The sequence below is a fragment of the Microcaecilia unicolor genome, chromosome 4, assembly GCF_901765095.1.
Source record: "Microcaecilia unicolor chromosome 4, aMicUni1.1, whole genome shotgun sequence".
NCBI lineage: Eukaryota > Metazoa > Chordata > Amphibia > Gymnophiona > Siphonopidae > Microcaecilia > Microcaecilia unicolor.
In genome coordinates, this window is record NC_044034.1 from 291,953,711 (window position 1) to 292,097,889 (window position 144,179).

At 43.3% G+C, this 144,179-nt stretch overlaps 1 protein-coding gene across 3 annotated transcripts; it reads right to left on the bottom strand.

The window, feature by feature from the left end:
* Positions 1-15,455: 15,455 nt before the first annotated feature.
* Positions 15,456-62,190, bottom strand: LOC115469247 (prosaposin-like). 3 transcript variants are annotated; one of them, XM_030201693.1, is made up of 14 exons: positions 62,025-62,190; positions 54,746-54,891; positions 53,858-53,980; positions 53,115-53,298; positions 52,223-52,362; positions 43,990-44,115; positions 38,969-39,152; positions 38,077-38,216; positions 32,894-33,124; positions 29,336-29,525; positions 26,136-26,293; positions 24,515-24,595; positions 21,813-21,926; positions 15,456-16,869 (listed from the first exon to the last, which is right to left on the bottom strand). In XM_030201693.1, the coding sequence occupies exons 1-14, from the start codon at positions 62,080-62,082 to the stop codon at positions 16,834-16,836; spliced, it is 1,911 nt and encodes a 636-aa protein (XP_030057553.1). In that variant the 5' UTR covers positions 62,083-62,190; the 3' UTR covers positions 15,456-16,833. The 3 variants fall into 3 exon arrangements, with proteins under 3 accessions (XP_030057553.1, XP_030057552.1, XP_030057551.1); XM_030201692.1 differs by having other exon boundaries at positions 43,990-44,112; positions 53,858-53,983; XM_030201691.1 differs by having other exon boundaries at positions 53,858-53,983; positions 62,025-62,189.
* Between the last annotated feature and the right edge of the window lie 81,989 nt (positions 62,191-144,179).

Consider the following 144,179-nt stretch of genomic DNA (forward strand, 5'->3'; position numbering starts at 1 on the left):
AGCGAGGCAAGTGTGGAAATGTAACATTGTAAGTTAATACAGTCTTTCTATACTGCATAGACATGTTTTTGCATGTAGTGGGAATGCGTGACAGTGGAGCAGGATTAGTCATATTACTAACAGCAAGCAACACATGCAAGAAGTCCATCCAGGGTGTAAAACGGTTTGCAATTGGTGTAGCATTAGTGAAAATCCATTCAGCAGTTCGATTCAACGTAATATTTACTATAGAGCTGTTACAAGTTTGGAGGAACTGCATTTTGCGTGTCCGATTCCATAGTCTCCATATCTGGTCCCGGAATCCCATAGGCTGGATGCACATAACCCAGGACGTAGCATTATGGATAGTCACATTCACAAAACTGGATGAAACAACTACAAAGCGCTGTTCAGTTTTATGAAACACAGCTTGGGAAGCAGTTACATTCAATACCGGACATGCAGTATGACATGTATAATTATCTTGCTGTAAGGTCGAGTTATTTTTGTTGCTCCACCAATAGTGGACACGCGAGGTCACTCCCAGCACCCGCTCGCCGGGAGTACGGGCATCGAGTTCCCAACCCAAACAGAGAAACAGTATGCCCTGAAACAAAAAGAAATGGAGAAACACATATAAATCCTATTCCCTTAAATAACAATGATCAGCAGGAACATTCGTCCAACTCTGTTGTCCTGGCTGAACTACTGTAACAGTATTGTCCTCCCCTCGGGCTATAATTTCAGCAGGTTGAGGAGGACCTGGGTGTGCAGGGTCCTGATGCCATACCCGACCACCCACACCCCTCCCAGTAGACCCAAACCCCTGTGTACCTCGCTCAGTGACTCCCACAAAATCAGAAATTTGAGTAAAAGAGGAGGAATTGACAGGAATTATCAACAATAGGTGGCTTGCTCTCCGAGATGTCCACATTTTTGATGTGCCCAGCTTGCAATACCAGTCCCTTCTTCACCCCGATGAATAGTAGAATCATCTGTTCCAGTGATGACATTCGTGTGAATGGTAGCTAAGGAATCTGCTGTCTGATTAAAAATATGATCAGAGGTTATAGGGGAAACATGTGCATCAACATGATAGACATAGGCAGAAGTAGATTGCAGAAATTCACTAATTTCTTGCCATAACTGTGATCCCCAAACCAGTTTAGTATGAATATATCAATCATTCTGTTTCCATGTAGGTAACCAGGTTGTTCAACCATCCCTGTGGCAACCGTGTAAAAGTGTACTGCCTTCCCTGCCACGTAAATGCAAATTGCTCCCAAAATTCCTCTTTTAAGGCTATTGTAAAGAAGGCATTTGCTAAATCTATCACTGCATACCATTTTCCTTTTCTATTTTGTATGTTCTCAATTAAAGTTACAATGTCGGGGACTGCAGCATGCAACAGGGGTGTAACCTTATTCAATTGACGGTAATCTACTGTCATCCGCCAGGATCCATCAGATTTCTTCACTGGCCATACTGGATTATTCCATTTGGTAGTAACTGGGACAATAACCCCCACCTCTTGTAATTCCTGTATTGTTCGCGTAATTTCTGCAATACCACCAGGAATCCGATATTGCTTTTGTGCAACTAATTGAGTGGCGGCTGGTATGGTGAGAGGCTCATCAACAATTTTTCCCACTAATACTGCGTGAATATTATAAGTGGAAATATACTTCAAACGCCGGGGAACTGCAGGAGACGTTCCAAATTGCCAACTTCCCCCTTCAATAGTAAGTTTTAAACCTCTCAGAATATCCATACCAATTATATATTCTGGCACTGGCGTAATCATTACAGCATACTTTTGGAGCTGTAAATCCCCAATTTGCATAGCCAATTGTGTTTCCACTGCAGGAATACTCTTCCCCCCTAGTCCTACAATATTACACTTTGGTCCTTTACACTTAGAAGGGTTACCAGCTATAATTGTTGCTTCTGCTCCGGTATCTATCAAAGCTCGTACTTGTTGAAAATTTCCCGGACTCCATTGTATTACAACATCAATATAGGGACGCGGATCAATTTTTACATTGCATCCCCGTACTAGTCAATCCTCTCTAAACGGATTGGTTTCTGCTTTAGATGGGGGCAGAGTAGTAGTAGATGGAAGTGTCATTCTCTGCAGGAGAGTACGGACCTCATGATACAAATCTGAATAGTCCGGACCCTCCACAGGTGGGGCTGAAGGAAGTTTTTCTTTTCCCACTGTCCGGGTTTTCCGAACCGGTTTCATCCCTCTCTTATCCAATCCTAATTTTTTATATTGCTGCCATAACTCTCCAGTGGGAATTCCATCTATTTTCTCCCGAGCCACCCCCGCTTGTAGTAGAGCGGCAAACATATCCTTACGAGATACTCGCTCTACCTCTGAACCTTGCCCCTTCGGCCCTTCCCCAATTCTCTGCCCCTCATTATTTTTCCTATCTGTCAGCTTCAGACTCCAATCCCCCAAATCTCCTAATTGCTCGATTTTATCCATAATGCCCTCCAATGGGTTATCTGTTTCATTCATCAACAGAGTCAAAATAACTTGTTTATACATTGGAGGAGACCCTTTAATTACTTTGTTTCTAATTGCCGCTGACATAGGCACTTGGGTAAGTGTATCCATCTGTCCTGTGACAATACACACTTTCATTGCCTCTTCCTTTAATCGCTGGATACAATCTTTCAAAGTATACCAAGGCTTGTCATCCCCAGGCCAATCTGATTCTAAAGGGTACTTTCTACGACACCCTGTTCCCACTAACTCAATCAGAGTAGTAGCCTCTGACCCATTCCCATCAGGCATTGCTAAACTATGTTCCCGAAATGCACTTTGAATTATAGCATCTCGAGATAAAGGTATAAATTTCAAACAGTCCTCATTGTCCATCCGTATCCCCATTGCCCCAGTATCATGCAGCCTTACACACCAAGCAATAAGGGATTCATTTGGACGCTGCTGTAATTGCTGCATGATATTGAGAATTTCTTGTTGCGTATAGTCTTCTGCTAAATCCATGCGCACTGGTGCTGCCCCACCCAACTGTGCTCGTCGCCGAATTATCGGCTTCATTTCCGGAGCAGCACTTTCCTCACCCCCTGACTCACTCTCAGGTGTGGAAGACCAGATATCCCCATCCCATGTCTCAGGATCCCATCCGTTAGGATTCTGTGTGGCAGTAGCCATCACCTTTGCAACCTTTACCTTACTCACACGCCCTCTCCTTTTCCGATACTTATACTGCGCTACTCGCACCGCCGCCCGCTCAGCAATTTGCTGGTACCCCGTACACTTATCCATCATCAATTTGCCCTGACACTGTGACATTACCAAGTTGCTTTTCAATGTCAGAATCTCAGCCTGTGATTCCAACAGCTTCTGTTGTAATAACAGATTCTGTTGGTGCATCAGGCGATATGCCGACAACAAAATCCACCCTCTCCGACCCACAGTTCTTAACTCTTTCCCTTTAACCACAGGGGCATTTTGTAAACATTTCAACACATCCTCACACCTTCCCTCTCCTAAACATACCTCCCAATTCTCACTCAACCCCGTATCTGTTGCCCATTCTGTTGCCAATGCCTGATATGGGTATTTATCCCATCCAGGAATTGCAAACAGCTTCGGAAGCTGTGCCTGCACAGCCTCCTGATGAGATTTGCTCTTCTTCCCTTTCTTCAACATATTCACAAAACAATAAAACAAGTATATATTCACAAATGTAATCACCGTATCAACAATGCGATATCCTGCCGACTACGCCAAATTGTAACACTAGGGGGCGCTGTGCTTATGACAACACAAAAGCCACCAGACACAATATGCGGTATATCGCTTTTATTGGTGATACATATGTGAACACATACACCAAGATACTTACAGCACCCGCAATTCAGTCAGCATCTGGGAAGACCACCAGGGAAGCACTAGCTCTTCCTCAGAGATTGCAGGGACATCACTGAACAAGGCGTCCCTTACGTTCAGGCAAGCTTCTAAAGAAGGTCAGTGCTCCACCCTCTTTTATAGTGTGAAACAGAGGTGCCTTTCCCAGACTTGCACAAGCTGGCATCCCTTAAACAACCAGCCTGTTTCCCATAACAGAGAATAACTCTCCCAGACCTGCACAGGTTGAAGGTGCCTTTCCTATAGGTGAAGGTGCCTTTCCCAGAGGTGCTGGCATCCCTTAAACAACTAGCCTGTTTCCCTGTTTCCCATAACAGAGAATATCAACACATAATTACAGCCAAAACATTCCACTCATTCCATCCCCAGCTGACCTTCAATCCCATGTATTACAGAGTTGCAGAGGCAATCGAATCCAGGTCACCAGGATCACGATAAGGGAATGTCCACTGTTATCAAGCAATTGATTACTCCTATTCATTTACCAGTAGTAGCTGAGTGTCCTGCATTTCCAGAAGTGGCAACCGAGGCACCCTGCAAGATCTCCCTTTTAGATGTTTGGCCAGTGATAACTAGGACTGAGGTGTGGTTAAAGTCCTCCATTCCCAAATTATACTCTTTCTCTCAACAGAAGGTAAATAAGTTGGTAAATGTAGATAAGAGGGTGTCTAATTTGGAATCAACTAATAGAAAGATGGAAAAACAACTTGTTACATCACAGGCTGTTAACTCTTTCATGATTAAGGATAGTTTAATAATACATCATCATGGAAAATTTGGAGAATACTATAAGAGCTAAAAACCTAAGACTCTTGAATTTTCCTTCTTGCCACTTCTTATCACCAGAAATATTTCAAGGAAGTTTTGCTTTTTGATGATAAAACTGCAATTGTGAATTATTATTACCTTTCTAGCTGATGAAGGGGTAGGTGACATATACAAAAGGGGAGTCCTTTGATTTAACTACTTTTCATGAGACATCTCAAGATACAATTTCTACTCATTCCAATCTTATGGTCACCTAACCTTTACCTCTGAACAGGACAAAATTAGAGTTTTGAAGAATTGCTTTAGAAAGAAGGATATGAGTTATTGTGGTCAGACTATTAAAATCTTTCCGGATGTGGGTCAGACCACACAGCTAAGATGAAAATAATTTCCTTATTTTAAAACATGTGCTCTTGCAGTTGGAGGTAATTTTTTTTTCTTAGATTTCCTCATAGATGTTTAGTGACATATAATAATACAAAATATGTGTTCTTTTATCTTGCTCAGCATGAGAGATTACTTACAGATAGAGGTTTTGAATTGGTAAGATTTTGCAGGCTTTGATGACAATGTATATTTGTCTTGTTTTCTTTTTTCTTTCTAATACCTCTTCTTTCTCTCCATTATGTGGTCTATGTATAATTTTCTTGATTGTTTGTGATCAACACTATTATTTCAATAAAAAGAAAAGATATCCAGGAGGGGGGGGGGGGGGGGGGGTATGTAGAAGATATACATGCATACCTTACATTGTCTTTATATATATATATATATATATGTGTTTGTGTGTGTGTGTGTGTATATATATATATATGTGTGTGTGTGTGTGTGTTAGAGGCTCCGAACAGGAGTTGCCTCTCACCCCTGCTCACCTGTAGGTGCCCTCCTTGGGCCTATCTTACAGTCCCTGGTGGTCTAGGGATGTAGTCAAGGCAAGAGTGATCTCCATTTGCTCTTGCCCATGCAAGTGGGTAGACAGTCTGCTTGATACTTAAAACCATTTAATTGACCAGGAACAGCTCCTGGCCAGTTAAATGGCACTTAACCGGCTATCCAGTGTTATTCAGCAGGAGATTGCCAGTTGTCTTCTACTGAATATTGCCATTTAGTGATTAGCAGATAAATGGTTATATCACATGATATAACTGGTTATCTGCTAAGCACTAACCGGCAATATTCAGCTGAAGATAACCGGTGATCTCCCACTGAATATCACCAGATAGTCGGTTAAATGGCACTTAACCAGCTATCCACTGATATTCAGCGAGAGATCACTGGTTGTCTTCTGCTGACTATTGCCGGTTAGTGCTTAGCGGATAAATGGTTATATCGTGCAATATAATTGGCTATCTGCTAATATTTGCTGGCTAAGTTTGGTGGCCAAATTGGGCAGCCAAAATAGTAGGCCTATCTTTTGCTGGTTTCAACTTAACCAGTCAGCACTGAATATTGGTTTGGCTCATAGGCGCCCCGTACAGGAGGCTCTCTGACCGGCAGCCCTCCTCCTCTCCGTTCCTCCCTCCTCGCGTGCGAGTGTTTTAACCCTTTTACTTTCTGTGGCAGCGACATCAGTGACGAAGAAGGTACTGCGGGCTCGCCTCCAGCTCCAGCTTCTCCCTTTCCTCTTCACACAATGTCCCGCCTTCTGCGATGATGCATTTCCTGTTTCTGCAAGGGCGGGACACTGTGTGAAGAGGGAAGGGAGAAGCTGGAGGCGAGCCTGCAGTGCCTTCTTCTTCTTCACTGACGTCGCTGCCATGGAGAGTAAAAGGGATAAATGCGTGGGGGGTGGGGCAGGAAGGAATGGAGAGGAGGGCTGTCGGAGAACTGAGGGAGGGCAGGGAGAATCACTGGACATGGAGGGCAGGGCGGTGGAGAGAACAGATCGCTGGACATGGAGAAGAAGGGGAGGGCAGGGGGAGAGAAGGGGAGGGCAGGGGGAGAGATCGCTGGAGAGGAGGGGAGGGCAGAGTGAGAGAACAGATCGCTGGACATGGAGAGAAGGGGAGGGCAGGGGGAGAGAAGAGATTGCTGGAGAGGAGGGGAGGGCAGGGGGAAAGAAGAGATTGATGGAGAGGAGGGGAAGGCAGGGGAGAGAGGAGAATTGCTGGACATGGATGGATGGAAGGGAGGGCAGGGGGAGAGAAGAGATCGCTGGACAGGAGAGGAGGGAGGGGAGAGAGGAGAATTGCTGGACATGGAGTTGGCAGGGGAGAGAGGAAATTTGCTGGATATGGATAGATGGATGGAGGAGAGGGCAGGGGAGAATGGAGAGTTGCTGGACATAGATGGAGGGGAGGGCAGGGGAGCAGAGGAGAGGGGAGGGAGGAGAATTGTTGGACATGGATGGATGAAGGGGGCAGGGGAGAGAGAGGAAATTTGCTGGATATGGATGGATGGAGGAGAGGGCCGGGGAGAATGGAGAGTTGCTGGACATGGATGGAGGAGAGGGCAGGGGAGGGGAGGGAGGAGAATTGTTGGACATGGATGGATGGTGGGGACAGGGGAGAGAGAGGAAATTTGCTGGCTATGGATAGATGGAGGAGAGGGCAGGGGAGAATGGAGAGTTGCTGGACATGGATGGATGGAGGGGATGGCAGAGGAAAGGAGAATTGCTGGACATGGATGGATGGATGAATGGGGGCAGGGGAGAGAGGAAATTTGCAGGATATGGGTGGATGGAGGAGAGGGCAGAGGAGAATAGAGAGTTCCTGGACATGGATGGAGGGGAGGGGAGGACAGGGGAGAGAGGAGAATTGCTGGACATGGATGGATGGAGAGGGTAGGGGAGAGAGGAAATTTGCTGGATATGGATGGATGGAGGAGAGGGCATGCAGATGCCCCAAGCTACATGCTAAACCTCGTAGACCTGCCTCCCAGAAACGCCACAAGATCATCCCGCAAATTTCTCAACTTGCACTGCCCCAGCTGCAAAGGACTTAAATACAAGCTGATGCATGCCTCAACCTTCTCTTACATGAGCGCGCAGTTATGGAATGCATTACCAACAGACTTGAAAGCAATCAACGAAACAACTATCTTTCGAAAATCTCTGAAGACATTCTTCTTCAACAAGGCCTACAATAAAAACCTATAGCCCACTAAGTCAACTCACCAACCCACTCAACTCTGAACGCTTACCCTATAATTTTCCTAAACACTCTCTTCCTTCCTGTATCCTGTAATGACAATATTAACAAATTTATGTAAGCCACATTGAGCCTGCAAATAGGTGGGGGAATGTGGGGTACAAATGCAATAAATAAAATAAAATAAATGGAGAGTTGTTGGACATGGATGGATGGAGGGGAGGGAAGTCAGGAAGGAGATGCACATGGATGGAGGGGAGGAAAGAGAGGAGAAATGCTGGACATGGATGGATGGAGGGGAGGGAAGTCAGGAAGGAGATGCACATGGATGGAGGGGAGGAAAGAGAGGAGAAATGCTGGACATGGATGGATGGAGGGGAGGGAAGTCAGGAAGGAGATGTACATGAATGGAGAGGGAAGAGAAGAGAAGAGAAATGCTGGACATGGATGGAGTTGAAGGGAGAGGAGAAATGCTGGACATGGATGGAGGGAAGGGAAAACAGAGGAAGTCGATGCACATGGAAGGGGGGTGGGGAGGGAGGAGAAATGCTGGATATGGATGGAGGGAAAATTGCTGAATTTAAGGGCTGGATTGGAACACTTTGAGGGCAGATGTTGAAACTGGAGAAAGGATAGGGACAGGGCTACAGATGATAGACAGTACGCATAAGGACACAGAAGGATGGTGGACATGATGAGAGAAAAAATATCAAGTGGAAAGAAGACGCTGCATAAAACAGAAGACACTGGGACCAAAGCTAATAGAAAAACTAAATGCTCAGACAGCAAAGGTAGAAAACATTTTTTTATTCAGAATTTATTAATTGGAATATATCAGCTTTTGGAAATGTGTATCCGTGATATTTTGCATGTAAGCTTCAATTTTTCTAGTATTGCTGCATGCTGAGTCTGACTTCTTGAGGTAACTTTCCAGTTCAGTATTTTGCCATTATATCTGTTGTGTCATGTGTTTTTCATGTGTGATCAAGGTGCAGTATTCTGTTAGCGTGTTTCACTAGGTTGTGCACTGGTGTTTTAGAGCCCGGTGTAATTACAGTGCTGCCTTTCCACGCATAAGGTTGTAGCTCGTCCTGTCCTTGGAATTAGTGCTGTTATGGTTTGGTAAGGTTATGAGTGTGTTTTTGCACAAGTTTGTATAAAGTGTTTTGCAGTGGAGAGATTGTGTATTGGCCTTACTGAGGTGGCACCAAAACATCAGAAAGGGTGTAGAGCCTAAATCATGACACACTACCTCTTGAAGGATCTACATATGGTTGTTAATAAAAGGAGCTCATTGTGAACACTATCCACCCTAAAAGGGTGTTTTGTGGCTCTACATGAGAATTGTGATATTATGATCCCTTGTTTCATATTGTTGACGGTCTGCATTTTCCGTATGGGTGGTATATTGGTGTATTAGGGTCTGCCCAGTGTAATATTTATGGTACAGTAAGGTTCTGAGTGTGTTTTTGCACAAAGTTGTGCATAGTGTTTTGCAGTTGAGCGATTGTGGTTAGTATATGCTTTGAGCAACCACTTTATTCTTTGACATATGATACATATCTAATATCTAAATTTAATAAAAGGTATTAATTGTGACTATTTTATTTTTACTTATTTTTTTTTCTGTGTGTTGTCAGACAACTATGGATTTAAGCTCCGCCAGTAAGCTGGTGGGGATGGGGTCTGAGGAACAGGTGGTGCATTTCGAGGAGGAGAGGAGATGGGCGGTTTCCTCTTCGGTGATATCAGGAAAAGAGGAGAAGGAGCCCTGGGTTGGTTGGTTAAGGGAATGGGTTATAGGGTGAAGAGGAGGAGATGGTTTGGTGGTGAATTCGAGGTTGATCTTCTGCACCTTGTCGCGGAAGTAGTCAGCCAGTGACTGAGGAGAGAGTGAGGGGTGGGTGGGAGCAGAGGGCACTTTGAGGAGGGAGTTATGGGTGGCGAAGAGACGACGAGGGTTAGAGCTGAGGGAATTAGTCAATTGGGTGTAATAGTCCTGTTAGGCGAGGAATAGGGAGGACTGGAAGCAGGATAGCATGAATTTGAAATGAATGAAATCAGTATGGGTGTGAGATTTCCTCCAGAGGCGTTCAGCTGATCGGGCGCAGGAGAGAAGGTATCAGGTGCAAGGGGTCAGCCAGGGCTGGGGATTAGTACATCTTGTGGGACAGAAGATGGATGGTGCAAGGGCATCCAGAGCAGAGGAGAGAGAGTGGCATTGTATGCGGAAACAGCCTTGTCTACAGACTCAGAGGACATGATGGAAGGGAGGAGATCAGAGATACTAGAGGATAAGGTGGGAGGGTCAACAGCTTGGAGATTCCTGGAAGTAGTGGTTAGTGTTGGGCGGGACTGAGGGGGAGGGTGATGAAGTGTGAAGGTGATCAGGTGATGGTCAGAGAGAGGAAGAGCTGAGGCGCAGAAGTTAGAGGGTGAGCAGGTAGAAGAGAGGACGAGATCAAGACAGTGGCCAGATTGGTAAGTAGGGGTGGTGGAGCTCAGTTGGAGGTTGAAGGAGGAGGTTAGAGTGAGGAACTGAGAAGCATATGAGTCTGATGGGTTATCAGTGTGTATGTTAAAGTCACCAAGAATGAGGGATGGGGATGAGGGCTCAAGAAAATCGGAGAGCCAGGCTTCAAAGTCGGTAAGGAAGGAAGGGAGGGACTTATCAGAGGGGCGGTAAATGACTGCAACTTTGAGTGGCAACGGGTAGAATAGACGGATGGAGTAGACTTCAAAGGATGAGAAGCAGTGAGACTGCGGTAGGAGGAGAGGTTGAAAACTGCAGGAGGGTGAAAGTAGTAGCCCGACGCCGCCACCGCGGCCAACTGGGCGGGGAGAATGGGAGAAAAGATAACCTCCATGGCAAAGGGCCGCGACTGAGGCAGAGTTGTCAGGGGTGAGCCAGGTTTCAGTTAGGGTGAGCAGTTGAAGGGAATGGGAGATGAAGAGATCATGGGTGAAGGAAAGTTTTTGTTGCAGACCGAGCGTGCATTCCACAGGGCGCACGAGAAGAGGAGGGAGGAGGGGGGAGGAGGGGAATAGAGATGAGATTGGAGATATTGCGGAAACGTTTGCAAGGATGAGACGAGGACAGGTGTGGGGGACCTGGTTTGGGATTGATGTCTCCACCGGATAGCAGGAGAAGGAGCAAGAGAGTGCGGAGGAGGGTGGGGGAGGTAGGGCGACGAAGACGGAATGCGCTTAGGAGGAATGGGGAAGGGTTCATGGCAGGAAGGAGGTGTTGAAGGTTGAGAGCTAGGAAGGAGGAGGAGGAGGACAGTAGGGATGGTGAGGTGGTGGGGGGCAGGGGTGGGTAGGGTATTGCAGTAATGGGCAGGACAGGAGAAGACATGGATGGGCAGTGAGTTCGTGCGGTATACAGTGGTGGGAGGGGGAAAAGATTAGGGAGGGACAGGGCAAGGAAGAGAATGTGTATGGGGGCCATAAGTAGTGACTTAGGTTACAGGTGCCTATGTAGTGACTGAGGTGTTAAGCAACAGGTAGGGCAAGAAAGCCGGACTGGAGGCTTAAAACTGGAACAACAGGCAATGATTTGGAATAGGAGGTGGGTAGGCTGGTGGGTAGGCAGGGTGAGCAGTCAGTCAGGAGGGTGATGGGCGGGGAGGCAGGTAGGTATTTGTGCAGGCTGGGAGGCAGGCAGGTTGTTGATGGGCAGACAAGCAGGCAAATTGAGGGGCTGACAAGCAGGCAGGTTGGTTGATTGGCTAGCAGGAGCAGACGGACTAGAATGAGCTAGATCAGGTGGACTGGAAGAAGCTGGAGCAGATGGACTGGAACAAGCAGGGAGAAGCTGGATCAGGCGGACTGGAATAAGCTGGAGCAGATGGACTGGAACAAGCGGGGAGAAGCTGGAACAGGCGGACTGGAACAGGCTGGAGCAGAAGGACTGGAACAAGCAGGGAGAAGCTGGATCAGGCGGACTGGAACAAGCAGGGAGAAGCTGGATCAGGCGGACTGGAACAAGCTGGAGCAAATGGACTGGAACAAGCAGGGAGAAGCTGGATCAGGCGGACTGGAACAGGCTGGAGCAGATGGAACGGAACAGGCAGGGAGAAGATGGATCAGGCAGACTGGAACAGGCTGGAGCAGATGGAACGGAACAGGCAGGGAGAAGATGGATCAGGCGGACTGGGACAAGCTGGAGCAGATGGATTGGAACAAGCAGGGAGAAGCTGGACCAGGCGGACTGGAACAGGCTGGAGCAGAAGGACTGGAACAAGCAGGGAGAAGCTGGATCAGGCGGACTGGAACAAGCTGGAGCAGATTGACTGGAACCAGCGGGGAGAAGCTGGATCAGGCGGACTGGAACAGGCTGGAGCAGATAGAACAGAACAGGCAGGGAGAAGATGGATCAGGCGGACTGGGACAAGCTGGAGCAGATGGACTGGAACAAGCAGGGAGAAGCTGGACCAGGCTGGAGCAGGTGGACCGACTGGAGCATCTGATGCCAACATTTCCCTGGTCCTTTGGAGCTATATAAGGATGTAGAGAATCAATATCCCTAGGGCACACCAACTCCTCAACCTGCTACACTTGGTGATTTCAGAGCATCAGAGCAGCCCCTCGATCGCTCGGCCTGTCTGGAGGATCAGCGACCTTCCCAGGTGGGGGGCGGTCCACTGCCCGTGCTCCATGTCGCTTGGTCCAGGGTTCGCGCCACGAGGCCGCGAGTGAGCTCTCTCTCTCTCCACCTGAGTCACCCGGTGGTGCTGCTGCTGTTGTTCCCGAGCGCCCCAGAGGACACTGGAGGGCTCGGGCTCAGCGATCCTCACCCGGATTCCCTTCTCTCCGATCCGACTCGGCCCCGGGCAGTTCCCGCCGGGGAGTGCGATGGCCGTGCGCGAGCTCCCGGACTCAGCAGACTCTGCGCCTGGGCAGCTGTGGTCACAGCGTGAGGCCGACCTGTGTCTCTGGTTTTCCTGGGGGGGATCGCACTGTAGTGGGAGCGCTGGAGAATCGATCCTCCGACCGGTTCCCAGTGGAGCTCCTTGCAGTGCGTCCCACCAGTCGGCCAGCCGTTCCTTGATCTAAACAGCAATTTTAGAAAGAGAAAAGACTGTCATAATAGAGAAGGAGTGGTGCTGTGTTGTAGATGGTTATGGATTCTCATGATAGGCTTTGGTGAATATACAGGAGATAGAAGTCATTTAAGCATCTGCCCTGTTTGGTGCCTGAGTGAACAGGGAACCCTCTACATCCCTTCTGAGACTGAGGAGGAAGGAGAGGCTGGGCTACACGTGTATTTGCCCATAGGGCAACTTGGACTTTTCCTACCTGATGATAGCTCAGAAACAACTACTGAAGTTTTAGCATCAAAATCTACAGGGTTCTCGATGATCCAAGTATATCTCTGCAGATCCTAATTACAAGGACCTGCAGCTCAATCCCTGAACCTCATCACAGCTGCAATCAGAACTGTATATGACTTAGTTCTTAACCTGTGTTGACCCTGTGATTTCACTTGCAGTAGGCTTTTTTTTTTTGTTACATTTGTACCCCGCGCTTTCCCACTCATGGCAGGCTCAATGCGGCAGGCAATGGAGGGTTAAGTGAGTTGCCCAGAGTCACAAGGAGCTGCCTGTGCCGGGAATCGAACTTAGTTCCTCAATTCCCCAGGACCAAAGTCCACCACCCTAACCACTAGGCCACTCCTCCAGAGAAGGAGTTGAACTTTCTCTGAGATTTGGGTGTATACAGTACCAGAGATATCCTATATAATAAAACGCACCTCCAACATTCTGAAGCCGAGAAAGTGAAGCCTTCAAGCCTTGAAGCATTCCTGCAACGTTCCAGAACTCCGTTTTGTAAATTGAGGAGATGGAGCCTTACAGAGCGCACGAATGCTGCAAGGCTTGAAGGCTTCACTTTCTCACACACACACACACACACACACACACACACACACACACACACACACACACACACACACACACACACACACACTCACTTTCTGTCTCTCACATACACTCTCTCTCACACACTTTCTCACACACAGACTCACACACACACACACAAACACACATACTCTGTCTGTCTGTCTCTCACTCATTCTCTCTCACACACACTCCATCTCTCACCCACACACTCTCTCTCAAACATACACACTCCGAGGAAAGGGGGGCATGGAACACGCTGGGGAGGAGAGGGAGGGGGACATGGAACTCGGAGGGAAAGGGGGGGCCAAGAACTCGGAGGGGAGGAGAGAGAGGGAGGGAGGAGAGGAGAGAGAGGGAGAGGAGAGGAGAGAGAGAGGGTAAGGAGAGGGAGGGAGGGAGGGGGCCTGCACCTCGGATGGAAGGGGGGCCTGGAACTCGGAGGGGGAGGAGAGGGAGGGAGGGGTCATGGAACTCGGAGCCCCACATACACACACTCACTCTCTGTCTCTCACATACACTCTCTCTCACACACTCTATCTCTCTCTTTCTTTCTCTCTCACACACTCACTCTCACACACACACACATCCACTCTGTCTCTCATACACTCTCTCTCTCTCTGACACAAACACACACACACTCTGTCTGTCTCTCTCACTCTCACACACACACACTCCATCTCTCACACACACACTTTCTCTCTCACACACACACTCTCTCTCTCTCTCAAACATACACACTCTGAGGAAAACCTTGCTAGCGCCCGTTTCATTTGTGTCAGAAACGGGCCTGTTTTACTAGTTGTAAATAATTCAGCTGTTAATTGTTGCCTTGCCTTGTGTCTGCCACTGCTATATTTAGATTTGCTAGGCTGCTCTAGCTGCTAAAGCAGTATAGAGCAGTGCACAGACTAAAAAAATTTGAAACAGGAAAGGAACTCCAATTAAAAATAGTATAGGTCAGCATTCACACCATACAGTTTAGACAGACAAGCAAGGAGAACAGTAAAGGAAACTCTCTAGCTGGTGAAGCTCATGCCATCTAATCAGTCTGACCCTCTGAAAGTCTGACTAAAAAGCCAGACCTTCAGGTTGGCCTTGAAGGTTTTAAAGAAAGAGTCACTACAAAGGGGAAGTGGGATATTGTTCCATATATATGGTGATAGAAAGAAGAAAGCACTCTGCCTAGTAGGTTCATAGTGGGCAGTCTTGGGGCCGGGAAGGCCAAGGCGATGGTCATTGAGAGAGTGAAGGGTGCGAGCAGGTGAGTAAGGGATGTCTCCTGCAACAAAAACTGTTTAATACAGGAAGACAATGGTGTTTTTGAGAAAATATCTGCACTCCCTAAATCGCTTGTGTCATCAGTGCTGACATTTTCAAGGCAAGGAAATATATTTTAGTTCAGTGGATTAAACCAAAATTCCTTCTATAAATTTAGGATAAACCAAAGAGTGTCAGAATTGCATCTAGGAAGTCCTGCCAGTATAAACTAATATATTTGTAGAAAAGAGTGATTATTGGAAGGGAATGTGAGTCCCTGAACTAAATATATGAATGAGCAAGTGTGTGTGAGAACATCTGTTTAAATCTTGGGTGGGCTTAGACAGGAGACACATGGTTATTATAGTTAGTATTTTTGTATGTGAATAGGGAAATGGAATGATTTTTTTCTGTAATTTTGTACTACTATGTATGTGTGTGGGAAAATGGAAATTGATTTTGTAAATTTTATATTGTTTATTTATTGTGTATGTTTTTTGAAACCCGCCCAGCTTCTCTAGGGTCAAACAGGCTCTGACACACATTTTGAAAAATACAATAATTTTTATTCAGATGTTGCAAAGCAGGGGTGCAGCAAACCACTTTACATGGAGAGAAGTACAAATCTCTGCACAATGCCAGGCTTCTGCTGTAATGTTCACAGAAAAGACTCACGTACTGCATATCGGGTACGTTGCTCACACGAAGATATAGAAAAAGAGTTCAATAAACCCAAGCTGTAGACTTGTGAGCCCTCACACCAATCATCAAGGTTTCAACATCATGAGTATTTTGAGAGATGTGACAGTGCTCAGTGCTCAGTGGTTAAGGCTGAAGCTTAAATATTTGATTTTCTGATGAAGGGTTCAGTCACGTCTTATAATCAGGCTGGAGGAAGGGAAAGAGTCAGTGTTCCAAGCTCATGTATGTTCATTTAGAAAACTGATTTCATTGTCAAAATTTAATGCTAGTAATATGTTAACAGTTTTACAGAACGTTAGCAAAAAGTTGTCAAATTGAAAACAAAACCAGCTTTATTATTCTTCTCTCTAAATGTACCTATCCCTACAGACAAATCAAAGTCAATCTGTCTATTCAGATATCTCAAGATGGTTATGCCAATGTTGGTTTGCACCGTGGGACTCAGCTTTGAGTCCTGGGACTCATGTTAGGCCCTTTATTGGAAGTGTGTAGTGTTCCAATCTGTGGCCTTTTATACTGCAGCACTTGTAAAGCAGCAGTGACTAGAATGGGGCTAACATCACAGTTTAAAAAGATGGTGTCCACCTAATATGACTGTCCCAGACAAACCGAGCAACAATTAAAAATCGGCACAGATTTAGTATGAGTTCAGTATTATGAATACTGAAGTCATGTGATACTGTGTACTGCTCACTAGCCTCTGAATTGTTAAGAAATAAAACGGGGCGATGTGGATTCCAGATGAAATCAGCCAGAAGTCAGTGGATTCCAGACAATCCATAGTTATTTATTTATTTATTTATTGCATTTGTATCCCACATTTTCCCACCTCTTTGCAGGCTCAATGTGGCTTACAATACATCATGAATGGTGGAAATATAATTAGAAAATATTATACATTTGGTGGTACAAGATCTGGTGTATGCACATATATTTCATGATTATTCATCATTGAAAGGCAGACTGACTTAGGTATGTCATGGTCACAAGTGGATCCATCGCAATTAATCCCTTATTATACAGCTAGAATATTAAGTAATGAAAAGCTGACACAGGTTGCATATGACTCCTTTTAATCAGACTGGTTGTCCTCTCTCTTCATTGATTTTTTTTCTCAGAGGCTCAGTGAGAGAAGAGCATCGATGATTTAAAGCTGATAATGCAGCAGTGGCTTCCATCTTTCTGCCCCTTGACACCACCTAGCAGATAAGTCTTGGCCAAGAAAGAGGATTTAGAAGCCCCAGGTATTTGCACAGAAAGGCAAAGCCTGCAAGAAGAACACAATATCAGTAAGTTATGAATTCAGGGACCAGGGTGCCATTTGCTTGCCCTGTAGCCGTGACAACGATCTCTGGTTCTTGAATAGCAGAGATGGATTCAGTTTCCAGGATATGAAAATTAGTCATAAACAAGTTCTCATATACAAATAAACCTCTTGAAGGCTCATTGAGGGCAATTTATGACATGCCGCTTAGGTTACCAGAGAAGAAAGACACTTACAGGTCAATAATTAGCCTGTGGTGGACAGCGGTTTTTTAAATGCTGACCTCTGAGGGCACAATTAGGCCCAGATATTCAATGTTGAGCCATGACCAGGCACTGGCATTGAATATCTGGGGCTAATTCCTCAGGTGCTAGCCACTGAGGCTTATGCAGGCCATGGCTGAATATTGGTCTGGAAACTGCATAAAGAATATATGTGATATCATCACCTTCTGCTCCCACAATCCCATGCCCTCCAACTTCTGGAAGCATAGAAAAAGCACCCCTTCTGATCCCCCTCCCTTCCTTCCAAACCCCCTCAGAAGAAGTCCCTCCGTCCGATCCCCCTCCTTCATTCCTGAGCCCCCTCCTGAAGGTTAAAAGGGCTGACTGGGCCCACCTCCCACTCCTCCCACCCCCAAGGCATCCCTGGACCTATCTGAATATGTCTTAGTGGTCCAATGGGATCCGAGGAGCAGGAGTTATACCCACTCTTTCCTGCCCATGGTGGTTGTTTGCTTAAAATGGCTGCTGTAATTGTAGCGACTTCCTTGGGTGGGATGTACAGAGGAAAGGCTCCACCAGCCACATAGAGGAAGCTTTCACCACTGCCTTTGTTGGTGTCACACTGTAGCATTTGGAGCACTGGTTGGGGGTGGGGGAGGGAAGCTAGACAGATGCCAGACCCAGGCCCTGGAGGGTGGGGAAGATGGAGAGATGCTGCCGCCGGGCCCATCAGGTCAGAGGGAGAGATTCTGGACTTGGGAAGAGAGAGAGAGACTGGATCAATAGAGGGAGAGAGAGAGAGAGGGAGATGCCAGACCAGAGAGTAGGGGGGGGGGGGGGGGTCAGAGATGGAGGTGCAGAAAGAAGGGAAGAGAGAGGAGAGAATCTGGACATATGGAGGGATAGAGACACAGAAGAGATGCATGTTCATTGTACATATCTTGAAAGACCCAACTGGCTAAGTGAGTTGAAGTTGGAGATCATGCTTTTGTGATCTACTCACCTTAGCTCCTTTTGTGAGCATTTACAAACAGAAGATGATGGCAGAGTTAAAAGTTAAAGCAGAGATCTGGTTTTGATTGTTCACCTTTCCAAATCAAAGCTCAGGGCACATTACAGATTCAGGCACAGTAGATATTTCCCTGTCAAATTTGGCTTACAGTCTAACAGGTAATATTCAGACTCTGTGATTGGTCTTTTATTTAAATACAAGCTGTTGCATTTGTAGCTGTACCTGAATATTCAGCACTAGCTGCTATCCATATGTCTGGGTATAATGGACAGAGCTGTGATTATCTGGATAACAGTGATATTCAGTGCCATTTCCTGGATAACCATACTACTACTACTACTTAACATTTCTAAAGCGCTACTAGGGTTATGCAGCGCTGTACAATTTCACAAAGAAGGACAGTCCCTGCTCAAAGGAGCTTACAATCTAAAGGACAAAATGTGCAGTCAATCAATTTGGGGCAGTCTAGATTTCTTGAATAGGGGTATAATGGTTAGGTGCCGAAAGCGACATTGAAGAGGTGGGCTTTGAGTAAGGATTTGAAGATGGGCAGGGAGGGGGCTTGGCGTATGGGCTCAGGAAGTTTATTCCAAGCATAAGGTGAGGCGAGGCAGAAAGGGCGGAGCCTGGAGTTGGCGGTGGTGGAAATGGGTACCGAGAGGAGGGATTTGTCCTGTGAGCGGAGGTTTCGGGTAAGGGTGTAAGGGTTGATGAGGGTAGAGAGGTAATGAGGGGCTGCAGATTGAGTGCATTTGTAGGTTAGTAAGAGAAGCTTGAACTGTATGCGGTATCTGATCGGAAGCCAGTGAAGTGACTTGAGGAGAGGGGTGATATGAGCATATCAGTCCAGGCGGAAGATAAGATGCGCAGCAGAGTTCTGAACGGATTGAAGGGGGGATAGATGGTTAAGTGGGAGGCAAGTGAGGAGTAGGTTGCAGTAGTCAAGACGAGAGGTAATGAGAGAGTGGATGAAAGTTCGGGTTGTGTGCTCAGAGAGGAAAGGGCGAATTTTGCTGATGTTATAGAGAAAGAAGCGACAGATCTTGGCTGTCTGCTGGATATGCGCAGAGAAGGAGAGGGAGGAATCGAAGATGACTCCGAGGTTGCGGGCAGGTGAGACGGGGAGGATGAGGGTATTATCGACTGAAATAGAGAGTGGAGGGAGAGGAGAAGTGGGTTTGGGTGGAAAGACAATAAGCTCGGTTTTGGCCATGTTCAGTTTCAGGTGGCGGTTGGACATCCAGGCGGCAATGTCGGATAAGCAGGCCGACACTTTGGCCTGGGTTTCTGCAGTGATATCTGGTGTGGAGAGATAAAGCTGGGTGTCGTCAGCATAAAGATGATATTGGAAACCATGAGATGAGATCAACGAGCCCAGGGAAGAGGTGTAGATTGAAAAAAGAAGGGGTCCAAGGACCGATCCCTGAGGAACTCCAACAGAGAGCGGGATGGGGGTGGAGGAAGGTCCATGCAAATGTACTCTGAAGGTACGGTGGGAGAGATAGGAGGAGAACCAGGAGAGAACAGAGCCCTGGAACCCAAAAGAAGACAGTGTGGCAAGAAGTAAATTATGATTGACAGTGTCAAAAGCGGTGGATAGGTCAAGGAGGATGAGGATGGAGTAGTGACCTTTGGATTTAGCAAGGAACAGGTCATTACAGACTTTAGTGAGTGCCGTTTCTGTCGAGTGTAGAGGGCGAAAACCGGATTGAAGCGGATCGAGGATGGCATGAGAGGAGAGAAAATCAAGGCAGTGGCTGTGAACGGCGCGTTCAAGTATCTTGGAGAGGAAGGGTAGGAGGGAGATGGGGCGGTAGTTGGAAGGACAGGTAGGGTCTAGTGATGTTTTTTTAAGGAGTGGTGTGACTACAGCATCAGTGTTTCTGCTGTTCTAAGTTATCTGGAGAGTTATTCTGAATACTGCTAACTCTTGGCTCCACCAAGGATCCAACCCCACCATGCTGAAACTGTTGAGATAGCACTGGGGCAGCCTGTAAAGATTTTCAAAATCTGGGTGTGGCCTTGGTCAGCGGCATTCTTTAGTGTGCATTTAGTTTCTTAGCACACCTTGAAAATATGTGTGCTAACTTACAAATTAACATATTAATTAGCATGGCTAAAAAATTCTAACATTTATTAAAAAAGAAATCTGGAAAAACCCAAACGAACCAAAAATGAACAAATATTTGTTCTGTGCAGATCCTAACAATAAAATGAAACAAAGATGGTGCACTATTTCTGTTGAACAAGTCACTGAAAGAACGAGCACTCAGTTAGAAGGCCCGTTTCACCTGACTTTATTTGAACCTAGAGTAGGGTTACCATATATCCAGGTTTCACCGGACATGTCCTCTTTTTGGAGGCACCGCGGGGCATCCGGGCAGATTTATTCAGCCTGCCAGTTAGTCCGAGTTTGTGGGCGGGCAGGCTGGCTGGCGGGTGGGCCTCAGGGTCTCTCCTCCCCTCTTGTACCTTATCATCATGTCCTGGTGGTCTAGTGGCCTTGTCGAGTTTTCAGGACAGGAAAGAACTCCACTCTTGTCATTTGCAGGTCCCAGACTGTAAAGGTCTGCCCAGCACTGTCCTCGGTTCCAGCTACTGAAGTTGCCATTGAAGCCCTTTCCAGCTGGATTGCTATATACAGACACAGACCTACAAAGTCTGCCTGGAACTGGCCTTAGTTCTTCACAACCGGAGTAGCCATCCAAGTGTCACTCACACATCCACCCCCTGCAGCCATTTAAGGGTTCTTTTTTTTAGTTATTTTTGATTTCTACCCTCTATTTGCTAAATAGGGTTCCTCTGTGTTCATCCCATGCCTTTTTGAATTCCATCACTGTTTTTGTCTCTACCACTTCCCTCGGGAGGGGATTCCAGGCATCAACTACCCTCTCTGTGAAAAAGAATTTCCTGACATTACTCCTAAGTCTACCACCCCAAAACCTCAGTTCATGTTTTCTAGTCTTACCATTCTCCTTCTCTGGAAGAGTTTTGTTTCTATATTAATACCTTTCAAGTATTTAAATGTCTGTATCATATCTCCCCTGCCCCATCTTTCCTCTAGGCTATACATATTCAGGTCTTCCAGTCTCTTCTCTTATGTCTTATGGTGCAGGACCCATATCATTTTTGTCACCTTCCTCTGGACTGCTTCTAGCCTTTTTCTATCCTTAGCAAGATACGGTCTTCAAACCTGAACACAATACTCCAGGTGGGGCCTCACCAACGACTTGTACAGGGGCATCAATACCTCCTTTCTTCTGCTGATTACTCCTCTCTCAATGCAACCTAGCAGAAGAGGACATAGATGGTCGGTAGCCCAACTGTTTGGGGAGGCTAAAGGGGGCGGAGCTTACCTCCATACGCTCCGTGGCAGCGACGTCAATGAAGAAAAAGACTACAGGCTCGCCGCCAGCTTCTCCCTTCTCTCTGCACACAGTGTCCCGCCTTCTGTGGTGATGCATTTCCTGTTTCCGCGAGAGCGGGACACTGTGTGCAGAGAGAAGGGAGAAGCTGGTGGCGAGCCTGTAGTCTTTTTCTTCATTGATGTTGCTGCCACGGAAATAAAAGATGAAAATGCGCGGTGCGGGAGGGTGGGCTGCATCACAAGCGGAAGTCGACGATTGGGCTGGGGAGGCTTAGCCTCCCCAAGCCTCTTATACGGGGGCGCCTATGGAAGAGGAGTAACCTAGTGTTCCCAAGTTACTCACATTGCATCTAACGGCAGCCTCCAGACTACTGCACCAGTGCTGAGGTCCTTTCTGGCAGTCACTGTTGCTGTTCATCATGGCAGCCTGGACTTCTGGTCTGCAGGCCTTAATCTCCTTATGAAAAGAGAGCAGAATTCAGTTACGTGAAAGTCAGATACACTGAATAATGATGCTTCTTACAGGGTTATGGAGGATGATGTGAGAATCCTAAAATGCTTTCAAGACTTTTTTAAAAAAGCAGGTTTTTCATAGAACAATTTCCTTGGTCCTTCACTCAAGGGCCACCAGTAGATCAGCTTTTCAGGATATCCCTAATGAATATCCATATAATCCTATATCTACTGATAACAGCGCAACAAATTTTTAAAAATGCAACTAATATAATCAAATTTTTTTTATTATTGTTTGTTACACTTTAATTCACAATGCCCTATCCAAGATCCCATTCATACCAACCACTCTCACAATCATACTACAAAATATAGCACTGTTAAACGATGCCAGCTGAAATATACCAAATGTAAAAGTTCACAAAGCCAATAACCTTACTAATACAAGTTATAAACTGTACTATAACAGTCTATATATATGCTTACAGTGCTTTAAAAAACTATATAAGCACTGCTAACTTTATAGTTGTCCATTTTCAAAAAGTTCTTCCGATGCTTGAACAATTACATAAAAACCAGTCTGTGCATCTCTCCAAAAGGAAAAGCAAAATTCACTTATCCTGTAAACTTGAAATCTAGAGATCTAGAGGGTAATTGTACAAGCATTGAATCGCAGCAGTTGGAGATCTACATGGTTAACCCCTGAGTGGGGAAGAAATTAGGATACACGGAGCTGAGACACAGTCGGAGTTATTACTGCTTGTTTAGCGCTAAGGCGCATTGGTGAAATAATGGTTGTTAGTGCCTTCGGCACTGTTTGATGACGTCCACAGCTACCCGTGTTCAGGCAGCACTGTCGAGCGAACACGCTGAATATTTCAAGTTTACAGGATAAGTGAATTTTGCTTTTCCTTTTGGAGAGACGCACAGACTGGTTTTTATGTAATTGTTCAAGCATCGGAAGAACTTTTTGAAAATGGACAGCTATAAAGTTAGCAGTGCTTATATAGTTTTTTAAAAGCACTGTAAGCATATATATAGACTGTTATAGTACAGTTTATAACTTGTATTAGTAAGGTTATTGGTTTTGTGAACTTTTACATTTGGTATATTTCAGCTGGCATTGTTTAACAGTGCTATATTTTGTAGTATGATTGTGAGAGTGGTTGGTATGAATGGGATCTTGGATAGGGCACTGTGAATTAAAGTATATCAAACAATAATAAAAATTTTTTGATTATATTAGTTGCAATTTTAAAAATGTGTTGCGCTGTTATCAGTAGATATAGGATTATATTGATCATAACAGGATAGAGAACTTCACTCTAAGGTGTGGGTTAATGAATATCCATGAGAGAGATCTGCACGTTTACTATTCCTATTGTATGCAAATCTCTCTCATGCATATTCATTAGGGCTATCTTGAAAACCTGACCTGCTGGTGGCCTTGAGGACTGGGAGTGAAAGTCACATCACTATTTTCTCTTTCGTTCTTCCATATGCAGCTTCAGTGTAGAATATTAGCCTCAGAAAGCTCTTCAGTGTTCAACGTTAAACAACTGAGACACAATAGTTACTGGGGCCGATATTCAGACTGCGGGAGGTAGCCACGCTGCCTCCCATGGTTGGTGCTGAGCCTGGATATTCAATGCCGGTCTGTTTCTGGTGGCAGGCATTGAATATCCAGTAAATTTTGGGCCATTTTCAACTTAACTGGCCAGGCCAATATTTAACGCTGGCCGGTTAAATTGAATCCAGTCAAAGATAGGCCTGTTATTTCAGTGGCCCAATTTGGCTGCCAAACTTAGCTGGTGATGCGCTGAATATTTACGGATAGCCGGCTATATCACATGAAATAGCTGGTTATCTGCTAAGCACTGCCTGCAAATATTCAGTGGGAGAGAGCTGGCTATCTCCCTCTGAATATTTGCGGATAACCGGTTAAGTGAAATTTAACCAGCCAGGAGCTGTTTTTGGTTGGTAAAATAGTGCTGAATATTAGGCAGACTGTGTTAGACCATCTATATAAATGCATGTTCGGGTGAAAATAACATGGATCTTTTCAATGTGAAGACTGTCCTGGATTTTCAATGTGAAGGTAAAAGCTTAATTTCACTTTGAAAATTAGCCCAGGAAAAAGTATTTGCACATATTTACACCTACAAATAGTTTTTCCCGAGTTAAAATATGCACACACCTTTAAAAATGCTCTACACAGATACATGGAGCGACCTGGTTCAAGGGCATGGAGGATACCAAGCATATACGCTTTCTTATTAACGAATGATAAAATGCTAACCCAATGCAGAATTCCTCATTGACAGTGCCTCAGTTAATCTTAGTGTGAAGACTTGTTTTTATTTTGAAAAGCTTCCAAAATTAAGAATGTAGCTAACGTGCATTATACATGAAGGCTTTCTTTAATATATTGTAAAAAATGAATGTCTTGAGCATGCCCTTGATTGGATTCATGGCTATCTCTAATTTCCAGAGCTTAAAAGAACTGTTCCTGCTTGTTCATAGAATATCTTGTGAAATGTCTGAAGGTAACAGACAGGAAGATGAGGCAGATGAATTGGTTTCAGTTCTTACCAGGCAGGTGGTAACATGGTCCAGTGGCTTGTTCAGGACCTGCTTCATCTTGGTTCCATATGCCGAAATAAAGTCCTTGCACTAGGTATAAGGATGGAAAGATCATTAATGATTAAAAGGGTGAAGATGTACCAGATTAGTCCTTGAGAAGAGCCCAGAGCACAGCAATCTTTTAGGATATGTGCAAAATTCATGACATGTGAGAGGTGCTTCAGAAGTTTCCATGAAGTTATTTCCAGAGGCTCAGGTTTGGTGTATCTGAGTGACAGATGGTGAGGGTGAAGCATTTCAGTTCTACCTTGAATTCTCTTCATCCACCTCTTCCTCCTTCGGTCTGAGCATAGCAGCAACATTCTCTCTACCTCCCAGACATTTGAGTCTGTTCTCATTCATTGCACAGAAACAACAAGACCACCGAAATGGGCGAAGATCACCAATGTCCCACGAATAATCACAGGAGCAAAAGAGGAGTGGGAACAGAACCAGGATCTTCAATGACAGACTGGAAACAGTCAAATTTCAAAATTCAATTTATTGAAGATGCTACAAGGTACCCTGTTTCGGCACTGCAAGTGCCTTCTTTAGGAATCTTATTACTTTGTCTCAGGGAGCTATTTGACAAAGTAGGCCGGATAGGGTCACTTGATAGTAAACGTTCTGGTCTTGAAAAAGTGGCGTCTAGTCCTACACTCTTCACTACAATCTAAAGGTCTTTTTCAAGACCAGAATGTTTACTATCAAGTGACTCTATCCGGCATGCTTTGTCAAATAACTCCCTGAGACAAAGTAATAAGACTCCTGAAGAAGGCACTTGCAGTGCCGAAACAGGGTACCTTGTAGAGTCTTCAATAAATTGAATTTTGAAATTTGATGTTTTCGGTCTGTCATTGAAGAGCCTGGTTCTGTTCCCACTTCTCTTTTGCTCCTCATTCATTGCACACTAGTCCTTTTGTATTACTGTAATACTTTCTTCTTTGCTACATGCTGTAACCAAGATCCAACCTTTCCCTTCTCTGTCTATATCCCAAATTTCACTTCACACCATGTTTATTTTCTGTGCAGTCTTCTGTAATATTTTTCTTCCCCTCTCTGTATTTGTATCTTTTCACCTTGCCAACTCATTCAGAATGTGGCATCAGGACTTGTCTTCCCTTTCTCTTCATCTACATCCTTCACCTAGCCTGCTTCTGTTAACATCCTTTTAACTTCCCTTCTCAGACCCCTCTGTCTCCTTTCAGATCTGATCCTACATACCCCCCCCCCCCCTCAGCCGCTCCTGCACCCTCCTTCAGAAGCTATCAGCAGATTTCAAACATGAGGGTTTCTGCTCTTCACCTTTTCCTTCGTGTCCTGCTCATTCCTTCTCTGTACCCTCTCCTTTCACTTCCTCACCTTCCTTCTCTCTCACTTCTTCTCATGTCCCTCCTTTCCTCACATTCTCTGTCTGCTCCTGAACAGCCATTGCATGGTTGGTGGGATGGGCTTCCTGTTCCTACGCACCAGAAAAAGGTGAATGAAGAGGCAATTCCTGTGCTATAATCCTGCAGGAATGCAGACCCCTGTGAGATTACTACCACTTTGGGGACCAGTTAAAAAAAATAAAACACTTAAAGCCACTTACCTGTAAAGATCCTCCAAAGTGTTCTTCACATTTCCTCTCCAAAGCACATTCAAAATCACTCTCTACCAGGAGATCATTCAACTCAGGCATCACCTGGCGGGTGAACGTCTGGCAGATGGTACAGCTGTTGGCTACTGTTGGAGCTAAAGCCAGAGTTTCTGTGGGGATGAGAGAAACAAAATCACAGAAACAAATTGGATCAGCTTCTTAGATGGAAGTATTCATCTGTCCAGGAGAGCCTTGAGCTGAGATATACTAGAAAGGGAAGTAAAAGCATGTAATAATGAATGACTGGTCTGATATTCAAAATAATCGTATGTTCAAAGGGAGCTAAGAAACGTGTAAGTCCACTGACTGCCAATTTTTAATCACAAGTGTACGGCAGATCCACAAAGCAGCAAACTGGAAGATATTAAAGTTTATGAAATAACTGCATCACCTGGAGAAATCTAAACAATCACACCCAACGTGGCCATGTTTCGCCAATCAGGTTGTACCAGGGGTAAAAATAGAACAAGTGCATGAGAAACTACAAACTTGTCACACCCATTTTTAGTGATCAAAAACTGCACCAACCAGATCAATGTGATTCCTTTGTTATACACACACACCATTTTGAAGATGACGCTGGCAGGACAGGAGCGACTGGTTATTATTCCTACCCTAAGACCACCAAACCACCAGTTAAAAGAGTTTTTTTTTTTGGGGGGGGGGGGGGTTCCTTTGGGTTGGATGGAAAAATGTGATTGGGGGGGGGGGGGGGGGTTGGAGGACAGCACCACCCCCTTTAAGCTCTGGCAGTGGCTGTGAATCCTTATGCTCCTGGCACAGTAACAGACCCAGGTTTTTGGCTGGGGTTATTTTACTATCATTTTATGGCCATAATGGACACGACGTAAGTCATGTTCTGGTTTTTACATAGTAATCAGGTGCTTTACATGTACATGATTTTCATCTCAATACTATGTAGCTCACAGTGACCTGAATATCACTGCAGGGGAAGGGGGAGGGGGAGGGGAAGTTGCATTAAGGACTTAAATTGCGCTATTTGCCCCTTAATGCCGCATGATAACTTCCCCCATAGTGTTTATCTTTATTAAAGATATTTTTCTGCATTTTAACTAGTTCTTAATGTTAGGACAATACAGATTCAAATCTCCACAGTGAAATAAAATTGTTTGTGTTATTTCATCTGTAAGTTTGTACAGCTAGTTGGGTAAAGAATACTTTCCCTCAAGAGGTTCTCTTCCCCCTCATGAATATGCATTTATCTCGTGGTCTATGTGCGGGTGTGTCACTAGTTGTAAAACAGAAGCAGTGAGCCTTAGTGTTCTCTTTCTGGCCCAGCAGTCCCCTTCTACTCTACTGGGATTCCAATTCAATCAGAACCAGCCTCTACTGGAAGCCATCATTCATAACCACATGGGGAATTGTCTCCTATTATCTCTCCTCTCTCCTCTCTCATTTCAGTGATAGTCCTCAGCTGGGCACCAAGCTCCTTCTAGAACTCTGCAATCATGGGCCCTCAGTGGGGACACTACAGTTCACTATTCTACAGTGATTCGTTCTCTCTCTCCCACAAAAGGCTGTAAATGCTGCCTGTGTGGCATTCCCAATCATGACTGGTTTGGGGAGCAGAAGACCTACAACAATATGAAAAAGTACAACAAAAACTAATGCAAAAGGTAAGGTAATCTAATACTCAACGAAAACAAGCATTAGCATTAGAAAACTAACAACTTATAGCAGCAGCTTCAGAGAGCATTTTCCATCTCACAGATAGGCTGCAGAGAATACCTTCTCCTGCTTTAGACTTAATCCCACCCACCCCTAGAGTGACATGTCTTATATAACCTCCCTATCAACCCACTCATTACTTTACCTCACCCATTTCTATTCTTCTATCACCTTCTCCCACTACTCCAACCAGAGTTACACCTAATCACACTGACCACCCTTCAACATCTTCTGTCCTTCTGTGACTGTTCTCTTGTGCTTGACTGCTTAAATATTTTAAATTTAAATGCTTTACTTTTTGTCTATTAGATTGTAAGCTCTTTGAGCAGGGACTGTCTTTCTTCTGTGTTTGTACAGCGCTGCGTACACTTTGTAGCGCTCTAGAAATGTTAAATAGTAGTAGTAGTAGCATGTGACATTCAAAATTGCTGAAAAGAAACCTTTTCAGCAATTTTGATTGTCACATGCTAATGCTTGTTTTCATTGAGCAGAAGACCTATCCTTGGAATCAAACCCTCATCCTTCCCATGTAGGATGGCCCTTTGTTTGAACAGTGACTCCTTAATGACATCTTGTGACCAGGGTATATTTCAGCCCCTTTGTACAAGTGTTTGTTATAGGATTAATATTTGCAAAGCTCTTCTTTTATCTAGATGTCTCTAAGGTATTGTTGAGTCTTGGAGTTTGTTACTAAATACCTACACTATAGTTTTGTGGCTTTACCCCATTGTATCGATGGAAATGTAGTCCTGCAACTTTTAGGGAAATCAGAGCTACACATTTGTGTGTGCAGTGGGGTAAAATGAACTAATTCGGCCTGTATTAACCCAAAGGAGACTGCTGGCGAGCAGAGGATTAGATGAGGGTCACATATCTAATGTGGCTTTACGTAGAATAAAACATAAATATTGGATGAAATTTTGCTCTCACATACATGCACAGACCAGTGGCATAGCTAGGAATTTTTTTTACAGGGAGTGCATCTCCCCCTGTGCCCCCTGCACCATCCCCCCAGGCTGCTGCCCCTGTCTATCTCCCACTGTACCTTAAAATCCTCTGTGCTGCAGTCTTCACCTGGGCAGTGGCACTCATAGGCTGCCTGCGGCCTGCACCGGGACTTCCTCCATGAACCATCCCGCCCTTCACTAAACAGGAAGTTGCGTCAGAAGGGGAGAGACGGTTCAGGGAGGAAGTCCTGGTGCAGGCCGCAGGTAGCCTATGAGTGCCGCTGCTGCTGTCCGGGTAAAGACTGCAACAGAGAGGATTTTAAGGTGGGTGCAGGGGACTGGGTCTGTCAGGGGGTGCATACGCAACAGATGCACCTAGTTTAAATACGCCACTGGCACACACTGATGACTCAGTGATACAGCAATTGTTTCTCGCACATTGAGAAATGCATGTAATTCTGTGTTTTCTCTGAGCACTGGTTGATTTGGAGTAACTTATTGTGCACTGTATCTTACCTGGATCATTGGGAGACTTGTTGTCTGCTCCACACATGTTAATCTGGGTACAGAATTCTTTGGGCTCTTGGTCATTCTTCAAGGCATTTATGATCTGATCCCTATACAAGTCCATTATCCCATTGCACTCTGTGGCAAGTGCCTCATCAAAGTCATCACACACGGTGCTGACAGCATCATCAATGGTATCCTGTAGTGAACCCCATAAAAGAAAAGTGTAAAGGGTTAAAGAAAGAAGGCCTTCAAAATCTAAGTCCATCAGTTTTAAAGAGATGCGGCCTACAAGAGTTTGAATTACCAAGTCCAGATTTGCTGGAAATAGTGGGGTCGATATTCAAAGCGATTTAAGCGGCCAGGAGAGGCTCCTGGATGCTTGAATGCCTGTGCCAGGCTATCCGCTGATATTCAGTGGCACTTAACTGATTAATGCCGCTGAGTATTAGTACTGACCGCTAAACTGAAAGCCGGCTATTTTGTGGGCGTTCCGGGGTAGAACACTGAAGTTATGTGGCCAAGTTGGACTGCAAAAAGCTCAGTCCTATCTTTATGCGGTGTCGCTTAGGTGGTTAAGTGCTAAATATCACAGTTAACGTAAAAGATATCCGGCTGGACAAACTCGAATATTCAGTGCTGGTGCCTGAACATGGTCCAGCATTGAATATCTGGGGATAACACCGGTGGTGGCTAAAAAAACACTTATTGGCTGAATATTTACCCCATTGTTTTCAGGGTGGGTAATGGAAATAGTATTAGAATAAGGCTAGAATTTCACTGACTTGGAGAGATTTCTAGGAAGAACAAGTGGGACTCAAAGTGAAAAACACGACGAAAAAGATGTTCTACACCATGTGGAAACTCAAAAGAATAAAACCATTCTTCTGGAGATACATCTTCCGCACCCTGGTACAGTCAATGGTAATAAGTCATTTAGATTACTGCAATGCACTATACGCCGGATGCAAAGAACAGACAATCAAAAAACTCCAAACTGCCCAGAACACGGCCGCCAGACTCATATTTGGAAAAACTAAATATGAAAGTGCAAAACCCCTAAGAGAGAAACTTCACTGGCTCCCACTCAAGGAACGCATCGCGTTCAAGATCTTCATGATAGTACACAAAATCATTCACACAGACGCCCCAATCTACATGCTAAACCTCGTAGACCTACCGCCCAGAAACGCCACAAGATCATCCCGCAAATTTCTCAACCTGCACTACCCCAGCTGCAAAGGACTTAAATACAAGCAGATGCACGCCACTACCTTCTCCTACATGAGCATGCAGATATGGAATGCATTACCTACAGACCTGAAAGCAGTCAGCGAAACAACAGCCTTTAGAAAATCCCTGAAGACATTCTTCTTCAACAAGGCCTACAATGAGAACCTATAGCCTCACTAAACTAATCAATGAAAACATTTATCCTTTGAAAATCCTTGAAGACATTCTACAATTCCCACAATGAGAACCTATAGCCTCACTAAGTCACCCCACTAACCCAATCACTTAAGAATGCCTACCTTCTACAACTACCCTAATCACTCTCTTCCTTCTTCTCTTACCTCTCCTAATCATTACACATTAATAATTGTATCTGATATCCTGTAATGACAATGTTCAAATCTATGTAAGCCACATTGAGCTTGCAAATAGGTGGGGGAATGTGAGATACAAATGCAATAAATAAATAAAATCTGGAAATCTCACCATGGTTTAGTGAGACCCTCAGGTTATTCGTACAGTGTAGCTCTGGAATGTCAGGCCACACCTATATGTTTAAGCTACTAATTTGTTAGCCCTTTCCAAAACATGGTCATGCACCAGTGACGGGATGGATTACGAGGCTCAACATATATATTCTTTCTCTGATTTTCTGTTTCTGTCTCTGTCTGTGTGTGTGTCTCTCAGACATTCTATACTTCTCTCTACCTCATTGTCCTTTGCATATGCATGCCGTCCTCTGTCTCTTTTCTTGTGTATCTCTCTCTGTGAGCTGCTCTCCTGTCTCAGTCTCATATTTCTTTCAGTAGCACTGACTCATACTTAATGTGGATTCTGGTCCCTTTTGTTGCTTACGTTTGCAGAGAATCCAGTATAGGACCAACACAGCTACCAGAATATTATCAACACCATTTCTGCATGCACCAATAAAATTAACTGTACAAAATTGAAATTCACAGCATACAAAATTAAGTATTTTCAGAGTACTTCGGTGCCTTAGGAAAATCATCCTGTTGCCTTCCCCTGCTCCTATACCACACCCCTAACTTACTTGCGGTTCCCCTTGCAGCTCCCCACCACTGTTCTTCCTCCTCCTCATCCTCCTTTATAAGGCTGGCACCATGAGCACATTCAAAACATGTGGTTGGGGGGTTAGCATTCCCTGAAGTATGTTTATGTTTATTAGCAATTGTAAATCGCCTATACCAAATAAATGAATCTAGATGGTACACAAAATACAAAACTAAAATTTTATAAAAATAAAATTGAAAGACAGAAAAAGGAATGCCAGTAATTGGTAGGACAGCACACCAATCACACAAGAAACACCATGCAATCAGATAATCTTAATCAATCCTTGGCTACTCCGGTGGACAGAGCCGTCCCACCCACAAACACCCCTCCCACATCATATAGGAAAAGCCAGTTGGACAAAATGAGTCTTCAATAAAGATTTGAACTTGGTAAAAGATTGCTCATTACGTATATGACAATAGAATACACTGTGTCTTGTCGACTCGTAATGGGCCTGTTTCTGATGTGGGGAGTACAAGCCGATTAGAGTCCAATGAACAAAGGGTACGGATAGGAGTATAAGGAATAGTTTTGGATGCCAGATAAGAAGGAAATCCTAAGTGGTAGGCCTTGTGGGTGAGAATAAGAATTTTAAATTGATATAGATCTCATGATGCTTGAGAAAGTACTGGGAAGTGCTGGTCCCACAACCACATATTTTGAACCTGCTTGGTGTGCTGGCCTTAAAGAGGAGGAAGAATGGTGGGGAGCCATGGCACAAGTTCCTACTGCCCTACCAACCAACTCAGTTCTCTCCAGCTGGTGGGGTCTGGGAATCCCTGCCAGCTATGTTGCTCCACCTGGCTGCCTCTACTTGTCTTTTGCTGCTCCCAAAATTTTGGTGCCTTAAGCAATTGCCAGATTTTGGAGTGGTGAAATTGATTAGTGGTTTGAGCAGCAGGCTGACAAACAGGGAAGCCAGGTTCAGATCCTGCAGCTCCCTGTGATCTTGGACAGCTCACTTAACTCTCCATTGCCTCAGGTACAGACTGAGCCCTCCAGGTACAAGGAAATACTTAATGTACCTGAATGTAACTCACCTTGAGCTACTACTGGAAAAAAGTGAGTGCTAAAACCAAATAAATAGTTCTTCCTTGTGGTAAGAACAGCCCTGGGAATGATACATATATATTAACCATAACCAGTGCTCTTCTTTGCATCCCAACTTCTTTATTCCTCAGTATCAATACTATTTCAGTATGGCTTAACTCCTACCCTATATCCCTTCTGTCCCAAGTCAGGCATAGCTGAGTCACTCACATCATCGACATCCTTTCCAATCATATTCTTGAGTGTCTCCAGTATTTTGGTGCAGCCAGTGCATTTCACAGATGGCTTTGCTGGATGCTTCTTCTTCTTTTTCTTTTCCGTTTTCTTCTTCTTTGACTTCTTCTTTGACTTCTTCTTTGTCTTCTTCTTTGTCTTCTTCTTTTTTGACTTCTTTTTCTTCTTTGACGATTTCTCAAGTTCCTCATCACTAGCCTCCTCCATCTATTAAAAATGGAAAAAAATACTAGAATTGTCATGTGCAAAAAGAAAGGGGCGGATAGAGCAGAGCATTTTTATGTACGAGACTTAGGAGCCCTTTTGCTAAAAACTTTTTACGAGGTGCTAGTATGGGAAAACAGGCTACCGCAAAACACATCAGAGTGTTTTACAATATTTTGCCTGTTTTCATGTGCTAAGGACACGTTAACAATTAAAAACATTTTATTTTTTGAGAGGACATGTTGTGGAAGGAGGGTGAGCATTCCTGTGTTATCTAGCTGGCTCGTTGTGATTATCACATGCTAACTGGATAACAGAGAGTTAATGCAGGAGCACTCAGCACCTTCTAAATAGGAGGCATTAACCCCATAATTCTATAAAAGTCACCAAACATTGCGCATAGAAATTTGGGTGCGACTGAAAAATGAGATAATTAGGGCCAATAATTGTTTTTTTAACAAGCAATTATTGGCACTAATTAGATTTAATTGGCATTTATGTGCATAAATTTAGGTGTGGAATCCATGCCTAAAATTTACACATGATCTGAAAAAGGGTGTGAGGAAATGGGAGGATCCTGGACATTTTTGCAGCTTATAGAATAGCGCACCTGTAAAAAAATGCCTTTTTTGGGGACCGAAAATTGACGTGTGGCAAACTGAAAATTGGCGCGTGTCCATTTTGGGTCTGAGACTTTACTTCCAGCTATTGACTTAGCGGTAAGGTCTCAGGCATTAACAGGGCGGTAATGGTCAACGTGCGTCCAAATGACAATTACCTCCCGCACGCCAGAAAATAAAAATATGAAATGAAATTACTGCCCGGGCCACAAGGTAGCTGGGAGGTAACTTGGAATTGGCATGTGTTGGGCGCACGTAGGTGCTTACGCAGCTTAGTAAAAGGGCCCCTGAGTGCTAATGAGAAAATACCCTTGGACTTCAATGGCTCCTTTTCTACTTTTACTGTCTTTCTCTCGTATTTCAGTTCAGTGTCTCCACACATTCAGTCAAGTCCCTTCTCTCTGGCATGGGGACAGCATCTCCTCTCATTCACCCCATGGTCAACTCTCTGGACCAGATAGGAAGGGCTGTACGAATGTGCTAAACTACTACTTCTTTTCGGTGTTCACAGAAGAAAATCCTGGAGAAGGACCGCGATCGGCTGCCGAGGGAATAACTGGGGTTGGAGTTGATATTGCACCGTTGGCAGAGGTAAATGCTCGTGCCCAAAATTAGGTGTGAAATGTTCTATTTTTTTAATGGGATTTTTTAAACTGCCTTTATGAAGAGATACACCCAAGGCGGTGTACAGTAGATACAGTTTAACATAAACCTTACAATTTTGTTAACAGCACAACAATAGTAAAATAACCAAGAATAAACATGAGGTAAACTCAAAAACAGTAAACTGAAACTTAATAATAATAGAACTACCTTGAAACAGTATCAAAAATATACGCATTTAACAGCACTGGAATAACCAAGAATATAAATACAATAAATGAGGTAAACTTGAAAACAGGAAAATTGAAAACTAATAATAGAACTACAGTGAAACAGTTGCTTTCCTGTGCCTCACTGTCTCTAATGCTAGCCTGGTGGTGGGTGCTGGGTCATTAAGGCACACTCTTATTTTCTTTTGATGTCTCCTTTCACATTTCACGATTTTCTAGAGGACAAATCTGATAGGAAAGGCATCCATTGAGCTGAACAGATTCATGCTGGTTAGGTTAAGTTATGAGCATAGCAGTCCTCTGAACTTACTAAAGGATTTGGATTTAGCCCATAACTATAAAGGTCATTCTGTGCAGAGTGCTCTTTGCTGAACAATAGAGCGGATCATCCCAGAACCTCACTTTGGGTGCCATTTTTTCTAGCCCTTTGTGTATACAGGGCCTATACATATACGTTTAGGCACATGTAGGGTTGGATTCTATAAATGGTGCTCAAGATGTGGCACTGAAGGCCAAATTCTGTATAAGGCGCCTAAAACATCTGCATGGAAAACATTTCCGGCTAAGCGTATTCTATAAGTAGCACCTAGATTTAGGCAAGGTATGTAGAATATGGTTAGCTGATATCACAGCTCCTAAAACTATGTGCCAATGAAAATTTGGCGTAAATCCCTGAACATAGATTTATGAGCACTAGGCCATATTCTATAACTATGTGTGTATAATTTGGAACACCCACAAAACGCCCATTTCCCCACCCATAACCATTCCCCTTTTAAACTGCGCACAATAGAATTTAGACGCAGTTCATTACAGAATACGCTTAGCGAGTTGTGCGCATAAATTCTAATTATTGCCAATTAGTGCTCATTATTGCTTGTTGGGTGCTGTTATCAACACTGATTAGCTCGTTAAGCCAATTAAGTTGCGTGTGTTGTTACAGAATATGCTTAGATTTCAGTAAGGAACGCTAGGTGCGCTATATAGAATCCGACAATGAATGTGTATTCTATAATGGATGTTCCAGGATTGATGCCCTCTATAGAATAGCATATGGCACCAGGATCCGTGCTCAACTTTGGGCATGAGGAATTAGACCAACTGAAACCAGGTATATATCCTGAATCCACGGTGTTTTATAACACTGTGTACATTTTAAGGGAACATTTTAAGCTTATGCTCCTGACCCACCCCACACCGCTGTCTATTGAATTCAATTTCTCTTTCCACATTTCCCCACCTCTGCTATTACTCACTAGCCTCTTTCACTACAATGCTGTTGACTGTTTGCTGTAGAATTGATGTATGCTTTCTGTACATTTCTGTAAGCCACATTGGGTCTGCCCATGGGTGGGAAAATGTGGGATATAAATGCTATAAATAAATAAACATCCCTGATCCAGCCATGCTTCTTCCATGGCCACATCCCCTTTGCAGATCTGAGTGGAACCACTTAGGCGCTATTACCGTTCAGTAAATCCAGACTGCCCCAATTTGACTGCCCCTATCGGACCAACCGTTCACTTGTCTATTAGATTGTAAGCTCTTTGAGCAGGGACTGTCTCTCTTTGTTAAATTGTACAGTGCTGCGTAACCCTAGTAGCGCTCTAGAAATGTTAAGTAGTAGTAGTAGTAGTTGATAAATGGGTGCGTAAGTATGTTTTCCGGCGGATCTGCTATTTCTGCCCTGTTTTGGTGCCTTGCATCTGTTAAAACACTTTACTGTGTCAGATTTTCGGTGCCATATATAGAATTTCCCCCATAGAAGCAATTTTATTAAAGCTCAGCGTGTGCTAACGGTCTTAGGGGTCCTTTTACTAAGGCACACTGAAAAATGGCCTGCACTAGTGTAGGCGTGTGATTTGGACACGTGTAGGTCCATTTTTCAGCGCGCCTGTAAAAAAAGACCTTTTTTTGGCCGAAAATGGACGTACGGCAAAATAAAAACTGGCGCACGTCCATTTCGGGTCTGAGACCTTACCACCACCCATTGACTTAGCAGTAAGGTCTCACTTGTTAACTAGGCAGTAATCTTCAGCATTACCGGTTAGCGCCGTGTGGCAGAAAATGAAAAATATTTTCTGACGTGCGTATCAGATGCAAGTAAAAATTAGAATTACCGCCCAGGGCACCCGGTAGCCTGGTGGTAGTTCTAATTTGATGCATGTTGTATGCGCGAAGGCACCTATGTGACATAATAAAAGGATCCCTTATTTAGATATAAAAATGGGCTTCTTAGCAGTGGCGTAGGAAGGGGGGGGGGTGGGGGGGGGGCGGTTCGCCCCGGGTGTACGCCGCTGGGGGGTGTCAGCTCCGCGCTGGTGCACTGCCCTCTCTGCCCCGGAACAGGTTACTTCCTGTTCCGGGACAGAGAGAGCAGTGAATCAGCGTGGAGCCATGCAGTCGGGGCGGATCGGCCCTCCCGCCCATCCCTCGCCGCAGGTATGCGCTCCGGGGGGGGGGGGTGCTCCAGCGGGAGGAGGGTGCACTGTGCTGCACCCGGGGGGGGGGGGGGGTGCGCAGCGGCGACCCGCCCCGGGTGTCAGCTCCCCTCGCTATGGCTCTGCTTCTTAGCATTTAGCGCACACTAATTCTGTTAACTTGCTCTAAGCTTTAGTAAAAGAGCCCCTTAATCTAGGCAAGTTCAGAAAAGGCTATCTCTGCTTGTAAAAAATTACTTTACCTGTGAAAATGTCTTTTAATGCTTTCTTCCCCCAAAAGCCCAACAATATTATGAAATTTATCTTTTATATTCCATTTTCAAACCCAAATAAATACTTAGATTGCAATTCTACAAACAGGCATTAACACTGCATATATGTTATACATGTACATGTTTAGAATGCTAACATGTATGTGCATGTGTATACATGCCAATTTTCTGCTGAGCGCTTTTCAGCAAATGCACATGTATCTTGCAGAGCATGGGTTTGCAAGAGGGACATACACATGGGCAGGACTGGGTGAGGCATGGTTGGAACACACACTAACGTGTGTATCTTATAGAATAGAATAACACACGCATGTATCTTTGGTGTTTAGTTGTGTAAGTGTCCTTATAGAATAGGTGCACTACTGGCACCTAAATGGTGATGCCATGCAATAGAACTGCCATGTTGTTGTCAATAGATTTCAAAGGCTGCATTTTACAGTTTAACCACAGGGTGTCACTTTCAAAGGCAATAGGTATTGCTGTGCCGTAGGTACTGACGCTGACTGAAAGGCTGCAAAGCGCGGTGGGGAAAGAATCTCTGTTTCAAAACTGTTATGATGAAATTGACATGTAGACTTCATCTTTCCTGATTCTTAAATCTGGCACAACCAATTAATAAATGTGAAAACAGGAGGCAGAAATAGAGGAAAGAGAAAAGGTGAGGAAAAGACAAGGGAAAGACAGAAGAGATTTTAAAAGAACTGAAAGAAGCAGAGGAAGAAGATAGAGAAACCCCTGGAGGAAGAAAGACTCTCAGAAGGGAAGAGAATATTGTATGAAATTTCTCACCTCCAAGGACATATTCTGCCAGATATCCATGCAGTATTCCTCTTTCATGCAGAGAGACGCCATCTCCCAGTTATGACACCAGAACTCGGGACCCTGGAGACACTGTTCTGGGACCATCAGGGAATCATGAGGCACCATGACTACAAAGCAGAATGCAAAGGAAGGGTGACAACATGATGGGAATTGGACCAAGTAAGGAGTCTATATTTGCCCATGTGACCACAGTGAAGTATTCTGCTAGCATGTAGTTTATGTGTAGAGATCTGTAGCAGTCCTGTTTTGTCACTAGACGGTATATTGGTGTTTTAGGGCCCGATATAATATTTACAGTGCTGCCTTTTCACAAATAAGATTGTTACTCTTTGAGTCCTGGGAGTTAGTGCTGTTATGGTATGGTAAGATTGTGAGTGCGTTTTTGTACAGGTCTGTGCATAGTGTTTTACAGTGGAGGGATTTTGTGTTGGCCTTACTGAGGTGGCACCAACCCATGAATATAAATTTAGTTTGTCATAACGCCAGACAGGGTTTTAGAATATTTTGCAGATCTGATGTGTGTTGAGGTAGTTGTCTTTATAGCAGACTTGTGACTAATCAGATTTAAATTATGAGATACTGAGGGATCTTTAAATACAGTTGAATTGTTTCCATATATGTACATGTGGCTTAGTGTTGGTAAGTGCTTGAAATTACCGAGTTTGAAATATGTAATGTGTCACCCATAATGAAGAAACTTGACTCTTGCCCCTTTTATAAACATCATATAGTAACAGACTCAAATGGACACCCAGCTGTGACTCACAGTTCTTGATTAGCATACATTATGGGGATTGTGAACTCTAAGGATTTGGTAAAGCCACATGTGGGGCAGGTTAACCTGTACTGCAAGACTCACCTTGGGTGTTAGTATGATTTTTACGGCACATCTTTATCTGTTGACAACATTCCTGGGGATCCTGATCATTCTGGACAGCCTCTGAAAATTTGTTCTTGAATAGGATTATCAGTAATCGGCATTGGATCTTCATAAGAAAATCAATACGCCCGCATACTTTACCCAGTGCATTGCTAATAGCATCCTGCAAAGAGACAGCATGCAAAGGCTACAATTAATTGCCAAAAGTAATCAACTATAAGCAGGCTCAATGGCTCACATGCTAACACCCAGGCAGAAACTTGGAAGGAGCCCTTTCCTTGAAGTTCTTTCCCACATCTGCTACCCATCCTGGCTTCTTTCCCATGGCACTTACTGAGTCTTTGGCCTTCTATCCCAACCCCCTTAACTACATTCCTTGTGTCTGTCTCTTTCTCTTGACTTCTAGTTTTTCTGAGCTTCCCTCCCTGATCAGTGATCTCTTCCTTTCCCTTATCTTCAAACCCTGGGGCCAGAAGCGTAGCCAGGTTGAGGGTGCAGGGGGAGCGGACTGCCGATGACACCAGTGCTTAATTTAAATGCAATGGATTGGGTCAAAAATAGGCACCGTGAGAAGTCTGTTTGGGGGAGCGGCCGCTCCCCTGGCAACCCACCTAGCTATGCCTCTACATGGGCCTCCCTTCCTTTGTTCTTCAGTGATGGAGCCCCTCTCCTACCTCTGATCTCCAACTCTTGAGCTCTCTTTCTTCTCATGACATTCACTCCTGGAACCCTATTCTGTCCCCTGATTTCCAGTCTTTGAGCCTCTACTCTATCATGACATCTTCTTTCCCAGTCTTCAAACCTTGAGTTTTTCTCTGCACCTGCCCCATCCTTTCCTGTTGCTCACACATGCAGAACATAGACAGACTCTCACCTTTTAAAAATAAGGGAACCACAAAAATCATGCAGACAAAAATGAAAATGGAGACCTTCCTCTCCTTCGTCCAAGAAAGCAAGACTTTACAAGCAAATTAGAAAGGTCAAGATAAGCTATTGTGCAGGTGAAGTCACAAAATGAATAAATTAAATCCCAGCGTGAAAATATGTACCAAAATTCAAAAAGGTGCTTAAGAACTAACAATATATTTTTTTGATTTCTGTAGTGACTTATTTTACAGGAGAACTCATTTCATGATTTGCTTAACTCTTCATTGGTCAATAAGACTTTATTTCAATATAATATTGTCCTTCATAAATTAGTATTTACTATAATATGCAGCAAGGGCGTAGCCAGACAGCAGATTTTGGTGGGCCTAGGCAAGAAGTGGGTGGGCACCAAATGTTCCCCCCCCCCACTACAAAAAAAATCTCAGCTGGTGGGAAAATGCTTCTCTCCACCTTGGTAGTCTGCAGCAGGCATGCGCTGAAAACTGAGCATGTGCAGGTGTCAGTATTGTGGAGAGTAGCGTTTTTGTTACCATCAGGGGGAAGTCTTCAGCTGGCAGAGCTTGGGATACCCACCAGCTACCGCTAAACATGTGCTACCATTGGGTGGGCCTGAACCCTAAGTGGGTGGGCCCTGGCCCACCCAGGCCCACATGTGGCTACACCACTGATATGCAGTTTCATAAGAAGGAGGGTAGAAGGGCAACTCTGACCATAGACATCACCTATTGGTTACTGTATGTACCCGCCTCTGGGGGAACTCTCAGCCCCATTACACGAGAGGGTTGCTACACGTGCCCCTTATGTAGGCACCTAGTACTGAAAATGAGTGATAACAGGCCAATATTCAGTTAGTCTTGACTGGATAAAGTTAATAGGAAATATTGTCCAGTTAATTTTATTCAAATATTCAACCTAAACAAGTTCAAGTTGTCTGGTTAATCTTAAACCATCTATTTTTAAAGCTAGGATTACCCAGGTATGTTTGGCTAACCTGCCCTGAATCTTAGCACTGACAAGCTAACCGTTAAACATGTTGTGGGAACACTCCAAAGCTACCTAGGTTTCAGTGGCAAAATTTTATCCAGGCACAATTTGCCTAGAAAAAAAATTGCTAATGAGAAGGGAATCCTCAGAGTTTGCTCGATTAAAAGTTAGCTGGACAAGCCCTATGAAGTTGACCTCTAAAAAGGCAATTCTATAAACCATGCCTAACATCTATGATCTCATCCTGCTCGTAAATGTTTAGAAAACTAGCATACAAAATTCAAGAATGCATGGGATAAACACAGAGGATCCTATATAGAAAAAGGATGGACCCGAATTTATCCCTTGACTCTCAACTCAATGCTTTGACTAAGAGCTCTTTCTTTCTTTTGAGGAATTTAAGATGGATAAGAAAGTATTTTGAATTTGAGCAGTTCCAAATTATTGGTACAGGCGTTGCTTTTGTCCAAGTTGGACTATTGTAATCTTATCTATTTGGGTGCGCCTATACAAGTTATCTGGTGATTGCAAACAATTGAATTTTTCACTATAAAAACAGGATAAAATTTCTTCATATTTTGTTGAATTATATTGGTTGCCTATAGAGGTGAGGATTATGTTCAAATTCTTTTGCTTTCTATTTAAGATCCTAAATGGTGAATGCCCAATTTATATGATGGATCATTTGGAATTTATTTCCAATAATAGGGATAGAAGATCATGTCACAATTCACTTTTCGTCATTCTATCAGCTAAGGGAGTAAAGAGATTTAAAATGTTTGATAGACTTCTTGCAGTTCAAGCATCGAGGTCCTGGAGTGATTTTAATATTTGTTTTTCTTATTCAAGAAAAAAATAAAACTTATCTTTTTAAGAAGTTTGTTAAAATTAGTCTGTGAATAAGATTTTCTGTATTTTTTTTGCTTCCCAAGAGACTGTCTTTGTTTTTTTTTAAATTATAGTAAACCACTAAGAACCTCACAGCTGGAGTGAGCTTCGATGGCAAAGAAGACCAATGCCAGGTAGACTTTTATGGTCTGGGTCCCATAAATGACAAAAACAGATCAGGATCAAGGCTGGAGTGGGCTTCAATGGCAAAGTCTGTTATAGGAAGTAGGTCTGGGTGCCCCGGAATTAGTAGGGAGAGACAGAGATTAAGTATACCAGTATCTAATCATGAAGACGTGGAACCTGTGCAGAGCGTCAGATTCAACTCTGGCCACCTTGTTGGGCAGACTGGATGGACTGTGCTGACATTTACTATGTAGCTATATGTGTGCACATAGGTGTTTATATGCCAGCATGCTGCCTAAGCGCTGTTGTGTAAATATGCATTTATCTTGCATGGGGGGGGGGGGGGGGGGGGAGGGGGCGTACACATGGGCTTACAGAACACTGTAACTTATAAATATGGAGGAGTAGCCTAGTAGTTAGAGCACCAGTCTTGACATCCAGAGGTGGTAGGTTCAAATCCCACTACTGCTCCTTGTGATGTTGGGTAAGTCACTTAACCCTCCATTGCCTCAGGTACAAAATTAGATTGGGAGCCCTCCAGGGACAGAGAAATGCCCAGTGTACCTGAATGTAACTCACCTTGAGCTACTACTGAAAAAGGTGTGAGCAAAATCTAAATAAATAAATACATATGTCTCTACCCGACTTAGGCTGTGTGCCAATATCACGTTACACTGGTATTCTAAAACAGAACTTAGATGTGTAAGCTCCATTATAACTTAGGCTTCTAACACCTAAATGGAGGTGCCCACTTATAGAATTGCCCCTTAAGCACCTCACATGTCTTCTAGGCAGGAGTCCTCCACCTATAGTCCTGCCAGTAGAGGGTGCTGTTTCAATATCACATTTTCAATAGTGAGAGACAGGCAAGCAGCTTTGCAGGACTCCAGGAAACCTATAGAAAACACAATATCGAAGCACTGCCCCCCACTGGCAGCAATGCAGTTGGAGGACTCCTGTCCAGCTTAGAGGGAACAGTGCCCAAGGCAACCTAAATTTTGGAGCTCTGCAAAACTAGGCACCTAAATTTAAGAATATGGCCCAGCTCAATTTTCAGATGGGCCAGCTTAGCTGGATAGCAGAGCCGGTAGTGGGAGGCGGGGCTGGAGGTTGGGAGGCGGGGATAGTGCTGGGCAGACTTATACGGTCTGTGCCAGAGCCAGTGGTGGGAGGCGGGACTGGAGGTTGGAAGGCAGGGATAGTGCTGGGCAGACTTATACGGTCTGTGCCAGAGCCGGTGGTGGGAGGCGGGGATAGTGCTGGGCAGACTTATATGGTCTGTGCCAGAGCTGGTGGTGGGAGACAGGGATAGTGCTGGGCAGACTTATACAGTCTGTGCCAGAGCCGGTGGTGGGAGGCAGGGATAGTGCTGGGCAGACTTATACGATCTGTGCCAGAGCCGGTGGTTGGGAGGCGGGGCTGGTGGTTGGGAGGCGGGGATAGTGCTGGGGAGACTTAAACGGTCTGTGCCCTGAAGAGCATAGGTTCAAATCAAAGTAGGGTATACACAAAAAGTAGCACACATGAGTTGTCTTGTTGGGCAGACTGGATGGACCGTGCAGGTCTTTTTTCTGCCGTCATCTACTATCACGTATGTTACTATATGTAACTCCCAAAGTTAGGTAGCAAAACCCTTTGAAACTTGGCACTCAGGTGATTTGCTACTGCAGGACTTTTTTTTTTACACTCATAGGGCTGGATTCTATGTATGGCACTGTAAAAATTGTCACAAAAAAATACACCTAGGCATGGTTTATAGAATATGCGACTAACTCTAGTCGTGGGAATTTACGCCAGGTAAAACTTTGTAAAATGCTGGCGACTAACTTAAGTGCAGAGCAGGTGTATTCTGTAACAACGTGCATAAATTTTAGGAATGACCACGAACCGCCCATTCCATGCCCATGAACACGCCCCCTTTTTGGCGTGCATTAGAATATACATGCGTCACTTTAAAGAATATGCTTAGTAAGTTGTGCACATAAATTGTAATTAAAGCTGATTAGTATCAATAATTGTTAATCGGCAATTATCGGCACTGATTGGCTTGTTAATATAATTAAGTTGTGCGTGCAGTACAGAATACGACCAGAAGTCCTATAGTGTTCACTCACATCACTTGTGTCTTTTTTCACCAGGTCTCTAAGTATATGCAAGATCTTGATACATATTTTACACGCCTTCTTTCTTCCCCAGTCCCAGGGAGATTCCACTAGCATCTCTTCTCCAAGAGCATTCTGCTGTTGAAAACAAAGCACAAAATAATTACAATTAGACAATTTTCAATAACTTGCTTTGGTGTCATGGAAAGGTTTTAGGGGGTCTTTCACTAAAGATTAGCGCGACATATCTGCAGCAGGGCCCACAGGAATAAAATGGGACCTGCTGCAGATAACTCCGTCCAGTTGCTTCTATCCCACTGGTAGTCAAATTAATGGAAAGCATGGTGACTAAACAACTTATGAACTACCTGGACAAATTTTCTATACTACACGATTCGCAATCTGGATTTCGCTCCCTCTATAGTACTGAAACTGTCTAAGTCACTCTTCTGGCCAAATTTAAGCAAGAAATAGCTGCAGGCAAAAGTATACTTCTCCTTCAATTCGACATGTCTAGCACATTTGATATGGTTCACCATGACATTCTAATAAATCTTCTTGATCACTTTGGGATTGGCGGAAATAGATGGATTAAAGGTTTCTTATCATCTAGATCATATCAAGTAAAATCGAATTCAAACATATCATCATCGTGGAAAGCAGCCTGCGAAGTCCCTCAGGGTTCACCACTATCACCAAAACTCTTCAACATAATGATGATTCCTCTGACTAAATCTTTATCCAATCTAGGCCTTAACCTGTTTATCTATTCTGATGATGTTACAATTTATATACGTTTCAGACACGACCTGACAGAAATCACCAATACAATCAAGATCGGTCTGAACACAACGGACATATGGGCAAACTCATTCCAATTGAAACTAAACACTGAAAAGACTCATTGCCTAACCTTTTCTGCCCCACCTCCCAATCCATCACTCATGGAGGTGTAGGCTCCTTATCTGGAACCAGGGGCGTAGCTACGGGTGGGCCTGGGTGGGCCCAGGCCCACCCAATTTCAGCCCAGGCCCGCCCAGCGCCAGCCCCAGCTCCCATTGCCGGCCACTGCTGCTTTTCCTGATGAGCAGCAGGGCCGGCGCTACAAAAAGAAGAAGCGCTCAGCTGACTGAGCTGAGCGCCAACGCTAACGACGACTTGACGAGAAAAATGTTTTTAAAAAAACGCAGCACCGCAGGCAGCCTCGAAGCATTGGCTGCTGGCTCTGCAGGCTCCTCCCGTCTCTTACGTCATTGGCCCCTGGAGCGAAGCAGGGGCAGTGACTTAAGAGACGGGAGGAGCCTGCAGAGCCAGCAGCCAATGCTTCGAGGGCTGCCTGCGGTGCCCGCGTTTTTTTTAAAAACATTTTTTCTCGTCGAGTGAGTCGTCGTTTGCGTTGGCGCTCAGCTCAGTCAGCTGAGCGCTTCTTCTTTTTGTAGCGCCGGCCCTGCTGCTCATCAGGAAAAGCAGCAGTGGCCGGCAATGGGAGCTGGGGCTGGTAGGCCTGAATCAGGAGAGGGAAAATGGATGGCAGGATGGGGAGAAAGAGGGAAAATGGAAGGATGGGGAGAGAAAGAGGGAAAACAGATGGGGGATGGCAGAGAAAGAGGGAAAAAGGAAGGATGGGGAGAGAAAGAGGGAAAACAGATGGGAGGATGGCAGAGAAAGAGGGAAAAACTGGAGGATGGCAGAGAAAGAGGGAAAACAGAGGATGGGGAGAGAAAGAGGGAAAACAGATGGAAGGATGGCAGGAGAAAGAGGGAAAAACGGAAGGATGGGGAGAGGAAAGAGGGAAAACAGATGGGAGGATGGCAGAGAAAGAGGGAAAGGAGGATGGTAGAGAGAAAGAGGGAAAACACAGATGGAGGATGGCAGAGAAAGAGGGAAAACGGAAGGATGGGGAGAAGAGGAAAACAGATGGGAAGGATGGCAGAGAAGAGGGGAGAGGGATTGAAAGGATGCAGAGAAAAGGGGAGAGACTGGAAGGATGTGGAGAGAGAAGGGACACTGAACAGAAAAGGGTAGAGAGATAGACACTGGTTAGAAGGAGGGAGAGAGACATTAGATGAAAGGATCAGGAGAGAGGGTAGATGGGTGGAAGGATGGGGAGAGAAAGAGGGAAGACGCTGGATGGAAGGGTAGGGAGAAAGAGGTGACACGATGGAAGGATGCAGAAAGAAAGAGGGGAGACTATTGGAAGGATGGGGAGACAGAGGGGAGAGACTGGAAGGATGGGGAGAGAAAGAGGAGAGCTGCTGCATGGAAAGGGGGAGTAGTGAAAGATTGGAGAATAAGAGGAAGGGGCATGGGGGAGAACAAGGGTGAGAAAAAGATGAAAGCCATAAGTAGATGAAGGAAATTAAAGAATGGATAGTAAGAATGAATTAAATCTGGACACAGAGAGAGGCAGAAAAATATTGAAGAAAGCAAAGAAAAGGAGAGAAAAATGACAAATGGCCAGGAAACCCTGGCAGAAGAGTTAAGCGAAAACGAAGGAAAGCAGAATCTAGAGACTGGGAGCAACACAATGAGAAAAAGTAAATGGCCATACAACAAAGGTAAAGAAAATAATTTTATTTTTAATTTAGGATAAAGTAATACGGTGTTAATAAAGTTTCAGAGACCAATACTTCCTGCCTTAGGTCAGGAGAGGATACCATAACAGCATTATACTGACCTGAGGCAGGAGGTTTTGGCCTCTGAAAGCTCACTGAAAAGGATTAGGCTATTAAATAAATTGTCTGAAATCTGATGCACTGAAAAGCAGCACTTTACCCTGTGTGACAAATGCATCTGAGTGTGACTAAATTTTGCTGGGGGGGGGGGGGAGGGGGGTAGAGAGAAAATTTTGTGCCCACCCACTTTGGGTTCAGGCCCACCCAAAATTGGCAGTCTGGCTACGCCACTGTCTGGAACAGCCCGTGGCCATCCTTCCTGCATGCTACACAGCACCTGGAATAATAGGTGTGGTAACGGGGTGCTACAGAGATGGGGAAAAGAGGAAAGAGGAAATATATTTTTGGATTGAGTTGTATCTGAGTAAGATCTCCTGTTGGTTACGCTCTAATAAATTAAAGAATATCTGCCCCTTCTTCCCCTAAAGGAATTACTATGGAGTGGCAAGAAAGATTCTTTATTTTAGTGCTCTACTCTGCAACTTGGATTTTGTAATAGATTCAAAGCTTTCTACAGGGTGGATATTACGGCACATATTTGCATTTTCAGTATTCACGGGGTTTTCTAGGAACCTAACCATAGCAAATAGGGAGAATTGACTGTATCTATCAAAAACAAGAACTGGATAAGTCTGGTTGTATGTGTGTTATCAGTCAAAATACTTTTCCAATAAATATATATGAAATTAATAGGAGGAAAAAGGACTCAGACATCTCACAGGAATACAATACTGATGACCAAACTCTAAAGACACTGCAACAGCTATGCACCACTGTACCTGTAAGCCACTTTGAACTGAAACTTGTTTTTTGGAAGACAGTGGGGTACAAGAACAAATAACTAACTAAGGGGCCCTTTTACTAAGGTGCACCGAAAAATGGGCTGCGCTAGTGTATATGCGTGTTTTGGGTGCGCGCAGATCCATTTTTCAGTGCGCCTGTAAAAAAAGACCTTTTAAAATTTTTGCCGCAAATGAACGTGCAGTAAAATAAAAATTTGCAAGCATCCATTTTGGGTCTGAGACCTTACCGCCAGCCATTGACTTAGCGGTAAGGTCTCACACGATAACTATGCAGTAATCATTTGTGCGAGTAGAATGACGATTAACGACCGGCTTCTGCTGCCTGCCAGAAAATTAGAATTATTTTCTGGCACGCATAGCGGACGCCTGTCAAAATGAAATTACCGCAAGGGCCAAGCGGTAGCCGGGCAGTAACTCCAAATTGACACACGTTGGTCGCGTATAGGCATCTACGCAGCTTAGTAAAAGGGCCCCTGACTAACACTAATTATTATCTATCCTTTCTGGGTGCATTTCTCATTCATAGGTCCTTAAAAAGCTCACAGATTTTCATTTCTGTTGCAAAAGTGAAATTGTGCTTTAAAACTTATCAGTGCAGTTTAGTGAACAATGCTGGATGGAGAAGAGTTGGACTGAGCACATTTTAAAGGAAACCCCTGAGGAATCCAGCAGTTGGTGAAACAGCGATCCCTGTTGGGCTTAAGATAAGTGCTCTTTTTATGATCTGCATTGATGGTGGTGTGGTGTTTTATAGCTCAGAATACTGCCTGAAAGTTTTATGTGAAGTTTTGGACATTTAAAAAAAATGTATTTATTAGGATTTATTTACCGCCTTTGGAAGGAATTCACTGAAGGCGGTGTACAGTAAGCATAAATCAAATATAAGCAATAGACAATTACAACAGTAAACATATTTATTTATTTATTTGTTGCATTTGTATCCCACATTTTCCCACCTATTTGCAGGCTCAATGTGGCTTACAATTTTCTGTCATGACTTATTTCATTTCAGAGTACAGATACAATTGGTAATATATATAGAAACATAGATGATATAATGAACAATCAGGTAAAAAAGGGAGAACATACAATAGGAATCATATATTGAACATGGATTACATAGTAAATTAGGCAGTGCGATATAGGGAAAAATAGTCCGATTGTTAAACAGATGATGGAGAATTATGGTTCTAATTAAGAGTCATTATGGTATGTCATGTCAAAGAGATGTGTCTTCAGTGCTTTACGGAAGTTTGTTAGGTTGTGAATTATTTTCAGGTCAAGTGGTAGAGCATTCCACATTTGTGAACTCAAGTATGAAAAGCTGGATGCATGTATTACTCTAGATTTAGACCTTACAGCAGGGGAAATGAAGATTTAGGAATGTGCGTGCTGATCTTTTAGCATTCCTGGGTGGTAGGTCAATGAGGTCTAACATGTAGGTCGGGGCATTACCGTGAATTATCTTATGCACCAAAATGCATATTTTGAAAGTTATACATTCTTTAAGAGGAAGCCAGTGCAAGTTTTCTCTTAGGGGCTTAGTACTTTCGTATTTTGTCTTTCCAAATATAAGTCTGGCTGCAGTGTTTTGGGCATTTTGAAGTTTTTTAATGATTTGTTTTTTAAAGCCAGCAAGAAGACCATTGCAATAGTCTAAGTGACTCAGCACCAATGATTGTACCAAATTCCGAAAGATTCGGCATCAAGATGGCGCCGGTAACGGTTGTCGGATCTTGGAGCTCCCAAGACTCGACAGCGTTCACGCGAGAGAAATTGTATCCCCGACTTTTAGATGGGGAAAGAAAGGGAAAAGCGCCAGCATCTACCTCCTCTGTTCTGGTGCTGCCCCCAATTTCTCATCATGCGACGCTCGAAAGCTATGGAATCAGGACCCCTGGCGTGCAGGCTTCTACTTCGACTGGCTCGCTCCAACTTGGTGCAGAGCGCAGCATTGAGGGCGCGATGCTGAGCCCTCATTCTCTCACCGCTCCTCCACAACCCGGAAGTGTAGTAGAATCGATGGGACCATAACAGTTGGAACTGCTGTTCGTGGAAGGAGGACCCTCGAGTACTTCTACTCCGGGGAAGGAGATAACAACTCAGGGACAAACGCTGGTCGGGCTCCCTGCTTCCCACGGAGCCACTTCAGAGAGTTGTGGAGGAATGAAAAGACCTACTCAGGTGACAATGCCTATACTTTGGGACGCAATCCAGGAGGTAAAAATACTTTACTTCAAATGAATATTTCCATAAAGGGCGAAATTGTGGAACTGAAGCAAACTAGTCAGAGTTTATCTATAAAAGTTCAAGAACAAAATGAAAAAATGTTGAAGATGGAGACTGAGTTTAAACAATTACAGGATTTAACTGTGACTTTGGTAAAAGAAAAAGAAACTCAGGAAAGAAAGATGGAGTATTTGGAAAATAATGGGAGGAAAAATAACCTGAGGATATTGAACTTTCCTAAATCTCCTTTAGTATCATCAATGGATATGCTTAGAAAATATTTTACCGATATATTGGGAATCCCTGCAGAGGGATTTCCCCCTATTACAAGGGCCCAATATATCTCTGGAATAGTGAGACCTTCAGAAGAACAACCCCAGGTTACTTCAAATCTCAATTTGACAGAATTTCTTGAGAACTCCTTGGAAGTGATCACTGAAAGAACAACTTGAATAGTGACATTTGCTCTTGAACTTGATAGAAATAATATTTTCAGGCTATACTTTTGCCATTTAAATGATTGTTTCTTGGGACAGAAAATCCAGATTTTTCCTGACATGGCAAGGAGCACACAGAAAAGGAGAAAGGAATTCCTATTGTATAAATCTAGAGTAATTAATTTAGGTGCAACTTTTTTGTTAAAGTTTCCTTGCAAATGTCATGTAACTTTCGAATCAGTTAATTACATATTTTTTACTCCCTCGAAATTGTTAGAATTTATTGCATTGAAGGAAGCTGTTAAGCCTGAGGATCTGCCTCCCTAATAGAGAACGCTGTTACGTTGGCTGTAAAATCCCTGCTCTGACCTAACCGTTAATAATTTAGCTTATAGCTATGTTATTTTTTTTCTTTTCCTTCTTTTTTATTGCCTAGTATCTTGATTCAAACTGATTGTGGACAAAATTTAAAAGTTTTTCTTTCTATATTATGCCAGAAATGGCTATAAGTAGTTTTTTCCTTTTTCAGCTGTTTGTATTTTCTGATATTTCCTCATTTATGTCATTGGATGTAAATGAAAAATTTATAAATAAAGAATTTTAAAAAAATTACGAAAGATTCCTCTAGGGAAGAAAGGTTTCCACATTGAGTGAAACATCGTCCTTGTTGTATTCTTAACATGGTTTTCCAGTGTGAGATTCCGATCTATGGTTACTCTGAGAATTTTCAAGGAATTTGAAATGGGAAGGGTAAAGTTTGGTGTGGATATAGTGGTGAAGTTATTTGTATTATATTGTGATGTAAGTACAAGACATTGTGTTTTCTCTTCATTAAGTTTCAATTGAAATGTATCCACCCTTGAGTTCATAATTTGGAAACTGTGTTTGATGTTTTGGTGATTTCTTTTAAATCATGTTTAAATGGGATGTAAATCGTAACGTCATCTGCGTATATGTATGGGTTAAGGCCTTGATTGGCTAACGATTTGGCCAGTGGTATCATCATTAGGTTGAAGAGGGTTGGGGAGAGTGGAGATCCCTGGGGAACACCGCATTCGGATTTCCATGAAGCTGACATACTCAAATTAGATATCACTTGATAAGTTCTTGTAGTAAGGAAGCCTTTGAACCAGTTTAGAACGTTACCTCCAATTCTGAAGTATTCTAGGATATATAATAACATATCCAAATAACAATACAAAGTATGGCATAGTATACTACTTACAATGTCAACACAATACATAATAGAACATTTTAATTGACAGACATTGGACTATGAAATTTGCATGAGTTTTAAAGCACAATTTCAATTTTATAACAAAATGAAAAAAATGTGAGTTTTTTTAAAGGACTGATGAATGAGAAATTCACCCAGAAAGAACAGATAATAGATGTTATGTTATGTTATGTTATATGTGTCTTCTAGTCTGCAAATACCAAGATTAGTCCATTGCAGATTACTTTCAAGAACAACGGAAACAGTGCTCTACAAATTACAATCTGTAAAGAGTAATAATAGCTGATCCCTACATACCAGAGGTACATACTTACATACCTGTGAGGTTCTTTTTCCCTCATAATTAATTTCATATATAATTTTTGGAAAAAGTATTTTGACTGATAAGGCACATACAACCAGACTTCTACAGTGCTTGTTTTTGTTAGGTACTGCTACAACCCACTCAAACAGGATAGAAATTCTTTCAAAGCACCATTGCAACATCCTTTACATCACTTAAAAAGCCATATATTTAGATATGGAAACTCATGGTTCTAGTCACTTAACTGGTTAGTATGTTTTGGCAAGTTACGCCAATTTCGCTTTTGGGGGAAAGAATGTCTGTTTCAAAACTGTTGTGATCAAATTGACACGTAGACTTCATCTTTCCTGATTCTTAAATCTGGCACAACCAATCAATAAATAGAAATAGAAGAAAGAGAAAAGGCGAGGAAATGACAAGGGAAAGACAGAAGAGATTATAAAAGAACTGAAAGAAGCAGAGGAAGAAGAGAGAGAAACCGCTGGAGGAAGAAGAGAGAGAAACCCCTGGAGGAAGAAAGACTCTCAGAAGGGAAGAGAATATTGTATGAAATGTCTCACCTCCAAGGACATATTCTGCCAGATATCCATGCAGTATTCCTCTTTCATGCAGAGAGACGCCATCTCCCAGTTATGACACCAGAACTCGGGACCCTGGAGACACTGTTCTGGGACCATCAGGGAATCATGAGGCACCATGACTACAAAGCAGAATGCAAAGGAAGGGTGACATCATGATGGGAATTGGACCAAGTAAGGAGTCTGTATTTGCCCATGTGACCACAGTGAAGTATTCTGCTAGCATGTAGTTTATGTGTAGAGATCTGTAGCAGTCCTGTTTTGTCACTAGACGGTATATTGGTGTTTTAGGGCCTGATATAATATTTACAGTGCTGCCTTTTCACAAATAAGATTGTTACTCTTTGAGTCCTGGGAGTTAGTGCTGTTATGGTATGGTAAGATTGTGAGTGTATTTTTGTACAGGTCTGTGCATAATGTTTTTACGGTGGAGGGATTTTGTGTTGGCCTTACTGAGGTGGCACCAACCCGTGAATATAAATTTAGTTTGTCATAATGCCAGACAGGGTTTTAGAATATTTTGCAGACCTGATGTGTGTTGAGGTAGTTGTCTTTATAGCAGACTTGTGTCTAATCAGATATAAATTATGATAAACTGGAGGATCTTTAAATACAGTTGAATTGTTTCCATATATGTACATGTAGTTTAGTGTTGTAAGCGCTTGAAATTATTGAGTTTGAAATATGTAATGTGCCATTTAAAATGCAGAAACTTGACTCTTGCTGCCTTTATAAGCATCATATAGTAACAGACTCAAATGGACACCCAGCTGTGACTCACAATTCTTGATTAGCATACATTATGGAGACTGTGAACTCTAAGGATTTGGTAAAGCCACATGTGGGGCAGGGTAATCTGCACTGCAAGACTCACCTTGGGTGTTACTAGGATTATTACGGCACATCTTTATCTCTTCACAACATTCCTGGGGATCCTGATCATTCTGGAGGGCGCCTGAAATTTTGTCCCTGTATTGATTTATCAGGCTTTGGCAGGGGATCCTCATAAGTCTACCAATGCGCCTGCACACATTATCCAGTGCATTGTTAACAGCATCCTGCAAGGAGGCAGCATGCAAAGGTTACAATTAATTGCCAAAAGTAATCAACTGTAAGCAGTCTCAATGCTTGACGTGCTTACACCCAGGTAGAAACTTGGAAAGAGGCCTTTTCTCTAAGTCCTTTCCCACATCTGCTACCCATCCTGGTTTCTTTCCCATGACACTTACTGAGTCCTTGTCCTTCTACCCCAACCCCCTTAACTATAGTATGTTTGTCTGTCTCCTTCTCTTGACTTCTAGTCTTTTTAAGCTCCCCTCCCTGATCACTGATCTCTTTCTTTCCCTCATCTTCAATACCTGGGCTCAGAAGCGTAACCAGGTTCAGGGCACGGGGGTGGGGGGGGGGGGGAGCAGGAGCAGACTGCTGATGGCACTGGTGCTTAATTTAAACGCAACAGATTGCTTGTTAATTGGCAATTATCGGCACTGATTGGCTTGTTAAGATTATTAAGTTGCGCATGCAATACAGAATGCAACCAGAATTACATGCACAACTCAAGGTGCACTATATAACACCTGGGGAATAGTATCAGTGAGTCCTACAATGTTCACTCACTTCACTTGTGTCTTCATCCAATAGCTTTCTAAGTGTCTTCAAGACCTTGATACATATTTTACACTTCCACTTTCTTCCCCTCTTCCAGGGAGATTCCATCAGCATCTGTTCTCCAGGAGAATTCTGCTGTTGAAAACAAAGCACAAAATAATTACAATTGGACATTTTTCAATAACTTGCTTTGGTGTCATGGAAAGGTTTTAGTCTCTTGCTGCCTAACCTTTTCTGCCCCACCTCCCAATCCATCCCTCATGGCAGTGTAGGCCCCTTATCTGGAACAGCCCATGGCCATCCCTCCTGCATGCTACACAACCCCTGGAATAATAGGTGTGGTAACGGGATGCTTCAGAGATGGGGAAAAGAGGAGAGATGGAATATATTTTTGGATTGAGCTGTATCTGAGTAAGATCTCCTGTTGGTTACGTTCTAATAAATTACAGAACATCTGCCCCTTCCTCCCCCATAAGAAAGGAATTACTATGGAGTGGCAAGAAAGAGTCTTTATTTTAGTGCTCTACTCTGCAACTTGGATTTTGTATTAGATTCAAAGCTTTCTAGAGGGTGGATGTTGCGGCATACCCGGAAGCCAGTTTTGGGGCTTCAGCCCTCAGGGCAGCTCAGGATCCCAACCATTCTAGGGATCACTTTTATATGTCCCACGATTTCTAGAATAGCGGGAAGCCACATAATGGATGGAGAAATTAGGTCTTAACTGATAATTTTGACTTCTGTATTTTGGAGCAGCTGAAATTTACAAAGAAGAACATTATTTTTATTTATTTATCACATTTATATCTCATTGGGTTTGGGTTACAAAAGAAAATGAGGCGAGCGAGCAAGGGTAGGGTGTGAAATCAGGATGTCAGCACAGAGAACATGGATCACCACCTCCTTGGGCGCATTCTGCCAGATATGCATGCAGTACTCCTCTTTGGCACACACAGCTGCCGTTTCCTGATCCTGGCACCAAAACTCAGGGCCCTGTAGACACAGCTCTGGGACTTCCCGGAAAGGCCACACCTCTGCAACCACAACTGCCAGACAAAAGACAAAAAGAATGACGGTAACAGAGCTGTTCTTGTCTCTGAGATGCATGGGTGAGCATGTGGCACAGAGATACCCTATTAACTTCCAAATAAATTTGTGATGGCAAAAGAGCCAGTTAAAGTTGCTGAGGCCATAGGGAAATGTTAAATTGAAAGTCCTCTCATACAAGTTCTTCTCTCCACCAGTCATTGTCTGTCATTGAAGCAAACTTTTCAAAATTATTGGGGGTGATAAACCCAACAGAAATGACCTCTTCCTGGACACAATCAAGGAGTTTGTTCAATATTGGGGTTGCTCAAGCACCCACAATACCCACAGAGCTGGCTCCTATGCTATCAATGAACATCATCTCTGGACCAATTCTAGCTTTCTGGCACTCACCTCCTCTTGCATTCTGCAACCTGTGGTGCTGATGTCGCATGAAAAAAATAGAGGTTACTAATACCCCAATGCACTGTGATATATTTTTAAAAAAGAGGCGCGGAAAAGTCTGTCATAAAATTGTGCAGCTATATTCACATATACAAAGCATGTGCAATGAAAGATCACATGTAATATATGTGGACTTTTGTAGGCATTTATAGAAGCAAAGTTTAGGCAGGCTGGAGTGGAGTTGTGATGTATGCATGCATTTTATGAAATACACAGGTAGACACATAGAATACATGCATGAATGTACATCATCTTCTGAGCGGTTGTATCCCAGCAACTGCAGGGTTTCATCTTTGCTGCCTGTGCCGGCTCCCGCAGGCAGGGAGGATGAATTACTGCAGCTGTTGGGTCGCCTCTGAAGTACATCGGGGTGGATGGGGGTGGGGTGGGGGTGTGGATTCAGAGAGGGGGCAGATGTCAGTCTGCAGGGATGGGGGTGGGAGGTTGAGACGGATAGAGGAAATGCTGAGCTAAAAGGAGGGGGGGGGGGGGGTTGAAAGGGCCCACCCAAGTTAACTCTGGGCCCACCCAAAGTAGTAGGTCTGGCTATGCCACTGCTTCTGTGACTTAGGATGAACCACACTTTGGGGGTAATTCTATAACTGTGTACCTATATAAAAAGAGGTAATAGGTGCATATTAGAAAAAGAAAGTAAGTGTCTATTTTCCTTTATAGAACACTAGTCCAATTAGGTATATATAGGGGTACGTGCTTAGTCACAAGCATTTATGTCAGCCGTAGAGCTGGTGTAAATATGTGCACCTATGTTCTAAAGACGTGTGTGCATCTATGTTCTGGAGACGTGCATGTAACACATAGTATTCCATAAGTGAATTGTGTAAGTGTGTGCATCTGTGTTCTGAAGATGTGCATGTAACATGTAGTATTCTATAAGTGAAGCGTGTAAATGTGTTCCTCATCCTTGCTTCACTCAGATTGCTCATGTGTACGCCCATGCTACTGGAGATATGTGCCTAGTTACAGAATAGTGCTTAGGTGCACTTCTGGCATTTCTGTGCGTATGTGTGCACATATACATACATATGTCCTTATTCTAATCATTTAAACATGCAATCAGCCCATAATGTTAATGTCTACTTTATAGAATTACCCCATTATGGCAAGGCTTCCCGAATCTGTCCTTGGGACTCCAAAGGCAATATTCACAATGAATATGCATGAGATATATTTGCATATACTTGGGGCTCAATATTCAAAACTATTTAACCAGCCAGGAATGGCTCCTGGCCAGTTAGTGTTTTGGCGCCTAACTATGGATATTCAGCACCAAGTTGGCTATGTTTAGTGGTTAAGATAGACCGCATAAGTAGCAGGCCTATCTTTAACTGCTAACTGCCGGATTCTATGTAGCGTGACTTAAGTTGTGCATGCAAATCCAGTCGTTTTCTGAATTTGCATGCTCAACTTAATTAGTTAACAAGCCAATCAGTGCTGATAATTGCCAATTATCAAGCAATTATTGACACTAATTGGCATTGATTAGAATTTACATGCAGAACTGTCTAAGCGTATTCAATAAGGTGATATGTGTGAATTCTAAGTTGCATAGTTGAAAAGGGGCGTGATCATGGGCGTGGAATGGGCAGGTTGTGGGCATTTCTAAAATCTATGCGTGTTGTTATAGAATACACCTGGTCAGCACCTAATTTAGACATTGGGATTTACACCAAGCGTAACTTGGCGTAACTGCCCGCGACTAAATTTAGTCAAGCGGATGGGCACTCGGCATATTCTATAAACTGCTTGGAAATGTAGGCATATTCTATAAAGTAAGGTGTACTTTTTAGAATACACTTAGGCATATTTCATTGCAGTGCCAATTTTTTAGGCATGATATATAGAATCTAGTCTTAAGCACTTAACTGGTTAGTGCTGAATATCAGCTTAACCGGTTAAGTTGCTGCAGTCAAAAATGAAACCGGATATTCAATGCTGGTCACTGGAAGCAGCTTGCCATTGACTATCTGTGTTTAATGCTGGCAGCGGACAGCATAAGCGTGGCCCGCTGCCGGCTGAATATCGGGATGGGAGGTTGGTGTCCAGTGCATGTCCATTGTGGATATCCGGAAAATCCACTTGGTCAGATTTGAGAAGCCCTCAATACTGTCTGTTTTAACAGCCCCTTCTCAGAAGATTCAATTTCTAATCCTTTGATAAGGCTGATTTAATGAACCCCAGAAATGGACTTCTGCAACTACTGCCACCATCCCCTGTCCCCTGCTATTCACACCACCTTAACAGTTAGATAGAAGATGACATGGGGACAGGGACCGTGTCATCTTCTATCTAATGGTAATCGTTCTATTAACGGTAACTGTGTTGTGCTTGCTGTAAAGTTGCAGGTCAGCACTGGCATATGCCATTCTTTACACCTGGAATTTTAACAGTGGGCTGTATCACTTCTGAAAGACCAAAGCTGAAAAACCAGATGTATATATAAATATCAGTGTTTTTCTTTGTGCCGTGTCTGCATCACTGTCTTCTCTCTCTCTCTGCTTTCAGCTTGTCTTCTTGTGACACCTTTTATTTTATTTTCTACATCTCCTCCTTTCCTCTGCTCTTCCCTCTATCCCATCTCTAAGTCTCATTAAACTTCTACCTCTTGCCCATCTGTTCCCTACCTTGTTCCTCCACCTCTCACCTTTCTTTCGCTTTTCTTGATTCTCCCCTCAGCTGGAACCAGTGCTGCGATCCTCATGCCATAACCCTTCTTTCACAGTTATCTGGAAATTGCTCCCCTATTTTAGTAGATTCCCTCCACTGCTCCTAGGCTGAAACTGTGAAGCATTTCCCAGCCTCTCCTTTTGACTCTCTTTATTAATGAGTTCATTGTAAACTGTTTTGAGGAGAAGTATAGCAAGTTCCTAAATAAATAAACACCAGGGCTCCCTCTGGATTGCTGTATCCTGGGCTCTAAATACTGCCACCGGGTGTCACCCTTCACAACGAATGTGACTTCTTTCACCCAGAGGCTGTGAATGCTGCCTTTGCAGTACCCCTAGCTCCAGTTGACCAATGGATTCTTGGGACCTGCTCTTGCCATATGGCAGCACATAGGACTGCCACAAAACTACCAGACCAGCCCAGGTGTGCACCTTCTAACCAATAAGTGCTCAGTCACAGACACTGAACAGACCAGAGACCCTTTTCACAGTAAGTCTTGGTGTGCTGCACAAACACACAATACCAAACATATTCTTCAACATTTGGGAGTCCCCTTCGCTGCCCTCTCCAAAATAATTTATGTAGGTGCAAAGGAGGACCTGAGAGGCATGAATAGTGTGTGAGGTGGGGGGATAGGGAGACTCCAGTTTGCTGACATTTTAGATATTGGGAGTAGCTCAGTGTTCTTCAGTTGCCGCCCCTGGAGACCTCTGGGGTGGCCTCCATTATCATTCTGTTTTTTGCTTCACTATGCTCTGTCTCAATTCCTGACCTCATGACAGAAAGCAGGAAGTAGATGGGGGAAGATCTGCATGCTAGAAGGACAAAGCATTTTTCAGTAGAAGAAGAGAGTGCAGATGCGTTTGGAAATGCCCACCTTCTTGAGGATGCCCCCAATGGAAAGTTAATAGTGGGCTAGAAGGGAAGAATGTCACTGTCGCATGCTGGTAAGCAATTTTGGTCTTATTACATAGGAAGATATTTGGTGGCTGTTCTTCAACTTATTTTCATCCAATGTGGTCCCAACTTAAAAATGAGTGAAGACCACTGGTATAGGTGATCCATGTACAAGTATTGTGGGGACACAGTGCTATCAGAGAATATCTCCTCCCAGAAAACCTTTCTCCTCTGAATCTTTCTTTTCCTGGGGTTGGGGGAGGACTCAGTATTATTGCAGTCAGTATTCAGCCATGATGGTCAGCAGGTTGTTTAAACACTGGTTGTGGTGCTTACACACATACATTCAGCACTGGTATCTAGTCAGTGTATCTGAACAGAGCCCTGACCACTGGCGTCTGTACATATAGCAGTAATAATCAACCATTATCCATGAGGCTGAGCAGTTTAATTTAGCACAGGTTTTATGGGCCTTACATAAAACTGCTTAGCTTTATGGATAGCGGTTGGATATTGCTGCTATACACATACTTAGGTGAATATCCTCAGCCTGCTCTGTAGTGCTTATTATCCGGATAGTACCACTGAATATTCACGGATAGGGGACTTGGGAGCCTAAACATATATGTCCCTTAAAATTTATTTCACAGGATAAAATCTATTTCTGAGAAATGGTCCCACATCTCCAGGGCAAGTGCAAGAATAGTAGATGCCCTAGATGAGCTTTAATCTTTGTGCCCTCCCCCCACCGACTAACCTGTATGATGGTGTCTCAAGCTCAGCATTCCCTTCTTTGGTGGCGGTGGTTTGGGCACTGCAACCTCCTTACTCTCCTCCTTCGCCCTCTGCCCAGCATCATCCTCCATGTCCATAGTGCCCATTATCTCCCACACATTCTCTCTCTCTCCCTGCCAAGCATCTCTTCTCTTCCCCTAAGGGCATCCTTCTTTCTTTTTCCTCCACTTCCTGGCCCACCAAAATCTCTCTCCATTTCTCCCTGTTCCTAGTGCTCATGATCTCCCACACTCTCTCTTCCTCTGCCAAGCATCTCTTCTCTTCTCTTCCCTCAGAGCTTTCTCCTCTCTTTTCCCTTCACTCCCCGCCCAGCAATCTCTCTCTTCTTTGTGCAGTGTCCAGCATCTCCTAATGAGTATTGTCTGTTTCTCCACCCCACCACCTGGCCATCATCTTCTCTCTTGTGCCACTGCTTCTCCCCTCATGTGTTCAGCACACTCTCTGCACTCCAACCTTCTTTCTCGCACTACTCCCGTCTCTCAGCATACTCATTTTTTACCACCTCAACCGGTCTAATAGGCTTTAATCAGCCACCAGGAAGTGTCAGCTGGTAACATTTTTTTTCTTTTAAAGTTTGAGGTCAGTGCTATGCTTTGCTTAAGAGTGAGCAGATGGCACCAGACATTTCTAGAATTTTGCAATCCTACTACTACTACTTATTATTTCTATAGCACTACAAGACGTACACAGTGCTGTACACTTGAACATGAAGAGACAGTCCCTGCTTGACAGAGCTTGCAATCTAATTACGACAGACAAACAGGGCAAATAAGAGATAAGGGAATTACTAAGGTGGGAATGATAAAATACGGGTCCTGAACAAGTGTGTAAGGGTTAGGAGCTAAAAGCAGCATCAAAAAGGTGGGTTTTTAGCCTAGATTTGAAGACAGCCAGAGATGGAGCTTGACTTACTGGCTCAGGGAGTCTATTCCAGGCATATAGTGCTGCAAGGTAAAAGGAATGGAGTCTGGAGTTAGTGGTGGAGGAGAAGGGTGTAGATAAGAGAGATTTACCCAGTGAACGGAGTTCCCGGGGAGGAGTGTAGGGAGAGGTAAGAGTGAAGAGGTACTGAGGAACTGCAGAGTGAATACACTTGTAAGTCAATAAGAGGAGTTTGATAGGGAGCCAATGAAGTGACTTGAGGAGAGGGCTAATATGAACATAGTGACACTGGTAGAATATAAGTCGTGCAGCAGAATTTTGAACAGATTGAAGAGGAGAGAAATGACTAAGTGGGAGACCTGTGAGAAGCAAGTTGCAATAGTCTAAGCGAGAGGTGATAAGAGTGTGGATAAGGGGTCTGGTACTGTGCTCAGAAATCCTCCAATTTTGGCACTCCAAGCCACTTTCTAGTTCACCTACTGAAAAGGCCACCATGCAAATCTCCTTTTTCTCTCTCTCTGATGAACATCCCAGGTTGTTGGCCTCCACTACACTTTTAGAAAGAAAGGGACATGATAGAAAGTTTGCAGTGACAGGACTTCAAATGAAGGGACCAAAAGCAAAATAATATAAAGGACCCCTTGGTGGGAAGAGGATTGTCCTCAGAAGATACAGAAGCACCTACAAGGGGCCCCTCTCCTTTCCTGGGCCCCACCCCTGCACTGCAATGGCTGTTTGGGTGGAATTTCTGTCAATGAAAATTTGGATATAGACCTGGAGGAGTAGCCTAGTGGTTAGTGCAGTGCACTTTGATCCTGCAGAACTGAGTTCAATTCCCACTTCAGCTCCTTGTGACTCTGGACAAGTTACTTAACCCTCCATTGCTCCTGGTACACAATAGGTACCTGAATATATGTAAACCACTTTGAATGTAGTTGCAAAACAAACCTCACAAAGGTGGTATATCAAGTCCCTTTTCCCTTTAATTAATTCCATGCAGCAAGCGCAGTCACAATTGGTAGATCTGTCTTCTGAACTATATCCTGCATTTTCAGTAAATCCTAATCTATATGAGGATAATTCAACTAGTTGTTAAATGTTTGCAGAGTTTAGCAAACAACTAGAAACTAGTCTGTGCACCCTGAGCTGTCTGTCACAGATGAGTCTGAAATGCAACTGATTATCAGATGCCTTTTGTAAATGAAATGGAGTGAATTTCTGACTCATCTAAAGAAAAGCAAAATAAGGACCAATGCTTTTATCAGGCACATGTTTAGAAATTCATTTTTGTTTTCTAGCATTTTATGAGTCCCTTTTCTCTGTCTTCCTCCCGCTCTGTAAACGCTTGAGTTCTTTCCGTTTTGTGGTTTCTTAAAGTGCTGCCTTTTCACTATCTTAAGAAGCTGTCTGTTACGGAGTCTGCTCTTACCTGTGGCTGCAGAGATGAGCATCACCAATAGCTGGGCAGAAGCCATCGCTACTCCCATCTGCAAAGGAGTTGCTTGATCACCCCTCTTAATATAACCCCAGGGTCTTCGTCGAGCCAATCGGCTTCTTTAAAGAGGGTGATGTCACAAAAGGTGGGATCTGCTGACTTTTGGTTTGCAAGGTAAGACCCTCTGTGCTCTCACAAGATTTCTCTCCTTCCACCATTGCTTCATTTCTTTCTTCACAGGTCACAGGGAATAGCTGAGCCAGCCCTGGCTACCAAGAATGAGAGATAGCTCTGGTGCTTCCTAGTCTCCTTTTTAAATGTGCAAAGCAGGAATATAAGTACCAGGATCTTACCTGGCCCTGTTGATCTAAATGCATCTCTCTGGAAACATTAATTTTAATGTTTTATACTGCCAACTTGGCAGTGGCGTCTCTAGACAGAAATATTTGGGGTGGCAACAAAGAGGCAAGCTAGATATGGAGGAAGATAAGCCAAAGTGACATTTTTACTGCTATGCGGGAAAATGTGGGACACAAATGTAATAAATAAATAAATTTCTATACATCATAACCATTCCTCCCCACTTTTAAATAAGCTATGAGAGACAGTATAAGAAAGTCCCAAGAGTCTTCTAGATATAAAGAATCCTCTTAGCTAGTTTCAGCCATCCAGGATAACTATCGTGAAATAATGATAACAGCTACAAAGTTTTCTATATGGGAGTGAAATCCAGAGACGCCAAGTCACTCTGCTCCAGAAGGGAGGCAAGACTCTTTGGCCAAACCTGGTTTTAAAATTATACCCTAAAACAGTATGGGAATTATAGTCCGTGATTCTACCCAGTGGAATCCATCCTGCAGATCCAGAATGAAGGTCTGTCAGAATGCAAGCAGCTCAAGGGGACAGAAACCAGTGATGGGATTTGAACTCATCACCCCTGAATGATAAATAACGTGTTTTATTTTTATTTTTAATTTTTATGAGTATTCACAATAATTCAAGAAAAACTCTTGATTTGAAAGATTGAAGAGTGTAAGCAATACAATTTCAAAATAAACAATTATTCAAACAATATATTATTTTCCCCCTCCAATCTCAAGTCCACCACTTTAAAGAGAGAACAAAAGGTACAATTCCATGAAATATGTTTCCAATAATTAAAGCAAAGAAATAGAAGAGATACTTTAAGTGCCAAATATGTAAGCCACATTGAGCCTGCAAAAAGGTGGGAAAATGTAGGATACAAATGCAACAAACAAATAAATAAATAAATAAATAAATAACAATATATAATCATGAAGTAGATGTTGATAATATAGTTGGCTGTAGATTGGGAGTAATAGCAACCCTCGACTCTAAAAAAGAGTTCAGATGTGTAATTTTCAATACACGTTTGCAGGGAAAATTAAGCCAAAATAAACCACCCAATTGTAAAACCCTGGGACGGAGTTTTAGAAATAATTGACGTCTCTTTTGAGTTGCTCTCGCAATATCAGGAAATATTCTAATCTTGCTATTCATAAAGAGTTCAGCCCTATGATGGAAAAATTGTCTCAAAATCCAATCACGATCTGGTTCCAGTATAAAAGTCACAATCAAAGTTGCTGGTGTGATACCCTTCTCATCCTCTTGAATTATTTGTGTGAGATTCAATGTATCAGATGAAACTTCTGCTCCTTGTTCAACTTGATTAATTTTCTTTTTTATCCTTTTTATATGGTGGTAAATAATATATCTTGGAAACTGGCGGGTAAGCCTGTTCAGGAATCCTCAGTATTTCTGATAAATATTTCTTAAAAGTTATTAAAGGAGCAACCGATGTAATTTTTGGAAAATTAATCAACCTTAGAGTTTTAGCCCTTAGTTGATTTTCTAAATTCTCAGCTTTATAGTGTAACAAAGTATTTTACTTAATCAAGTTAAGCTGTGTCTGTTGAAGAGATTTAATGTTATCATTATTAATTTCTGTTGTTTTCTCAATTTTAAGTGATCTTTCTTCCAAGACTGAAATTTTTTCCAATGGCAATTTTGAGGCTTGAGTCACCAGTAACAATTTCTGTGAGAAAGAAGTTTCTAAGCCCTTAAGAGCTTCCCATATTGAGTCTAAGGTAATAATGGGTGGTTTTATAGGCAGAAAAGACTTACAGATTGAAGTAAATTCAGCTAAGTTTCCCCCTAATGGTTGCTTCTCCTCTACTGCTCTGGAGTCTGCCAAAACACTGACTCTCTCCGATATCTTCTCTCCGATGGTAACATCCAGCAGATCCATGATACAAACCGATCCCGCAGGAGGAAGCACTCCTTGGACAGCAACACAAGGGGGTTCCTGCCCCTGTTGCCGCTCCACTGCCGGCATCATCGGAGGCCTCCGCTCGTTGGGGCTAAATGAGATCTCAGCCTCAAGCTGAGGGAGAGGGACACCTTCCACCGCTCCCTCTAGCAGCAAGGAACCAAGCCCCGAAACTTCCAGGCACAACAAAGCGGTACATGGGTCCCGATGGTCTCACAGGTGTTGTGGGGCTGACACACTGTTTTCCCCTCCGCTTCGGCATAGAAACAGGTAAAGAATTCAATAATGGAGGAAATCGAGTGATGAGCCGCCTTGCAGCGTTCTCTTCAAGACGCCATTTTGTTCCCATAAATAACGTATTCTAATGGCAATTCTTATGTTCTTATGGGTACAAAGTACGCACTGAAGCCAGCTCTGTGGGTTCTGACACCCCCAATAGTGCGCAAGCTCCTTCATTGTGTCCAGGGATGGGTAAATTATATTGTGTTTGGCATCCCCAATCACTTTGAAATATAGGTGCCTGAGGGGAGGGCTGGAGATCATTTTTGAAGGAGATCGCCGGCCATCTTCCGACACAAATTGGGAGATGGCCGGCGATCTCCTGAACCCGGCCAAATCAGTATAATCGAAAGCCGATTTTGGCTGGCGGCAACTGCTTTCCGTCGCGGAGCCGACCAAACTTCAAGGGGGCGTGTCAGTAGGGTAGCAAAGGCGGGATGGGGGTGGGATGGGGGTGTGATTTGAGATGGCCGGCTTTGCCTGATAATGGAAAAAAGAAAGCCGGCCTTGACGAGCATTTTGCTGGCTTCACTTGGTCCCTTTTTTTTCAGGTCCAAGCTTCAAAAAGGTGCCCCAACTGACCAAATGACCACCAGAGGGAATTGGGGATGACCTCCCCTTACTCCCCCAGTGGTCACCAACCCCCTCCCACCCAAAAAAAAATATATTTTTTTGCCAGCCTCAAATGTCATACCCAGCTCCCTGACAGCAGTATGCAGGTCCCTGGAGCAGTATTTAGTGGGTGCAGTGCACTTCAGGCAGGTGGACCCAGGCCTATCCCCCCCTACCTGTTGCACTTGTGGTGGTAATGTTAAGCCCTCCAAAACCCCTCAAAACCCACTGTACCCATATGTAGGTGCCCCCCTTCATCCCTAAGGGCTATGGTAGTGGTGTACAGTTGTGGGGAGTGGGTTTTGGGGGGCTCAGCACCCAATGTAAGGGAGCTATGCACCTTGGAGCTATTTTTGAAGTCCACTGCAGTGCCCCCTAGGGTGCCCGGTTGGTGTCCTGGCATGTCAGGGGGAACAGTGCACTACAAATGCTGGCTTCTCCCACGACCAAATGCCTTGGATTTAGCCGGGTTTGAGATCGCCGGCATTAGTTTCCATTATCGGCGAAAAACCAATGCCGGCCATCTCAAACCTGGCCATCTCTGACATTTGGCCGGCCCGAACCGTATTATCAAAACAAAAGATGGCCGGCCATCTTTTTCGATACGGTTTGGGACTGCTCTTTGCGGCGCCAGCCAAATAGATGGCTGGCCATCTATTTGGCCGGCGCCGTTCGATTATGCCCCTCCATGTATAATCTTTGTTCCCATATGGAAAGTTTGGGAATTGCTCCCTTAACAGAAACAGATGCTGCCAGGTTTTTCACTCCTTGCTTCTTTTATGCATTCTTCAAGTCTGTTACTGTTTTATTCACCATCACTTACTCATCCAGGAGAGTTTTTCATGAAAACAGCATCCTTTCCAGGAAAAAAATATTTTCAGATGTTGCTCTGGAGGCTCAACTCTTGGAGCCTCATGTCATGTCCCCTAGTTCTAGAAAAATTCTCTTAACCACAGAACTACATGTTTTTCCTATCATCAGCATGACAGAAACAACCCTGTGGCACCCTGCTTCAGGATCCTCCATATTTTCAACATCTAAAGATCACTGAAAATCACTTCAGCTTTCATCACAGGCCCCCTGATCTATGACATTCATGTTAAGTGATCAGTTAATTCAGCAATGGGACAGGCAACTCCAGTGGCGTTCCTAGGGGGGCTGACACCCGGGGCGGATCGCCGATGTGCCCTGTCCCCCGGGTGCAGCACCCCCCTGGGTGCAGTGTGACCCCCCCCCCGGTGAAAGGACCCCCCCCCCGGTGAAGGAAACCCCCCCTCTGGGTGCACGCCGCTGGGGGGGGGGGGGTGCCGTGCGCCTGTCCTCTTTGTTCATTTCCATGCTCCCTCTGCCCCGGAACAGGAAGTAACCTGTTCCGGGGCAGAGGGAGCACAGAACGAATGTAGCGGATAGGCACGTGGCACCCCCCCAGCGGCGTGCACCCGGAGCGGACCGCACCCACCGCCCCCCCCCCCCCTAGGAATGCCACTGGGCAATTCTAAGGGCAGCAGAATTTCATTTTGATTGGAGGGGCAAATAGATGATCTCCAGCCCTCCCCTCAGGCTCTCTAATTGCTGATGTTGAGTAGGGCAACATTTTGATGGGGCCATGGCCTTTATGGCCTACCCTGTTCTGCTGCCTTTGCCAACCCCGGGTGGAATCTGGTCTTTTATAAATGAAGCTGAGATCCCTCCTCACATGGCCACAGTCAGAGAGCTGTCATGTGGATATCCTTTCAAAGCAGGATAAGGCAAGTTAAGAAGTATTGAGGGAATAAGAAGAGGACAGGCAAAGCTCAAAATGAGACACATATTTAAAACAAAAACTGAAAAACCTTACTTGCATTTGCTTTGAGGTTTGTGACTGCAAAAAAGTTTTGTTTCCTGTAATTAACTGTTGCGTTGTTTATTTAAACCACACTATGAATACTCATTCTTTCCATCCTTTAGATCTGATCACACAAAACCCACATATAACTGATGAGTAGCCAACACAGACCTTATCTCACATGCTCAGAGAGAGAAAAAAAGATACAGAAAGAGACCCATGCTAGTATATAAGCACCCAGGGATTCCTTAGAACATAGGAACATACATAGCACATAAGCTTGTCATACTGGAACAGATCGAAGGTCCATCAAGCCCAGTATCCTGTTTCCAACAGTGGCCAATTGGCATCCCCTCCAGCAAAAGTATGTTTAATGTGAATATGTGCCATGGGGAGGAGGGGGGGGGGGTAGGGAGAAAGGAGCAATGCGTTGCCCCTCAGTCCACCCCTGGGATCCTCAAAATTGGAGGGCTAGCTACGTCTCTGTGACTGGCACATTCTCATATATTGCTAAGGCTTACTTTTGGTGCTGCAGCATTAGCAGGAAGACTGCCATGCACAACACCCTCATCCCCCTAGCTTGGTACCCACACCATCCAGGCACTCTGGATGGTCATCTGCCTTGCCCACACCTTTCATAGCCCTGTGTGAAGATTCCTTATAACTGGAATGTAAGGGGACCTTACTTCCCTTATTAGGTGCTTGTGCTTTCCTACTGGGCAGCAAATGGGTGCAGGAGGACCTGTGTTTACCCAGGGGTACAAGGGTCATGGAATGAAGAAAGTAGGAAGGTTCTATACTGAACCACTGGCGGGATGCTCCCCTCCAGCAGTGTTCCTAGTAGGAGGTTTCATGGGATGAAGTTTGAATAAGATTTTGGAGTTGTGAATCAATATATTGAGAGGACCAGGGAAAGAGCCCAAGAGGGTGACCCTCACCCTTCAGGGAAGTTGTGGCTGTGGAACTAGGCCACATTTCCAGCCTGTTCATAAGGAGCCAGCTGTGAGACAAGGTTCAGGAAGGAAAGACTTTGTCCTGGGATTGAGAGCCCTGAGAGAAGTGAAGTCCAAAGAGAAAGAGGACCTAGCAGAAAGGTCTGTCTGTGGTGCTTCTGTCTGTCTTGCTGTTTCTCACTGTCCTAGTCTTGAAAAAAGGAGAAACTGCCCTGTTGTTGCTGACCCAGGAGTCCAAGGTATTCCAAACAAGGAGATGAGGATTGCTGCACATAAAGCTACACTCTGCTTGTCAGGTACCAAAAAGTGTTCCTGTGGTTAGGGAGCCTAAAATGTTCGGAATAAAGGAAAGACTGGTCCCAGAAGAAGGTAGACGAAGACAGCATCTGCCCCTTAGTTTACTCTGGTATACCTTTCTATAACATTTTATCAGAATTTGTGATGGAGATTTTTTTTTTCCCTTTGTAGCTTATTACCCAATACTGACATGATGTTTGGAACACTATGCATTGGGCCTTGGGGCTGGTCAATCCTCCCCCAATAAGAGAATCTGTGCCATGTTTTCTTTTGTATTTTATAGGAGCGGTGCCTTGGAATAGAGTTTGATGCATATCCAGAAGAGATCACAACATGCAAGAAGATAGTGCTTACACTTAGAAGATCTGTTCCTTCCAGAATTGAGTTCTGTGGGTTTGCTAGTAGCACACCTGAAAACGTTTCCACTGACTGCTGAAATTATCACGTCCCACAGACATTATACCAAAAGAGGAAGGGAGAGTGCAGCCATCTGATGCAACAAGGCAGGAGATAGTGCCCAACATGCTAGAAATACAGAAATAATGAGAGGAGACTGTATTACAGTGCAGAAGAACAGGATACTGGACCTCAAGCACCAAGAAGGTCCCAGAAAGGAAAGAGTCCTCACAAGGAGATCCTGAAAGAGTTGGCTGTGAATGACAGACTGAAGATAGGACTCATATCTCTGTGTCAACCCAGCCTTTGAGGATGAGTCCATTTCTTGAGATGCATCAAACTGTTACACCTGAACAACTTTACATAAGTTTATTTTGTAGCAACACCATGTCCTGGCATGAAGATTATTTCCTTTGAGTCCAGAAGTGATTCATAGTCCTCTCCCTATGAGTCTTGAAGCATATCTCCCTCTCCTTCCCAGCTCAGAAACAGACCCATTGCTGCAGCCCCAGCAGTCACAGAAAAGTTCTTCTTTGCAGTGAGCAGCCAGGAGGGTTCAGCAGGGCTGGATTGACACTACATTGAGTCCTAGGCCGCTTCTCAACCCAGTCCTCGGGGAACAGCCAACCAGTCAGTCAGGTTTTCAGGATATTCATAATGAATACATAGCACATGTTAGATGTGAAAGTACAACACACAAATCAAGGGTGATGACAAAAATGAATATGCATGGGATAGATATGCATGCATAAGAACATAAGAATAGTCAAACTGGGATATTTATTTATTTAAAAAACTTATATACCACTTATAACTAGGTGGCTTCCATAAAAACATTCATATTCAACAAGAAATGCGAAAACATTACTCAGCATCAAACAGCAGAGTCATGTATAATTACCAAAACACAGAAACAGTTTTGTTTTCAAAAGTTTTAAAAACTTTTAAGCTGGCCTAATAGTTCATTCCGTGAGGAAATTCCAGCTGGTCCATCTAGCCTAGTATCCTGCTTCCAATAGTGGCCAATCCAGGTCTCATGCATATTAATTGTGGTTCAGACGTGAGGATCGCCTGGTGACTTGCCTGCCTGGTGCGAAGGCGGCGGACCTCACGCGTCACCTAGATAGGATTTTAGATAGTGCTGGGGAGGAGTCGGCTGTCTTGGTACATGTGGGTACCAATGACATAGGAAAATGTGGGAGAGAGGTTCTGGAAGCCAAATTTAAGCTCTTAGGTAGAAAGCTCAAATCCAGATCCTCTAGGGTAGCATTTTCTGAAATGCTACCTGTTCCACGCGCAGGGCCCAAGAGACAGGCAGAGCTCCGGAGTCTCAATGCATGGATGAGATAATGGTGCAGGGAGGGGGGGTTTAGATGTGTTAGGAACTGGGCAACATTCTGGGGAAGGGGGAGCCTATTCCGAAAGGATGGGCTCCATCTTAACCAGGGTGGGACCAGCATTTAAAAAGGAGATAGAGCAGCTTTTAAACTAGAAATGGGGGGAAGGCTGACAGTCGCTCAAAAGCGCATGGTTCGGGATAAGATATCTTTCAAAGATATCACCAGAAATCAAACAAAATAAAACATGGAAAAGAAAATAAGATGATACCTTTTTTATTGGACATAACTTAATACATTTCTTGATTAGCTTTCGAAGGTTGCCCTTCTTCGTCAGATCGGAAATAAGCAAATGTGGTAGATGACAGTATATATAAGTAAAACATCCAAGCATTTCATTGACAGTCTAAGGGTGGGGGTGGGTAGGAGGTATGCATGGGAACATCAAAGCATTTCAGAGATAGTCTAACAGGATGGGGGTGGATAGGTGAGAGGAGGGTGATAAACATAGCAATACAACTTTATGTTTTATAATGGGCTAGAAAACCCAGATCTTTGTTAAGTCCTGTCTGTTGGGTGTCAAAATATTCAATCATTGTGACTTATTTCTGATCTGAAGAAGGGCAACCTTCGAAAGCTAATCAAGAAATGTATTAAGTTATGTCCAATAAAAAAGGTATCATCTTGTATTTTCTTTTCCATGTTTTATTTTGTTTGATTTCTATTGATTACCTTTAAAAGTGGACTAACATGGCTACCACACCTCTCTACTCAAAGATATCACCAAAACAGGGAAGATAGAGTATCCTGATAGTGAGGTTGCAAAAGAGACCGTAGTAGATCAGGTGTCCCTAAATAAAAATAAAAATCAGACAAAAGATTGCAAATTAGTACTGTCAAGTACTAAGCATGATGTAAATAGGAGCCACAAACACAGTTTGAAATGTCTATATGCGAATGCCAGGAGCCTAAGAAATAAGATGGGAGAGTTAGAATATATTGCACTAAATGAAAAATTAGATAGAATAGGCATCTCTGAGACCTGGTGGAAGGAGGCTAACCAGTGGGACACTGTCATACTGGGGTACAAATTATATCGCAGTGATAGGGTGGATTGAATTGGTGGAGGGGTAGCATTGTATATTAATTAGAGCCTTGAATCAAATAGATTGAAAATTCTGCAGAAAACAAAACACTTCTTGGAATCACTGTGGATTGAAATTCCATGTGTAAAGGGGAAAAGGATAATGATAGGAGTATACTACCGTCCGACAGGCCACCATGAACAGACGGATGCAGAAATGTTAAAGGAAATTAGGGATGCAAACAAACTGGGCAACACAATAATAATGAGTGATTTCAATTACCCTTTTGACTGGGTAAATGTAACATTGGGACATGCTAGGGAGGTAAAATTCCTTGATGAAATCAAGGACAGCTTTATGGTGTAGCAGGTACAGGAACTGACGAGAGAAGGAAAAATTCTAGACCTAGTCCTTAGTGGAGCGCATGATCTGGTGCGGGAGATAATGGTGCTGGGGCTGCTTGATAACAGTGATCATAATATGATCGGATTTGATATTAGCTTTGAAGTAAGTATAAATAGGAAATCAAATACGTTAGCGTTTAACATTAAAAAAGGAGTCTATGATAAAATGAGAAGAACGGTGAAAAGAAAACTTAGAGGAGCGACTGCGAGGGTCAAAAATTTACATCAGGTGTGGATGCTGTTCAAAAACACGATCCTGGAAGCCCAGGCCAAATATATTCCGCGTATTAAAAAAGGAGGATGGAAGACCAAACGATAGCCGGCATGGTTAAATAGTGAGGTGAAGGAAGCTATTAGAGCTAAAAGAAAATCCTTCAGAAAATGGAAGAAGGAACCGACTGAAAATAATAAGAAACGGCATAAGGAATGTCAAGTCAAATGCAAAGTGCTGATAAGGAAAGCTAAGAGGGACTTCGAAAAAAAGATTGCATTGGAAGCAAAAACACATAGTAAATTTTTTTTTAGGTATATTAAAAGCAGGAAGCTGGCAAAAGAATCAGTTGGACCGCTAGATGACTGAGGAGTAAAAGGGGCGATCAGGGAAGACAAAGCCATAGCAGAGAGATTACATGAATTCTTTGCTTCGGTCTTCACCAAGGAAGATTTGGGTGGGATACCGGTGCCGGAAATAGTATTAGAAGCTGACGAGTCGGAGAAACTTAATGACTTCTCTGTAAACCTGGAGGATGTAATGGGGCAGTTCTACAAACTGAAGAGTAGCAAATCTCCTGGACCGGATGGTATTCATCCCAGAGTACTGATAGAACTGAAAAATGAGCTTGCGGAGCTATTGTTAGAAATATGTAATTTATCCTTAAAATCGAGCATGGTACCGGAAGATTGAAGGGTGGCCAATGTAACGCCGATTTTTTAAAAAGGTTCTAAAGGAGATCCGGGAAATTATAGACCGGTGAGTCTGATGTCGGTGCCGGGCAAAATGCTAGAAACTATTATTAAGAACCAAATTACAGAGCATATTCAAAAGCATGGATCAATGTGACAAAGTCAACAAGGATTTAGTGAAGGGAAATCTTGCCTCACCAATCTACTACATTTCTTTGAAGGGGTGAACAAATGTGGATAAAGGGGAGCCGGTTGATATTGTGTATCTGGATTTTCAGAAGGCGTTTGACAAAGTACCTCATGAAAGACTCCAGAGGAAATTGGAGAGTCATGGGATAGGAGGTAGTGTTCTATTGTGGATTAAAAACTGGTTAAAAGATAGAAAACAGAGAGTAGGGTTAAATGGTCAGTATTCTCAATGGAGAAGGGTAGTTAGTGGGGTTCCCCAGGGCTCTGTGCTGGGACCGCTGCTTTTTAACATATTTATAAATGACCTAGAGATGGGAGTAACTAGTGAGGTAATTAAATTTGCTGATGACACAAAGTTATTCAAAGTCGTTAAATCGGGGGAGGATTGTGAAAAATTACAAGCGGACCTTACGAGACTGGGAGACTGGAGAGGCTTATTTTCAAAGCACTTAGCCTCCCAAAGTTCCATAGAAACATATGGAACTTAGCCTCCCAAAGTGCTTTGAAAATATGCCTCTCGGTGTCTAAATGGCAGATGACATTTAATGTGAGCAAGTGCAAAGTGATGCATGTGGGAAAGAGGAACCCAAATTATAGCTATGTCATGTAAGGTTCCACGTTAGGAGTTACAGACCAAGAAAGGGATCTATGTGTCGTTGTTGATGATACGTTGAAACCTTCTGCTCAGTGTGCTGCTGCGACTAAGAAAGCAAATAGAATGTTAGGTATTATTAGGAAAGGAATGGAAAACAAAAATGAAGATGTTATAATGCCTTTGTATCGCTCCATGGTGAGACCGCATCTCGAATATTGTGTTCAATTCTGGTCGCTGCATCTAAAAAAAGATACAGTGGAATTAGAAAAGGTGCAGAGAAGGGCGACGAAAATGATAAAGGGGATGGGCCGACTTCCCTATGAGGAAAGGCTAAAGCGGCTAGGGCTCTTCAGCTTGGAGAAAAGGTGGCTGAAGGGAGATATGATAGAGGTCTATAAAATAATGAGTGGAGTTGAACGGGTAGATGTGAAGCGTCTGTTCACGCTTTCCAAAAATACTAGGACTAGGGGGCATGCGATGAAGCTACAATGTAGTAAATTTAAAACGAATCGGAGAAAATGTTTCTTCACTCAACGTGTAATTAAACTCTGGAATTCGTTGCCAGAGAATGCGGTTAGCTTAGTGGAGTTTAAAAAAGGTTTGGACGACTTCCTAAAGGAAAAGTCCATAGACCGTTATTAAATGGACTTGGGGAAAATCCACTATTTCTGGGATAAGCAGTATAAAATGTTTTGTACATTTTGGGGATCTTGCCGGGTATTTGTGACCTGAATTGGCCACTGTTGGAAACAGGATGCTGGGCTCGATGGACTTTTGGTCTTTCCCAGTATGGCAATACTTATGTACTTAGGAAGTTGCATCAGAGGGAAGGCTTGGGGTCGGCATGAGCAGTGGGAGTGAATTGCTGCTTGTTGCCAGTGAAGAACTGAAAATGTTAAAAGCTACAGAGGGAGGGGTGGGTTTGGGGAGAGGGTGGAGTTGAGAAATACTGAAATGCTTGTGGAAGAGGGAAAGAAGAGATTAGGAAAGCTGGCAAATTGGGCAACACTATAATAATGGGTGATTTCAATTACCCCAATACTGACTGGATAAATGTTACATCAAGGAGTACCAGGGAGATACAAAATCCAAATAGAAGTAAACTATGTGAGATCTTGTGAAAAACACCCTCATACAGTGTTATAAAATGTGTGAAAAAGTGCTATATGAAGCTAAATCTCTCACACACTCATTTCCTGAGTAGCTGGCAAGTGTGAAAAAGACTTCACATTTCTTATCTCGGGCTTGACTTTTATTGCACTACCACATGAATTATCCAAAGATGACGTATGTTAACCTGAACCACCAAGATCATTTATTCAGAGGGGAGAAAATTCAATTCTGCAATATCTCTAGATATATGGCCACAATTCATAAAGACGTCATGAACCTGCAAAGAATTACTTTGCCAAGACTGGAAGGCACTATCTGGATAAGGCTTGGAGGGAGACATTGTTGGACTATGTGGGAAGACAAAAAAACCTATCCATAAAACGTTACTGCTTAGACAGGACATTTCTGAAAGCACACCACTGCCCAGCAGCAATCATGTTCCCAACGGCATTTACAAAACATTTTTTGGCCCAAGCAGAAAGTATATCAGCCTTGTTGTGGCAGGGTCTCCTGCACAAACTTGGGATTCATTGTAGGTCTGTAGAAAATCAGACCTTCCCTTTAGTGCACCTGCACCACTGAGTAGTGTAATGCAGACTGAGCCATTCATCAAATGTATCCAGCGTAGAACTGGAATTTATGTTCTGTATACTGCAGGGCACATTTATAAAGAAACAATGGATACTGCGCACAAAGGTGGGAGATAGGATGAGAAAGAATGAAAACACCTTCATAATCTAGGTACAGACAAAATAAAAGTAAGCATAGTGTGCGTTATAAATCTGCCGGTCGATATTCAAAGCAATTTAAGGGATCAGAAATGGCTCTTGGATGGTTAAATCACCTGTTAAGTCCTAACCAGTCATTTTCAGTGGCACTTAACTGGTTAATGCTGCTGAAAATATCCGGTTAGAGCCTATTTCAAAACCAGGTGTTCCGGGGGAGGAGCTAGAACTTGGCCAGTTAAGTGTCAATATTCAGCACTTATCAGGCCAAGATAACTGCATAAATAGATTGCATATAAGCCAGTCCTATCTTTATGTGGTGCCCCATAGCCGGTTAAGTGCTGAATTTCACACTTAACCAGTTATGTTTTAGCCGGCTCCACAAACCCAGAAGTTCAATGCCGAAGCCCGGACAAGGGCCTGCATTGAATTTCTGGGCATAATGCCTGTAGCAGTCAGCAAAACACTGAGCATTAACGGCTGAATATTGACCCCTTTGAATTTACACAAACCAAGGGGTACATGGGACAACTCAAATTCTACAAAGAAGTGCAATTACCACGACAGTTAGGAACCACTACTCGGGGGGATAGAATGTCAAGCTTGTCCACAATGAATATCTGTGAAAATGTATTTCTACATTTTGGCTTCCATCACAAGCAGAACTGTGGTGAATGGATTTGCAAATGGCTGCTTTGAATTGTTCATGTGGGTCTCTTCTGCTAGCCAAAACAAAGGGCCTCATATCTGGCAGCTTCCCACTGCTGGCATCATCTATCTAGCAATAAATTATAGTAAGTCAGAGCAACAGGGAGTATGTGGAGGAGCAGTGAAGTGGTTATAGCTGTATATCAAGAACCAGGGCAACTAGGATCTGAGTCTCACTTCTTCCAATGATGTTTACTATGTCTCAGGTACAAACAGGGTTAGATTTACTAATGTATAAAAGTGCATTAATACGATTTAATTTAAGCTGTCTTATTGTCAATGAGGCCTACTTCCTAATAACTTGCATTAATCCTGCAAGCGTACTCCCTTTATTTCCCACCTCCAGGTCCTCAACTCCCCCTACTTCACAGGCTTCCACCTGTGGCACCAACAGTTGTCACAGGCAAGAGCAGGACTGTGACAATTGTTGCCCTCATGCAGATCAGCAGTCCTAGAACAGGAGCCAACCAATCTGCTGTTCTCTGATGCCTACCCCAGTTGCCTATGTATGGATCCAGAGTGCAGGTGATGCCTGCGGCCCCCAAACACTTTCAAGTCCACAGGGAAAGACAGTTTCAATCCTTCTCCTCCTCCCAGTAGCCCCCCCCCCCTCCACCAGGCCAGCAGTATGCAGGGGAGGGGGGAGCAGGTAATCTTTATTTACATTTACTAATGGGGAGGATTTAGCTTGTGATCTGAGGAGGAATAAAGAGATAATTTGTTTTCTATGGTTAACTTTAGGAAGAGTTTTGTGACAGTTTCTTTTCTTTCATGCCCACACAAACTCCTTTTTGTTGTTTTACTGCCCCCTCTTCTGGCTAAGGACCAGAAAAAGAACCGGAGAATAGGAAATAGAGAAGAAAATAGAGACTAGGACAGTAAGAGAGAAGAGAGAAAGACTGGACAGCCCTGGTGTTAGTCGTCCTCAGATTTAAGTGTGGAAAAGAGTTTGGCATATCAGATATGTGCATAATCTAATACACACAGAGATTCATTTTACATAGAACATCGAGACTGGAATTGAGACGTCCAGGTCAGGACTTGCTCAGTTCTGGTGATATTTTATAAAGGCTCTGCTGAATGTAGAACATTTTGTGAAGTACATATAAGGACATGGAGGCAGCACAAGCAGTGAGAACAGCCATTTTACATATATACATGTTGAAAAACTGAATGTCATGAACGTGGCTGTTTTCAGTGGTGATTTGGCATCTTTCACATGTAAGTGGCACCACTTCTGTTTGTAGCTGTCCCATTGTACACATCTAGATATGTAAGTGCCTCCAATCAAGCAGTGAGACTACAATTCTTATTTTTCTTCATTTTGGAGGCAGAAATAAACAAAGGTGAATTAAGGACAATCGCTCAATTAATCTCTTGTATAAAAACCCTGGCTGAAACAAACACTTTTTAAACATTTGTACATGCCTCTCAGCTGGGGTAAAACCAAATGGAGACATAAACATATTCTATTCCCTTTATAAAACAGGAAATACATGTGTAGATGTTTGTCCCACAAAGGCATGCCCCCATCATGCCTCACACAGAGATTTCAAGCGGGGCGTGATGGGGGCATGCCTTTGTGGGACTTTGAGTAGCTTTCTGAAATCACCATTTACATGTGTGCATCATCTATACATGCAGATTTCACTATTTACATGCAGGGGCGTAGCCAGACTTCGGTGGGAGGGGGGTCTGACTCCAGAGCCCGAGGTGAGGGGGCACATTTTAGCCCCCCCTGGCGCCGATGACCCCCCATTTTTGCCCCCTGTCACCGCCACCACCACCACCAAGTTTGACCGCTCCGCCGCCAAACCTCTCGACCCCTCTCCCACCGCCAACCCTCCCCCGTCGCCACCATCGCAGTCGGCTACCTTTGCTGGTGGGGGACCCCAACCTCCGCCAGCCGAGGTCCTCTTCTTTCGGCGCAAGGCTTCGTTCTGTTTCTGTGAGTCTGACATCCTGCACGTTGTATGTGCAGGACGTCAGACTCACAGAAACAGAACGAAGCCTTGCGCCGGAAGAAGAGGACCTCGGCTGGCGGGGGTTGGGGTCCCCCGCCAGCAAAGATAACCAACGGTGATGGCAGGGAAGGGTTGGTGGAGGGAGGGGGGTCGAGAGGGTCGTTGGCAGGGGGGTCCAGGGCCAAATCTACGGGGGCCCAGGCCCCCATGGCCCCACATAGCTACACCACTGTTTACATGTGGAGATGCTTGTAAAATGATCCCCAAAACCTGATATTTGTAAACCGTGGAATATATATATATATATATAGGGGTAAATTCTATAAATGGGCTTACAAAATCGGCACGGAATAAAACCACTTAAACGGTATTCTATAAGCTGCGCTAAAAGTTTGTCACAGTTTATAGAATACGCTGAATTGGAAAGTTGCGTGTAAATTTAGGCACGGCCATTTGCACCAATAAAAATGTGGTGCAAATGCCCATGCCTGAATTTACATGTGGAGCACCATTATTCTGTAATTGCTTGTGTAACTCAAAACCACACTCCCATTCTGCTCTAAAACACTCATGACCCTTCCATTTCCATGTGCCCTTTTTGAGAATGTACGTAAATTTCGCCTAACTTTATATGCGTTGGTCCCAACTACATCTAATTAGTGCCAATAATTCCTTGTTAAAAAGCCAGTTATTGGCACTAATTGGCTTGTTATTCAATTAAATTGTGTATGTAAATTGGGGCTATGCCTAAATTTGCACATGCAATTTTTGGCGACCTTTACCGAATCAGAGGGAAAGTGTTCCTCCAGGTCCCAGGTCAATCTCTGAAGGAAAATATCGATTCTTCTGTGGCTAATGCCCAATACAATAAACTATACATATTTCCACGGTGATCAGTGTGTTCTTCCATGTTTGCAAACATATTTTGTGTGTGTGCATTACTTGCATACAATTTGTTCACTTTACTGGGCTTACGTTGTTCTTAATGCATACATTAGGAAACTGAGAGGAAGCTCAGGGCATGGTTCTAATATACAGCTTATTATATTGGCCCCGGAAAGGGCAATAGACAAAACTATATTTCAGGCCAGATGTACTAACCATTTTGCCCATATAAAAAACTTCTTGGTACATCTGGCCCCATGTTTTACAAAAGTGTAAGATTTAAACAAATAGCCAGGTTCTTGGCTAAAGTTGGTGTTCATTTGGAAAGACACTGAAGGGAGTAGGTACAGCCACAACAAAGAAACATGAGAATATCTAAGTGAATTCTAGGACATTTTGAAGAAAATAACTGAGAACAGATAAACAACAAACTACAGCCAGTGTTACTGTGTCCATCTTCTGTTCACATTGCTTGTAGATTTGTGTTATACTGCCACCTTGTGACCTGTGGCATTAATTGACTCAAATATTAAAAGACCCTTTCATTCCACAGCTCATGGTTTATTATCTTGGTCATGTATACTGCATATCATTTCCTCCAGGTCCCATTAGATTCTTCCAGTTCTTAGTCTCTAGCTCAGAATGTAACTTTTATTCTCATTGGTCATTCTCAGAGACCCTTATGGGTAAGCTATCCTCTTCTCTGGATCACAGTTCTCCATTTTGGACAAAAGAAGCCCAAAGCAGAATCACTGCAACATCTGCAGTTATTATCCTTTCACTTACATTCAACCAAGTTTTCAGAAAATCTCATCACATCAGCACTGAGACAGATTCAGTTAGCATAATTTCAGCTACCTACAGTAAGGTAGTGTTTTTTTTCACTCAGTTGTACTAAAATTGCTTATAACTAAGTGGAGTGAAGGAGTGGTTAGAGCACCGGTCTTGCAATTCTGAGATGGCCAGTTCAAATCCCGCTGCTACTCCTTGTGATCTTGGGCAAGTCACGTAACCATTTCCTCAGGTACAAACTTAGATTGTGAGCCCTCCTGGGACAGAGAAATATCCAGTGTACCTGAATGTAACTCACCTTGAGCTACTACTGAAAAAGGTGTGAGCAAAATCTAAATAAATAATAAACAAATGAGTTTCTACATATCAAAGCTGAATTTGGCTTAGCTTTTTGACCAGCAACACAGTAAGATGGAAGAGCAGGAAAGAAAGATACAGCAGAAGAGGGCTGCACTCCAGGGGCCTTGGAGCTTAACTTGGTATTTATATATAACTTACTATTCCCCCATATTCCCCCAGATTCTACATAGTGCAACAGGAGTTGCACATGCAAATCAGGTCATATTCTGATTTTGTTCTCACAGCTTAATTAGCATAAGCCAATCAGTGTTGATAATTGCCAGTTCACAGGCAATTATCGACACTAATTAGCATTAATTAGCACTCTGTATATATTCCCGGAGTTGGTACTCTCCTCTCCGGAACCTGTAAGCCACATTGAGCCTACTGCTATGCGGGGAAAATGTGGGATAGAAATGTAATAAATAAATAAATAAATAAATTAGCTGGAATTTATGCACAGAATTTGCTAAGTGTATTCTGTAAAGTTTTGCGCATAAATTCTAAGATGCAGAACAATGGGCATGGAATGAGTGGGCTGTGGGCACTTCTAAAATCTATGCGTGCTGATATAGAATACACGCGCTCCGTGCCTAACTTAGTTTTTGGCATCTAGGCCAAGTTTTACTTGGCGTAAACACCTACAACTAAATTTAGTCACGTGGACAGGTGCTAGGCGCATTCTATAAACCACGCCTAACTTTAGGCATAGTTTATAGAATACACCTAGGTGTATTTTTTTGGGCACCGATTTATACGGTGTCATATATATAATCTAGTCCATTATGTTTTTTTCTTCAGCTTTCTTCTGTCCTTATCACTGTGGGGTACCAGTACTTGGAATGTCTGTAGTGACAGCAGGGAAAATACCATTTAAAGCCTGTAGAGGGTGCACACTGCACACCTTGCACCGCAGACTGTTCTCCCCACTACAGGAAGGTCACTGGAACCAGTAACTTCACAAATCAGGCAACTGAGGCCTGGTATATGGAGAAAGGCAGAGACATCAAGAAGCAGAAGGAGTGAAGGAGATGGTAGCACACGATATGTTCAAGGTACAAACACAGAGATGCCGAGTTATCCAGTTCCAGGCTGGAGATTTTGGGACAGTTATGGATTTCTCCTTCATCACTTCCCTGTAAAGCTCCTTCTGCTCAATTTGCATATCAGCTGTGTTACTTTCAGCAGTTAGTGTCATTTTGCTGCCACAGCCCATATTGTGGTTGGCTGTTTGATGGTGTGTTTATATCTGTTTCTAAACAGTACAAGGGATATACAAGTCTGATTGAAGTTGAGACTCCTGAGGAAGGTGCACTGCGCGCACAAACGGATCAAGTTTTGATATTACATTTTTGATGGATTTTATAGATCTCTATGGACTGTATTTTGTTTAATGTGAATTTTATTAAATATCCCTTGGTTGGTACTTCTCTGGTCATTCCCTTTTTTGTTCTGTTGTTTCTCTTTGGTTGGTTTTTGGAAAGGGGTTACTTCAGCTTTTTTGTGTTTTTTAGTTAATGAACCCACATTAGTGACTGATTACAATCTGCTTTTCAAAAACTTCTAGATTTGAATTTGACTGAATTTGAGCCCAAGCGTACTTATCAAAAGAGCAGATATTTCTGAACAACTTTGGCTGGCTTTTGAGATACACGTGAAAATCTTTGCATGACATATGCTTAAAGTTGTGCTGCTCAAACAAAAATTCCTTTGACAGATTCATTCAAGCAGTAGGGAAACAGAGAGGAGAACAGCAATGCCTTTCTCTCTCTTTAGCACCCCATGTGTCCAGACTGACTAATAGGCCAGAGATGGTTTCTCTCATTATGTGGATAGGTGTGATGGTCATAGACACAAGATGGCCATATCACTTCAGAAAAAGAGGTTGTTTTCCTATCAATTAAAGATCCTGGAGGACATATCTGAAGAAGTTCTAAAGGAGGACATGTCCTCTTAAAACAGGATGTATGGTAACCCTACCAAAAAGGATGAATGCAGTTAGGAAGGGATGTTTTCCATGGTATATGCAAAAGTCAATTGTAGATACATGAATAGATTTGGAGAAGGATTAAGACAGGATGCTGAGCACGGCTACTGGTGCTGTCATGTTCCATTGCAGAAAATAAATTTTGATAGTAGAAAAATGATTTTTATGGGAATATTATTGCTAAAGCTATCAATCAGTCACTGGAGATTTATGGTGTAAAACATGGTTTGGTGAGAATGCTACAGGATGTGTCTCAGTAGGGTGATTTAGAGTGTGAGGAAATGGTGAGATATTTCATTGAAAAACTTGGTATTATTTGAGAGAAATGTTTAGTAAATCAGGGTCTTGAGGATGTCATCAACCTGCTTTTGTGGAGTTTAGGGAATATTTATTTACTGGGATTTATTAACCGTCTTTATGAAGAGATTCACCCAAGGCAGTGTTATGGCAGGTTTAACATAAGTTTAACATAAAACTTACAATTTTGTTTACAGCATAACAATAGTAAAATAACCAAGAATAAACTAATTACAATAAATGAGGTAAACTTGAAAACATTAAAATGAAACCTAATAATAGAACTACCGTGAAACAGTATAAAAAATATACACATTTAATAGCACTGGAATTCAAATACCAGAGATATAATACAATATTAGCATAATACTAATGATACACCTAATAAGCATGCATTAGAACATTCAACTAACATAGATATGATGCTAAAGATTTTCTATAATACGGCTTACCATATAGCTGAGGGTCCAAGAGAAGATATATGATGGGAACAAGATGCATGGTACAGAGTCAGTTGGGATAATTTGATATTTAGCTAAACTCAAGGCAAGGTCTTTGTATAGTTAAGCAAGATATATAAGGAATGATCTAAGTTACACACAATTTAGGAGATGAAAAGTATAGTTAGGGGACAGTGACCAACGATTTAGATCCCTGTCCTGCTGGATTGATAGTGATTAATCAGAAATGTTGTGTATAGTCTTTATGTAAGATTGGAAACAATTCACATAGGGCTGGGGATCTTCTGCAGTCATCGTGCAAATCCAGGATCATGCCATTATTAAATAAAGTGCATTTGGAGAGCACTAAGCCTGAATGTTTTCATCTAGTGACTAATGTACCATTTCTTGCTAAGTTAGAGATGGGTGTGCTTATCCAGCTGAAAGAGTTTGAAGATGAGATAGGAGCACTGGATGAATTTCAGGCAGGGTTTCAACAATATTATAGTACAGAGTCTGTGTTGACTGCAGTTTTGAATGACCTTAGATTGTGGCTAGATCAAGGGATATATCATTTTTGGTATCTTTAGACCTTAGTGCCACCTTTGATACAGTTGTTTATGATCACTTATTGAATCGATTGAGTAGGTTTGGCATTGAGGGATCAGTCCTGTGGCCGATGCTCAGAACCGAACACTGGCATTAGATACAATTAGTGCTGGACTAGCGCTGATGTTAATCTGTGCAGAATGCTCACAGGGCTTTAGCGTAGGAAACAACATGCATGCCAAAGATGGCCACAAATTGTATTTAAATGTAGTCAAATGGATGTTAATGAGATCATTTGCTATGCCCACCCATTGCTTAGAGAACAATGCAGAAAGTCTTACCCACTGGAGACTTCATTACATTCCCCTTAGTCCTAGTATTTTTGGAAAGAGTAAACAAGCAATTCATGTCTACCCATTCCATTCCACTCTACATTTTATACACCTCTATCATCGATCTCAGCTGTTCTCTTCTCCAAGCTGAAGAGCCCTAGTTGCTTTAGCATTTTCTCCCCTTTACTTTTGGTATTATAGTGTGCATAGAATTTGAATGCCATTAGCTTTGAGCATTGGAGGGCTACTTTTCTGCACTGTTCCTGAAGTATGGGACAGGCACTCTTTGCTTTAGCCCTGGAACTTTGAGCATTTGGGCCCTGGCATGGTTACCATTGTTCTATTCTGGGAGGACCCAAGCAGTATCGATGGTTCATAGGCTGCCATGTGCTTGCCTGATTTTGTATGGGGTATCCCAAGGCGCATTGTTGTCTCCCTTTTTAATTTTTTTTTTAGTGCCAGTGGCAGATATATTTAATATAGTTGGTGATGAGTGGTTTATGTTTGCTAATGATATTCAGTTCCTCCTTGCTTTGGCCACGATGAGCAGCTGCAAAGGTATTTGGCATAGGTGGATACTTGAATGTTGTTGAATAGATTGCAGTTGAATTTGCAGAAGCTGGAGATATTATGGGTTCACAAACCGTCCCTGGAGTTGGAACGTTCAGTTATTATATGGTAAGGGGTACAATTGATAGTTTAGGTTAGTGGGAGGGATTTAGATGCTGAGCTCGGTGGTTACTTGACCTTACAGTACCAACCCTCTGGGATAGTGAGAAGCTGTTTTTATCACCTACAACAGCTGAGGAGGGACTTTTTTTAAAACTGAGAAACCAATATTTGTTAAATTGTTGTATTCTGTAATTACCTGCCTCGACTTCTGTAATATACTGTATCTGATATGGTCAATGCAACTTTGCCTTACCCTTCTCTACCAATTATAATGTTCTAGTACATATTGTGTTGTCATTACAAGTAGTATACGATGCCATCTTTGTATTGTTGTTTGAATATTTTTACTGCTCTAATTGCCTCCTGCTCATGTTTGATCTATTCTTACTGTACACCACCTTGAGTGAATTCCTTCAAAAAGGTGGTAAATAAATCCTAATAAATAAGTAAATGAAATCTGTAATTAATACAGAATGTGGCCACAAGGTTTTACGACAGATGAAAGTTCAGGAACATATTTCTTCCATTTTAGCTGACTGTTATTAAGAGAATTCATTGTAAATCCCTGACCTTGGCTTTTTAGAGCATTACATGGTTGATCCTGTGATATTTGTTAGACAAATTAAGTTGGTTCTCTCCAGGAAGGAGTTTATGTTCAGTGAGTAAGAGCTTATTGGTTGTCCCACGGCTGAGGATTACATGGTCAGTTGCTGAATGGGCTACTGTATTTTCTATTCGGCTGCTTGTTTAGTGGAATAAGTAAAACTGCTATTAGTGATGTATCAAGGCTTGAATTTGGGGGAGGTTTAGGAAAGTCTGGAGGCCCATCAGTTTAAGGGGAAGAATTAGGATGGAGAGGGTGGTCTGGCAGACCTGAAATGTTGCTGTTGAATTGTTTAAATGTATATAGTATCCTTTATTGGGTTGGGAAGGGTAATTGGGTTGTCTGGCATATGGTCATTTATGGATGTTGTTTTGTAATCTGCTCTTGGACTTCTGTTTGGATGGGCTAAATGATTAAGTAAATAAAACTAAATAAATAAATGATCTGTTGCTTTTCACATTTGCTAACTTTCCTTTGCCACAGGCTGCATCTCTCAGCTCTAGCTACCTGATGCTGGTTCACCTTGAAACCATGAAGAAGAACAGAGCCAAGTCTGTGTTGTGTAGAATATCTCTCTCTTGTGGACTAGAGGAGAGTGCTGGCCCTAGACCTCAGTGAAGTGGTCAGGCCTGGAGTTAGGCATCGGCAACATAGGCAACTGCATAGTGTGCCAAATAGTGTACCGAATTTTGAGGGCACCTGGTTAAACACTTGCCTTAGAACCATTTTTATAATCTCTGGGGACAAACCTCCTCTCCCTATCAGTTTGTGTTATGTCTCTGGGTCCCAATATCTTACATACAGGGGGTGAGATGGAGGGGAGGGGTTGCTGAAAACTAGTGATGTGGAATACCAGTGCATGACCCCTTCCTTTCTACTCTGCCGCTGTTCAGCTCAATTCATGAGAATCCCAAGTTCTGGGAGATGTTGAGAGTGTCTGGCTCATTCCAGAGTATCTTAATAACCTAAAATCATCTAGGTATGAAAATATTTAAAAATTTACAAACTGATGACAAATAGGATTCATCTATGCTCCAAATCACAAAATCTGACTTGTTGAGTTACTGGATAGAATTGGATTTTAATTTAAGGTTTGGTGGGATGGATTGATTGTGACTGAGGGAGAATAAATCCAGCTCACCTCCCATCCTCAGGTACACAGCTTCTCTGGCAGATATGCCGTACCTATTGTCCAGTCTTGCAGTTTCTATATCAGCCACTAGATGGCGACATATGCTTGCTGTGAAAAGTAGACTCGGGTGACCCACCATACATACGTTTGCTTTTCCACCAATTTTGCATCCCTTCATGATGGGGAAAAATAGTCTAATCCACAGATGCACAATGCTGGGTTCTTGTTTCGGTGTCACCATCTAAGAAAAAGATCTTGGAGTCAGTGTGGGCAATATGTTGAAATTTTCAGACCGCTGTATTGTAGGTGTTAAACACCAATAGGATGTTAGGGATTATTTGAAAAGTGATGGGGGGAAAAATTGAGGATATCATCATACCTCTATATAGGTTCCTGGTGTGACCACACCTTGTGTACTGTGTGAATTTCTGGTCACCCCTTCTCAAAAAAGATATAGCACAACAAGAAAAGATTTGGAGAAGGAAGGGTGACAAAAATGATAAAGGGGATAGAGTACCTCCCTCGTGAGGAAAAGCTAAACAGGATGGACTCTACAGCTTGGAAAAAAGACTGAGAGAGAAAATGAGAGGTTGCTAAATTTATGAATGGGGTTGAAAGTTTAAATAAGAAATGGTTGTTTAACCTTTCAATCAACACCAAAACAAGAGGACACACCATGAAACTAATGACCAGCAGACTGAAAATAAAATAAAAATAAATTAGTCTATCTATATATATGTATATTTATATCTATGGACTAATTTCTTCCAGGAACTTTCCAATCCTTTTTAGAACCTATGTTAGTCGTGTTGACCTGGGGGCCTGGTTGGCAAGGGGTGCTCCGAGACTGGACTTGGGAAACACTGCCCTACGATGTCTATTAAAATGTTCTATTGCATACAGGAGTAGAGGAGTAGCCTAATGGTTAGTGCAGCAGGTTGTGGACCTGGGGAGCTGGGTTTGATTCCTGCTGTTGTCTGATGGTCAGCAGTGGATTGATATCTTGGAGAACCAGGTTCAATTCCCTCTGCAGCTCTGTGTGACCCTGTGCAAGTCACTTCACCCCCTGTTGCCCCAGGTACAACAGTAGAGCAATGTACTGCTTAGATTGTGAGCCCACCAGGGACAGATGCAGTACCTGTAAACTGCTTAGATCTAAGTGGTATATAAATGCTTGAATGAATACTATGCCATACTTTGTATTGTTATTTGAATATTTTTACTGCTGTAATTGTCTATTGCTTATGTTTGATTTATTCTTAGTGTGCACCACCTTGAGTGAATTCTTTCAAAAAGGCGGTAAACAAATCCTAATAAATAAATAAATATGGACGTTATATTTTAGCAAGGCACATGTAGGAGAGCCATTGATTATCTCTGGGTACTTGTGACCTGCACTGGCCATTGTCGGAGACAGGTGCTGTGGTAAAAGGACTTTGGTCTGACTCGGCATGGCTTTTCTTATCTTCTTAGGAGATGCTACTAGCATCACAGAAGAACAAATGTTAGATCGCAAAAAATCATTCCTAATAGGGGGTAATTCTCTATAGGCTGCCTAAAGTTAGGCGCTGGGATACTGTGCTTAAAGTGTAAATTCTGTAACAGCAATTGCATGCACAATAATACAGTTACTAGCTTAAGTCCGCAGTTATTTATTTATTTAGATTTTACTCACACCTTTTTCAGTAGTAGCTCAAGGTGAGTTACATTCAGGTGCTCTGGATATTTCTCTGTCCCAGGAGGGCTCACAATCCTAACTTAGATGTGAGCACAGTGGCGTAGCCCCCCCTACCACCGCCCCTGCCCCCCAGATGCTACCGCTGCACTCCCACACGTTGCTGCCGCCCCCCACAAGTCTAGTGGCTTGTTCAGAGGCAGAGATGCCAAGGGTGGCCCATCCCAATGCTGGAGATTTATTACCGCAATGCTGGAGATCGAAGGCCAAATGAGTGAGATTTTTCTCGCAGGTCCCTGCCAAGTCTTAAACCAGCTCTAGCATATGTACATTCTTAAAACTGGCATATTCTAATTAATAAATAGAAAACAATTGTTTTTTATTCAAAAATTTACAACACAGTACTTAAGAAGAGATTGACAAACAAATATCACAAACTCTTCATCAATGAGAAGAGAAAACCAAACATTAATCTAAAGAACCGAGGGAAACAGCAATGCCCACCGCAGATGCCTTCTCCCTGAAGCTAAGAAACTGCAACCACTAAGTTCAGAATGGAGGTCTTCCGCAAACAGGAAATGAGGGCGGGACCAGAGGCAGAGCTGAAACAGAAGCGAAGGCAGTGTGAAGCGCCGTGCCCTGCCTGCTCGACTTCACTGTTGTTGGCGGACCAGGAGTTAAGAAGTTTTAAATAACAGCCGGCACTTACGAAGGGGAGGGGCAGCCACACACGTCCTGCTTCCACTCGGAGGGCACAGAGAGAGAGGGAGGGAGGCGCAGGGCGGTGGAACTCGGAGGAGAGACAGCCGGCACTTACGAAGGGGAGGGGCAGCCGCACATGTCCTGCTTCCACTCGGAGGGCACAGAGAGAGAGGGAGGGAGACGCGGGGCGGTGGAACTTGGAGGAGAGGGGGAGGGCGTGGAATTCAGATGGGAGTGGAAGGAGGGAGGGAGGTGGGGGGCCTTGGAACTCAGAGGGGAGGGGGCTGGAACTCGGGGGGGGGGGGGGTGATTCTGTACTGACCTCCGCCGGCTGGTGCTGGCTTCCCTTCCCAGATCGTCATTGCACTCCGAGGGGACAAAGAGAGAGACCTCCGGTGGCTGGTGCTGGCTTCCCCTCCCTCATCCCCAGGGTGGACCGATGGGAAGTGTGTTACGAACCCAGGCATCCAGACGGAGGTGCAAATTATTATATAGGATGTTTTCTCACATGTTATGCAAGCCAAGGGGGTCCATGCCTTCCACAAAAACACCAAAGGTTAACACACAAGGGTGGAAGTGAACAGATTCCAAGAAACCAGCCAAACAAAGAGTAAGAGCATCAAAGTAAGTTTTTTTTATGATCTTACTCTTTGTTTGGCTGGTTTCTTGGAATCTGTTCACTTCCACCCTTGTGTGTTGACCTTTTCTCACATGTTAAACATGGATTAGGGTTTAACACCCTTTAGGATCCTTAAGGTAAGCAATAGCAGTGCATTTGAGAGACTGAGATCATATCAACCCAGTCTGGCTAATGAGCCAAGTTCATTCCTGTCACAGTATACGCTAAATAAATCCATTTGTAACACAGGCAGGCTGCACACACTCACGTTCCTGCCCCACACACATAAGGCACACACTGAGCAGAACGCAAGTTTTTGGGAATAAATGGCCACAGCTTTATTAAACACATTAACATGTAACCCCTAGGAAGCACCTGAGCCTTGAGTCCAATGTGTTAGAGACTTCCTTTCCCTGCCATGCCTTTCCAGCTAGGGAGAATGACTCACCAGTCCATGTGGCGATCAGCCAAATCCCCACCTCCAGCGTGGTCACGTGTCCATCTGCTTTGCACTGTGCCCCAGTCTAGCATTCCACCTGCTGTTTAGAGCCAGCTAGGTGATCAGTGTGCCAACGGTGAGTGTTCTTGTCTTTGCCCCAAGCGACCAAACTCCCTGTCGCCCACTGCTTCAACACCTCCAGCAGTCCATAGGCTTGGGTGTCTCCGCCGGCTGTGACAAAGTTGAAGGATTGTGTACAGCAAACTTATGGAACGATAAGTAATAAAGGTTCCATAGTAACAATGCCAAGAAGTATTACGAAATAAAAGTATGATTAGCTAACAGTTCGTTTCCTATCTACCCTTACTCATAGCCAGATGCAAACTGAGAATTCTCTCTAACAGATTAGACTACCTAGAAATCACCCAAGTGCCCCTACATCCCCAGTGAAAGCCTTAACTAACAGCTTGTTTCCTACATTTACCGGTAGACATACAGTAGCATCATAAGATTGACAATTTTATTTAAGTGTTTCCATACCCAGCAATAGATCCTGCACCCATGCAGCCCTGGGGAATCCGGGAAGGGAGGGGAAGCAAACTGCCTCTCACCGCCAAAGAGGCTCCCCTGCCACCTTGGCGGCCCTTTATTCAATATTTTGGCGCCACCGGGTTTTGGTCCCACTACCTTCTAGCCTCCCTGCCAATTGCTGCCGGAGTCTCCTCTGATGTCATTTCTTGGCAGGGAAGCTGGAAACGGGAGGACAGCACGAACTGGGGAGCTACCATGTGGCAGCCACCATGTTATGTGCGGCTGCTCACTAGTCAGCTCTCTGGCTGTCTTGAGACACTGTTCCATTAGAAAGTTCTTCCTCATGACTAACCTAAATTTCCCTATATCGGAGCTTCTGATAGAGAGCCCCTTTCAGCTATCTGTACTGTATTCATGCTTTACATGTATTGGTGTGATGCCTGAATTGGGCTCTGATGAAGATCTGCTCTTCAGCTATCTGTGCTGTGTTCCTACTTTCTATATGTTGGTGTGATGTCTGCATAGGATTTATTGTAACATCAGCACTCTGAGTTTTACTGAAATTGTTAGCAGTAAGAGCTTGTGATCTCTACAGCCACTAATATCTGCTCCAAAGACTGGATGAGAAGTTGGCAGGATCTTGAGGACTTTCTTTGAGCTGCATCCAAATTATACTGTGGTTGCTTTAAAGTGACATTTACTTCAATATTAATAGATTTTACTTGCCTGGAGTGGGGACAGGTAGGGAAGTCAAGGAAGGGTGTTTTGAAAAATTAAAAGAGAAGAGGTTGATATTTTGTTTCCCATGAAGTCTGTACTGTAAGGCAAACAGAATCTGTTCTCTCTAGATGTCTGTCTGTCATAGAGCAGCAGGGCTAGATGGAATGACAGAGACAAGTTGTTGGAAAGATTAAAGGCCCTGTATAATTAAAAAGATAAGGGAGGCATGTGAGGAGGAAATTGGGATTCAATTAACACATCCAGTCTCCCCCATCCTCTGTCCCACTATCAAATTTTCAGGAAGAGGCAGTGGGCCCTTAATTTATGGCTTTTCTGGGTCCAAGGATCTGAAGCCTAGGGCCTAACTTGGCTCCAGGGCATTTGTTTATTCAGAGTTTGATGAGGTTGGGAAGAGTAGGAAAGGGGACAGCAACACAAACAGGGAAGGGATAGGATCCCCCCCCCCCCACCCTATCCTTCTGAACTGCTTGACAGGGGTGTCAGAAAAGAATCCTCCACAGAAAATAGCCCCTTCCATTTCCTCTTTGCTAACAGGAGTGCGGCCTCAGGGCTTTAGAGGTCAAACAAAAAGTCACAGCTCAGAAAGCAAAAAGGTGGCAATTTGTTTTAGAATAAAACAGACCACTTCCCCCCTTCCTCCTACCCCTGTCCCACCTTTGGTCTTTCTCAGGTTTCTTCCAGACAGATTAAAAAAAATGTCTAGGTCTGAGAAGCTGAGGAAGGTTTCCACTGAAAGTCAGAAGATGTTTGATGTTAAGTGTAGTGTAATAGATGCCAACTTTAGAGTTCCCCATTAACACATAATAGGAATTCTCCCCCCCCCCCCAACCTCTTATGCACTAATGTTCAGAACTTGGGTGCTGTAGGGAATGACAGCAAAATAACTTCCCAATAACACTAATAGCTTGTAAATTATATGCGCTGTTAGCGTTGAGCATTGGGAAGTTAAGGGGGAGGAAGGTGCCTAGTGTATGCACTCAAGAGCTGTGCAGTAAGCACAGCTCTTGTGCGAATGCCCAGTCAAACTGGGGAGCAAGGAGCCCACGTACAGAAAACAGAAATCTGCAACAGTTTATGAGAGCAGGAGGACCAGATCTATGGAGACATTCTTCAGTGGGACTTCATGGACACATTTTTCAACCTGATGCTCAAGGATGTACATTTTCTGAAGTACTGCCACAATGACCAGTTTATTTTCAAAGGGTATAATGACATTTAATGATAGATAATGAATGTTTTAGATCTTCTGAACTTCAGAAAAGACCATCCTTCTTTGAGAAATCCTCTCTTCAAACAACCCAGTGCCAGCTTTGAGCTGGCATTAGGTTTCCAGCATTATGGCAGTGGACATTTGTGCGCTGTTTCTATGGGAGGTTAGAGCACCAGTCTTGATATTCCGAAATGGTGGGTTCAAACCATACTTCTGCTCCTTTTGATCTTGGGCAAGTCACTTACCCCATCCAGTGCCCCAGGTACAAAATTAGACTGTGAGCCTTCCAGGAACAGAGAGATACCCAGTGTACCTAAATGTAACTCACCTTGAGTTACTGATGAAAAAGGTGTGAGCAAAATCTAAATAAATTTTAATACTATTTGCGGCCTCTGAACATCCTACGTACCCTAACACCGACGCTAGTCCAGTGCTAAATCGGCTCTAGCGCTGGCATTAGATTTTGAGCAGTGGCCCATAAGAAAGGAAAATCCTCTGATGGGAAGATCCTTAGCTTTCAGGTGTCTTTGCGGTCTTCAACCCCTCTCTCAGGGCTCTTCTTGGAAACTTGCTGGGTTTCGCTGGAGATTTGGATCCATTTGAGAAACTCTCACTGGCTTAATATGAGACTCCAGGCCTGCTTTGTAAATTTTTTCCTGGATGGGATAAAAAGTTTTAAATCAGCAAGATGCTGATTAGACACACCCGGGGGGGGGGGGGGGGGGGGGGAGAATTCATCAAGCAGCTTAAAGTTATTATTATTATTAGCATTTGTATAGCGCTACCAGACGCACACAGCACTGAACACCTGATACAAAGAGGCAGTCCCTACTCAAAAGAGCTTACAATCTAAATAATACAGACAGACAAGATAGTTAGGGGTGAGGGAAGTAATGGGTGAGAACGGAGGAAGGGACAAGGGGAGGGTAATTGTGGCTAGGAGCTAAAAGCAGCAGTGAAAAGGTGGGTTTTCAGCATAGATTTGAAAACAGGTAGAGATTGTGTTATTTGGCCCTTAATGTGACTTAAATGACCCTAATGCCACCTGACTAAAAATACTGCGGCGATATTTAAGTCACTGCGAGTTAAGCAGTAATGAGATGCAAAACATGCGATGTATATTTTGTATCTCATTACTATGCAAAAACCCTAATATGACTTGTGGTAATACACCACAAGATGCGTTAGGGCCCTAAAATCATGGTAAAATAATCTCAGCTTTTTGTTGGGGTTATTTCACTGCCCAAGAACACAAGGCTGCAAGGCCACGGCCCCATGCTCTTGGGCCGGCAGAGCAGGGTCTCCCTTCCAGTCTCAAGACTCCCTCCTCCCAGATTCAAGATTCCCCTACCCAGCTTCAAGACCCCTCTCTCAATCTCAAACTCCCCCCACCCCCACAGGGGCTACCTTTAAAATTACTGGTGGTCTGGGGGGGGGGAGTCTTCGCGCAGGAACGAGGCACAGTTGCTGTAAAATGGTACCCCTAGTGTTTGTCTCATTATAAGGAAACATGACCCCTAGTGATAGTTGCGCCATTTTACTGGAGACGCAGGACTGGGCAGGAGTGACTGAGCCTTACTCCTGCCAAAAGACCCCTCCCAGTCTACCTTTGATTTTAAAGGTAGCCCCTGTGGGGGGTGGGACAAATGGTCTTGAGACCAGGAGGGGGTCTCGAGACCAGGATGGGAGGGGACTTGAAGCTGGGAAGGGAGGTCTTGAAGCTGGGAGGGGGTGCCTGCTCTGCTGGTCCGGGAGTGAGAATAATGCTGCCTGTGAGGTGGCTTGTAAGTAGCATTTTTCCTCCAAAATGGGATTCAGCAACCTGGGGTACTGAGATCCCTCAGGCTGCCAAAGCTGGTGGTAAATGAAGGTGCAGTAAAAGACGATCTTTTACCGCACTTTGATGAATTCCCCCCTCAGAGTTTAAGGTTTTAAAACAAACTTCATGTCTCAGATTTGATGGTGCCGTTGACCCTGTTGGTCACCATTGCTTTAAGATCAGATAGAGACTGTTTATTGCATCTATATGTCAAGCACAGGAAGATTTATTTCTTAGTACTAAGATCAGGAAACTCAAAAACACAGAAGGGAATTTCTTTTATTGAGGCCCGATGTGTTACAACTTGGTGCTCTTTTCTTTCTAAAATTTCCATGTAAATGTATTGTTAAGTATAAATCTACAAAGTATCAAACATATAAATGGCGACTGACCGAACTCACTCGCAAATGCGCAGTAGAGACTTCCCTCTCTGTCCCGCCCCCGTGTCAATACGTGATGATGGGGGCGGGACAGAGAGGGAAACTGCACTCCCCCCCGAGGTCGCCACCCCCGGTACCCCCCCCCCCCCGAGTCGCCGCCGCCACCCCTCCACCCGGCCCGGGCCTTCTGATCGCAATTAATTCATCTTACATCGCCGCAGCACACAGATCAGCTGAGCTCCGGTTGGCCTTCCTTCACTGCCTGTGTCCCTCCCTTGGCGATGGTACGTCACACGAGGGCGGGACACAGGCAGAGAAGGAAGGCCAGGCCGACGGGAGCTCAGCTGATCTGCCTGCTGCGGCGATGTAAATTGAATTAATAGCGAACAGAGGGCCCGGGCCGGGTGGAGGGGTGGCGGCGGCGGTGACTCCGGGGGGGGGGGGCCTTGGAAACCCCCCATTCCAATAGTAGCCCGTTTTAACGGGCTCAACGGCTAGTATATATATATATATATATATATATATATATATATATATATATATATATATATATCATCTGGGAGAATAAACAGCTTTTCTAGCTTCACATACATCAGTTACTTCAGTACCTCCTGTATCTCTAGAAGTTGTTAGGGAGTAATCTGTTCACATAACATTATGTTTGAGCCTTGGTGATTAATCTGTTTTTGTCTTTACCCTTTTCTAATGTTGGGATCCTTTTACTAAGCTGTGGTAACAAATGGCCTTACCCCAACCGTATGTGGGTAATTCTCTTATGCTAAGGCCATTTTTACTGTGGCCGTAAAACCCAGATTTTCTATTTGTTTCATTAATGGCCATGTTAGCAAGTGTCCATTTAAAAAAATTACCCTAGGAGCACTTACTGCCAACGATTTGGATTTGGAAGGTAGAAAAGGCTCCTGGGTTATCCGTGCACTAACCAGTTAGTGTGCGGCAATGTAGTAGACACACGAAGTGGTAGTGCATGGACATCTACTTCCCACCCCTGACACACTCCCTAAAAATGCCAAAACAATATTTAACATGCGGTTGGGAGTTCTTTTACCAAGCTGTGGTAAAACGGGCCTTGTGGTAGCAGCGGGGGCCATTTTTGCCAAGCTCCAGGGCCCTTTTTACCTCAGCAGGTAAAAAGCCCCTAAAAAGACATGACCGTGTGGTAAGATTATTCTTACTGCATGGTCATGTGGGGGGGGGGGGGGGGGGGGAGAGGGAGAGCACTTACCGCTACCCATTAACGTGGTGTTAAAGGCTCCCATGGTAACCCGGCGGTAACCAGGCAGCACACGGCACTGTCCGATTACCACTGGGTTAGCGCCATGCTAGAAATTACGGAATTATTTTCCATAGCACCGGAAATGGCATGCACTCGAGGTGGAGCTACCACCGGTGGCTGCACTGGGCCGGCGGTAGATCTGGGTTGCCACATGACAACCCTTTAGTAGAAGGGTCCCTTAGTGTGCAGACATGCAAAAATCAATGCATGATGCTTTAGTTCGCCATTAGGCCATTTTTACTGTGCTAGGCATGTGTTAGCGACTAATGGCCCTGTTTACTAAGTTGGGGCTCCTTTTTGAAGTTTGCTCGTGAAAAAAAAGGGACAAAGTACAGTTGTCGAAATGCTCTACAAGCCTGGCTTTTTTTTTCATTATTGGGTGAAGCCGGGCATCTCGTGAGCACGCCCCCATCCCGACCCTGCCCCGCCTTCACTACCCTACCGACACGCCCCCTTGATGTTTCGCCGGATCCACAACGGAAAGTAGCTGAACCCAGCCAAAATTGGCTTTCGATTATACCGATTTGGCCGGGTTCAGGAGATCGCAGGCCATCTCCTGATTTGTGTCGGAAGATGGCCGGCGATCACTTTCGAAAATGAGGTGGATAGGCACCTACATGGTTAGCGTGCGTGCTAATTGTAGGTGCGTTAAAAATGCTAACGTGCCTTAGTAAACAGGGGTTTAAGAGCCTAATGGAGCTTAGTAAAAGGACCCCTTAGTTTTTCCTGACATTTCCCTTTGATTTCTGTTCCATAACTGAGGGCTTATTTTGATGGCATTAAGAATTTTCTTCTTTTCTTCTTGATTATAATTGGATAATCGCCATGATATTTTTCTGTACAAGCAGTGGCGTAGGAAGGGGGGGCGGGGGGGGCGGTCCGCCCCGGGTGCACGCCGCTGGGGGGTGTCGGCTCCGCGCTGGTGCACTGCCCTCTCTGCCCTGGAACAGGTTACTTCCTGTTCCGGGACAGAGAGAGCAGTGAACCAGTGCGGAGCCGACACACCCCAGCAATGTGCAGACGGGGCGGATCGGCTCTCCTGCCCGTCCCTCGCCGCAAGTATGTGCTCCGGGGGGGGGGGGGGAGGTATGCGCTCCGGGGGGGGGTGCGCTCCAGCGGGAGGAGGGTGCGCAGTGCTGCACCGGGGGCGGGGGGGGGGGGTGCGCAGCGGCGACCCGCCCCGGGTGTCAGCTCCCCTCGCTACGGCTCTGTCTACAAGTGTTATACTTGGTTGTTTTTGTGTTATATTGCAATTTTGAAAACAACAAAAAAACAAACCTCATAAAGGTGGGATTTTAGGCTGGATTTGAATATAATCAAAGAGAGAACATGACACCTTGACTCAGGAAGTCTATTTTAGGGACAGGTGCAGCAAGTGGAAAGTGTAGAGCTGGCAGCAGGCAGTGGAAGAAAAGGAGGAAGACACAGATAAGAGCAGCTTGCCTGATGGGCAGAGGTCACAAAGAGGGGGTAGGACAGATAAGGGAAGAGAGGTAATGAGGAGCTGCAGCCTGAAGGCATTTACAGGTGGAGAAGAAAAGCTTGAATGGTATAGATGCAGATGTGAGTCAATGTAGCATACCTACCCAGAATCCCACATTGAATGGGAGAATCCCACATCGGGAGTCTATCTCTCACACAAAAATGGGAAACTCTCATCCAAGGCAATGTGCTGCTGTTGCTACTGCCAGCTGACTGGCCACCACAACAAGATAGTTCAAACCTCAGCCAGCATGTGCGGCTACTGACTTTGTAATGCATAAAGGGCTTAATTTCTGGGGGAACGGCCTGGAACGCAGTTCCACCACTTCTTTTCAGACTCAGAGCAGCGGGGGGTGTTCTGCTCAGGCCCTCCCTTCCAGGCAGCCTGCAGAGGTGAGGGGGATGAGCCTGGAGCAGAGCAGAGAACAGTTACTCTACTCTTTAATCCAGCCCCTCTTCTTCCATTGCTCCTGCCCCTTCCACTGGCTCCACAGTTCCACTTTCTTTTTATCTACAAACTAAGGGGCCCTTTTACAAAGCGACGGTAAGCCCAATGCCGGCTTACTGCTCACTAGAAGTTCCCACCCTCAGCGCGTGTGTACCCAGCAGTAATCGGGTAGTGCCGTGCGCTGCCTGATTCCCACTGGAGTAGCGTGGGAGCCCTTACTGCCACCTCAATGGGTGGCAGTAAGGGCTGCCACTCGAAATGGGCACGTGGCAAGTGGTCCACATGCCGCATGTCCATTTCTTTTTTTTTTTTAACTGATTTTTACCCGCTGTGGAAAAAGGGGACCTCGTGTATCAAAAACATGCACCAATGCCAGCCACAGGCCTTCTTTTGCTGCAGGTTCGTAAAAGGACCCCTAAGCCCTGTGCTTAAGATCGCTAGTAGGAAGCACCCGTGGTGAGGTTTGAACATCCTCATTTCCACTCCTCCCTGGCAGTCTGCATCCCATTCTGGAGCAGGCTGAAAGAAAGGTGGGGGTGGGGCGAGGAGGGTGGAGGGCATATGATGAAAATGTCCTACTTTTGTTCTCCTACGACAGCCCTGAATACCGGAGCTTGAGAAGAGGAATAATGTGTTTGTAATGACAGTGGTGTAAGATAAATTGCACAGCTAAATTATGAATAGACTGTAGTGCGGAGAGCTGGATTGTTGGGAGATGTGTGAAGAGATGAAAGTGGATAAGGATTTTGTAGCAAGAAGCCATGGTTGTGGGTTGATAAGAGCAGAATAGCAGTGCCATCCAGTGATATGAAGAAGGAAAAGTGAGGGGATGGAATAGGTTTGGGAAACATGATAAAATGTTTTCTTGGCCATGATCAGATTAGATTGTAGTGGGAGACTCACTTGAGATCCGGGACTGGATTCTGGGTGAAAGTTCTGGTACGCAGAGGTAAATCCGGGGGTAATCTGCAAAAATATGGCATTGAAAGTAATGGGTGATGACAGCATTAAAGAAAAACAAGCATGGAAAGGGAATGGAGGCAACCTGACGGATAATATGATAGCCGTGGAGGAGGATTCACTAAAAATGTGATGGAAGAGGTAAGAGGAGAACTAAAACATGGATGAAATCCCAAAATCCAAGTGACGACACTGTGTCAAGGGATTTCATAGCACACCTTACGTTCTCATGAACAGACAGCGATTAGGATGAGACAGGTCAGCGAGGCCCCTGACTTTGGCTATGAAGAGATCCATGGTGACTTGATAAAGGAAAGGACATGTGTGTGTGTGTGGATGGAGGTGAGTTGGTGGAGGAAAAAGAAACTTAACATAGTAACATAGCGGATGAGTGCGGTCCATCCAACCTGTCCACCTACTGTGCAGGGCAGGTTATATTGCTCACAGTTTCTTGGGAGAAGCGCAGCATTCATTTCACAGTTCTTTTGAGCTGAGGTGCGTCATTCTTGGTGTGTATCCTCTCGTCCTTTGGGAGTTCACTGTTCAGGTTACATGTGCTATGTGGATTAAATGAGTTAATCTGGAGTGTGACACCTCTCAGCAGTGCTACAAATTTTACTAGAGTTAATTTGAGCTAAGGAAAGCCCTGGCTGTATTTACATCAGGTGGGTCAGTATCATCATGGGATTAGCACAGCTCAGATCATTTCCTGGACTAATTGTTCCTGTTAGTGGTGAGATGTGAAGTAACCTCAGGAGGCTGGGTAACAGCAAAGGATATATATACACTCCCTAATTCCCTCTCACTCAAACAAGCAGGGGCTACCACACCCTCGGGATACTTCTTTTTAACTGAAGAACACTGTGAAGCCAAGTGCTGGGGAAGAGAAATAAAACATTTGAGCTGGAAATGTCAAATGGGAAAGCCAAGAAGTCATCTGATGGATTACCCCTGTCAGGAGCAGGCAAGAAAAGAAATCCATTTCAAATCCTTCAATTTGTGCTTGCCCTTTTAATACAGGGAATGTTGTCAACTGTACAGAGAGGCCAAGGAATTATGTGTGTACATGTGTGTGTGTGTGCGTGTATGTGTAGAGGTGGTGGTTTAGGGTCAGAAGATATCAGAAGACATGCTTTGTTCACCTTGCCCAGAGAACAGGCTTCCTGACACACTTCTAAAAGTTTGCAACCCTGTGAGAGTAGCTGGGTTTTAAAAAGGTTCGGATACGTTCCTGGAAGAAAAGTCCATAAACTGTTACTAAAGTAGACTTGGGGAAAGCTACTGCCTATTCCTGGGGCAGGCAATATGGAATCTATCTACTTTTTGAGATCCTGTGAGATATTTGTGACCCTGGATTGGCTGTTGTTGGAAACAGTATACTGGGCTTGATGGACTTTTGGTCTGACCCAGAACGGCATGGGAAGCCCTCTGTTCCTGTTGTTCCAAGCTCCAGCATCCACCCTCCTGCCTTTCCCAAATAGTTGCTTCTGCGTTCCTCCTTTTTCTTCAGCATCCATCTCCCTGTCTCTTCATTAGCCCCAGCTTCTCCCTTCTTCTCCTCTCCCTCATCATCTGTCCCCTGCTGCCTCCCTCCCTCCCTCAGATTACCTCAGTAGCCACTGCTTCCCACCATACTGTCTCCTTTCTTCTGGTTCTGCTAGCATTATTGAAGCTCAGAGTGCTGGCAGACAGGTACTAGTATAGAATAGACTCTCACCATTTGGTACCATTTGGCATTGGAACATCTAAAATGAGGTGCCTAATTAAAGAATTGCCTCCATAGAATATTAGGAGTGGCCTAGTGGTTAGAGTGGTGGACTTTGGTCCTGGGGAACTGGATTCGATTCACACTACAGGCACAGGCAGCTCCTTGTGACTCTGGGCAAGTCACTTAACCCTCCATTGCCCCAGGTACAAATAAGTACCTGTATATAATATGTAAGCTGCATTGAACCTGCTATGAGTGGGAAAGCACAGGGTACAAATGTAAGAAAAATAAATAAAAAATATTTGGATTTTCGTAAGGCATTTGACATAGTGTGCTCACCTCGTCTGTGGCATTCCGTAAGAAATCCAACAATATTTGGGAATGAGGGTTGTGTTAAACGTAAGACCAAAATGTAACATTACACTAACTCCCTAAAAAAATACATTGTATCACACCTTTTTTGGATATCACTACTCTCTTCCTTTATTTCCCCACATTAGGCAAAATACCTTGATTACCTGGTTTACTCCAAAATATTGTGATCAAATCCATAAGAACGCTGTGGTAAGACCATTTGGATGACGACATTTGTTTTTTATATATTATGTTTTTTTATGTATTATGTTGTTTTTTTTTATATATATTACTAGTAAAACATGCCCGTTAAAGGAAATGGGTGCTAGCACGGTTTCCTTCCGAGCCTCCCCCCTCCCTACTCACCCCTTCCCTTCGGCGTTCTGAAGGCACTGACCACCGTTGTTGCGGACCTCGGCACGTCACCTTCAATCTGTTGTTTCGTTGGTTGTGAAGCCACTGACGCCAATGCTCTGCCCTCGACGTCATAACGTTTGACGTGAGGGCGGGGCCCCAATACAGTGGTTTTGGTGGCTTCACCACCACGAAGGCTTCGAAGTGGAAGGAAGTGCCCGGAGGACCTGACAGTGACGTCAGTGTCCTCAGAACGTTGAGGGTGAGTTTTATTATATAGGATGTTGTGTTCTTTTATATACAGTATTTGCAAATGTTGATACAAATGTTTATTATCTTCTATTATTTTAAATGGTGGTGTTTCTCCTTTTTGAAGTATATGTGTATTTTTTTAATGACTTGGTTCTCAATCATTAAAACACTTTCTTCTACTACGTGAAATTAACATAAAAATGTTTTATGTTGTATACTGTTTTGAACATTTCCTGATATGCAATGTCCGTTTTTAATGTTTTATGATTTTCAATTTGATTTGTTTTTAATTTAGACCCCTGAGGCAGGCGCATCTGTGCCAAAACACGACCCATGTCGGGTCACTTCTCAATAAAAGAACTACATTTATCTCCAACCTGAAGGCCCAGTGTTGCTTTTTCTTGTTCTTGTTTATACTTGTATACTGTTTTACCCTCTCTTCTGTCACATTAGAAAAGGGAGGGTCACATGCAGTGGCGTAGGAAGGGGGGGGGGCGGTGGGGCGGTCCGCCCAGGGTGCATGCGCTGGGGGGGTGTCGGCTCGCTGGTTCCCTGCTCTTTCTGCCCCGGAAGAGGTTACTTCGTGTTCCGGGGCAGAGAAAGCAGGGAAGCAGCAGAGCCGATGCAGCTCCCAGTGACGTGCACTGGGGGCGGATCAGTCCTCCCGCCTGCCGCCCGCTGAAAGGTAGGTGCATTTGGGGGGGGGGGTGCGCTCCGGAGGGGGAAGGGCGCTGTGCCCTGCACCCAGGGGGGGGTGCGCAGCGGCGACTCGCCCCGGGTGTCAGGCACCCTCGCTACGGCACTGGTCACATGGCCTCTAGCTCATCTAAATTTTGCTGCTTTTGTTGCCTTGTTTTCTATTCCGACCTGTCTCACGAACCAGTGTGTTTCCCTTTTATACCTCCCTTCGTTTGACGCAACATATCCCATGTTGTTGCATGTCATGAACAAAACAAATGAGCAGAAAGGGGGAGGAAGTGATGTCATGGACCAAGATGGTCGGTTGAGCGTTTTGCTCTGCACAACCTGATTCAATTTCAGCACTCATCTCCCTCATTTGGCAGCTTAGCATTCTAGATGAACATTTGAGTGCTGCGGAGATCAGAGATGGGGTTGTTAGTTTTTTAACGTATTTAAGTAAAAAGTAAAAGTACTGGCTTCAAATGTAGTGAAGTAAAAGTAGAAAGTCTTATCCCAAAAAAATACTCAAGTAAAAGTAATAAAGTACAGCTCTTAAAACTACTTTTTTTTTACTACAAAGTAAAAAGTATTCTTAACAAGATGGATCACAGAATCTAGTATGTTTACAAGCAAACTTCCAAGAGGTCACACAAGGTCCTTCCTAGAAAAAAAAAAAACATCCTGAACATAGCAGTGGGCAGAAGAACAGTAATACACCTATTGGAAAACAAAACAAGCTGAATTAGTACAGATTAGTCCTACACAGAAACTTGGGGCCCTGCTTACTAAGAGTAGACAAGCTAATGTTTTTAAGCATGTGCTAATGATAGAGACACCCATATATTTCTATGGGTGTCTCTAGTGTTAGCGTATGCATGTCTACATCGCAGCTTAGTAAACGGGGCCCTTAATGCTAACAGAATACCTGGTCTGTTTCACACATGAACCCCCAAGAAGCCACACTCTGCATACAGTGCAAAACCAAAGAAACAGAAACAGTGATGTCCTTTTGTACCATTCAAAATATAAAGAGAGTAGATGTAAAATAAAAAAAAAAACTTCCATATTCCAATTTCTACAGTAACTATTAACAAATAAAACAAAAACAGAAAATAAGTGATACATTTTCATGTTTTGACTATTTTTTGGAGGTGAAAACCTCCTTCCTTAAGTCAGAATAAAGCATACTATTACAGTAGTAAACTGTCCCGACTTGAACAAGTAGGTTTTGGCCTTTGAAAATTAGTAAAACAATGTATATAGTCCAATAGAAAGGTATTACCTTATTTTTTTTTCTTGTATTTATATTTATTAACTTTTAAAGTGGACTAACACAGCTACTGCATTACTTCATCCTAAATTTAAAATAAAATTCTTTTCTCTACCTTTGCTGCCTGGCCATTTAATTGTTCTAATTGTGTTGGTCCCAGTCTCTGGTTACTGCTTTCCTGTCTTCTTTGAACTCCCTTTCCAAGGGTCTCCTGTCTTCTTTACCTCTTCCACTATGACCAGCTCGAACACTGATCTGTTCCAGCTCTGTGGGTGCTGTGGGTACTTGAGCACCTCCAACATTGAGCAAACCCTTTGTGTCCAGGGAGGGGTAATTTCTATTGGATTTATCATCTCTAATCATTTTCAAAAGTTGACTCCTAAATTCCCACGTATCCAGTCTTGCCCAATTTCTCTCACTCCCCCCCAGCCCATAGCCTCTGTCTCTCCCCGCTTTTAACCAGTATCACTCCATCTCTCTCTCTCCCTCCCTCCCTCCCTCACCACCCAGCCAGTCTTGCCTAATTTTTCTCTCTCTCTGTCTCTACCCTCCCATCCACTGAGGCCCTGTAGTACAGTCTCGCTCCCTCCCTCCTTCCTCTGCACCTCGCCAGGCCTGCACTAATAAACTACCATGGGAGACATGTGAGACCTGGCTCTCTGCAACACCACTAGTGCTTCCTGTGCCAAACCTGACACAGGAAGAACTAGCGGTGCTGCAGAGAGCTGGGTCCCATTCATCTCCCTTGGTTGTTTATTAGTGCAAGCCCGGCAGAGGTGCAATGAGAGGGAAGGAGCAAGACTGTGGACAGCAGGGAAGAGGGAGTGGGTCTTGTATGCAGTGAAAATGCGGTTCAGACTGGGGAGGCAGCTGAGCCTGACAACAACAAAGTATTATCCAATCAACTGCTGTTCTGGGCAGGTGTAGAGGGCGTGGACTAGGTGATGTCAGACCCTGGCTTGCACCCGATTGGGCCCGAACTTCTGTTTCCAGGTCATCTGTTTTTGGACAGGAACAGTTAATGCCCAATCAGCAGCAAGCCGTGTCTGACACCTCTTGGAAAGCCTGTAGAGAAGGAGAAGCAGAGGGATGGAAAATACTGTTTTTTAAAATCTACTTTCCAAGTTTGTACCTTTTTACTAAGTATAAAGTAACTCTTTACAAACTGCCCAGAATACGGCGGCCAGACTCATATTTGGAAAAAAAACAAATATGAAAGCGCAAAACCCTTAAGAGAGAAACTCCACTGGCTCCCACTCAAGGAACGTATTGCATTCAAGATCTGCACAATGGTACACAAAATCATTCACGCAGACGCCCCAATCTACATGTTAAACCTTGTGGACCTACCTCCCAGAAATGCCTCAAAATCATCCCGCAAATTTCTAGACCTGCACTTCCCCAACTGCAAAGGACTAAAATACAAGACGATGCATGATACCACCTTCTCCTACATGAGCACGAAGTTATGGAATGCACTACCTAGAGACCTGAAAACAATCAACGAAACAACTATCTTTCGCAAATCCCTCAAGACATATTTCTTCAACAAAGCCTACAATGAAAACCCAGAACCGTACTAATCCACCTCTGAAAACCCATCGTCTAATATACCTATTAAATTCCTTCCTTCTTCTCTCTACTTCTTCCCTTAATTAATCTCTGCACAATAATAATTGTACCTGACATCCAGGATTAACTGTGTGTAACAAAACTATGTAAGCCACTTTGAGCCTGCAAATAGGTGGGATAAGGTGGGATACAAATGCAATAAATAAATAAAAATAAATAAATAAAGTAAAAAGTATTGCAAAAAAAAAAAAAAAGTAACTTGTTACAAGTAAAAGTACTGTTACAAAGTACAAGTACTTTGTTACTACCCATCTCTGGCAGGGATATGAATTTTTGACATTCCTCTTATCTAATTTTGAAGGGATTTGCTTGCTATCCAACCAGATCTGCAAACCGTAAAACAGGTGAGATAACGGAGGCCGGTGATTCATTAGGCCTTGCAGCAATGCAGCCCACTGAATTGGAGTTATCACAGGATCTAACTGAATTTTGCAAACTTCTCTGTGAAATTAAGTCAGGTTTGAAAGTAGTTTGAGCTGATTTGGGCACATTGGCAATGGATTTCCGATGAGAAATAGCAGAATTTGGACACTGACTTGTTGATATGGAAGCTTGACTGGATGAACAACTGGAATCTATTAATACCCTGGATACCTCCCTATAAGTTTGTAAAACTACTGATCTATATCTACTTGATAAAGTTGAAGATTTGGAGAATTGCAGTAGGCGCTACAATCTGGAGGGTGCCAGACACTGCGAAGTATGTAAATTGTGAAACAATGGTGTAGCAAATTACAAGCACACTGCTTTCTGACTCTGAAAAATCGGTGACCCCTGATGCCATCAGAATAGTGTGACAGAATGGCCCAGATCTAATCTACCATGGGACATTATAGCTTGTATAAAATAAAGGAAGCTATTATGACTAAAACTCGTGCAACAGAGGAATTTCATTGGGAGGACACATATGTTATAGAAATTTACCAGGACGAAAGGAGCTACAACCCTATCCATGATAAAAGGATTAAATACAAATGGAGGCATCCGTTTGCCTTGTCATTCTACTTGGAAGGGATGCTCCAGCAAGTCAGAACATTGGAGGAAGCTAGAAAAGCATTGCTGGAAGCGGCTTCCTCATCTGCTCCACCTGCTTCTTCGAAATCTGGGGGCTCACCACTACAGCGCTTTTCTGCTCTACCTAAGTGGCAAAGGGTCTCTCGTGGTAGAGGCCGCTTGACTAGGCAATCTTCAGATGTGCAATTACCTAGCACTGCCCCTACTTGATTTGTTTTAAATGGGGGGTAAAGTGTTATTCATTTTGGCTACGAGACATTAATCTCTTATATCCTGATTAATCAACTCTGTGTACATGGTTCATACCTGGTTGGACATGGCTGTATTTGCAATTGCTCTGCTTTTAAATTGTTTTACTTCTACTTGAGGAGGCATACTTGGTTTCTATGTTTATGCTGCAATTTTGGGCTGTGCATGAGTCACTTCTCCTTATAGAGTCGTGCCCGAATTGTGGCATGCATATCGATAATATTGAGTTGTTGGGGGAGGGGTGGTGGGCAGGGTTTTTTTTTGTGAATGGAGTAACAGTTCAAGAGGAGTCTTTTACTAGTAAATTAGAAAACGGGGTTTGGGTTGCAAGTGATCTTAATGGGCCCTGTATATCGCAGATGGCTGTGTTTATGTTTATTAAAACTTTCTATATCACTTGTACTGACAAAAAGATCTAAGCAGTGAACAATCTAAAAACAAGTAGGATATGAGAAAGGAACACCAAAAATAAGATGTGAAAGATATCAGTGGCTAGTAGCATGATTGAAAATGGCTACAAAATCTTTTATCAGTGGTACTATATCCCGCTCATTTGGCCAAGAGCTATAAAAACTACCATGGACTGATGTTGGTGAAATTGTGGAAAGTGGGAACTTTCTTTCCTATATGGTGGAACTGTCCTGTGGTGCAAGTATTTCGGACAGCAATCTATGGAGTACTGGAATTTATTCTACAGGCACCATATCCCCGCAATCCAGAATGCTGTCTCCTTCATCACAAAAGTGACTGGAATATCTAAAGAGGTTCACAAACTGGCAACTCATCTTTTTACAGCTGCTGTAATCACCCTGGTAAGAATTTGGAAACAGCTACAAATTGGTTCTTTTAAAGCTGAACTATGTATGTTTAATGCCCAGGTTGATGGCTAAAAGTATGACCGGATTCTGCTTTATCATAAAACATGGGACTCATATCCTATGTGGAAATTCCAAACCACAGCAATAGTTGTTTTATGAGCCCAGTACTCAACCCTTTGCCGGATCTTAATTTGTTTCTTTAAATTCTGTTATAGGCTAAGATTACCTTTATTATTGAGTTTTTGAGGGACTTTAAAGGGGGAGGGGTGTCAGGGATCCACTTGGTTCTGTATAATGAATTATGATATGGTTTCCTATACATTTGCAATGTATTATGCCTAGTTTATTACTGAAAATAATTAAATTTGTCTGCATAGTTGCATTGAAAGTCTACTTATGCATTTTTCTGACATATGATCTGCTGTATTTTTGAGCGTGTACTCTTTATTATCATTAAGGATTGTCATTGAGTGTTATGTTTGTTGAATAGATATTCAATGCTCAATAAAGACTCTTATAAATTAAAAAAAAATAAAAATAAAGTTGATTTAAAAAAAAAAAATGAGCAGAAAATAACATATTTTTCCATTTGTCAATAATAGTGTGCATTGTTTGCAAAGAGGCAAGTTACAATTAAATCATTATTCAGTTCACTACTGAAACACAAAAATTTCTACCCCCTAGTTATTTAACAACATATTATATCCCCTCACATCATAAAAGAGGAACCAACTAAAACAAAGCTCATCTGTACCGAAATGCTAATTCCCAGTCAAGAATGCCCTTTTATAAAACCACTCTTTCAAATTCTTTTTAAACTTCCCATAATGCTGTACTTTCTGTAATTCCAAAGGAAGGTTATTCCAGAACATAAGCCCCAGTATCCTAAATGATTGCATACAACAGCATTGTGATTTGAGACCAGCTAAAACCACAAGGACACCTTGTTGGGAAGATCATGATTGTCTAGAATAGTGGTTCCCAAACCTGGGGGCCCTTTTACTGAGCCACGTGAGTCACCTACGCATGCCCAACGCACGCAAATTTGGAACTACTACCCAGCTACTGCATGGCCTGGACGGTAATTTCCTTTTTTACGTGAGTCCACTACACGCATCAGAAAAGTTCCAGCGTGTGGTGCTAACGGGCGGTAATCAGCATTGTATACACACTGACGATTACCACACAGTTTATTTATTTATTTGTCACATTTGTATTCCGCATTTTCCCACATATTAGCAGGCTCAATGTGGCTTACAAAATACCATAATGGTGGATGCCAAGTATGGTAGGTTTTAAACAAATACAATAATAAAAAGGGCCAGGTAAGGTAGGGGTAAATGGATACAATAAGGGACAAGGAGATTAGAAATAAAATATGCATTGCAATGTATATATAGATGCATTGTAGGGTTGAGGTAATTAAGTAGAATCAATAGGGTAGGCCTTGCGAAACAGGTATGTCTTTAAAGTTCATTTGAAGTCTTGATGGGCGGGCATTATTTTAACGCTCTTTGGCAATGCATTCCACATTTGCGTACTTAAGTAAGAAAAATTGGATGCGTAGGTTGACTTGTATCTGAGTCCAACGCAGCTTGGATAGTGAAGGTTTAGATAAGTACGTGATGAACTGATTCTGTTTCTGGCTGGCAGATCTATTAAATCAATCATATAATGCATGAGACCTTACTGCTAAGTCAATGGGTGGCAGTAAGGCCTCAGGCCCAAAATGGACATGCGCCAATTTTCATTTTGCAGGCCTTTTTTTGCAGGTGCACTGAAAAATGAACCTGCACATTTCCAATACATGTGTCTACACCAGTGCAGGCCACTTTTTGGCACACCTTAGTAAAAGGACCCCTTAGTCCTTGCTTTCTCTACCTCATCACCTCTCCCTCCACTAGTCCGTTCCCCTCTCTCTCCTTCCCCTCATTCCCTTTCCTCCTTTCCTGAAGTTACTATTGAGGAAACTACACTTCTCCTTTCTTCCTCAAAATGTACCACCTGTTCCTCTGATCCCATTCACACCCACCTTCTTAATGCCATCTCTCCTGCTCTTATTCCTTTTATCTGTCACATTCTCAACCTCTCACTTTCCACTGCGACTGTCCCTGCTGCCTTTAAACATGCTGTGGTCACACCTCTCCTTAAGAAGCCTTCACTCGACCCTACTTGTCCCTCTAATTACCGACCCATCTCCCTCCTTCCTTTTCTCTCCAAATTACTTGAGCGTGCTGTTCACCGCCGCTGCCTTGATTTTCTCTCCTCACATGCTATTCTTGACCCACTACAATCTGGTTTTCGCCCTCTCCACTCAACCAAAACTGCGCTTACTAAAGTCTCCAATGACCTATTACTGGCTAAATCCAGAGGTCAATATTCCATCCTCATTCTTCTTGATCTTTCCGCTGCTTTTGACACTGTCAATCACAGCATACTTCTCGATACCCTGTCCTCACTTGGATTCCAGGGCTCTGTCCTTTCCTGGTTCTCTACCTACCTTTCCCTCCGCACCTTTAGTGTTCACTCTGGTGGATCCTCTTCTACTTCTATCCCTCTGCCTGTCGGCGTACCTCAGGGTTCTGTTCTTGGTCCCCTCCTCTTTTCTATGTACACTTCTTCCCTTGGTTCATTAATCTCATCCCATGGCTTTTCCTACCATCTCTATGCTGATGACTCCCAAATCTACCTTTCTACCCCTGATATCTCACCTTGCATCCAAACCAAAGTTTCAGCGTGCTTGTCTGACATTGCTGTCTGGATGTCTCAACGCCACCTGAAATTAAATATGTCCAAAACCGAGCTTCTCATTTTCCCCCCCAAACCCACCTCCCCGCTCCCCCCCGTTTTCTATTTCTGTTGATGACTCTCTCATTCTCCCTGTCTCCTCAGCTCGAAACCTTGGGGTCATCTTTGACTCTTCTCTCTCCTTCTCTGCTCATATCCAGCAGATTGCCAAGACCTGTTGTTTCTTTCTTTACAACATCCATAAAATCCGCCCCTTTCTTTCCGAGCACTCTACCAAAACCCTCATCCACACCCTTGTCACCTCTCGTTTAGACTACTGCAATCTGCTTCTTGCTGGCCTCCCATTTAGTCAGCTCTCCCCTCTCCAGTCGGTTCAAAACTCTGCTGCCCGTCTCATCTTCCGCCAGGGTCGCTTTACTCATACTACCCCTCTCCTCAAGACCCTTCACTGGCTCCCTATCCGTTTCGCATCCTGTTCAAACTTCTTCTACTAACCTATAAATGTACTCACTCTGCTGCTCCCCAGTATCTCTCCACACTCGTCCTTCCCTACACCCTTTCCCGTGCACTCTGCTCCATGGATAAATCCTTCTTATCTGTTCCCTTCTCCACTACTGGCAACTCCAGACTTCGCGCCTTCTGTCTCGCTGCACCCTACGCCTGGAATAAACTTCCTGAGCCCCTACGTCTTGCCCCATCCTTGGCCACCTTTAAATCTAGACTGAAAGCCCACCTCTTTAACATTGCTTTTGACTCGTAACCACTTGTAACCACTCGCCTCCACCTACCCTCCTCTCTTCCTTCCCATTCACATTAATTGATTTGATTTGCTTATTTTATTTATTTTTTGTCTATCAGATTGTAAGCTCTTTGAGCAGGGACTGTCTTTCTTCTATGTTTGCGCAGCGCTGCGTACGCCTTGTAGCGCTATAGAAATGCTAAATAGTAGTAGTAGTAGTAGTCCCGGAGGCACCCCAGTCAGTCAGGTTTTCAGGATAGTCACAATGAATATTCATGAGAGAGATTTCTATGCACTGCCTCTAGGACCAGATTTGGGAATCACTGATTTACAAGATTCAAACACAATTAAAAGATCTCATACATACACAGGGCTTTCCAAGCGTAATGCATTATAAACTAAACATAATGTAAACCCTCCCCCTCCAAAAAAACTGCTGTTCAATTGGCAACCAATGCAACTTTGTTAAAATGCATTTTCTTATTCAACAGGAGATAAGCCCCAGTGTTTTGCACTAACTGTAGCCTTTTTCGATGCTATTTTAGAAGACCACAATATAAAGCATTGCAATAGTCTATTCTAGAGGTAACTAAGGTATGCAACAAGACCGCTAAGTCCTTTTGATCTAAAGTGATTTTCAAATCTATGCTGAAAACCCACTTTTCACTGCTGCTTTTAGCTCCTAGCCACAATTGCCCTCCCCTTGTCCCTTCCTCCCTTCTCACCCATTACTTCCCTCACCCGTAACTCTTGTCTGTCTGTATTATTTAGATTGTAAGCTCTTTTGAGCAGGAACTGTCTCTTTGTATCAGGTGTTCAGTGCTGTGTGCGTCTGGTAGCACTATACAAATACTAATACTACTACTAATAATAATAACTAAGGCATGCAACAAGACCGCTAAATCCTTTTGATCTAAAGTGATTGTAATCTACAAAGTAAAAGAAGTGCGTATAACAGAAATGACCAGTTCTTTAAAGTTAAAATCTCTGTCTAGCCAAACTCCCCAATTTTTTTTTACCAGAGATCTTTTAGACGAGGATATGACATCAATAGAAAATACCAAAGTTAAAGTCCTCTGTTCCCTACAAAACAACATAAAATGTGTTTTTCCAAATTTTGCTTCAGCTCATTATTTTTAACCCTTGAGAAAGTCCTTGCAAATATTTCTTCAAAGACTCTAAGGCAATATCTTAATATAACCTGACTTCCAACCAAAGTTGGACATCATTGGCAAATAGATGACAACATAATCCACAGTTCTCTAGGACAGAGACTAACAGGGGTTAAGTATAGATTGAAAAACAATAGAGACAAAACTGAACCCTGTGGAAAACCACAATTGAAACCTATCATGTTGAAAAGAACAAATCCAGCTCCTGAAGCCTTAACTTAGCTAATCTTTATAGCAACAAATGATGATTGGCCCGGAGGATGCTGGGCTCAATGGACCTTTGGTCTTTTCCCAGTGTGGCATTACTTATGAACTTATTGATGGTATCAAAGGCTGCCATTAAATCAAGCAATAGAAGGACACCATACCCCTATCCATACTAAATCTAATATTTACCAAGGAAACCAATGCTGTCTCCATAATTTGTTTTTTTTCTGAAAATCAGATTGTTGACTACTCCAAGCTCCTAGTAAAACACCACATAATCTAGTAATTGTTGATAAACACATTTTTCAATAATCTTACTCATGAATGACAATTGAGAGACTGGATAGTAGGAGGAAAAAGACCCTTTTCAATACTCCTTCCCTTAAGAATGGGCTGAACAATAGCATGTTTCAAAATCTTCCTGTAACAAGGAAGTATTGACCAAACAATCAATAAGGGAGAAACCCATTGCTAAGACTCTTTCAAAAACCATGAAGGGAATGGATCAGACTGGCATGATATGGCCTTAATCCTAGTCAGCATATCTTTCACCTCTCCTACTATAACTAAATTAAACGGGTCTAGCTTTGCTATCTTCTCAACTGGTTTTACACCATCATTAATGGGTCTCTCCATAGCCTGCAAGAAAACCTTTTTTGAATTCTCAACATATATTAGAAGAGCAGAAGTGATGTCATCTCCACTGGGTGTGTCTGCAAATTGCAAGGAGACATACATTAATTTCTGATCAAATAATGGGAGAACTGGGATCAAATTAATGTCCCATCTCATATTTGTCATATCAATTTTTTTCTTAAAAACTACTACTACTACTACTTATCATTTCTAAAGCACTACTAGACGTACGCAGCACTGTACACTTGAACATGAAGAGACAGTCCCTGCTCGACAGAGTTTATAATCTAATTAGGACAGACAGAACATATAAGAGATAAGGGAATATTAAAGTGAGGATGATAAAATAAGGGTTCTGAACAAAGTAAATAAGGGTTAGGACCAAACTAAGGGGCCCTTTTACTAAAATGCACTAAGCACTTACCCCCGGATTCTATACAGCACGACCGAAATTGCGCACACAAATCTGGTCATATTCTGGATTTGTGCATGCAATTTAATTACCTTAACAAGCCAATCAGTGCTGATAATTGCCAATTAACAAGCAATTATTGACACTGACATTAATTAGAATTTATGTGCATAACTTGCTAAGCATATTCTGTAGAGTGGTGTGCATAAATGCTAATACATGCTGTCAAAAAGGGGGCATGGCCATGGGTGTAGAATGGGCAGGTCATGGCTTTTCCAAAAAATTACACGCCGGATTACACCTGCTCCTATTTTAGTGCACACTAATGTCTGTTAGTGCAAGCTAAGCTTTAGTAAACTGGTCCCTTAGATTGTGAGCCAACTAGGGACAAAGAAAGTACCTGTATATAATATGCTTTATAAAAAGGACCCTAAGTTTTGTACCTGGGGCAATGGAAGGTAATGCATGAGGATTGAGAGGTCAGAAATCCAGGACTGTCCCAAAATCTCCAGCCTGGAGCTGGGTATCTTGGCACCTCTGCTGACTGCCTGTGGGATCACCACAACAAGTTTAAGAAGTAAGTCCTCAATGTACATGATTATCTTTGCTGAGTAGTAATGATTTATGTAAATTTCAAACAGAAAATTTAAAAATGGCCCAGAGTAGGGTCAACAACCAATGCCTTTTTTTTCTGAGAAGTGAATCCACTCTTGATTTTAACCCATTGCATGCTGGGACTTTTGGCTCCCATATCTTTAAGAAAAGCAGGTGAATGACTTCTTTTGTTTTGGGCTGTTCACTCTGAAGCATCTCAGTACCTCTCCACTCTCATCTCTCCCTACTCTCCTCCCCGGGAACTCCATTCACTGGATAAATCTCTTTTATCTGCACCCTTCTCCTCCACCGCTAACTCCAGAATCCATTCCTTTTATCTTGCTGCACCATATGCCTGGAATAGACATCCTGAGCCAGTACGTCAAGCTCCATCCCTGGCCGTCTTCAAATCTAGGCTAAAAGCCCACCATTTTGATGCTGCTTTTAACTCCTAACCCTTACTCGCTTGTTCAGTACCCTTATTTTATCATCCCCACCTTAGTAATTCCCTTATCTCTTATTTGTCCTATTTGTCTGTCCTAAATAGATTGTAAGCTCTGTCGAGCAGGGACTGTCTCATCACGTTCAAGTGTACAGCGCTGTGTACGTTTAGTAGCACTATAGAAATGATAAGTAGTAGTAGTAGTAGAAATAACCAAATGACACATGAGTTAGAAATTTCTCTTTCAAAGCGCTCTTGAAAAGTTTTGCCTTCTCATCCAGCTCCTGGAGTATATTGAGTGGTTTTATTGTATTTACTTGTTCTTGTCATTTTCCATATATTGTTGTTTGTCTGTTATATTAATATCTGGATGAACATATGAAAAAAAGTACAAGTAATAACATGAACTACATCTTTTGACTTGTAAATCTGGGACTGACAGAGTGAAGTTTGCCCGCAGCATCATTCACATACCAGCAGAGGATGTCCCTGTCCATAACAATCCACCCCCTCCCCCACTGAAACCCATGTGCCTCTCTAGTGTTCTGATTTTGGGGGATGTAAAATATGGTTCAAATTTGAGATTGACCAAGTACTCTAGATAAATCAAAGAATATGTAACTGATAACCATGGGGATTATGAATGCTGGAAAATGTCAGTCAGGCTAAGAACTTCTGTCACCAATTTCTCCTTTATAGCATTGTGAAAAAGTAAGACTACAGCCTCTTCTAACCATCTTGCCATTCCATTCCCACCAAGCCTCATTACAACCTGAGGAAGACAAGTCTCCATCACACTCTATACAGACTGAGGAAAACAGTTCTTCTTTACACTGATTACAAGCTGAGGAAGAGGCAGGTCTCCTTTATGCTTTGTGTACAGGCTGAAGAAGACAGTTCTCCTATACACAGATTACAGGCTGAGGAAGAGACAGGTCTGATTTGCTTTCTGATTATAGGTTGAGAGGGAAGCAGATCTCCTTAACATTCTAATTGAGGCAGGTTTCCTTTATAAACTGATTACAGGCTGTGGAGGAGGCAGGTCTCTTTTACACTCTCTATTGCAGGCTGAGGGAGGAGCAGGTCTCCTTTACAATCTGATCACAGGCTGGGACAGAAGCAGGTCTCTTTTATGTGATACATCATTTATAGAGTGAACATAAGGCAGTTGTCTTTTATATGTGATTTCAACCTGAAATAACAGCTGTTAGTTTTTATATCACACATGATTACAGATTTAAGGAATCAGTTCTCCTTAGATTACAACTGAAGGAAGAAGCAGTTCTCCTTTACATTCTGAAAGCAGGCTGAGGAGGAGGCAGATCACGTTTATTACAAGCTAATGGCACCTGCCGAAACCTACAATTGTGCCAATGAAGATATATATATATATTTTTTTTCTCTCTCTACCTCCTGCAGTTCTTCCCACCCTTTAAATAAACTGTTCCCAACAAGTTACCTTTTACCAACTACAGAGAAGGACACGTCTTAGCAAATTAGGCTGAAATCAAAGCACCTGTGGGATGGGCCAGAGCAGGGAGACAAAATTTTCTTAAGTGAAAAAAAAAGAAGCAAGAATAAGTATTTTTCAAAATGTCAACACTATTAAGAAAATATGAACACCTTTAATCAATTTAAATGTCATTCTAAGTGCTGAGGGACTGTTTGAGCAGGGGGAGGAAAGGGAATTAATACAATAGTCCACCTAATCTATCAAACTTCCCCCGCCCTTAATATATTAAATATTAAATGCTTCTTTGCATCTGCGTGTGTGTGTGTGAGAGAGAGAAATAGCGGCAGCTCGTAAATGCTCAGATAATTGGTTTTTAGGGTGGGTTTTTAATCCCCCCCACCTTCCACTTTCCCTTTTTTTTTCTTCTTCGCGGATTCTCAATTTCCCTATAAAAGAGAAAATTCATTTCCAGGCGCTAATGTAATGTCAGCCTGCTGTTTACTAAGCATGGATGATGTATAGAGGACACCGCATGGAGAAGACTAGTTAATGATGCATAGAATTAAATCCTGGGCTCTTCAGCTGAGCCGCGCGCCTCCCTTCTGGTTCCCAGACTCCTGCAGCATCACGGGAACTGCCAGGGCTGACAAGCTCTGCACAGAACTGCTCTAGCATGCCTCTCTCCGGCTCTTTTGTGTTTTTTTAAGCCTTCCATGCCAACGGCTGTATAGACTGTGGAAATTGCTTTTATTTTTTTATAATTTTTTTTTTTTGGTTGTTGAACTTTTTTTTTTTTTTTATCTTTTTTAAATTTCTGCAACCTGGTGGGGGAGATTCTGTGGTCCTCATCGAGAAATAAATTCTATATCTGAATGGCTAACATTTGCAAAAGGCAGATGGACTGGTACGAGTGGGGATTATCAGAGGGCAAGTGAGGCCCGCAGGCTGGAGTTTTTATTCCATATGGGGAGGGAAATATTTGTAGCCTGCGAAGCTTTTTGTTTTCTTTTCCCAGACCTAGTGCAGCCTAGTGGTTAGTGCAGTGGACTTTGATCCTGGGGAACTAAGTTCGATTCCCACTGCAGCTCCTTCTGACTCTGGCCAAGTCACTTAACCCTCCACTGCCCCTGGTACAAAATAAGTACCTAAACTGCTTTGAATGTAGTTACAAAAAAAAAAAAAAACCAAACAAACAAACAAACCTCAGAATGGCAGTATATCAAGTCCCATTTCCCTTTCCTCTTCTAGAAGGCTACCCAAATGTAGTCAAACCGTATTAGTGCAGGATGAAATGGGAAGGTTTGGAAGATGTTTTAAAAAAGACCAGCCAAAAGAGGTCTCCTTATCACCTTTGTCTTCAAGCACCAGGCTTACCAGAATTCATGTTTCACCAGCACAGCTGCTAAAATAACACACTATTTAGTGTAATTAGGAATTTTCTATGTTTAGCATATTTAATTTGATTTTTAACCTACAGAAAATTGCTGTTAAGGTGGTGGACCTCCAGGGAACATAGTGCCCTGTGATAACTCAGCATTATCTAAGGATGCTTTCTGTAGTGGGCTGAGATATGATATGATCTGCAAAGATTTCTCCAGGACCCATATGCACAACTGTATCAATACACAGTTAGAAGCAGAGCTTCATCTCACACCTAAAGATAGAATGGGAACAGTGCACCCATTCGGAGGAGCTTGCTGGAGACCTGGTTTTACCCCATTGCATTCAGGGAGATGTAGTCCTTAGGGAAATCAGACCTACAACTTTGGCAGGCTGTGCCAGGGGAAAAATAGCATATTAGGCCTGAGAGCTGGCACATTTAAAGATTTGTCAGCTTTAGAAAGAGATAATCTCAACCCAGTGACTTCAGCAGAGTTCTTAAAAAAAATAAAAAAGAAAAAATGCAGTTGTCATGCTGAAGATAGAGCCCTATAAGTTAAAAATCATTTGCAGACAGTGAGTAATTCTACAACTAGGTATCTCCATTTAGGTGCTCCAAGAATGCAGGGTGGGACTCAGGAGCATATTCTATATGGATGCCTGGGAGCCCAGGTTCTGCATTACCAAAAGCCTTGAAAACTACGTACGACCACCTAAACTTCCGGAAAAAACTAAAAACTAACCTGTTTATTTATTTATTTATTTATTTATGTATTTATTGCATTTGTATCTCACATTTTCCCACCTGTTTGCAGGCTCAATGTGGCTTACATAGTACCGTGATGGCGATTGCCATTTCCGGAATGAGAATTACAGAGTGGTATTGCGTTAAAGTTCATGAGTGACAGAGTAAATTAGGTAGTCATTAGGTAGTCAAGGAGGGAGAGTTAAGTTTTGTCCAGTTCTGGCATAGGTTTCGTTGTGTTGCAGGGTTCGGGTGTTTAGGTTGGATCGTTATGGTATGCCTTTTTGAACAAATTGGTTTTTAATGATTTCTGGATGTTTGTTAGGTCATGCATTGTTTTCATGACGTTTGGTAGTGCATTCCATAGTTGCGTGCTTATGTACGAGAAGCTGGATGCATATGTTGATTTATATTTTAGTCCTTTGCAGCCTGGGTAGTGGAGATTTAGGTATGTGTATACTGACTTTTTTGTGTTTCTGGTTGGTAAGTCTATGAGTTCTGCCATGTATACCGGGGCCTCGCCGTGAATAATTTTATGAACCAGGGTGCAGATTTTGAACACAATTTGTTCTTTGATTGGGAGCCAATGCAGTTTTTCTCATAAGGATTTGGCGCTTTTGTATCTCATTTTTACAAATATGAGTCTGGCTGTGGTGTTTTGGGCAGTTTGGAGTTTCTTAATGATTTGTTCTTTGCATTCTGCATAGATTGCATTGCAGTAGTCTAGGTAACTTAGCAAAAAGGCATACCCTACCAATCCAACATAAATGCCTGATCTCTGCAACACAACAAAACTAAAGTACGTTATGGACATAACACAACTCATCTGTTGTATGATTCCCTAATGTGGAAAACGCCCACGCCCTGCCCATGGACACGCCCCCTTTTCAACTATGTGACTTAGAATTTATGCACACCACGTTACAGAATACACTTAGCGAGTTATGAGTGTAAATCTTAATGCCAATTAGTACTGATAATTGCTTGCTAATATCCAAAGGACAGTGCTGATTAGCTAGTTAAACAATTAAGCTACGTGCATTGTTATAGAATACGCTTCAATTTCAGCATGGAAATTAAGGTGTGATGCATAGAATCCCGGGGTAAATGCAGCAGGAACTTATTCTGTAAATTATGTCTGTACTCAGTGGCACTGCCATGCTAATATACCTGGGTTTGATTTTTGGATCAGGTCTTTTCAGGGGCGTAGCCAGACAACAGATTTTGGGTGGGCCTAGGGAAGAAGTGGTTGAGCACCAATTGTTCTCCCCCCCCCCCAACCACCACCCAAAAAATATCTCAGCTGGTAGGAAAACGCTTCTTTCCACCTTGGCAGTCTGCAGCAGGCATGCGCTGAAAACTGAACATACGCAGGTGCCGGTATCATGGAGAGTAGCATTTTCGTTACTATCTGGAGGAAGTCTTCAGCTGGCCAAGCTTGGGATCCCACAACTACCACTAAATGTGTGCTACTGTTGGGTGGGCCTGAGCCCTAAGTGGGTGGGCCCCGGCCCACCCAGGCCCACCTGTGGCTACGCCACTGGGTCTTTTCTTCCTGGGTCAGCTGGAGCTGGAAGTGGGGGTGAGGGGAGGGGAGAAGAGGGAAGGAGGTTGCTGGGATGCATTGCTCAAAGCCCCAAGAGGCAGAGGGAGTCCTAGCAATCGCACAATGGTGACATCCAGTGACCAGATTTAGGAGCAATGTTTGCAGAGTTCTACGGGGAGTCCTGACCAAGGATTTCCACTGCAATTACTGGATTAAAGTATGTTGGAATGGGATATAAAATATGGCAGAAAAGCCCTGGGTAATTGCAAATGAAGGCTTATGGTATCAGATCCTCAGCCTGTTTCCAGCTGAGCTAGAAGAAGAAGGGGCAGGAGGAGACTGCCAGGTCAAAAAAAATCCCATTTCTCATCTGCTGATCTCCTGTATTTGTTCCCATAAAACTGGATTACATTAAGACATCAAAACACAACAGTACCTACCACATAAATACCACTTGACTCTCCCAATCTGCTGAGTTGTCCCTGTGCCTACTGTGTCCCCATAAACCCTTTTGATCTCAGCTACTCTTTCTTTCTCTGTCATCCTTATTGCTACCCTCTGTATCTGTCCTATGCAGGACTGAATTTTGTACCTCTTTCTTTCCCAGGTCATTTCTGGGAATGCTCCCCCCCCCCCCACTTTATGTCATCATGGGAACAAGGCCACTACGAGTGTCTTTCCTAAAGAGCATGCAACCAATCCCTGGACACTCCTGCCCCGGCAGAAGACACTCTTTGTGAATAATGTGCACTATTTTGAAAGCGTATGAGCTTTCTTAGAAGAACACTCACTATCAACAGCACATGAAAAAAACACAAAAAAAATTTTTCTTCTTGTTTTATTATTTCAAATACATACCTTAATGTTTTCATGGAACCTAAAGAGTAAAGGGCCATTTTACTGAGCTGCAGCAAACGTGGCCTTAGTGCTTCCTTACATAAGAATAGCCCTACTGGGTCAGATCAGTGGTCCATCTACCCAGTATCCTGCTTAAAGCAGTGGCCAATCTAGGTCACAAGTACCTGGCAGAAACTCAAATAGTAGCAAGATTCCATGCTACCAATCCTAGGGCAAGCAGTGGCTTCCCCCGTGTCCATCTCAATAACAGACTATGGACTTTATCTCCAGGAATTTTTTTAAACCCAGATACACTAACCGTTGATAACACATTCTCTAGCAATGAGTTCCAGAGCTTAACTATTCGTTGAGTGAAAAAATATTTGGACAAGCCCATTATTGTTAATTGAGATAGGCACGAGGAAGCCACTGCTTGCCCTGGGATTGGTAGCACTGAATGTTGCTACTATTTGGGTTTTCTGCTAGGTACTTGTGACCTGGAAGGGCCACTGTTGGAAACAGGATATTGGGCTAGAAAGACCATTGGTCTGACCCAGTATGGCTATTCTTGACAGTTGGATGCCCAGTCTTCCAACTTTCTAAGGTCTTGTGCAAGTTTTTCCTGTGCACTAAGCACATTTTTTTTTTGGGGGGGGGGGGGGGGGGGGACCGGAGTTTACAGTAGATGATCTACTTGTTTTCTTTTGCATACATTATTTTTCCTTAGGTCTCATCACCTACATTTTTTGCTTTGGTAGCTGTGTAAGATGTATTTTTTTCTTTTGGTTCTTTTTTTTTATTAATATGATTACGTGTCAGTTACTTTTCTTTGTGACTCATATGAATCTTTACTTTTTGTTAGTTAAATTCTTTTGAAAAATTAAATAAATAAATAAATATAAATATATACTGGTGACTGACGTGGTATGTGCTGGACCCCTTAGGGTCTGAAAGGGAGAGGGAGTTGCGGTCACTGCATGGAAGAGATGGTTAGATAGAGTCAAGGACACTTGTAAAGTTCTGAAGAGAGTGAAAATACATTACCCCAGCCCAGGATCCAGTATGTATTGGGATTTATTAACCGCCTTTATGAACAGATTCACCCAAGGTGGTGTACAGCAGGTTGTTTAACATAAAACTTACAATTTTTATCATATCAATAGTAAAATGACCAAATATAAACATATACAATAAATGAGGTAAACTTGGAAATATGATGTCAGTACAATACAAACAGTACCATAATAGACAGCATGGAAGAATATTCAAATAACAGATATAATACGATGTCAGCATAATACCAATGAAACACTTTATAAGCAAGTAACAGAGCGTTCAAACATATATATGATGCTAAAGCTTTTTTATCTAGCTGAGGGGCCAAGTGCAGGCATATAGATGTGGATAAGATGGGTAGTGCAGTGTCAATTGGGATAAATAGATGGGTGGCTAAATTCAAGGCAAAGGCAGTAGTTGTGGGGGGTGGGGGAGAGGTTGTATATAAAAAGGGAAACCTGCTAATGTGAAAAAAACCTCAAGACACCAGGAAGCAAACCACCGGATCAAAAAATATAAAATAAAAACAAAACTGATTTTATTGATGGTGAAACCCAGTATGTGCTGGGGGCTTTTGAGACCCCTTATGATGATAAGACCAATTTGCATATTTATGTTGTCTATAATGGGGCTAACTTTCAAAACGAAGCCGTGTCGATAGAAAGTCTGCAACCACTTTTACTCACAGTCTTTGCACCAATTCACAGGGGGAAAATATGAATGAGCGGACCTCCTTTTAAAAATCTAGGTTTCCAGGTTTATTAAACATTTGATACCCTGCCCATTTGCAGTAAACCACTGAGCGGCTTACAATACTAATTCAATCGAGAAGCAGAAATTACAATTATTCATGAAAGAAATCTGCCTTCTGAGAATGTATCCACAGAGATTTTTGGACCTGAATTTTCTACAGGTAATTTTCCCTTGAAAATAACACACGTAGGATGGAAAATGTAATCTATGTGTAGTTTTTAACCTTTCTTCCTAAGCAGTAAGTTGAATTTTGTGTTGCTGCAGCCAGGAATATTATGCTTTCCTGGGCATTTCAATGCAAAGATAGTGGTCCCAAAGTTGCATCTGAATCCCCCGGACTCCTGCCCTGGCAGCTCCTCGTGTCAAAATGGCTGCCTCAGTTCCCTAGTGTCGGGGCACTGGTTCAGAGGGAATAGTACCCCCAACAGCATGGTGAAGTAGATCAGCATCATTTCAGACAGAAGAATGTAGCTTCAGCTATATTACAAAGGCTGATGGAATGGACAGTGTGGGATGCACACTGGTGTGACAATAGAGAAAACGTGGCTAAGAGGAAAGAGTGCCTCTAAGTTCCTGCTAGGTTCCCTTGGGTATATAATAAAGGGCACAGATTTGTAACAGCTCAGAAGAAAGAGTGTTCCATACCACCATGCTGGGACAATGAGGAGTATTGATTCAAAGGAAAGATTGCTCTTTAACACCATAGGTGGGCACTGGAGCTGTCCTGGCTCAGAGGGAAGGGTGTCTGTAGCATTGTGTAAGGCATTAGGGGGTCCTTAAACTAAGATGCGCTGAAAAATGGCTTGTGGTAGTGTAGGCATGGGTTTTGGGTGCGCACCGATCCATTTTTTAGCGTGCCTGTGAAAAAGGCCTTTTAAAATATTTTTACTGAAAATCGACGTGCGGCAAAATCAAAATTGCTGCGTGTCCATTTTGTGTCTGCAACCTTACCACCAGCCATTGACATAGTGATAAAGTCTCACGGGGTAACCGGATGGTAATGACCTACACAAGTACAATGCCACTTGGCGCGTGTCCGACACGCACGGCAGAAAATAAAAATTATTTTTCAGCTGTGCATATCGGACGTGTGCCAAAAATGAAATTAACGCAAGAGCCACACAGTAGCCGGGCGGTAACTCCATTTTGACATGCGTTGGGTACATGTAGACGCGTACGTGGCTTAGTAAAAGGGTCCCTAGGGTAACAGTAGCTCAGGAAGCAGAGATGAATGGTTTGTAGATGTCTCTATCGAACCTGACAGATATTCCACCAGTTGTCTCACTCGAACCTGACAGATATTCCACCAGTTGTCTCACAATTGATCCTGGAAATCTATGAAGGGACAGAAACCTCAGGATTTTCTGATGTCATCTCTGGATTTGAGAAAAGGAGGTAATCAAGGAGGTGAGATCAGATCAATCCATCCAGTATTTTTGAGGTAGTCTGTATTTTAGCACAATTTATACTCAAAACATAATTAGATCCTAGACTCTGAGAAAAAGTATTTTTTTTTTAAAAAGTAAACAAACCCTTAGTTTTCTTGTCATGATTAATTAGTTTATTTAAATAATTTGTTTTTTGGACGTTTTGTGATTTGGACATTTTTTGGGGGGGTCCATTTTCGAACCCCCTCCCAAAAAATGTCCAAGTGCAAAACGCCCAAAATCAAGCCGTTGGGATGTAGGAGGAGCCTGCATTTTTAGTACACTGGTCCCTCTGACATCCCAAGATGCAATAGGGCATCCTAGGGGGCACTGCAGTGGACTTCATTGAAAGATCCCAGATACACATCTCACCATTTCTCCCTTACCTTGTCCGCTGAGCCCCCCAAAACCCACCCAAAACCCACTACCCCCAACTGTACACCACTCCCATAGCCCTTACAGGTGAAGGGGCACCTATATGTGGGTACAGTGGGTTTCTCGTGAGTTTTGGAGAGCTCACAGTTTCCTCCACAAGTGTAACAGGTAGGGGGAGGTAGGAGCCTGGGTCCATCTGTCTGCAGTACACTGCACCACTACAAGACTATGCCAGGGACCTGTATGCTATTCTAATGGACCTGAGTATAACATCTGAGCTTGGCATAAAGGCTGGCAAGTAATGTTTTTCATTACATTTTTTTGGGGTGGGAAGGAATTAGTGATGAACCCTCCAGTGGTCATCTGGTTATTTAGTGCACCTTTTTGTGCCTTATTCGTTATAAAAATAGGTCTAGCTCAAAACGTCTAAGTTTTAGTCCTGGACGTTTTTGTTTTGTACCATTATGGCTGAAAAACATCTAAGTCTTAGGAATGCCCAAGTCCCGCCCTGAACCCACCCCTGAAACGCCCCCTTGAGATTTGGACGTACTTCTGATGGACTTCATAGAAAAACATCTAAAAATAGGTTTTGAAAATACTGATTTGGATGTTTTGTGTGAGAAAAATGTCCAAATGCTGCTTTATGCCACTTTTCAGACATTTTTCTCTTTTGAAAATGGGCCTGTTAGTATCTCTGTGCGTGAGATGCACAGAGGCCAATTTTCAAAAAGTAGAGTAACATAGCAAATAAAATCTGCCTCTTCTGCCCACTTAAAGCCCTTTGAAAATCTACCCCTGAGAATACTATTTCCTTTCTTTTTTTCTGGGTTAAAATTTCTGTGTGATGTTAGGTCAGGCAGGCTCATTTTGCAAAAATGTCTCTACCCCAACCCACTTCAGCAGTGCGGCGCCTGTCTCAACCCCCAATCCATTGCAGTTTTCCTTTTACCACATTCAGACATTTTAAGAACAAATAGCAGCTTCTGTATTCTTTCAGGGCCCAGCAGATGGGGCAAAGGGGAGCTCTTGTGTCAGTTGGCCCTCTTTTGCATTTTAACACTGCCAGGGCAGCAACAATTGGGCTTCAATGCTGCCCCATAAACCTGAGAATGCACTCAGGATATGCAGAGATGCTAAGTTACCCAGTTCCAGGCTGGACCCTTTTTGGCTAGTCCTGGTTTTGAGCTTTCATCCCAAAGCAGTATGGCATTTGTAGTTCCTGACCCTGTCCATTGAAATTTGTGTTGCAAATCACATAGTGCTCCAGGATGTGGTGGTCAGAAATCCAGGAATGTCCCAAAAACTCAAACCTGGAACTGGGTAACTTGACATCTCTGTGATAAGGGGATTTTTGGAGGAGAGTGAGGGGGAGAAGGCCTCATTTTTCCTGTAAATTGGCTTGAGTTTGGCCTGGGGTGAATAGATGTTAGTGTGATAGTTTAATGCGATTAATACATTTCTATGTGACTTTTCCATATTCAGCATTATGACTGCTTCCTTGTTTAGCACCCCATTCCCATGGGTGTCTAAAATGCCCCGCATGTGAGTGACTGGATTATAAGAAGGGTTACACCTGGTTCTCAAGCCTGTCCTGGAGGACCCCCAGTCAGTCAGATTTTCAGGATATCCACAATGAATATTCAGGAAAGACATTTACATGCAGTGGAGGCAGTGCATGCAAATTTCTCTCATGCATATTAATTGTGGATATCCTGAAACTTGACTTGATTGGTTGGGGAGCCTCCGGGACACGTTTGGGAACAACTGGGTTATAAACTCACCTAACCTTTAATTCACTATGACCAAACAGGATTTGTGCAAGGTAGTCAATTAGGAGATAATGTAAGCAGAGCTATAAATTTGATTGATATTATTGAAAGGAGAAATGAGAGAGCCCTATGTGTTACTATAGATGCAGAAAAAGCATTTGATAGGATGGAGTGGCCCAATCTTTTTGCAGTTATGGACTGCATGGGGTTGGGAGGTAATTATGGACGAAGGATACGGTTGTTATATGTGACACCCAAGAGTGCTATTCTAGTTAATGGAATTAAGTCGGAAGAGTTCTCCCTTACGAGGGGGACAAGGGAAGGATGCCCTATGACCTCTCTGTTATTTGCAATTGTGATCAAACCTCTAAGCTGCTCAAATTAGAGCCTCTCCTGACATAATGCCCATCACAGTCAGGGGAGAAGCACATAAAATTTTATTGTATGCAGATGATACACTCATTTTTATGTCCAACCCACAACATTCGTTACCATTTTTATTGAGAGAATTAGAACTGTTTGGGCAGGTCTTGGGATTTAACACAAATATAGATAAGAGAAATATTACTATTTAATATTACACCCTCAGACTTTCAAAATTTTCCTTTTTAAGGTGACAAATAAAGAGTTTAGATATTTGGGTACTGTTATTTCCAATCAGATCTTAGATTTGTATCACCTTAAGTATGGGCGCCTCACCAAGCAGATTTAATCTGATTTGGACAAATGAAACACACTCACACTGACCTGGTGGGGCAGAATTGCCACCTTGCAAATAACAATTCTTCCTAAGTTTCTATTTTTGTTTCCCAGTTGCCACCGACAGTTCCCAATAGACAACTCAAACAATGGGAAAAAATGTTTCAGTCTTGTGTGTATGTGTGTGTGTGCATGTGGTAGTGGTGGGGGGACATCCTAGAGTGTGATGGTCTCTGTTGCAACACAGTAAGGCAACGGGGGTGGGGTAGGGTCTTACTAATTTACATTGATACTATCAGGTGGCTGTGATTATAGTACTTAGGGAGCATCACAGAGAGAATTCTTTTGTTCATTGGGTGTAGTTGGAAAAATAGTAGTTGGGGGAAGATAGCTAGGGCCAAATTTATCAATATGCACAAAAATGTCCTGTTATTACTAATCATAACCAATTCTAGTTTTAGATTTTGCACAGAGCGTATTGGACCCCTGTTAGCGGAGAAAGAGCAGGGGATAGTAGCTCAGAACAATGTTGGAGGCAATGTGGTATGCAGGGATTCCTAGACCATATGTGGTGGGATTGTCTGGTCATTCAAAAATATTAGAATTTGGTTTGGGATAAAGTATTCCTGTGGACAGGTGAGAATTTTGCCCCAAATTTAAAAAAATCTTGTATACTAGGCCTAGTATCCAATTGGTCACTGCCAAGTGGTCTACCCAGAGGAGTGTCACATCTGTTGATCCTTGCAGCTAAAATGCTCGGACCTAGGAGAATGCCTCTGGCCTGTTCCTCACAATATGGAAAGCTGTAATCAGAGAATTACATCTCTTTGATAAGATTATTAAAGATTTACATGGCAGAGGTCACGAGCACTTCCAATCATGGCAAGTCGTAGAAGACTAATTTTTATTGGTTGCTGGGCTCTTTGATGGATTCATTGACGCTCTCTTGTGAACTTTACTGTAGGCTCTGGTTTTCGTAGTTATTAATTAGTTCTATCCTTATGCTGCATCTAATCTTTTATGCCTACTTAATAGGATTAATGTACTTACCATGCAATTACTCTGTCAATGTTTTAAGGGTTGGGGTTGGGAGGGGGATGGGATGGGTGGGGTGTTGGGGTTGTGGGTGATGTTGAGGACTGTTTTGACTTTGATTTTGTATTCGTGTATTGTACTTGAGAATTTGCTTCTGCTTCTCACTGGAGAATGTTCTTTTGCTTAATAAAACTTCAATAAAAATAAGTAAAAAAAAACAACCCTCAGCTAGCTTGGCTTTAAAAGTCAGTGGCCCTTTACAACATGGCTCTGGCAGCTGGCACAGTCCTTCAGCTTGAAGCACCCCCCCTTTGGTAAAACTTCTCTACTGTGATCTGTGGCCCAGATGCACAAAACCTAACGAGCCCACAACTTGCGTTTTAAACTGGTTCCAGCCAGTTTAAAACGCAAGTAGTTCACCCCGGGCATGCACTAAGGGCATTTTCCCTGCCACGGTAGCAGGCAACGAAAATGGAATGCAAATGATTGAAAAGCTATTATAATGAGCTGCACTACCGTTGCAGCCCATTATAATGAGATGCACTACCGTTTTTCCGATTCCCTTACCGCAGGAACCCTAACGAGATGTCTGACCTCTTGTTAGGGCTCCTGTGAGGGAATCGGAAAGGAAAAGGGCCCCCCAAAAAAGGTAAAAAAGAAAAAAAAAAGCAGGGAGCGCATGTGAGGGGCGTCCTTTAAGGACGTACTCTCCCTGCGCTTCTGAGAGACATCTTTTTTCGCATTTTTTTTTTAGCTCTGCCGGCGCTGGTGTTTTTTTTCCCCCTTCTATTTTGTCTTCGCCGCCCCTCCACAGCAAAACTTTTATGTTTTCCTGGTTGCCGGAGAATCGGGACGTCCCTTTAGATTAGGCTCCTCTTCCTGGTCTCTTCAGCCAATCAGAGCGCGTTTTGCTGACAACAGCCAGCTAAGCCCGCTTTGATTGGCTGAAGAGACCAGGAAGAGGAGCCTAATCTAAAGGGACGTCCCGATTCTCTGACTCAGGTACCGAAGGACTAGTGAATGCAAGTGAGCTACAACGAGTAGCTCATTTGCATTCCCTATCGTTGATGCATTCCCGTTCCCTACCGATTCGCTATGGAATCGGTAGGGAACGGGAATTACCAATGTCTTTAATGCATCTGGGCCTGTCTCTTCTGCTTTAATACCTGAGAAGAGGATGCTCCAGCCTATGTTTTGCCTCATAGCTTGCATGGAGATTTCCTTTTCTTAGGGAAATCAGAACAGCGAGGACACCACCTGGGCAAGATACAACCCAACTCCTCCTTGAGCTCTTAGCTACAAATGATGCTTTCCTACATCTCTCCCCCCACTCTCTCCACTTCCAGCAAGCTGCATTCTGTGATCTGGACCCTGTCTCTTCAATCGCACTCCATTCAGTGAGGTCTCCTGCAGACACTCGGTGTATCATTTCTTGCTCTCTCTCTCTTTCTCTCTCAACTCATTGACCTGTCTTCCTATCCTGAATCTTAAGTATCCACTCGGGTTTGTGTATCTGCTCTGAATAATTCATTCCATGTATCTCCCTAACTTTGAATGGATTTAGCATAAATAGATGGAAGGAATGACTATAAGGCAGAATTTCAGTAAATGTTCCTTGCAGCAGCCCAGGCAGAATCACTGAGAACCTGCATCCCTACATTTCACACTCAACATAGCAGCAAGTCTGTTGGTGCAAAGCAAAATAAATCTGGCATTTATGAATTTTTCATTTTCAGAAAACCAGTCCTGGAACTATTCCAGTATTAAGATCCTCTACCCCCCCCCCCCCCCCCCAAACACACACAGCTCTGCCAATGCATCTCACTCCCTGCTATTCCAGTACTGAGGCCTACACACAGCTATGTTATTGTACCTCAGTCCTACCCTTTGGCACCCCTTTATCCTTAAAAATAGACTGCTCAAGAGAAGCACTGGAACCCTGGTAGAATGCCTGCCTTTATACTCTGGACATGTTAAATTGGATTGGATTTATTGACTTTCTATTCTATCTCTTACGAAAGTCTATCTCTTAACACAAATATCAAATACAATATAACAATCTAATAAAAATATAAAAATACAAAATAAAATATAACAGATTTAGTTAAAATATTCTTGAAATAACCAAAGGGCCCTTTTACAAACTGTGGTGAGCACTAATGCATGCTTACCACAGGGCATGCTGAGGTGTACAGTGGTAGTTTCAGGATGTAGCATAGTGCTGGGGGGCGGAGAATGTTCTCTGCTAATTGATTAGCACATAGGCACACTAACAGTTTGGCGCAGGTTTAGCACGTGAGTCCCTACTGCTTACAAATAGGTAGCGGTAGGGGCTCGCGTGCTAACGGCCACATGTTAATGGGAAAATTAGCGCATAGCCATTAATACGGAAAATAGAAAAATCGGCCATTTTACCCCAGTGATAAAAATGGCCTTAGCGCATAGAAATGACCTATGTAAGGGTGCACTAAGGCCACTTTTCACTGCTGTTTGGTAAAAGGGCCTCCAAGTTTTTAAAAGTTTGTAAAAACCAAAATAAGAAGAAACATTATAAAATTCATCAGGTAAAGAGTTCCAAAGCAAAAGTCTGGTGTAAGAAAATGCTGTATTCCTTGTAGTTGAAAGATGGGCAGTGAGGGAATGTGAGTGATGGATCATAATGCAGCATGTGGAAACTAGTTGGTCTCTGCCATGCCCAAATTCTATGGAGCAGGTATGGAGCCATTCACACCTACCTCAAAGAAATCTTCCTCATGTATAGACCTATATATAAGCAGAGGGCCACCTCCTTTGAACGTCTTCAATAATGGAACGCTGAACCCCAAAATGAATTAGACTCCAGTTACTAGAATCACATTAAATTTATCATTTAGTACAGGTGTCAATATGCTAAAAACCCATGAATTAATATACAGATTTCTACACTGTCCATATATACTTTCTTCTAATTTTTGAAATCCCAGTCCAACATGTATTATGATAACTAGGCATGCAACTAGAGCCTAAATATTTAGGAGGGACTCTCAGATGTGCCATTTCAGTGGCTCCCGAAGGAGATATTTGCTCTGGTATGTCAACTGCTGGCAGGAAGTAGGGTTCCAAGGGGCCAGAGACACTTTAAAAAACTTTTTAAGACCCGCCTTTTCTCTGAATCCTTCCCTACCCATGACAAAATGACAACTTTTTCTCTTTGCTATTTTGATTCTTCTTTCTCCTCTTACACTGCCCTGATTTTAGCTCTGTGAACCGTCTAAATGCCTATGCGTAGGCCTTGTGGAGCATATCAAGCGGAATGAATAAATAAACAAAACTCTTCAAAAACTGAACCTTCTGACCGTAGGTCTCTAAGTGCCTTCTTCATTGTCATATACCCTCGACTTCTATAAAAGTTGCTAAAACTTGTGCGTGCAAATTTGGGCATGTGCCCAATTTACATGTGCAATTTAATTGAATAGCGAGCCAATTAGCACCAATAAATGAATGCTAGCAATCAATTACCAGTGCTAATTGGCATTAAAATTTATGTGCATAAATTTACGTGACTGGATCCACATGGATCCAAAAAAGGGGCATGGCCTTGGGAGGGTCAAGGGTGGATCGGGGATGTCCCCACAATTTATGCATGCTGTTATAGAGTAAAGGGGATCCATGCCTAATTTACGCGTGGGGATTTATACCAGAGTTTTGTTGGTGTAAGCGGTTACGGCTAAAAGTAGTTGCAGTTCTGGTTCTATGTGCTATTCTATAAATGGTGCCTAACTTTGAGCGCTGTTTATAGAACAGCGCTAAGCAGTATTTTTTCCAAAATTTTTAGGTGCTATTTATTGAATTTAGTCCATACTGTCTTAATTGCCAATAATATAGCAAATCCTGATCGTTCACATTATATTTCTCCTTATGTTCCTAAAAGCTCAGCATATTACTCTCTTTGCTCAATAACTGGTCTGCATTGGTTAACCCATGTTGCTCCCATCTTTGGAATGCCACAAATTGCAAATCTGGGGTAAATCTTTTATTGTATCAGATTGGTAAAAGTCTGGGATATCTTTTGCTCTGCAGTAGTCTCCTACAAACGTGATCCCAGACTCTCAGTGTCAGCCCTGTGAAGGGATTTTGTACTGCGTTTTCTAGACATCAGTTCTTGGGTAACCATACTCTATTCCACATTGGGGATACTCACACCATCTTCTGCTTTATGTAGGCCCAAAGATTTAATTGGCCCCTTTCCCAGCAGCCTGTGATAGCTCTTAGTTGTACCGCTCTACAATATTCCCTAATGTTGCGTACTGCCAGTTCTCCATGCTCTTGACTCTGATATATGACTCCTTTCATCGTTCTTGGTGGCTTTATCCTCCAGATATAGTGGAAAATCTTCCTCTCTAGTTGCTTCAGGATAATTACCAGGATACCAACTGGTAAGGAATAGTACAGATTTAATAGTTTAGGCAATAAATTCATTTTAACACTTGCTATTCTTCCAATCTATCTTTTACCCATTTGAACGGAAAGCCTCTTTTAAGGTTCCCTCCTCGTTTTCATTTAAGTGAATTTTTAAAACTTCCGATGTGTAATAGTTTACTTCAAAGCTGGATTCTGCACTATACCTCTGCATCTACTCCATCAGAATCAGCATCATCAAACTATGTTGTACTATAGTGTATAAAACATCACCAGCATATAGTATTATCTTAGATTCTCTAGGGCCTACCTTTATCCCTTCACTATCCCTATTTTGTCAGGTAGTCTCTGCCAGGGGCTCTGCTGTGATGGCAAATAACAAAGGAGATATTGGGCATCCCTGCTTAGTACCCCAACCAAGTGTAAACTTCTGTGAATATACCCCAATCATTCAAATGCATATTTTTGTCTCTACATTGCTTGGACTTACCTGCAGTACTTACCCCTTATGCCCATTTTCTTCAATGTTGCAAAGATGAAGTCCAAATGAAGATGGTCAACAGCCTTTTCTGTGTTAATATTCTTGGCTTTAGCCCAACCTGTGTATATAATCTCCCGCATATCTCCCTGAAATGTATCAACTTAGGTTTATAGGGGAGAAATTTACAGCTGGATGCCTCCATTTAGGTGCACCAAAGACACGTGGAGGGGCATAATCGAATGCGAACGCCCATCTCCATGGGCGTTTATCTCCGCGGACGGGTATGTGAAGGGGCGGGACAGACCGTATTAAAAAAAAAAAATGGGCGTCCATCTTTTTTTTCCATTATATGGTTTGTGCCGGGCAAATGCATCGGATTTGGGTGGATTTGAGCTGGGCGGTTTAGTTTTTCAGCGATAATGGAAACCGAAGGCGCCCAGCTCAAAAATGAACAAATCCAAGGCATTTGGTCATGGGAGGGGCCAGGATTCGTCCCCCTCAAATGCCAGGACACCAACCAGGCACCCTAGGGGGCACTTGTACCAATTTAAAAAAATACCTCCCAAGTCTATAGCTCCCTTGCCTTGGGTGCTGAGCCCCCCAAATCCCCCCCAAAACCCACTGCCCACAACTCTACACCATTACCATAGCACTTATGACTGAAGAGGGGCACCTAGATGTGGGTACAGTGGGATTTGGGGCGGTTTGGAGGGCTCCCATTTACCACCACAAGTGTAACAGGTAGGCGGGGATGGGCCTGGGTCCACCTGGCTGAAGTCCACTGCACCCACTAAAAACTGCTCCAGGGACCTGCATACTGCTGTGATGGAGCTGGGTATGACATTTGAGGCTGGCATACAGGCTGGAAAAAAAAGTTTTTAAAGTTGTTTTTTTTGGGTGGGAGGGGGTTAGTGGCCACTGGGGGAGTCAGGGGAGTCCATCCCCGATTCCCTCCTGTGGCCATATGGGCAGTTGGGGCACTTTTTGGGGACTTGTTCGTGAGAAAAAAGGGTCCAGAAAAAGTGACTCAAATTCTTGCTTCTGGCACCCTTCTTTTTTCGATTATCGGCTGAGCGCGCCCATCTCTCCTCGGCCGATAAACACACCCCAGTCCCGCCTTCACCACGCCTCCGACATGCCCCCGTCAACTTTGTCTATTCCCGCGACAGATTGCAGTTGGAGATGCCCAAAATCGGCTTTCGATTATATTAATTTGGGCGCCCACGGGAGAAAGACGCCCATCTCCCGATTTAGGTCGAAATATGGGCATCTTTCTCTTTCAAAAATAAGCTGGATAGTGGGAGCCTATTCTATTATGGCATCTGGGCATTACTCAGTAATGGCGTGCCTAACATTGATGCAAATGCATTTACACCAGCCATAGACCTGGCATAACTGTGGGGCACATAAATGTGTCAGGGACATGCATAACTTACCATATTCTGTAAAACAGGTGTGTAAGTTGGAGCCCCATCCAGTGCCTGTCCATATATATAGCCTTTACATGCCATGTAAGTTAAGTGTGACCTTATAGAATGGTGCTTAGGTTCCTTGTTGGCACTTTTCTGGGTAAGTGAAAACTTAAGTATGTAAGGGACAGTGTTCTAGACATTTGCATGTGCCAGGGGCATGCAAATGTGGGTGCCTAGTTTATAGAACTGCCCTTCAAGTGACTAGCTTATTGGCCAAGATATGAACCAAGATTTTTAGATAGAAATTTAACATGGATTTTAGTCTGTATGAGCCATGTTCAATCAGGTTCCTTCCTGATTTTGAGAGGGGAGGAGTAGCCTAGTGGTTGGTACAGTGGACTTTGATCCTGGAGAACTGGGTTTAATTCCCACTGCAGCTCCTTGTGATTCTGGGCAAGTCACTTAACCCTCCATTGCCCCAGGTACAAATAAGTACTTGTATATAATACATAAACCACTTTGAATGTAGGTGCAAAACTCACAGAAAGGCAATATATCAAGTCCCATCCCCTTTCCCTAAATCTGTAATCAATGCCACTTTCATAGCAGATCCTAATTCCCTTCCCCCCATACAAAATTATATAACCCAATTAAAATGGGTATCACTTGCATATTGAAATTGGGCAGTAAGACTCAAAAACAATTTGTGTTTATTTACATCTATATCCCCCAAATCACCTCACATGATACTGAATGTATCCAAAAAGTCACACTTATCTTTATAATGGTTCTTCATCCAAGAAGATTTTTTATTCAAGAAGATTTTCACACAGTATTGTGCAACCTCGAACACAGGAACATATCAAAGTCCCAAAGCTGTTAAAGACACAGGAGCAGAACAGTGTCAGTCCTGACGGGGACCCATTTTGCTATAAGCTTCTTTTGGAGACCTCACTGTGCTGATACTCTTGCCATCCTGACTGGCTCCATCAATCGTTTTTGATACTTATTTTTCTCAAGGAGGTTTTTCTGACCAGTGATTACTTTTCTACCTGTGAGCAGTTATGAATATTGCTAATAATGATTCATGTTAACCAAAGAGTAACCGCTTCAGTTTTATGAGGTCTTTTCATACTCACACACTTGCATAGAGTATTCATAACAATATATAAATATAATATCAAGGCAGCTGACATATTAAAAGAATGAGATATTTAATACAATCATATTCAAAATCATATGAACATGCTAAATTATGTCTAATGTCAAAAAGTAAAAAACAAATTCTTGGAAACAAAAGTTGTGACACAGAAGAAACATGCTTAAAAAAAAGATATTTTAAAAGAATAGTCACAGCCAAACCCCTTTATATCAAAGGCATTAGAGTAAGAGCACCACGTACATAACAATCTAAGTTCACACTCTTGTTTCTAATCTGGTTTATCAATGTGATTCTGTAATACCATGTGTTCTTTACGTCCACACATAATTTGCTGTGCCGCCTTTTTAAAGTTTATTCAATTTTATAATGGACTAAAGGTGGGGTTTCTAGTATGCCCTCTCATACCACAACCCCCATCCATAATTCCAATCCCTTTTCATATTCACACACTAGCATGCACACATGGTCCCCTAAGTACACTTCTTCTCTCCACCTTTATCCCGTGAACTCCAGTATTGCAGTTTGGCCACCTTTTGCCATTTTCCTTCCTCTTTCATGGGTTGCTCCTGTTCCCACTTAGTCTCTGAGGTTTTGATGCTTTAAACCTTTCACTCCTGTTTCATGCATGGCACACAACACTTTCTTGGATGGCAGTTTTTTCTCACAAGAACATCCAAATTGGTATTTTTGAAACCAATTTTTAGACATTTTCCTATAAAGTCAATCAGAAGTGCATTCAAATCACAAGGGGGTGTGTCAGGGGCATGTTAAGGGCGGGATCTGGGCGTTCCTACACTTGAACGTATTTCTGCCATAATGGAACAAAACAAAAACATTCAGGGCTATAAGTTGGATGTTTTAGTCTAGACCTGTTTTATTAACAAATAAGCTACAAAAAAGAGCCCTAAATGACCAGATGGCTACTGGAGGGAATCAGGGATGACCTCCCCTTACTCCCCCAGTGGTCACTAACCCCCTTCCACCTCCAAAAATGTGATTAAAAACATTACTTACTAGCCTCTATGCCAGCCTCAGATGTTATATTCAGGTCCACTAGAACAGCATGCGGGTTCCTGGAGAAGTCTAGTGGTGGGTGAAGTGCACTGCAGACAGCTGAGGCCCATACCTCCCCCCCTGTTACACTTGTGGTGGAAACTGTGAGCCCTCCAAAATGTGCCAGAAACCCACTGTACCCACATATAGGTGCCCCCTTCTCCCATAACGGCTATTGTAGTGGTGTACAGTTAGGGGTAGTAGGTTTTGGGTGGGTTTTAGGGGGCTCAGTAGACAAGATAAGGGAGCAACAATGAGATGTTTATAGTTGCTAAAACTTGTGCGTGCAAATTTGGGCATGGATCCAAAAAAGGGGCATGGCCTTGGGAGGGTCAAGGGTGGATCGGGGATGTCCCCACAATTTATGCATGCTGTTATAGAATAAAGGGGATCCATTTATTCTATAACAGCATGGGAGTATTTATTTGAAGTCCACTGCAGTGTCCCCTAGGATGTCCCATTGCTCTCCTGGGATGTTTATATGGCCAGTCTACTAAGAATGACCAGATGACCACCGGAGAGAATCAGGGATGACCTCCCCTTACTCCCCCAGTGGTCACTAACCCCCTCCCCTCTTTAAAAATATTGATTGCCAGCCTCAGATGTCATACTCAGGTCTATCACAGCAGTATGCAGGTACCTGGAGCAGTTTTAGTGGGTGCAGTGCACTTCAGGCAGGCGGATCCAGGCCTATCCCCCCTACCTGTTACACTTGTGGTGGTAAATGTGAGCCCTTCAAAACCCACCACAAATCCACTGTACCCACATGTAGGTGCCCCCTTTTACCCCTTACAGCTATGGTAGTGGTGTACAGTTGTGGGGAGTGGTAAGGGAGCTATGCACCTGGAAGCAATTTGTGAAGTCCACTGCAGTGCCCCCTAGGGTGCCCGGTTGGTGTCCTGGCATGTCAGGGGGACCAGTGCACTACAAATGCTGGCTCCTCCCATGACCAAATGGCTTGGATTTGGTCATTCCTGAGATGGGCGTCCTCGGTTTCCATTATCGTCGAAAATCGGGGACGACCATCTCTAAAGACGATCATCTCTAAGGTTGACCTAAATTTCATGATTTGGCATCCCCAACCGTATTATCGAAATGAAAGATGGACGCCCATCTTGTTTCGATAATACGGGTTTCCCCGCCCCTTCGCGAGGACGTCCTGCGAGGACGTCCTCAGGAAAACTTGGGCGCACCTTTCGATTAAGCCCCTCCACGTGATGCATCATATCTAATTGTTATTCTATGGGAATTGTGTTTTGTAAGCTGTTAGAAAAGTGATCAAGAAAAGACAATTGCCCTCCAATACACGAGCTTTAAATAAGCTAAGGAAACCCACCTCCCCCCTCCTTTGATTTGATTTATTGGTACTTAATTAATCGCCTTTCGTCACAAAGATAACATCCCATTTGGTTACCCAGCTAGAAAATTCCTTGGTGTTTATCCCTTCATGCTGCATCTAGGGCATTTCAATTCCTACAAGGGTTTAAATAGAAACTGCACCATTATTTAAAACATTTATACCCCACATTATCCTAAGTTATACTCAAGTTCAATGTGGCTAACAAAATTAAGATTAAGTAGGCAATAATAAGTGTACAACAATCATCTTACAAAACAGTCAACAAATAAGAGAAGATACAACATGCAATATTCAGATAAGTATGGACATAATTCATAACTGATATGCAAGATAACATGCAAGTTAATTAATCCTGGAATTCATAAACCATTGATAAGAAACTGTGAAAAGAAATGTGTTTTTTAAAAACATCTTACAAACCTGTGTGTAATTATGTTAATATCTAGTAGATTTCGGGAGAGAGTTCCAACATTTAGTGCCCTGATAAGTGAAGTCTGCTGAAAGAACTGATTTGTAGACAACATTTTTACAATTTGGAAAGTGGAGTCTTAGGTATTCCCTGGCTCCAAGGAAAGCGTTATGCAGAAGAAGTTGAACAAGTTGGTGCATATAGTCTGGGGCAAGCCGTGTAAAATTTGGAAGATGGAAACAGAGCTTGAAGGTGACCCTAGGTTTGATGAGGAGCCAATGCAACTTAATTAATAAAAGTGAGGCTTTTTCAAATTGTGGGACGCTGTATAAAAATCAAGCCACCGTATTTTGTGCTGTTTGGAGCCTTTTCAGGATCCACTCCTTGCAACCTGCATAGATGATGTTGCAATATTCCATTTGTGACAAAACCAGGGACTATACAAGGAGTCTTAGGATCTCAGAAGAAAAATATGATCTGACTCATTTAAGTTTCCAAAGGGCTGAAATAAATTTTGCTATTACTGTAAATGAGGTTCGAATATTAGCTGACAGTCGATTGCCACACCTAGGATTTTTAGTGTGAGTTCCAAAGGGTAAGAGGTTTTATCTTTTATGAAGTTAATATAAGGAGTGTGATCATAGGGATTTGTAATTGCCACAAATTTGTTTTTTTTCTTCTCTTGTTTACCTGAATTTAGAGGCCCAAGATTCCATCAGGTCAAGTCCCAATCTACTTGAGTTTAATATTTCATGAATGTTAGTGACACCTAGGCCACAAATGTATTTAAAATAAAAAAAAAAAAAACAACAACCCTGTCATCAAGTTTTTTAATTTAGAAAATTGAAGCCTTCTAGTTTTATGTATCAAAGTGCTAGCAAAGAAGGCCTCACATATTGCTGTAAGTCTGACCTGTTTGCTTGGTCACTAGCTGGATCAGTTTATCAGAATATGGCTGATCCAGTCTTAATTTTACTCAATTGCATGTATAGACTTTTAGTTCTGATTTCCCCTATGAAAAGTAACTTCTTCCTTGCTGGGGTTGGATCCTTGTGACAGGTTGATAATAGCACCACCATGGGGTTGCTTCACTCTATTACCAGAATTAGGCTCCCACCAGCACCAATGTTTTGCGCTCCTCACTTGTTTTCAGCTAGTGGGGTCTAACCCTACTCAGTTTTATGTTCGGTGCCTCCATACACAGGTTTGTTTGTAAAAGCGCAGACAAACCTATGAGTACAGAGAGACAGACAGATGGATGGATTGGCCTTCCCCAACAGATGCATAAGTGAAACCCATCTAAAAGACAAAACAACTTTTCAACTGTAGCTCAAATGCTGAGATGCCAAGTTGCCCAGTTCCAGGCTGGAGATTTGGGGGTAGCCCTGGTTTCTGGCCATCTCATGCTGGTACATTATGGCAGGGGCAGGATCCGGCACTACAAATCCCACACTGCTTTGGGATGTAAGTTCAAAACCAGGACTGGCTAAAAAGCATCCAGCCAGGAACTGGGTAACTTGACATCTCACAACTGGATTTCCATTTCTAGTGGGGTATCACTTGGTTCTGGCTAACTCTGTTCTTTTGTTATATGTGGCCTGGATCAGGCTGTTTTGGGGGGGAAAATGGAGCCATTTGTTAACCCTATGCATTCTTTTTCCCTTAACAGGCTGAATGGAACTATTACCATGTGCTCTTTAACAGCCACACACACAGTGTCTTGTGTTTTTCCTTTGTAAACTAGAACCCATTCCCCTCCACTCCCCCCCCCCCCACACCAAATACAAGCGAAGGGAATTAGCCTTTAATGGCTATATATCTTAAATATTTGCTAAAATGGAGGGGCCAGTGATCAGCACTTAATACTTATTGCTAACAGTACATTAAAGCCGAGATGGGTTTCAGTAATGTACCCCATTTAACGGCTTTTCCCAGAGATTATTACACCTGCTAATATCAAGGAAATTACATTCAAGCTTGGACAGTTTAATGCTGCACAGCCCGGCACACGCTAGGGCTGCCTATATCGCTGTGGTAATTCAGTGTCATAAAATGCAGCCTTCTGTTAAAAGGCAGGACGCAGAGCTGAATTATACTGTGGATATTACAGCTGATGGAAAGTATATATTTTGCTCCCTATGAGGAGACGAATAATTTTATATACAGATATTGGCCAATTATCAGCAATATTGTTAACTAAGGCCCTGGCTTCTCTCCTTGCAAGAAATATCTAAAACTTTGCAATAATCTGTTGTGCCTTTGGCCTATCATGCTTATTTATCTGTGCAAGAAACACCCTGAAGAGCTGATAAGAGCAAACACAAAAGCATTATCTTTTAACCAGAGTGGGGGCAAAGGCTGACTTCAAACTGCTAGGAATAAAGATTTCTTATAACTGTGGGGAAATGGATATAATCCAGGTCCCATGGGTGGGGTATCTGGTCCACTCTGCAGGAGTTATTTTAAAGTAGGATTCTGGTGGGCAGAAGGAGGCAATTACCCCAAAGCCCTCAGTGCCTGACTACAAAATCCCAAATCTGCTCCTTTTCACTCCTAAACCATACCTGCAGTAAGCTGTATGTGTTTCTAAAAAAAAAAAAAAAAAAATCATCTTTATTTGGTGCTTACCACTACACATAAGATATTCAGCAAAATGTCAAGACAGGAACAAAAAAACTCAATTGCTTAAATAAACCCCACTCTACCTCCCAAGAACCCTGTTGGTTTCAGTTTCTTTAGGGATAAATTCTATTTCCTTTTGTTGTACTCTGGCAATTCACCAGCTCCAGTCTTCTCTCCTTGAGGAACAGTCTCCTTGCTCCTTTCTGCTGGGCTCCTGGGTGGGCAACCAGACTCCTCCATCCTTCTCTGAAAGACACCTCCCCAGCAATCTCAAATTCTTTCACACTCTTTTCTCCAATCTACACTTTGGGGTAATGAACAGAGGAAAAATACACAATTTTCCCCAAAGTCAAAAACCTCCTTAGTGTCTGCTTAGAAGGCACAGGGGGTTTAGTTCCTCATAGATCGGATGCACCCTTTGGTTCTCACAATGCTCCTCAGGAACACCAAAATGCTAGTGTACTTCAGGCATATCCTAGCTAGGTGCCCCCAGACTTCTTGCTGCTTTTGAAATTCTGAACCAGCTGGACATCCAGCAGAAAATCTCTCTAGACCCACTGTTGCCTGTTTTTTTTCTCTTTTATGGGTTAGGGCAAGCCAGCCGGAGAAAATCCTCTTCTTGTTAAAGCCTAGCTGGCCATGAAGAGAGGCAGCCCTTGATCACCTCTGGATTCCAGAGCCCTCTGCCTGGCGAATCCCCCCAGAATTGCATCAGGCAGAGCTTCCTATAGTTCCCTCCAAAACAAATACAGGAAATACCCACTCACTTTGATGGATATCTTGTCCCATCCTGCATTACATCACATTATTATTCATGTAACATCGCAAGGACTTAGGAGACTTCTGCTTCAAGATGCCAAGAGTCTTGGTTGGGGCCAAATGTTCCACGTTGTCCCCGTGTCACCTGCCATGCACTTAGATTGAGAATTAAGGTCCTATTACTCTTCTACATAATCCCACCCCTCTACAGAGTCACTTAAATAATTTTTGACCCTGGTGTCATTAATGCCCTTGTAGCTTGAAGGTGAATTTTTCCTGCAATGGCTTTCATGGTGGAACTGCCCTGAAAGTAGGATAGAGATAAGAGCCTCTCAGACTGTTCTAGCTAGGGTCACAACTGGGAGGAGCTAGGAGGCTCCCTAAGTTATTTAAGGCCCAGATTTTGCCCTTTTCCTGTCTCTCACATGCAGGCTCAAAGATAGGAAACCTCAGGTCCTGTGCAGGGATAGGCCCCTGTTAGCTAATCCAGTTAGGGGCAAAAGAAAATAAAGGATACCCTGAACATGAAGGAGCAGGGGCCAGGGCAACCTTTCCATAAAGTGTGTGTGTGTGTGTGGTGGGGAGGTATTGGTGCTTCTTATCTTTGAGTGACATTAGAATCTGCCTCAACCAACAGGAGATTCACTTTGGTTCTTTACAAATGGATAGTCCCACCCTGTCAAGGCATCTCCCAGAAGTAGGGAGGAGGAGGAGTTAGGATGGAAAATGAAAAGTTATACACCTCCAAGCAGGCTGACGGGTTAGATGCTCCTGTTTCTAGGTATAGTAAGCATTTAAATTTAAAACCTTTATTTCTCGCCTTACAATAGGTTGGAAGATGGTATTCAGTTAAAAAAAACAACAACAACCCAACAATAATTCAGGAAACAATACTTAACCAGTAAAGAACTTCTCCCTTAGATGGAACAGGTGTACTCTGGGTTGGCAATAGGGGGAAGGGAGCCAAAAAGGGTGGCTCCCCTGAGCCCCACCTCTCCAGGGGGTCCTGTGTTCTGGCATCTCTTCCAGAATGATAAAGGGGATGGAATTCTTAGTGTATGAGGAAAGGCTAAAGAAGTTAGGGCTCTTCAGTGTCACAGTTCAAGAAAGGTGAGCCGCTTGTGCTGCAGCCAAGTTTGTGCTACATAGTCAACCCAAGAGTTAGCTGGCTCCAACTGGTGGCAAGCAAGTAACCCAGGCTAGGCACTGGACTGGAGTTGAAGACTTGGCAAGGCTGGAGAGGAGACAGGCAAGGCAAACTGGACTGGAGGCAGGCAAGACAAGCTGGACTGAATACTGGCAAGGCAAGGCAAGGCAAGCTGGACTGGAGACTGGTAAGGCAAGGCAGGATGGATAGGAGACAGACAAGGCAAGGCTGCAACTACAAGACCAAGCGACCCATTGAAAAGGTACTAGCAGTGTGTCAGGGGTATCCTAATATATGTCCAAAACTAGAACTGATATGCAGCATGCCTCCGTTTAAATCAAAGACTTCAGCATGCACATGCACACCAGGAAGCTGGCATTGGCCGGCACTGGAAATACAGCAGGAGAGTGGACTGCGACCCAGAGGAGCGCCTCAAAGCGGAAGGTACATCAGGGTGGGAGAAATGGCAGAGGATTGTGACATTCAGCTTGGAAAGGAGACGGCTGAGGGGGGAGGGGGATATGATTGAGGTCTACAAAATCCCGAGTGATATAGAACGGGTGAAAGTGAATTGATTTTTCACTCTTTCAAAAAGTACAAAGTCCAGGGGACACTTGATGAAATTACATGGAAACACTTTTAACAAATAGGAGGAAATATTTTTTCATTCAAAGAATAGTTAAGCTCTGGAACTCGCTGCTGGAGGATGTGGTAACAGCGGTTAGTGCTTCTGGGTTTAAAAACGGTTTTGACAAGTTCCTGGAGGAAAAGTCCATAGTCTGCTATTGAGACAGACATGGGGAAGCTACTGCTTGCCCTGGGATTGGTAGCATGGGATGTTACTGCTATTTGGGTTTCTGCCTAAATTTATGCATTTAAATTCCAATTAAATCTAAGTAATGCCAATAATTGCTTAAGAAGCCAATTGTTGGCACTAATTAGCTAGTTATTCAATTAAATTGCACATGCAAATTGGGCGCAAATTTGTATATGCAATTTTTGGTGACTTTCATAGAATTAGGGGGATAGTGACAATTTAGTTTCAGATTGTAGGAATTTAGAACCAGATATTTCAGGATCTAGCCTAATACCCTAATAATGAGGGTAATGGGCACCCCCTGTCTAATACGCCTGGAAACAGAGAAGTTACCCAACAGTTTATTTACTTAGACCATAACTTTTGGGTTAAAGTATTATATTTGGACCATATTCATTGAAGAACTTTGAATAGATAGGACCATTCAACCCTATCGAAGGCCTTCTCTGCATCCAAGGATACAGCTAGCATGAGGTCACTTTAAGAGTTCACTAAGATAGGAGATTACAGAACAGCCATGAGTTATCTGTAGTAGGAACTACTTTTCATGAAGCCATTCTGATCTGAATGTAATGTCCTTTGTAGCTAATTTAAAAATGGGGGTGGGGGCAGGGGGCATACTGTGATGTGTTGGTAAGCACAATGGGGCCAATTCTATAAAATTTAGGCAACAAAATGCACATGCTGAACATGAATTCTATAATGAAATCTGGGTGCACAGATTCCGTTAAAGAATAGTAGTGTAAGTTGGCATTTACACACTAACATTTAAGTGTGCCCACTTACAGGTGCAGTTTAAAGAATACGCCTAAGCATGTCCACATGGCTAGAATTTAGGCACAGCAAATTATATTACATTCAATCTATCAATCAGGAATCTCTATGCAATACCATAATGTATTCTTCTTTACCATGTATGTATGCACCTCAATGCAATACCATTTGTAATTCTGTACCCGGAAATGGCAATCGCCATTACGGCATAATGTACGCCACATTGAGCCTGGAAATTGGTGGGAAAATGTGGGATACAAATGCTACAAATAAATAAATAAATAAATAAATAAATAAATAAATAAATAAATAAATAAATGTCAGTGAAAACCTGGTGTACATGCCCACACCTAACTTTAGGTGCAGAGCAGGTTATTCTATATCACTGCATGTAAATTATAGGAATGCCCACGACTCACCCATGCTGCCTCCACTGCTATGCCCTCTTTTGGGATTCATGCAGTAGAATTTACATGGACTATGTTTTAGTGAGTAGTGTGCGTAAATTCTAATTAGTGCCAGTTAGAACCGATAATTGCTTAACATCCAGTTATCTGTGCTGATTGGCTTGTTGGCCAATCGAGTTGCACATGCAAATCAGAATACGCCCAGATTTACGCACTCAACTCTAGTCACACTATAAAGAGTCTGGGGGTGTGTGCCCTCTTTTAAAGACGGCGCACTCAATGACTTTGCTCCTATGATGAAAAAAGTGGGCAAATGAAAACAGATAAAATGAACCTTCCTGGAAGTGTCACCCATCCTTAGTATATGGCACTAGAAACACGTGTGAAAGAAGCAGCGGCTCAGGCTATCCTTACAGTCTAAGGAAAAAGCATCCTGGAGAGGAACAATGATGAGGCTTTGGTTTCCATAATCTGTTATTAAATGAAGAAGGTCCATTGAGTAAAGATGGGATACACCTGTGTCAAAATAGAAAGGGTGCCTTTTTCCACATAGATTCGTCAGCCTAGTGAAGAGGTCTTTAAAGTAGTTTCAAGGAGGGAAAACAAAATCCTAAAAGGTAAGCAAGACATGATAAACTCAAAATGAAGTCATGGGAGTGAGGAGGGTGGACAAGAGTTCTATAGTAGCAGATGGACACAGCAAGGCAATAAGAAGGGGCCTCAAATCATTAGTGGTACTGACAGAGACGAGAGACCATGCCTTATGCGCCTGAGCTATGAAATTATACACATTCTACCCTCTTTGTAATGGAAAGCCCCATTTTAAATGGTTTCTAGGCCACTAACACACAAGAGGTCAAAAGCATTCTGGCAGCTATGAAAGTAACTGCATACTCTCTGGACACTTGCTCCTTTTACCTTCTAAAGTTTGCAAGTAGAGGAGTGTGGTAGCCGTGTTAGTCCACTCTTAAGGTTATCAACAGAAAT

Coding starts and splice junctions, on each gene's coding strand:
- LOC115469247 (XM_030201691.1), bottom strand. CDS start 62,082: ATGGGAGTAGCGATGGCTTCTGCCCAGCTATTGGTGATGCTCATCTCT. Junction 38,217..38,968: donor AAATCATACTAACACCCAAG/GTGAGTCTTGCA, acceptor TCTGCTTTGTAG/TCATGGTGCCTCATGATTCC. Junction 24,596..26,135: donor ACTTTGGAGGATCTTTACAG/GTAAGTGGCTTT, acceptor CCTTATACCTAG/TGCAAGGACTTTATTTCGGC.